Source organism: Molossus molossus, unplaced genomic scaffold (genome assembly GCF_014108415.1).
Source record: "Molossus molossus isolate mMolMol1 unplaced genomic scaffold, mMolMol1.p scaffold_m16_p_4, whole genome shotgun sequence".
NCBI classification, from domain to species: domain Eukaryota; kingdom Metazoa; phylum Chordata; class Mammalia; order Chiroptera; family Molossidae; genus Molossus; species Molossus molossus.
Window position 1 is genome coordinate 74,411,351 of NW_023425377.1, and position 110,401 is coordinate 74,521,751.

The 110,401-nt window shown below is 47.9% G+C and overlaps 7 protein-coding genes, 2 non-coding genes and 1 pseudogene across 9 annotated transcripts; 3 read left to right on the forward strand and 7 right to left on the reverse strand.

Annotated features, from left to right (window-relative positions):
• The first annotated feature begins 6,138 nt into the window (after window positions 1-6,138).
• Window positions 6,139-11,402, forward strand: EIF3G (eukaryotic translation initiation factor 3 subunit G). The gene is made up of 11 exons (XM_036240621.1): window positions 6,139-6,205; window positions 6,346-6,392; window positions 6,899-6,982; window positions 7,092-7,180; window positions 7,307-7,366; window positions 9,150-9,254; window positions 9,350-9,539; window positions 10,416-10,523; window positions 10,650-10,786; window positions 10,864-10,970; window positions 11,261-11,402. Exons 1-11 carry the CDS (start codon window positions 6,186-6,188, stop codon window positions 11,274-11,276), a joined length of 963 nt encoding a protein of 320 aa, XP_036096514.1. The 5' UTR covers window positions 6,139-6,185; the 3' UTR covers window positions 11,277-11,402.
• Window positions 11,396-18,715, reverse strand: LOC118615566 (suppressor of SWI4 1 homolog). Its single transcript, XM_036240623.1, has 13 exons — window positions 18,676-18,715; window positions 18,416-18,586; window positions 17,787-17,888; window positions 17,547-17,597; window positions 17,270-17,440; window positions 16,631-16,707; window positions 16,325-16,432; window positions 16,113-16,236; window positions 15,953-16,031; window positions 15,717-15,846; window positions 15,483-15,646; window positions 15,319-15,402; window positions 11,396-12,708 (listed from the first exon to the last, which is right to left on the reverse strand). Exons 1-13 carry the CDS (start codon window positions 18,691-18,693, stop codon window positions 11,606-11,608), a joined length of 2,382 nt encoding a protein of 793 aa, XP_036096516.1. The 5' UTR covers window positions 18,694-18,715; the 3' UTR covers window positions 11,396-11,605.
• LOC118616711 lies at window positions 16,507-16,586 on the reverse strand. Its single transcript, XR_004956685.1, has one exon. It is a non-coding gene; the product is annotated as a small nucleolar RNA U105B (small nucleolar RNA).
• LOC118616702 lies at window positions 17,659-17,745 on the reverse strand. The gene has a single exon (XR_004956677.1). It is a non-coding gene; the product is annotated as a small nucleolar RNA SNORD105 (small nucleolar RNA).
• A 4,518-nt stretch (window positions 18,716-23,233) lies between the features above and the next one.
• Window positions 23,234-26,874, forward strand: ANGPTL6 (angiopoietin like 6). Its single transcript, XM_036240305.1, has 5 exons — window positions 23,234-24,029; window positions 24,690-24,864; window positions 25,406-25,593; window positions 25,673-25,943; window positions 26,428-26,874. Exons 1-5 carry the CDS (start codon window positions 23,466-23,468, stop codon window positions 26,616-26,618), a joined length of 1,389 nt encoding a protein of 462 aa, XP_036096198.1. The 5' UTR covers window positions 23,234-23,465; the 3' UTR covers window positions 26,619-26,874.
• On the reverse strand, window positions 26,538-31,390 carry SHFL (shiftless antiviral inhibitor of ribosomal frameshifting). The gene is made up of 8 exons (XM_036240306.1): window positions 31,285-31,390; window positions 30,708-30,831; window positions 30,464-30,513; window positions 28,777-28,815; window positions 28,475-28,624; window positions 27,928-28,031; window positions 27,653-27,807; window positions 26,538-27,133 (listed from the first exon to the last, which is right to left on the reverse strand). Exons 1-8 carry the CDS (start codon window positions 31,303-31,305, stop codon window positions 26,910-26,912), a joined length of 867 nt encoding a protein of 288 aa, XP_036096199.1. The 5' UTR covers window positions 31,306-31,390; the 3' UTR covers window positions 26,538-26,909.
• A 13,935-nt stretch (window positions 31,391-45,325) lies between these two features.
• LOC118643871 lies at window positions 45,326-45,761 on the reverse strand (annotated as a pseudogene).
• An 18,055-nt stretch (window positions 45,762-63,816) lies between these two features.
• On the reverse strand, window positions 63,817-93,773 carry LOC118615918 (complement C3-like). Its single transcript, XM_036241218.1, has 41 exons — window positions 93,703-93,773; window positions 93,354-93,561; window positions 92,714-92,888; window positions 92,474-92,544; window positions 92,289-92,377; window positions 92,131-92,213; window positions 91,811-91,898; window positions 90,797-90,899; window positions 90,571-90,691; window positions 90,185-90,300; window positions 89,381-89,521; window positions 89,091-89,300; window positions 88,675-88,884; window positions 87,954-88,115; window positions 87,249-87,378; window positions 86,262-86,342; window positions 81,814-82,011; window positions 81,518-81,626; window positions 81,132-81,220; window positions 80,896-81,035; window positions 80,289-80,495; window positions 79,599-79,650; window positions 79,340-79,426; window positions 78,965-79,168; window positions 77,768-77,843; window positions 77,375-77,543; window positions 72,687-72,782; window positions 72,379-72,532; window positions 71,345-71,517; window positions 70,990-71,148; window positions 69,849-69,908; window positions 68,840-68,930; window positions 67,504-67,549; window positions 66,393-66,480; window positions 66,008-66,094; window positions 65,710-65,815; window positions 65,179-65,268; window positions 64,795-64,881; window positions 64,619-64,708; window positions 64,375-64,513; window positions 63,817-63,949 (listed from the first exon to the last, which is right to left on the reverse strand). Exons 1-41 carry the CDS (start codon window positions 93,771-93,773, stop codon window positions 63,817-63,819), a joined length of 4,989 nt encoding a protein of 1,662 aa, XP_036097111.1.
• On the forward strand, window positions 73,212-73,529 carry LOC118615920 (cytochrome c-like). Its single transcript, XM_036241219.1, has one exon. It carries the CDS (start codon window positions 73,212-73,214, stop codon window positions 73,527-73,529), a length of 318 nt encoding a protein of 105 aa, XP_036097112.1.
• A 9,200-nt stretch (window positions 93,774-102,973) lies between the features above and the next one.
• On the reverse strand, window positions 102,974-109,458 carry RDH8 (retinol dehydrogenase 8). Its single transcript, XM_036240485.1, has 6 exons — window positions 109,348-109,458; window positions 106,533-106,691; window positions 105,743-105,922; window positions 104,410-104,503; window positions 103,767-103,950; window positions 102,974-103,669 (listed from the first exon to the last, which is right to left on the reverse strand). Exons 1-6 carry the CDS (start codon window positions 109,448-109,450, stop codon window positions 103,454-103,456), a joined length of 936 nt encoding a protein of 311 aa, XP_036096378.1. The 5' UTR covers window positions 109,451-109,458; the 3' UTR covers window positions 102,974-103,453.
• Between the last annotated feature and the right edge of the window lie 943 nt (window positions 109,459-110,401).

Sequence of the window (110,401 nt, forward strand, 5' to 3'; positions counted from 1 at the left end):
GAATCGAGTTGGTACTGGATCAATGGTTGTCTGATGTTGTCTACTGTGGACCCCAAGAAAGAAGATACCTACTAAGAAGGGCTCCTGGTGGCTGAGCTCAAAATTTTTTTTTTAATCCTCACCTGAGGATATTTTTCTATTTATCTTCAGGAAGAGAGAAAGAGAGAGACAGGGAGAGAGAGAGAGAGAGAGAGAAACATCGATGTGAGAGGGACACATCTACTGGTTGCCTCCCACACAATCCCAACCAGGATTGGGACAAACTGCAACCGAAGTACGTGTCCTTGGCTGGAATTGAACCTGGGGCCCATTGGTCCGTGGGCCAATGCTCTACCGCTGAGCCAAACCAGCCAGGGCTGGGCTCAAATTTTAAGAAACAGAGGGAGAGAGAGATAGAAACATCAATGAGAGAGATTTTTTTAAAGTGATTGAGTTAAAACGAGGTCATTAATCCAATATGACTGGTGTCCTTACAAGGACCATGTGAAGACATGGAAAAAACGGTCATCAACAAGTCAAGAAAAAAGGTCTCAGGAGGAATCATCCTGCTGACATCTTGATCTTGAACTTCTATCCTCCAAAACGATGAGAAAATAAATATTTGTTGTTTAAGCCACCCAGATTGTAGAACTTCGTTGTGGCAGCCCTAGCAAGCTGATTCAAGTTGTTCTGGTTTTAGGCCATTGTGAAGAAAGCTGCTAAGAACATTTATGTGTGTAATCTAAAACAGCTGTTTGTGGACATGTGTTTCCGTTTCTTGAGGAGAATACTGAGAGGTGGAATCCATGCTGTGAGTTATAGCAAATGCCCCTGACGCTGGTGCGGAGTTTCCAGAGGACAGCACACCCTGTGTACATTACAGGGCTGCTGCTGTCTGGTCCTGGTTGCTGTCCTGTGAAGATGCCGGATGTGGGAAGAGCGCTGGTGCCACCAAGAACAACCTGAGGAGGGGATCGGGGACTTTTTCCCTTTCATCCTTGTTTAGGCTTCTCTCCATTGCCTTGTCCTCCCTCAGGCTCCCTTTTACTTAACCTTGGAAAATACCTGACTTTTTATAACAATGTTACTTGCTTGATGTTTAAGAAAAAATATTCCATACAGAAAAATACCAAAAAAAAAAAAAAAAAAAAAGGAAGTAAAAACGAGGCCAAATCAAAACACCCAGAAGCATCCATGTTTAGTGGCTGATGTCATCTGGGCAGTGCAGTTTATAGACAAGGCAACATTTAGCTAATTCCTTATTCATGATGGTTGCATCATTTTCTATTTTCCAGTCCTTTAAACTAAAGCGTGCTGGACACTTTCTTACAAGTTAATGCACTTCGATGTGTATTTCCTTAGGCTGGTCCTAGGACAGGGAATGCAAATTAGCAGATATATGTTACATCTCACATGTATTACATAAATACATGCTACACATTAATATCTAAGTAATATGAATTAAATAATTTTTATATTTATGTATATATTTATATTTAAATCAAAATAATATATACACATGGTAAAAAATTAAAATGTAGCAGAAAAGTCCAAAAAATAAGTTTTTCTCCTCTGACGCCATCCTCTCAAAGCATCCCTTAGGAACACTTTGATATTTCTTTTCTGAAAATAGGTTGCATATATCTACATAACTACGTGTTATTAAAGATTTACACAAATTGGTTCATATAACATATGCCATTTTACATCTTGCTTCCTCCTCTTCTCTTGGAGATTTTTTTTTTAACATGAGCATAAATGGATCTACTTCCTGAAAGACTGCATAACACTGTATAGATTACAGCAGAGTAGACTTGAATTTATTTAACCAGCCCCTATGAATGGACACATAGGTGTTTCTGAGTTTTGCTATCATGAACAATATTGCATGGATATCTCATTTTCACATCTTTGCAAACATTTACAAGTTTTTATCACAGGCTGAATTATTAGCTGTTCAAAGGAAAATACATCTGTGTAGTTTAAGTTTTAGTAGGTATCAAATTTCAATCCAAAAGTTTGCATAATTTCATGCACTAACAACGTGTGAATGTCTGTTTCTCTACGTCTTGGCCATCACTGGGTAATATCACATTTAAAAAATTTTTCCCATCTGTTATGTTGTTTGAATTTTGCATTTCTTGGAGTAAATTTGAGTAAGTGCACACAAGTTTATTGGTCTTTTGTATAAACTTGATATTTTCATCCTTATTTCTAGACCACCCTCTTTCTTTCACTCACTCTCCCAGTCTCCTTTGGGTCTCTTGCTAATTTATTTCTTTCCACTCTACCCTCTTCACACTTCTGGAATAATCTTTCTCATAAGAAAATCTGGTCACAGTGGGTTATCACTCAAAACATGTCAACGACCTCACCCACATCCACACCCACAACCTACAGGATAAAGAGCCTATACTCTTTAGTCTGGCTTAAAAAATATTTTATAATCTGGTTCCTACCCTGCTCCAAATACCCATTAATTGAGCACTTACTACATGCAGGTACCCTCTGGGTGTTGGGGTTCCACAGGTGAACAAAACAGGCAAATGTCTGCTTTCTGCAGCTGACATTTAGAGCAGTGTTTCTCCAACTTTTTTCATGATTTCTGCTCTATAAAGGAAAGAATAAAATTATCTTTAATTTATTTATTTATTTATTTATTTATTTATTTATTTATTTATTTATTTTTATCCTCATCCGAGGACATTTTTCCATTTTTTACTCAGATAGAGCGGGAAGGAGAGAGAGGAAGAGAGAGAAGCATCGACGTGAAAGGGACACATCGAGTGGCCGCCACCCACACGAACCAACCAGGGCCGGGGACAAACTGCAGCCAAGGTACATGCCCTTAGCGGGAACCGAACCCGGGTCTCTCCAGACCGCAGGCCGACGCTCTAACCGCTGAGCCAAACCGGCCAGGGCAAATTATCTTTAATTTAAATCAATCAATTTCACCAGGCTGGTGTGGCACAGTGTTTGAGTGTCGACCCATGCACTAAAAGGTTGCCAGTTCAATTCCCAGTCAGGGCACATGCCCAGGTTGTGGGCCAAATTCCCAGTTTGGGGCGTGCAGGAGGCAACCAATAGATGTCCTCTCTCACTGATGTTTCTATCTCTCTCTCCCTCTCCCTTCCTCTCTCTCAAAAATCAATAAAGAAAAAATTTTAAAATCAATTTCAAGCTAATTACATTCGATTTATCTTTAATTATGGAAATTAAATGTTTAGTAATAAGATATTATTTGGGAGGGCTGGCTTTGGAAGGCCACAAGCCATTGTATTATTTGAGGGTTTTTTCTCCTAAGCATTAATTCTGGTGTCCTTGGGAGCCATATCACCCACATTGAGAATGCATGGGAAAGCTGAAAAATAAACAAATAAATGGAAAAGATTATATCAGAGAGTCAAGAATGTTACAGAGGAAAGAAAGGAGAGTGGTTGAAGAGCCACTTGATAATCTGAACCAGAAAAGTTATTTCCAGACAAGGAAGACTAGCCTTGGCTTTTTCAGCTGCAAAATGGAAGTGATAATTTCCTCCTCACAGCACCTGGCATGCAGCAAGTAAGTGCTCAATGAGTGAGCTTTATTGTTATTATTAATCATTTTATTATTCTTTTTTTTTTTTGGTGGTATGTGCCCCTAGTGGGAACTGAAACCGGGACTCTCTGGTCCGCAGGCCGACGCTCAACCGCTGAGCCAAACTGGCCAGGGTTATTATTGTTTATTTTTAAGGACTATAGTTTTTTTTTAATCTAATAGAAAGTATAAAGTTATAAAAAAGAGTCAATTGCACCCTGGCTGGTTTGGCTCAGCGGTTGGCGTGTTGGCCTGCAGTTCAGAGAGACCAGGGTTCAGTTCCCGCTAAGGGCAAGTACCTCGGTTGCAGTTTGTCTCCGGCCCTGGTTGGTCGTGCGGGTGGCAACCACTTTCACGTCGATGTTTCTCTCTCTCTCCCTCCCACTCTATCTGAACAAGAAATGAAAAAAATGTCCTCGGGTGAGGATTTAAAAAAAAAATGTGTCCTTCGGTTTTGTCTGTTGCTTCTTAGCTCCTGTTGACTTCTCAGCTGTCTGGCCACAGAGGGCAGAATCACACCAAGAGGAAAGGCTCTTTATTTTCTAGAAAAAAGTGGGCAAAACTGTTATTCCAGATGACTTTGAGATGATGCTTCTTTCCTAGGGTTTCCTCTTGCTCTTTCAGATGTGTGCATTATATAGTCCATTGGTTCACCTTCCCTCTTCAAATATTTAAGGAACAGTTTCAATGTAGCTTCTTCTTTAATTTTGTAGTTGTGGGACTTCCATTCAGCTCGATTTCAGGCGGTTCTGAAGGATGTTTGTTCTGTAGTTTAGTTGTAATTTTGGTGTAGTTGTGGGAGGAGGCGAGTACCACATTTACCTATGCTGCCATCTTGACCAGAAGTCTCATTTTATTATTTAGGTATAATTATTATTGAGGTATAATTGACAGTAAAATTTTTTTTTATGCTCACCCCAGGACATTTTTCAATATTTTGTTCAGACAGAATGGGAAAGAGAGGGAGAGAGGGAAACATCGACGTGAAAGGGACACAGAGTGGTCGACACCCACACGACCCAACCAGGGCCGGGGGCAAACTGCAACCGAGGTACGTGCCCTTAGTGGGAATCGAACCCGGATCTCTCCAGACTGCAGGCCGACGCTCTAACTGCTGAGCAAAATGGCCAGGGCGACAGTTAAATTTTTTACAATAATTTTTTTATTTTAAAATTAGAGTTGACATATACTATTATATTAATTTTAAGTGTATAACATAGTGATTAGACATTTATATAACTCACAAAGTGATCCCCCCGATAAATCTAGTACCTATGATACCATACGTAGTTATTACAATATAATTGACTATATTCCCTATGCTGTACTTTACACCTCTGTGACTGTTTTTATAACTAGTAATTTGCACATCTTAATCTCTTGCCCCTTTTCACACATCTCCACAACCCCCTTTCATCTGGTAACCATCGGTCTGTTCTTTGTATCTATGAATTTGTTTCTGTTTTGTTTGTTTTATTTTTCAGGTTCCACACATAAGTGAAATCTTATGGTATTTGTCTTTCTCTGCCTGACTTATTTCACTTAGCATAATACCCTCTAGGTTCATTCATGGTGTTGCAAATGGCAAGATTTCACTCTTTTTTTATGGCTGAGTAATATTCCATTGTGTATATGTACCACCTCTTCTCTATCCATTTGTCTATTGATGGACATTTAGGTTGCTTCCATATCTGTCTATTGTAAATAATGCTGCAGTGAACTTGGTGGTGCATGTCTTTTTGAATTAGTGCTTTGGGTTTCTTCAGGTAAATATCCAGAAGTGGACTTGCTGGGTCCCTCTTTATCTCTTGTTTAACCTTTGTTTTAAAGTCTACTTTGTATAGTATAAGTACTGCTACCACAGCTTTTTTGTTTTATTTCCATTTGCATGAAATATCTTTTTTCCATTCTTTTACTTTCATTCTGTATGTGTCTTGCAATCTAAGTATGTCTCTTGTAGTCAGCATATAAATGGGTCTTGTTTTCTTATCCACTCATCTACCCTATGTCTTTAAAAAAATTTTTTTCTTTATTGATTTTAAAGAGAGGAAGGGAGAGAGAGAGAGACAGAAACATCTGAGAGAGAATGTGGATTGACCACCTCCTGCATGCCCCCAGCTGGGGATCGGGCCCATAACCTGGGCATGTGCTTTGACCAGGAATCCAACTGGTGACCTCTTGGTGCATAGGTCAAGGCTCAACCACTGAGCGACACAGGCCCCGCCTATGTCTTTTGATTGGATCATTTAATTCATTTACATTTAAAGTAGTTATCGATAGGTATGTTACTGCCATTTTGTTATTCATACTTTTTAATCTTTTCTTTTTTTTTCTTAAAGAAGTTCCTTTAACATTTCTTGTAATACTGGTTTGGTGGTGATAAAGTTCTTTAGTTTTTCCTTGTCTGGGATTTTAAAAATAATAATAAAGGTAATGGGATAAAGGCTTGAAGTGCGCCTCTGCTTCTACTAGGGTACCAGCGCCCAGCCGCTCACACAGCGGGCATCTCTGACTACAGGGGGCGCTGTGGGCGCTGGGCGGGCTGGTGTAGGCCACCAACCGGAAGTCTCGTTTTCCCTTTACTTCCGGTCTCTGGCCCAGGCTCGGGTTGCGTGGAGGAGGTTTTTGCAATGCCCACTGGAGACTTTGAGTGAGTGGAGGGTCGGGGAGAGGGGCCCGGGAAGCGATTTGTGGGAGCCTATGGGGTATTGTGGGGCCTGGGTGCGCCGAGGCTGCGGGAGCTGGGCCTTGCTGACCCAGCCCTTTTCCTTCACAAACTTGTTCCCGCAGTTCGAAGCCCAGCTGGGCCGACCAGGTGGAGGAGGAGGTAGAGGACGGTGAGTACTCCTGGTCGCCCAGGGTCACTGCCGCCAGCCCCCAGCCCGGTCACTGACGCCTGCACCAGCTCCCACCTTGGCACCGCAGTCCGAGCCTGCATTTCCCTTCACGGCCAGCCTTCGTCCCGCGCCATCCTTTTATGGGCCAGGCTGTCGCCAATTCCAGATGTTCACTGGCCAGCCCCTCTTTCTCCCATGTCACTGCTCAAGTCCTCTCAGCCGCTCCTCTACTCCGGGGAGGAAGTTGTAACAGTTTGCCTCCTGCCTTTGTGCCAGCGCCCGGATGCCTTGGTGGCCTATCCCACTTTCATGCCAGTGCTGAGGTTTTTACAGCCAGCTTGGGTGTGCCCGCATGGTTGTCCCAGGGCACTTCCTGGCCAGTCCTCTGGCCTTGGCCCTGCCTTTCTCAGCTCCTGGTTTGGGCATCATCCCCAAAGTCCCTTCTTTTTAGCTTGGGAATTCCTGCTCCACCACCTCATCCCTCTCCCCACACTCCCTTCTCACAGACAAATGTGTCACCAGCGAGCTCCTCAAGGGAATCCCTCTGTCCACTGGCGACACGAGCCCAGAGCCTGAATTGCTGCCAGGAGGTGAGTGACAACCTCCACTCCATCCCTGGGCCACCTCTCTCTCTAGCCACATTCCCCCTAGTCCCCATTACACATGGCTCAGTTCCTCTCGCCTCTTCCCCTGTCACAGCTCCACTTCCGTCTCCCAAGGAGGTCATCAATGGAAACATCAAGACAGTGACTGAATATAAGATAGATGAGGATGGCAAGAAGTTCAAGGTAAGGCTGGTTGAGGAGATGGAGCACTTGGACCAGGAGAGGTGGTGGGTGGGTTGGTGAGGAAATTCCCTTGGGCCCAGGAGCCTTAGGCACAGGAAGCCCAAACCTCTCCTTTCCTATCCACAGATTGTCCGCACCTTCAGAATTGAGACTCGGAAGGCCTCAAAGGCTGTTGCAAGGAGGAAGGTGAGACTCTGCTCCCCTTGTCATGGGGGTCCCTGAGGACTGACTCAGAAGAATTAAGAATTTTTTCCTCTAGTGCCTTTACTTATTATTTATTTATTTAAAAAAATTGTTTTTCTTTATTGATTTTAGAGAGAGAGGAAGTGAGAGGGAGAGAGACAGAAAAATCATTGAGAGAGAACATCGACCGGCTGCCTCCTGTATGCCCCCCACTGGGGATCCCCCTACTGCAATTGGGCCCACAACCTGGGCATGTGCCCTGACTGGGAATTGAATTGGCGACCTCTTGGTGCATGGGTCAATGCTCAACCACTGAGCCACACCGGCTGGACTTTTTTTTTTTAATCCTCACCTGAGGACATTTTTGCATTTATCTTCAGATAGCGGGAGGGAGAGGGGGCGGGAAGAGAGAGAAACATCGATGTGAGAGAGACACATCGACTGGTTGTCACCCATATGACCCTAACCGGGGTGGGGACAAACTGCAACTGTGATACGTGCCCTCAGCGGGAACCAAACCCGGGACTCTGGTTTGCAGGCCCACACTCTAACCACTGAACCAAACCGTCCAGGGCCAGACTATTTATGTTTATTTTTTAAAATATGTTTTCATTGACTTTTATATAGAGAGAGAAACATCGATTGCTGCCTCTTGCATGCCCCACACTGGGGTTCGAGCCTGCAACCCGGACATGTTCCCTGACCGGGAATCAGACCGGGACCTCTCAGTCCATGGAATGACACATGGTCCACTGAGCCATACCAGCTGGGCCCCAGTGCCTTTATTTGTAGAAGTGAGGTGTAGCTGGTTTATCTATTTTGTTGGAGGGGAATTGAGGCCAAGGGTGTTTGCACTCTGTTGGAGTCTCAAAAAGTCCAGGGTTCAGGAGTGGGTGAGCTTGTTTCTTACCCTTGGCTTCTCTACCAGGAGGAACAGAGCCAAGTACTTCCTAGAGGTGGTCATAGCAGAAGAAGTGATAGCAATAAATAGATTTGGCATGGTTATCTGCACACTTTGTACCTGACTCCAGGTCATATGCTTTGTAGGAGGAGTTTTTTATTTTATTTTTTAAAGGTATGTCTAAGAAGGACTGTTTTATTTTATTTTTTTATCCTCACTCGACATTTTTTTGTTCAGATAGAGTGGGAGAGAGAGAGAGAGGGAAACATCGACGTGAAAGGGACACATTGAGTGGTTGCCACCCACACAACCCAACCAGGGCTCGTGACAAACTACAACTGAGGTACATGCCCTTAGCGGGAACTGAACCTGGGTCTCTCTGGACTGCAAGCTGACGCTCTAACTGCTGAGCCAAACCGGCCAGGGCTGTAGGAGTTTTCTCATTTGATCCCCATAACAACGCAGGGAGGTGGGAGCATTTGTGATCCCCACTTTACAGGGGAGGAAGCTGAGGCTCAGGTTGTTTAGCTAGCCCCAAGGCCTCTTGAGGTCTGGGTGACCTCTGCACACCTGAGCATTGTTCCCTGGTGGGAGCTGGTCTACCACCCAGGAATTGTTGACTGTGCAGCCGTTTCCCGCTGGGCTTCTGTTCTTTCATTTAGAACATAGGGCTGAGAGGTGTCCCAGTCTCCTGAAGCTGGCATGAAACTAGGGCCTGGCATGCACTCAGTAAACAGGAACTGTCATTGTCACTACTGTCGGGGGCATTTGGAGAGGGTGGAGAATGGGATTTAAGGCCAAGACACCCTGAAAGGGGTGCAGTGGGGAGGGCCTACCTGCTTCTGCCTTTACCCTGACCTTTCCTTCACCCTGCGCTGATCCCAGAACTGGAAGAAGTTTGGGAACTCAGAGTTTGACCCACCAGGGCCCAATGTGGCCACCACCACAGTCAGTGATGATGTGTCTATGACTTTTATCACCAGTAAGGAGGTAAGTGGGACAATAGGGCGGGATGGTGGTGGTCAGGGTGGTGATGGTGGTGGTGTGGTTGCCCCCTTCTGAGCTGCCTCCGTTTGTCCTGCCAGGATCTGAACTGCCAGGAGGAGGAGGACCCAATGAACAAGCTCAAGGGCCAGAAGATTGTGTCCTGCCGCATCTGCAAGGGCGACCACTGGACCACCCGTTGCCCCTACAAGGACACACTGGGACCCATGCAGAAGGAGCTGGCTGAGCAACTGGGCCTGTCCACTGGCGAGAAGGAGAAACTTCCTGGAGGTGACGGGGTCTGGGAATATGGCTGGCAGGTCTTGGAGGAGGTGGGGAGGACTATGTGTGCCTTGAGAGTCCTTGGCTGTCACCGGCTTTGTGTGAGCGGGCTGTCCCATCAAAGTTATCTTCCACACTACAGTGTCAGCACTTCAAAGGCTGTAGTGCCTTGTTTGTGTGTGTGAGAGAGAGACTGGCCAGGTGGGTGCCGTGACTGCTGGTGATGTCACCTGTCTCCTTGTTGGGGGCTGTGAGAACTGCCCGTGTGCATGCCTGTTTGACTACACCATGCACGGTTGGGAGATGGTGGACCCTTGTGTGTGACTTGCCTGCTGTGATTCTGCTGCTGATTTTGTGACGGTCTTGACTTGAGTGTGCTGTGTCTGTCTGCCATGGACATGGCTGCTGCCTGTGAGTTTCTGTGTGTGCACATGCACGCCTATAAGTAGACACACATGACTGCCCACAGTCCACGTCCTTCAGCGTGATTTGCTGGTGGTGAGTTTAAGTTCACACAACTCTACATCTGACTTTTATGTGTGGCATACTTGTTAACTTCCATGTGTAGAACCTTGGGACTTCCCTGCCTCGTGTGCTTGTGTTCCTCCTTGTTGGCTAGGGAGGGCATTCCTCTAGCTCAGCCCTATGGGCACATCAGATCGTATCAATGCCTATGGCTTCTTGCTCTGTGTGCTGCTGGTTTCCTGCATGTAACCTTTGTGTCATCCTGGCCACCAGGTCTTTGAGGGACCAACTGGATACCTGTGGTTTTGACAGACAGTGCCTGGGCCGGGTCAGGGCTGGAACCACTAGCATCCTGGGTGGGTCTCTCTCTCTGCTGTGCTAGGGTGAGAGGCCTGGCCCAACTGTCGTTTTCATTTCCAGAGCTGGAACCTGTGCAGGCGGCCCAGAACAAGACGGGGAAATATGTGCCCCCAAGCTTGCGGGACGGGGCCAGCCGCCGTGGGGAGTCCATGCAGCCCAACCGTAGAGGTGAGGCAGTGAGAGCACCCTGATGCTGGCTCATGAGCAAGCACTTCCCAGCACCAGTGATGATCTTTTGGGTGGGGCCCAAGCGTCCCGGCCCCTCACAGCTGCTTCTCCTTGTCCGATGCCCAGCTGATGACAATGCCACCATCCGTGTCACCAACCTGTCAGAGGACACCCGTGAGACAGACCTGCAAGAGCTCTTCAGGCCCTTTGGCTCCATTTCCCGCATCTACTTGGCGAAGGACAAGACCACTGGCCAGTCCAAGGTGGGCTGGCGGCCGTGGTAGGAAGGGGTCATCTGTCTGGCTGTGCCCTGAATGCTCTTCTTCCTCTCCTTCCCCAGGGATTTGCCTTCATCAGCTTCCACCGTCGAGAGGATGCTGCCCGCGCCATTGCCGGAGTGTCTGGCTTCGGCTATGACCACCTCATTCTCAACGTTGAGTGGGCTAAGTAAGACCCCTCCCCTGCCCCATCACCATGTCACAGCTGACTGCGGCCCCACACCAGTTGAATAATCACCAAGCCTGTTTTGAAGTGCAAGTCATTTATTGTCCTTTTCATCTCGAGGAGGGGCCACTGCTGTCCAGGGCCAGGCTGTTCATCATTGGTCTAGCTCCATGTGTGGCACCCCCTATGAGGCCTCAGTTTTGTGTGTGTGTGTTGGGGGGTGTCTTGGGATTTCCTTTGGGGCCTGAAGCCCCCGCACTTGCCCTTCTCATCACTCCTGTCTTCCTCTCTAGGCCATCCACCAACTAAGCCAGTTGTCGCTGCTGCTGACGCTGCTGCTGCTGTTTGGCACCTGGCCCTAGGACCCCTGTGGAAATAGAAGGCAGCCTCGGAAAGCAGGAGTCTCCAAGGACAATAAAAAGACTTCAGATGCTCTATGTGTCCTATTTTTATATGACTAACACCCATCTTGTGGCAGTTGTGCTGTGGGTGGAAATTCTTGCTACTCTGGGTGCTTGCTGTTTTCGTGACAGGCCTTTTCTTTGGGGAAGTGGTTTGGGGCCTCCTGGGCTCTCACCTCTGTTGTGCTGCTGGGTCCTAGCGCCATGTGGTGGGAAAGAGACTCAAGGTAGGCCAGGTCATGGGCTCATCTCAGGGAACTGGGGCTCCGAGGTTTTGGTGGCTATGACATTGAGGGGCAGCGCTTGACTGGAGCTCTCAGCATTCTCTGGGGCCTGGCCCTCCCTGCAGCCAAGGCAGCATTGATGGCAGCAGCCTAGGCTGGGTGCCACAGCCATGTAGAGCAGTGGGTGGATGCAGATGGCCAGGGGCACAAGGCCCCGTGTCACCTGGTGGCCCACGTAGGCCCCAAGGTCCAATGCTTCCAAAGCCTGAGCCACGTCCACGAAGGTCGGGCAGCGGGCTAGCCAGTGCTTCCGGGCGGACATGTTGATTACCCATGTGACATAGTAGGGCACATAGGAGCTAGCATAGAGTGCCACACCACTGACCACCAGCACTGCCACGTGCATTTTCTTGGCTGCTGTCATGCCATGGCTACGTAGCATGGCCCGTCCAAGGGCACTGTAGGCTATCAGGGTGAGCAGCAGTGGCAGGGTGCAGCCCAGTGCCACCAGCACCAGGCTGTAGGCTTTGTAGGCCTTGAGCTGGTTGTCACTTGCAGTCCCCAGGCACTTAATGCAGGCCTCAGGTTTGTCCACGGTGCAGTTGCCCTCCTGATGTGGTGTAGTCAGGTGGGAGAAGCTGAGTGTGGGTGCAGCCAGCAGGGCTGCCAGCACCCAGCCTGCAGTACTAATGGCCCAGGCATGCTTGGGCCGCAGGTGACTGCGGGTAAAGAAGGGGTGGACAATACCCAGGTAACGGTTGAGGCTGATGCAGGTGACAAAGATGACGCTGCCCAGCATGTTGCAGATGAAGAGGAAACGCTCCAGGCGGCACATGGCCTCCCCATAGCGCCAGTGCTTGGGTGGGTAGAAGTAGGCAGCCAGTGGAGGCAGTGTCAGGGCATAGAGCAGGTCGCTGACAGCCAGCTGGGCTGAGAAGATCACAGCTGGGTGCCATGGGCGCTGCTCCCGTGTGCTGAAGCGGTAGAGGGCCAGGCTGTTACCGGCCACAGCCACCAGGAACTCGGCCACCAGCATGGGCCACAGGAAGTCTTCCTGGAATTTACTGAGGATTCGGTCAGCAGCCGCTGAGATGTTGGCGAGGCAGGGTGGGGCACCTGTGGACGAGGGGATTGCCGAGTGAACCTTGTCAATGTGGCTTGCACTTTCAGAGCTGCACTGTGCTGTGGCACCAGTCCTGAATACCTGCTGTGTGCCAGGCCTGCACGACCCCTTTGTATGCAGACCTTTGCTGAGTACTGTTCACTCCCAGGCGGGGCACTGGTCTCAGCTCCTTTTTACAGAGAATCAGGACTAGAAAGGTCAGAAGTCCAGAGTTCAACTGGCTCTCTTGGGGTCCTGTACCCTCAAGAACCAGCTGGGGGAAGAACCAGGGGGGAATTGTTGCCCTTGCAGGACCCATGTAACCTGGCTGTGATGACCGGAAGTCATCAGGCCTGGGTGGAGGAATAGGAGCCCAGGAGTCTCAGACCCCACTGAAATCCTCCAATCCATTAGCAAGTCCCCACCCTCAAAATGTCACCCCCTTAGTGCCACAGGTTTTCAGCCCACATCATCTCCCACCTGGACCAGCAGTTGCTTAGGCCCTGGTCTCCCAGCTCCCTCCCTCACCCAGCCTGTTCTTACCAAAGCCTCTAAAATGTGCCTGTGAGCACTTGTCAGGTTGCAACCCTCTGCTCACAGCCTACTCTAGGGCTCCCTTCTTACTGGGAGAAAAAGCCAGTGCTTGCTTCATCCCACAAGGCCCCTAGGGAGCTCTCACTCCCATTCACTTGCTTTCATTTTCTGCTCCCCATGACTCTGGCTGTTCCTTAGGGAGATCCTGCACTGGACCTTCTTTATTTTTTGGTTAATCCTCACCCGAGGACATTTTTCCATTGATTTTTACAGACTGGAAGGAAGGGAGGGAGAAAGACATTGATGTGTGAGACACATCAATTGGTTGCCTCCTGCGTGACCCTGACCAGGGCCAGGGATTGAACCTGCAACCCATGTATGAGTCCTTGATGGGGAACTGAACCTGAGACCCTTCAGTCCCCGGGCCTCCGCTCTAACTGCTCAGCCAAACTGGCCAGGGATGGCTTTTTTTTTAATTTTATTTTATCCTCACCTGAGGACGTTTTTTCACTTTTTGTTCAGATAGAGCGGGAGGGAAAGAAGAAAGAAACATTGACGTGAAAGGTACACATGGAGTAGCTGCCACCGGCACCACCCAACCAGGGCCGGGGACAAACTGCAACCGAGGTACATGCCCTTAGCGGGAACCAAACCCAGGTCTCTCTGGACCGCAGGCCGACGCTCTAACCACTGAGCAAAACTGGCCAGGGCAGAATGGCTATTCTTTTTGCATGAGTCAGACATCCTCAAAGTGAGACACCTCTGGTTCTCAACACCCTAATATTGCTACTGCACCCCTTAGCACCAGTCCCTGCTTTTTTTTTTCTTCCTCAAAACAGCCTGTATCTCCATCAGAACACTGTTTAAATAAAATCCCCAGCAAAGAATTTGTTCTGAAGGCAGGGAGTGCTGTCTTGGAGCTCCCCAGTGTCCAAAACAGCACCTGGGTAAACTACAGCCTAGGGGGAGGAAAGCCCTGCAGTTAATTCCCTCACCCCCCGACTCAACCTCAGCTTTCTGAGAAATGACTTGTCTGCTGGCTACTGTGCTGTGTATAGACCTCCCTCACCAGACTGTTACACGCTTTCACTTCTGTCTTCCTGTCCCAGCTCTCGGCCCCAGGGCCCTGGGAGGAAGCTTCCTTTCAGACATATCCCCCCCCCCCCCCCCCTTGATTTTAGAGCGAGAGGAAATTAGACAGAAACATCAGTAAGAGGGAGCACTGACTGGCAACCTTCTGTATGCCCCCCACTGGGGATCAGGCCCACAACCTGGGCTTGTGTCCTGACTGGAAATCAAACGCATGACCTCTTTGTGCATGGGTCGATGCTCAACCACTGAGCCACACTGGCCTGAGTCAGACATGACTCTCACACCATCTGCCCCTCCCCAACCTCCCCCACAATCCCAGGGGCCAGGGCCCTCCTCACCTGAGGTTGTGTCTGCCATGGCCCTCGCCCTGCCTTTAGGTCTGCTGCCCACAAAATGTTGTGGTCCCACCCCCAGGGAACAGCAACCCACTGGCCACTCCTTCCCCAGCAGCTCCGCCTACAGCCCACAGAATAAAATAGGTCAGGTCTAGTAAAGCGTCAGCCACCCTTCAGCCCATTTCCTTCCTCATGAAACTCCAGATCTGGCCTCTGCTGACAAGAAACCTCAGATTGAGGAGGGGCCCAGGACCAAGGCACCAAAGGACATGAGCAAATCTGAGCTCCACCTTACATTTTGCACTTCCAGGCCCAACTCCCAGGGGCTACTGGCCTCTCTGAGCCTTTGCTCCTGGTCCCCCCATTCCAAATACAGCCTGACTCATGAGAAATCAGTGTTTATTAGGAAGGAGATTGAGGAACCAGCTCCTTTATGAAAGGAAACCAAGGGCTGTACCTGGATGCTCAGGGAGGAGCCCAGGGCAGCATTCTCTAGGGCCCCAATCTGGGGCATTCCATTTGCAGCTCAGGTTCAGCCTCAGGCTACTCTCTTAGGTGGCCGTGCTCGGCCTCGGCCACAGTCCTGAGCAGCGCCTCGAGGCCCTGGCTTGGCCTGGGCGCCCCAGGGCCTGCCCTTGGCTTTTGGAGGCCTCCGGTCACTGCTGCGGTCTGGCCTCTGCTGCTTTACCCGCTGCTTCTTGCTTGGAGGCCCGTTGGGCCGTCTCCACTGGGCCTTCGGGAACATATCTGTGAGGAAAGACTGTGTCAGCATCACCAGGCACAGAGACAGGTTCCAGTGCCCAGTTGCACGGATTCCTGCCACATACCTTCATCAGGCTCTTTCCCCACTGCCTGGCGGAAATACTCAGCTTCATCCTCTTCCTCCTGCTGTCCAACTCTCTCTACCTCTGGGGTGACCCCAGGGTCCTCAGCATCACTATCCCCATCGGCTCCTGCCTTTGCCCGCTTCATACCCGCCAGGCTCTTCTTCCTGGAGAAAAGGAATGTTGATCAGTGTGGCAGCCTGTACCAGGAACCCACCTCACCCACTGACCACACACCTGTGGGCCTCTCGCTGTTCCTGCTTACGCTGGACATTCTGGGCCTGCTGGTCCTGCCTCTGGGCCTTGAGCCGCAGCTTCTCCTCCTTGGCTGCCAGTATGGCCTGCAGTTCCTCCTCTGTCTTGTGGACTTAGAAAGGATGGTTTACCAAGATTCAGGTGTGCTCAATGTATCTAACAACCCACCTTAGAGGGCCTCAGACCCCAGGCCCCGTGCCTGCCAGCCCTGTCCTCACCGAAACTATGGAAGAGCACGTTCCCCTCCCCGACGCCCTCCTGGACCTTGATAAGCTGCAGTGTCATCCGAGGTCCGATCTGGAGGAACATGGAGGAAGAGTCAGTCCTCCTTAGGGCTGGGGGCTGCCAGAGAAAGTCACCTCAGTCACTGAGCCTCACCTCAGTAAGCCTCACAGCACTCTGTTGGGCCCGCATGTTGCCACGCCCTGCGATGGCCTGGGGTAGCTCCGTAATGTTGTGCTCACCATCCGGCTCTGCCTCACTCTCTGACAGCCCTGCGCCCCTGTGCCAGGGACATCCAGCTCAGCAGGGGATCCCAGGCTCCTGGGGTCCCCTGGATTATGGTAGCCTCCCACTGTCCCCTTCCTCACGTGGCCAGCAGCTCACTGATGTCCTGCAGGCGGCTCATGTTGGGAAACTTTTCTTGAAGAAGCTTTTTCATCCCACGACTTGCGCCCACTGGAACGACTTTGATGCTACTGCAAAGGCCGTAGTGAGTGAGGAGGACGATTAGGGGTCACAGGGTTGGAGACCAGCCCTACTCTCTCACCTTTTCTAGTGTATCAGGGCATTTACTTTGAGATTGAGCAATCACCGAGTCTCGGCAAGAGCACTGTCATAAACTACACACACCGGGTAGTCTCCCTTGCCCACCCCCTTCTAGCCTCTCCACTCACTAGTGGCGGAAATCCAGATCCTGGGAGTCAGGGTTGTAGTTGATAAGAAGGCAGCGCTTGATGGTATTCAGGTTCACCTGGAAAGAAGAGGATGAGGGCATGGTACCATGTCAGTTGCCTTTAGGCCTCACTGCATACTGAAGCCCAAGCCAAGCCCTACAGGGACCGATGGGGCTGCAAGTAGTGTCCATGGACTGCTGGCTAGAAATCCTGGTTCAAGCACCCACCAAGGCTAACCACTCCAGACTCCCTAATGATCACATCTAACAAGCAGAATTTGAGACCTGCTGGTGCCAGGGATTAGGAGCTGCTGCCTTATATCTAATCTCAGAGTAGTATCTTCACTTGCCAGCCTCAGTTTCCCTCTCTAAGATGGGGCCAAGACAACACAAGCTACCACTGCTTATGCTAGCACTCAATAAAGCACCATCAGCATTTTCCACCTGCCAGGTGGGAGGGCAGCTCATAGGAGGCCTCTTGCCCTGTGGCACACAATACAAGTGAGACTTGACCTTAGGAGCCAGCACTCTCAGCCTCAGTACTGGGAGGTGAGGACTAAGCAGTCAACCCCAGGGCCTGTGTGATACCTGTTACCTGCCCCATCCATCCACAGCTGCCACCACAGCAGGCTCTGCCCACCTTGTGCACATTGATGGAGGGAAACAGATTCTGGAACATAGTGGCCATGAGCTTCACATGCATGCCTTGGGGGCCAAAGCTGTTGAGCACCAGGAGGGGAGGGTGTGTGAACTGCTGCTCGTGCATGCGGTGGCGGCGCAGTGAGGAGACGACGTCCCGCATCAATGTATACTGTAGGGCAGGGTGAGCAGTAGGTGACCACCAACCACACATGGCTGGCGTCATTCCCAAACCCATCTCCTACCCAACATGGTTCTCATACCACTCCAAGCCTTACCTTGTTGATCTGGAAGGTCAAAGTGGGGCCTCCTGGGAGGCGCATCAGCTTCTACAGAAGAAAGGACCAATGAGGATGAAGGCATCCAGATAGGGAGCAGGGGGAGTGGGAACCTTTGCTCCATCTCTTCAGAGCGTTTACTTTGAAGCCAGAATCATGGCAGCTCAGAGGCACATGGGCTCATCAAGAGAGTTGAGGGAAAAGAAAGATGAGGGGAAATGGGGGCAGGAATCCACTCACAAAGTAGATATTGGTCTCCGTTTTGCTCAATATTAGGAAATGTGTGACCCCAAGGGGCCCAGCCACTGCCACACAATCCTTCAGAGAATTTTTCTTTCGTATCTGGATATCAGGGGAAAAAAAGATAAAAAACATCCCTTTTGTGAGCAAAGATTATAAGCTTATACTGCTATGCTCTTTCCTGCATCTAATCCTTCCTTCCGAGAAGGAGGTGAGAGAGGAGTGGAATGCTGTTGGCCTCTAAAGCCAGTGAGACTTGAATTCGAGGACCGCCTCTGTCCCTTGCTTACTGTGCATCACCTCATTTTAAAGATGAGCTGACTGAAGCCCGGCGAGGTTACCTAAGTTGCTCCAGGCCTTTGAGAACAGTCAAGTTTCCCACGCAGCTTTGCTGATTCCAGAGTCCCCTCTTAATTACTAGCCTCAGGCACCCAGCCAAACCCTAAGTTGAGTGCTTGCATCCGCGCGCCCTTGCTGCTGCCCCGCAAAGCTCTGAGAGGCAAGGACGATGATCCCCATAAGGCTCCCTTTCTCCAGCCAAGGAAAATGAGGCCCCGCGCGGCTAAGCCATCCCCGCAGCCTCGAAGACGGGACCCAGGGCAGGTGGAGGCGGGCTGGAGGATGCACACCTGTAGACGGGTGGCGGTGAGCGGCTCCATGACCCGCCGGAGGTCCAGGCTGAGTTGACGGACGCCGCGACCTACGCGGCCCCGAGCGAACACGAACGAGTGCGGCTGCGCGGAGTAGGCCTCAAGGTTGCGTTGTTGGGCCTGGGCGCGCGCGCGCTTCTGGTGCCGGGACTACGGGGGCGAGAGGCGGGAGGTGAACCCTGCGGCTTTGGGGACCCCCCCCGCCCGCGCTGTCCGCCTCCCGGACCGCCGCACCTCACCCGCCCCGACTGCCCCATGCTGGCGTCTCCTCCACGAGGTTCTTCTGCCGGCCGCTTCCGGCGCCGTGTCACCTACTTCCGGCACCGGAGAGGCGATCACGTGAGGCGTCGCTGCGCGGTGACGTGACCAGATGGGCGTATGTACTAGATAGCGAGGATGGCGGGGAGCGGGCGGGGTATTATTGGATATATTGCTATGGAGACATCTGGTGCCTGTCTCTATGGAAACCGGGGCGGGGCCGAGAGGCTCTGGGAGCTTGCAAGAGCCCGGAGATATTAAGCGCGAGTTCGAATCCCGCCTCGGTCATTTCTGTAAGCGGTACGATTTTGAGAATCAATTTCTGCATTCCGAGGCTCCTAATGCATCCTAAGATAAGTATGATAATAATTAAATCCCTGACCCGTGAATTAAGAGAGTCGATGTACGCACAGTGCTTGGCATACTAGTGCCAGGTACTTGAGGAGCAACAAGAGAAGGGGGTAGTGCCTGGCGGATTACTCATTTGGGCCCCCAGCTCCTGAGCGCCAGCTGCCTTCCCAGAGGGCCCTGTCTGCGGACGGGCTGAGGATGGAAACTCCACATCACCTTCTGGAAACTCAGGGCAGTGCAGGCACTTGGTGAAAAATTCATCCCCTCCCAGTTTCCACTAAAAGCCCCAGTCTTGGCCTCAGGTCTCTGGCTTCTTCCCCAGAACTTTGGGGTAAGGGTAAGGGGCGCTCCCAACATCTCCCTCCCTGTCCCATTTCCTTCCTTTCCCCATCTGCCTCCTCTCTTGTCTCCCCCTTCCCAATTCTTCCCCTACTTTGTCTCCTCCTCCCCATCCCTGTCTTCTCTCTGTCTGTCTCCCTCTCCCGAAACTTTGTTTCTGCCATCAATTTGCTCTTTCATTACCTCTAAATTTCCATATTATTCTCTCTTTGTCCCTATCCCCATTTCTCTCATATCCTTTCTCTCTGGACTCCCCATGTCTCTCCCCTTCTCTGTCTTTCAGGCTCTCCCTTCTGTCAGCCTCTCTATGACTTAGGAGGTTTTTCCTCGCTCTGCTGCTAATGGAGGAAGCCGGAAGGGGCTGTGGGTGGTGGGCCAAGGGGCCCATTGTGGGGGGCCCCATCTAAGGCTGTAGCCCTGCCTGGCAGCTTCTCTTAGATCTGGGAGGACTATTTCCTCTTTCAGCCCAGGAGTTCACTTGGGTTACGAGTTCAGGACGGTAGGAACTGGAGAGCAAGGCTGCTGTTCGGTGAGGCCTTCACACAGGCTGGAGATCCCAGACTTGTGCTCTGGAGGCTCTGAGTGAGTCTCTGCACCCCTGAGAAATGGCTGTATGGTTATTTCCTTCTGTTTCTGTTCCTGTGAGGATGTGAAAGTGTGCGTGGGAGACAAATGGAAACATGTGCATGATGGAGATGGAGGGGGGGGGGCGACAGGTATCAGTTTCACTGTGTACCTGCTCTGCATCTCTGTGCTTGTCAGTGTGTGACCCCATGTACCTGGGCGTGTATGTGTCTGACAAACAGGTACAGACACGCTCAGCTCACAGGATATTTTCCTTTAAGTCGTGATATATATGTGTGTGTGAACATATTTTGAACATACAACTGCTGCCTGAATCTGTGTTGTGTTTCTAGTTGTGTCTTTGGCAAAAGGAATCTGTGTATGCACGTGCCAGGCAAATACCCAGATGCACAGGCATGCACATATTCCATCTGTCTATCTTTGCTGCTTTGTGCAGCGGTTTGCATGTCTCATTGGGTGTCTGTGTGTCTTTGTCCTGCATTGTTATGTGCACTTGGGTATGTGTGACTGTAGCAATATACATGTGCAAGTTTTGGAGCCAAGCTACCTGGGCCCAATCCCACTGTGGAGCCTTTTGGTCTGTGGGACCAGGAGCAAGTCACTGACCCTCTCTGAGGCTCAGTTTTTCCTGCTGTAAAGTGAAGCTGCACAGAGAAGCCGGCTTAAGTTGCAAGGATTAAATGAAATAAAAGGTATAAAGAATTTAGCCTGGTCAGTGTAGCTCAGTGCATTGAGAGTTGTCCCATAGGCTGAGAGGTCCAGGTTTGATTCTTGGTCAGGGCACATGCCCAGGTTTGGGGCTTGGTCCCCAGCAGGGGCGTGCAGGAGGCAGCTGATGGATGTTGATGTCTCATTGATGTTTCTAGCTCTCTCCATCTTCCTTCCTCTCTCTCTAAAAAAAAAAAAAAATCAATAAAAACATATTTTTAAAAAAAGGTATAAAGAGTTTAGAGTCATGCCTGACACACAGCAGGTGACACTGTAGATATTGGCTATTGCCCTTTTCTGTGCATGTGTCTGTGTCTGAGGCTGGATCTCCCTGGCTTCCTCCCCGGGCCTGCAGCCTCCCACGCTCTGTGCTCTGCTGTGGGGGGAATGTCCAGGGCACTGACCTGTGTTATCAGGCTCTGGTGTCCTGGGCAGGGGTTCTGGCAATTTGGCCTCAGTTCTCACGCGGAAAATGCTAAATATTTACAATTGGAGCTCCTGGGCTCACCATCACAGCTCTAGTCCCAGGCTCTGGGTGTGGGTGGGGGGGTGGAGTAGGGGGTTACCAAGTCTCCTCCCTCCTCTCTCCCACGGGTCTCTTCCCTTCCCCAGCTCAGAGTCTCCTGCTGGACCCTTGGCTCCTCCTCTGACTTCTGTGCCTGCTACGGGCCTCCTCGCTGAATTTAGGATCTTGGTGGCGAGAGGTGAGAGGGCAGGAGGGTGGGAGGGCAGTTGGAGGCTAATTCTGTCTGTTGGAAGACCTGGGCCTTTGCTTGCTGGGGGGCTTCCCAGGCCTCCTCCTCACTTCAGGCTGAGATCCTGATAGGCAGTGGTTGTTACATACTCTAGCTCCAGGGAATATGGTCCATTTCTGTAGTGAGGGGCCTAGTGTCTTTGAGGGAGGGGGCTAAGAGAGAACTCTTCTCTGCCCTTGGCAGCTCCTGTTTGATATGTGAGTTCAGTCGTGAATGTGCCTTTTTCCAGCTCAGAACCCCTCCTGGTTACCACTTGAGTTAGAGTAAAACCCAAGTTCTCCTTGAGGCTTTCAGGGTCCTGCACATGTTGTCCCCTCACCTCTCTACCTCTTTCCACTCTCCCCGTTGCTCACTGTTCCAGCCTCACAGGCCTCCTTGCTGTTCTTTGGGTACATCAAACCAGCTCCCTCTTCAGGGCTTTTGTACTTGTTTCCTTTGCTTAAATGCCCTTTGCTTTCTCTCTCTTCCTTCAAGTCTTCACTTAAGTGTCATCTTCTCTTGAAATAGAGGCCTGAACCCTCTATTTATTTTGAATTTTTTTCCCTTTATTGATTTTAGAGAGAAAGGAAGGGAGAGGGAGAGAGATAGAAACATTGATGAGAGAGGACATCAATTGGCTGCCTCAGGCATGCCCCCCACTGGGGATTTGGCTCACAACATGGGCATGTGCCCTGACCTGGAATCCAACTGGCGACCTCTTGGTGCATGGGTCGATGCTCAACCACTGAGTCACACCAGCCGGGCCTGACCCCTCTATTTAAAATGTGTCCCCAGCCCAGGACTCCCACCCCCTTCCTGCTTGAGGTTTCTCCTAAGCACTTACCACCCTCTGACCCTATCCACCATCCATTTTCCCAACCAGATGTCAACTGCATGAGGGCAGCAGTTTTGTCTCTCTTGGTCATGCCTGTGACGCCATTGCCTGGAACAGCTCCTGGCACACAATAGGCACTCAACGAGTGTTTGTTGAGTATGTGAATGAGGCAATGTATGTGTGCCTGCGTTGCTACCAGGACTTGTGGGTTAGGTCATGATAGAACTTGGTACAGATAGGGGTGATGTGTGGACATGTGAGGTGTGTTCTGAGTATTGGCAAGCCATCTGAGAGGCTGTGAACCCAGGAATGGAGGCAATGGGGGCCCTTGTGTGGACCCTATAGGGTCGGGAGTTGGTGGTCACAAGTACACACCCTTGAATGAGGACACTTGTAGGAGGTCACCTGTGTAAGTCACATCTGGGGGCACAGCAGGCCTGGGGCATGTGGGTATTTGGTGTGTGTGTGTGTGTGGCACCAGGCACTGTTTTGATCTGAGGACATGGGAGATGGGGTGTCCACTACTAGACTGATTTAGAGAGACTTGCCCCTCACCCCACCTCACCAGCTCCCACCCATGCTTCTCCTGCTTCTGTTCTAGCCTCCGGAGGTTCCTTTAATACATCAGGCATGAACTAGCTTCAGGACCTTTGCACATGCTCTATCCCCTGCCAGGGCTGCTCTTCTCCCCCATATATCCCTATGATTTCCTCCTTCAGGACTTTGTTCAAATGTCACCTCTTCCAGGAGGTCTTCCCTTCTCTCAAATTGCTCCTGCTTAGATCGATACGTCTCTCCCATTTTTAACTATGTTTATCCCTTAGTGCCATCTAAAACACTTTATTAATCTCATACTTTATTTTGTTCCTTGCCCACTAGGGCAGGGATTTTGTGTTGTTTCCATCTGTATTCCTAGTGCCTTGAACTGAAGCCGGCACACAGCAGGCACTCAATGAATGCTTGTTGAATGAATGCTGTCCCGCAGGATGCCTGGAACTCAATGGAAAGGCCTGGGTGGGATCCCACTTTGAGTAGTTTCCAGCCTTGGTGGTGGTGGTGAGGTGAGGGAATACAGGTGGGCGTGTGTGGACCAAGAGCCATGCAGGTGTAAACATCCGCATTGGGAACAATTGGCTTTGGCTGGCCTGAGAGTCAGGGGTTGAGTCTAGGTTCTCGGGCCCCTTCTCCTTCCCGTTCGTCCTCTGCCTGCAGGTCCGCCATGTGGGCACCCGGGCTGAGCATGCTGCAGCTGCTGCTTCTGCTGGGCGCATCCTGGGCACGGGCGGGAGCCCCGCGCTGCACCTACACCTTCGTGCTACCTCAGCAGAAGTTCACGGGCGCCGTGTGTTGGAACGGGCTGGTGGCCGCGCGCCCGGCGCCGGGGGCCGTGAACGCCAGCGAGGTGGCGGCGCTGCGCGTGCGTGTGGGCCGTCACGAGGAGCTGTTGAGAGAACTTCAGCGTCTGGCGGCGGCTGACGGCGACGTGGCGGGCGAGGTGCGCGCGCTGCGCAAGGAGAGCCGCGGTCTGAGCACGCGCCTAGGCCAGCTGCGCACGCAGCTGCAGCACGAGGCGGGCCCCGGCCCGAGGTCGGAACCCGATGCCGCGCTGGCACTGCTGGGGGAGCGTGTGCTCAACGCGTCGGCCGAGGCGCAGCGCGCAGCCATCCGCTTTCACCAGCTAGACGTCAAGTTCCGCGAGCTGGCCCAGCTGGTCAGCCAGCAGAGTAGCCTTATTGCCCGCCTGGAGCGCCTGTGTCCGGGGGGCGCGGGCGGGCAGCAGCAGGTAACCCATGCGGTACTCCCGGAATCGCAGCCACTTCCTGTGCGCCTTGTCTGTAAGATGGGCCTTCTGCAAACCCAGTGTCTTATCTGGAGTTCCAAAACCCAGATTCCTACTTCTCCTATAATTCATCTGAGTCAAAACGCAACTGGCGTCTTTACTTATCCATTGTATATGAATATTCTTAGAATCCTGTAATCAAGCATATTACGTGGATAAAGACCAAAGACCCATGTTATTGAGGTGTTATGTAATATACAGCATACACCCTATATTATTGTTTCTAACTCCTGCCATATTATTCTGAATTCTGGAATGTGTCTGGCCCTGGGTTTTGAATAACATATTGCTCTGGGACAGTTCCTACCTTACAGGGTTGTTGAGAGCATTCAGTAAGTAAATACTCATTGTTATAGGCACTCATATTATTTTTACTTTAAAGAAAAGAATTTAGGGGCATGGATTGGTTAAGTTGTGCACCTCAGACTGAGCAGGGATTTATGCTCAGCTCTGTCTACTCTTGACAGCTAGAGTTAGGCATTTGGGGAGGATCAATCCATGCCCTTGCCTGACTCCTATCCATCTGGATGCTGAGAGTTAGGAGCCCAGGGTGGCTTGAGCTGAGGGTTAATGCAATCACTTCTGATTCTTTTGGTCACCCAGGTCCTGCCACCACCCCTGGTGCCTGTGGTTCCGGTCAGTCTGGTGGGTGGCACCAATGATACCAGCAAATTAGAGCCAGCCTCAGAGTCCCAGAGAGACCAGACCCCGAGACAGCAGGGGCCCTTGGCCTTTCCCATGCCTGCAGGGCACCCTGCTGTCCCCACCAAGCCAGCGGGTAAGATGAGGGCAGGGCTGTTGGGGGTGTGAGGAGCCAGGGAACTTCTAGTGCAGCATGAGTAGAAAGAAATAGGAGTCAGGATTTTAATGGCATATTCCTCTCATGGTGAGAGGATTGGAGGAAATACTTTTAATATGGTGACTGAACAAGGGGCTATAGCTCTTACTCTGATAAAGGCCAAAATTCTTATTATGGTATGAAAATAGGAGGAAGCACTTCTATTTTGATGAGGGTTCAGGGAACTTAATATCGCTACTTTGGTGAGAATTCAAGCTGGTTCAGAGTGCCATGTTTAGGATTTTTATTCTGGTGAGGAGACCATAGAACCAGGATTTAAGAACTTTAGGATCTACATTTGTTATAGTGAGAGAAGAGTGACTCAGTCTTATTCAGGTAAGGAAATTGGTACTGGGGCACATATTTTGATGAGAGAATGGGAGAGGGAACACTGCTTCTGGTGAGGGGACCAGTGTGATTTAGGACTTACTCCAATAAGGAGTTGGTTCAGGCTGTACTTACTCCATATCTCTGCCCACAGGCCCATGGCAAGATTGTGCAGAGGCGCACCAGGCAGGCCATGGGCAGAATGGAGTGTATGAGCTGCGACTGGGCCGGCATGTGCTATCAGCATGGTGCGAGCAACAGCTGGAGGGTGGAGGCTGGACTGTGATCCAGAGGCGGCAAGACGGCTCAGTCAACTTTTTCACTACCTGGCAACACTACAAGGTGGGCATCGGTAGGTAGGAGCAGGGTTGGGCGGGGGAGGGGACTTATTCCTAACTTCCTGACTTTCCTGCCCTGCTAGGCGGGCTTTGGGCAGCCTGATGGAGAATACTGGCTGGGTCTTGAACCTGTGCATCAGCTGACCAGCCGTGGGGACCATGAGCTGCTGGTGCTCCTGGAGGATTGGGGGGGCCGTGGTGCACGTGCCCACTATGATGGTTTCTCCCTGGAGCCTGAGAGTGATCACTACCGCTTACGGCTCGGCCAGTACTATGGAGATGCTGGAGACTCTCTGTCCTGGCACAATGACAAGCCTTTCAGCACTGTGGATAGGGACCGAGACTCCTATTCTGGTAAGGGGTAGGGGAGGTGGTACTTCTAGTGAAAGAAGGGAAGGGGGTGGGTGAGATTCCTCTCTGGTAAAGATCAGTGTATGCAAGAGAACAGAGGACAGGACTTTTTTTTTTTTTTCCTGATGAGGGTCTGGGGAGCTCAGATTCATTCTCTGATGAGGTAATAATAAGAGTCAGGACTCCTGTTCTGGTGAAAGATGGGGCATGCATGTGGTGAGTATGGGGGTAGTGTGTGAGAGCTGGGACTCTTATTCTAGAAAGAAAGTGGAGTGTGTCCCCCCCCCCCAAAGGAATGAGAGGTAGAAATCCTAGTTTGAAGAAAGTGTGACTTGTACTTTGGTAAGAGAATAGGGAAGGAATTAAGGACATTACTCTGAAAAAGTGGGAGGCCAGGAGACACCTGGCTGAAGTCTTGCACTAGTGAGGAACTGGTAGAGGCTTTTATTCTGGTCAGAGGACATGAACTCTCTCTCTCTCCCCTCAGGTAATTGTGCCCTGTACCATCGGGGAGGCTGGTGGTACCATGCCTGTGCCCACTCCAACCTCAATGGTGTGTGGCACCACGGTGGCCACTACCGCAACCGCTACCAGGATGGAGTCTACTGGGCGGAGTTTCGTGGTGGGGCTTACTCTCTCAAGAAGGCTGCCATGCTGATCCGGCCCCTGAGGCTGTGACCATCTGTCCATCTGTTCCCCAGGTCCCAGGGGATGTTGTCAGCAGGAGCCCAAGTTGTCCTGGCCTGGCCGCGCCTCCTTTGTGGTTCAGTGTTAGCCATGGTCCCACAGACCTTCCCACTGTGGATCTGCTCCCCAGGATCTTGAAAACAGGACCCAGGAATCCCCCTGCCAACATCTCCAACCCAGGTGGCTCCCCAAGGGCACTTAGATCTCAGTTTGAGCTCATATTTTATAACAACACAAAATATCCACAGACTGTGTCTGGTTTGCATCTGCACCTGGCAGGGGTCACTCCCCATGCCCGCCTTCCTCCTCCTCCTCCTCTTCCTCTTCTTCCTGCAGGTCCTCCAGGATGAGGTTGTCCAGGTGTTCTAGGAGGCCCGCCTGGCTCAGGCAGGTGGCCACAGTGGAGCCACTACTGATGTGGGGGTTGCTGGGGTGCAGGACTTTGGGCAGGTGGTTCTGCTTCCGGCTCTTGGGATGTGCACAGGATGTCCCAGGCACGTGGGGCTCTGGGAAGGGAGGGGTTCTGAGGTCCTGGGGCTTGAGGTCACATGAAACTCTGGGGACAAGGGGGCTGACGCCAAGGGAGCTCTGGAGAGGGGAGGAGTTGAGGCTACAGACTCAGAGCTACAGGAAATTCAGAGGTGAAAGTCATAGGTGTCAAAGCCACAGGAGACCCAGGGACATGGGCATCACCTGAGACTGCAGGAGACAAAACAGGAACCAAGAATACACAGACCACAGGGGCAGAGGCTACAGGACATTGGGTGTGGGCCACTGGAAGAAAATTACAGAGCCTCATTGGTAAGACCACAGAAGGTGGCTGATGCCATGGGAGGTAGTGTTGGAAGCCACAGAGACTTGAGGGGCCACAGAAGACATGGAAGAAGGCGCTGATACCATGGGAAGTGGCCACAAGGATTGAAACCTTGGTCGTTAAGGCCCCGGAAACTGATGTCTTAAGAGTCAAGGCCAAGTAGACTGCCCAGAGTTGGGGGGAGGCTACAGAAGACATGCCAGGCCCTTACCTCGCCGGTTGTAGCAGTCAGCAGCTGAACAGGAGTGGGTGTGGGTGCTGCGGTGATCTGTGTCCCGGTCCCAGCGCGGAGGGAGGATCCGTGTAGGATGCACGGGAAAGCCACACCCATAGCAAGGGGATGGGGACTCCATCTGTGCCCAGCCCCTGTGGGTGGTCAGGGCCATGAGGATCCAAGGGTCAGGGTGAGGCTGGACTGGGGTGGGCCATGGCGGAGGTGGGGTGGAGGGATGGGCCAAGGGATGGGGTGGGGGTCAGCACCCTCACCGGAAGTTGTGCCGGCACCTTGGGCAGTGGAACTCAGCCACGCCCCACATCTTGTCACAGGGTACTGGTTCATAGCGCTTTCGGCATTTCCTGCACCTGGACACCTGTGGGTGTGGAGAAGGGAGTAGGCTCGCTCTCAGTGGGTGCTCTGGTAGGTTGATATTGGTCACAGTGGGAATATTTACACCATGGAAATTGGTAAACACTACAAATCTGGGGTTCCTCCTAGGCCTATGCTTCAAGAGCTGGTTCTTAACATTTACCAGAAGCATGTCACTGGTCAGGTGGTTCAGAAGCCAGATTTGGTGGTGTGGTTTCAGGTCTAATTTCTGTGGTACTTTCAAACTGTGGAGTCAGAGGTCAAGCTCTGGGGTAAGGGTTGAGTTCAAGTAGAAAGTCAGAAGTTCAGTTCAGGGTTGGGAGTTGGCATCTGAGACAGAGGTTGAGCTCTCAGAGGCTGATGGTCTTAAGTCAGAGCTTCAGACACTGAAGAAGTGGAAGCGAAGTTTGGACAGAGTCAGGGAGAATCAAGGTCAAGGGTTATCACCTCCTTCCGCTGAGGCACTCGTCGCCACCAGACATGGTCACAAGAGGAGCAGGCAAACTGCCGGTCCACGGCAGGGATAAGGTCTTCCTGGGCACGTTGGAACATGCGTAGGTTGGCTTTGGTCAGTGGCAGGAGGGAGGTTGCCACTGCCTGCGGAGTAAGGGGATGAGCACTAAGAGGGTGGTCTCCCCTCCTCCACTGCCATAAACAACAGATGGGCCCCCCTCATGCCCCTATGATGTACCTCTCTCTCCCATGAATCTCCCTGCTCCACCTCCCCCATTCCCATATACTGAACTCACCTGGATGTCTTGGTCCTGTTTCATGTCTTCTGGCGGGTCCTGGGTGGAGATACCAGGGGCAGAGGCTGGGGAATTCAGCTCAGGCCTCTTTCAAGCTTATTTCTTGGGGGTGGATCCTGGCCCCATATAAGAGTAAAGTGTCCCTAACTTACAAGGAGCTGATTGAGCAGTGCTCACTTACTGAGAGCCAGGTGCATGACACCAGTTATTCTCACAGCAGTTCTGAGAGGTGAGCATACTTGTTATCCCCATTGTTCAAATGTGGAAACTGACAACCAGAACTGGGAGAGACCTTGCCTGAGATAACTCTGAGCAAGTGTGGTGAAGCAGGTCTGGACCCTATGCTCCCATCCTGTTTGAAAATGCCACACACTTGTTGGCATTGGTACAGGTCAACTCTTTGAGGCCATGCTGCTTTAGGCTAAGTGTTCCAGCTCTAGGTTCAGACAAAAGCAGGTTTGACCCCCTGGCTCCATTACTTCCAGCTGTGGGACCATGGCCAAGCTATCCCCCTGGGTCCCTAATGAGGGGCAATTCATAGCTCAGACTCTGACTGTGGGTAGCTGGGTTTCAAATCCCAGCTGCTACCTGCATGCTGGGTAGTCCTGGCCTGTGACTTCATCACTCTGTGTCTCCATTTCCTTATCCGTAAAATGGGGTGATAAATAATAGGACCTGTCTCATGGGGCCACTGTGGCAATGAGTCAACATGTAAAATTCCTGGAGTCCTGCTGCAAGGGAAGTGCTCAATGCTACTCTTTGCTATTATTATTATTTAAATGTTTATATTGATTTTTAGAGAGAGAAACAGATCAGCTGCCTCCTGTATGCACCCCAGTTGGGGACGGAACCTGCAACCTGGGCATCTGCCCTGACCAGGAACTGAACTGGTGACCTTTTGGTGCACAGGGCAATGCTCAACCAACTGAGCCACACTGGCCAGGGCTCCTGCTATTATTTTTTGTCATACTCTTTATAGGTATAAATGTGAAAAGTATACTACATATTTTATTGGACAGAGTCAGGGAGAGTTGAGGACAGGGGTTGGGTTATTACCTCCTTCCACTGAGGCACTTGGTGCCATCAGACATATTTTACTATACTCTTTAACAACTCTATTCTGGGCCTTTCAAGTAGGCAAAATCCACAGTGCACCAGCTACCAAAGCAATCCAAAGGGCAAAGTGCCATGATGTTCCTATGCCTCAGAGCCTTTCATACATTCATTTATTCAACACGAGCTCCCCTTTCCCTCTTTCTTCCCCCATTTCCTTCTCATCCCAGCCTGTTTGTGTTCCTTTGCTCAGCTGTTCCCTCTTCCAGGAAGACTGTTTCTGACCCCTCCATTTCCAGGGATCATTGTTCTCCAGCTTTGAAGAGTTGGCAACACATCCTCCAGGAAGCTTTGCCTGACCTCTAGGGCTCCTCTATGATGACGTTAATCCTGGCTTGTGTCATTGCCTAGTTTCACGTCTCTCTCTTTCATTTAATACCATCAGCATGTAATGAACACCTACTGTTTGCAGGCTCCCTAGCTGACACACAACTGAAAAGTGAATAAGTAAATGTGGTTGGACCATGAGTTGCGAACTGGCGGTGCACTGAGGGGGCTCACCATGGATTGTCCGGGTTCCCTCTGTTCTCCCTTCCCAGCTACCCTGTCCTTTGAGGAGAGGGAGGCAGTTTACCTGGTCATCCAGGTCGTTACTCAGTTCCTGTCCGTCTTTCTGCTTTACCCCTGGTGGGGAGAGTAAGCGTAAGTGAAGGGCCCTTGAAGGATCTTATGGGAGTTTCAGGTCCCCAGAGCCCCAATACAAACCCTCCCCAAGGGAGAATCTCAATGCCTCTTCCTACCTTCCTCACAGACCATGCTCCCCCCTCCCATGGGGAACCCCCACCAGGCCCGGGACCCCAGCCTGCCCGCCCACTCACCGTACACGATGGAACGGCCCACTCCTGAGTGGTCGCTACCAAATTTCCTCATCAGAGTCCCCGCCTTCTTGGAGGAGACCTTCCCATGAAACTTCTCCCGGAGGCGCCTGACACTCTTCTCCAGCTGGGGTGGGGACAGGAGGGCTCCGATGGGGGAAGGAGAAGAGCGATTGCCCTTCTCCCATTTCTAGGCATCCTTCTCCCTGAACTTGACCCATAGTTTTGGCCTCGGCACCTCCCACCTCCATCCCTCTATGACATTTCCTGGAAAAAGCCAAAGTCCCCATCGGGCACTGGGGGAGGGTGCGGGCTGGGGCAAACGTTCCAGGCTCAGGAGGAGGCTGGCCAGGTAACCCCTGGCCTTTGACCCTTGACACTGCAGCCCCTGCTTTTCCTCAAGCAGGCCTCATTTCGCTCTGGGGTAGGTGGCAGTCACTCTCCTTCCTGAGGTGGCGGGGGTAAAGGTCTGGGCTTCGGATGGAGTCCCCAGGAACTGCGAAACCCCTTCCGAAGCCCCGGCCCCAGCCCCTCCTTGGCATCTTTTGCGGGCCCCGGCCCAGCCGTAGTCATCTCCTACCTCCACACCTTCCTGAGACATGGTGGCAACCGCGCAGGTACTCGCGAGGGTCCGCACTGCGCTCTCGGCGCCCCCCGTACTTGGGCGCGCCCGGCGGTCCAGCAGCGCCAGGGCAGGGGGAGGGGCTCCAGGCAGGCTCCGCCCTTCCTTCTCGGCCCCCTTTCACTTTCGTTGGGTGCTGGGGGCGATGCACTGGCCCCGCCCTGGCTCCGCCTCTGCTCTTGCGCCCCAAACCCAGGAGGGCTCTTGGGGTCTGTACCCTGCGGCGGAGCGCGCAGACCTCAGGTGGGGGAGGCAGCGCGGCCACTGCAGTCGGTCACATGTCCCCACGCTGCGCGGGGTCCGCGTCTTCACGTCCCTCGTGGGGGCGGGGCCGTATGGGAAGGCCGCTGCTGGTCTCAGCGCCCCCCCCACCCCCTGCCCCTTCAAGCTCGTTCTCCTCTAGTTCCTCACCTTCTCCCTCCCCCAGGAATCAGGCGCTAATTAGGACCTGGGCCCCTACCTCTTCTGAGGCTCTTACCTAGCCAAGTCCCCTCTCTGAACCTTAGTGTACTCCTCTGTAAAATGGGGATGATAATAGTGGCTACATCGTGTGTGTGTGTGTGTGTGTGTGTGTGTGTGTGTGTGTATTTGCCAAAATTCCAGACACCGGGTAGAATTCTTAGTAGCGCCTGGTGTGCAAACTAGTAGGTGAACTAGTCACTGGGCCACCTTTGCTGTCGGTCCGAAAGGACAGGCATTGGGGGTATGGGGAGATGCTTGTAAAAATACAGGTTTCTGGTCCCAGCAGTCCGGCAGAATCCGGCTGTCAAAGGTTCAGGGAATTTGCATTGTAAATCTCAAGGTTGAGAACCCCTGGGTCTAAGACGGTTCTACTCAGCACAGGTGGCTGGAGGGGCCCTTAGCAGGGGCTCTGGCCCAACTTGTAGGCAGCAGGGGTGGCTTCTTGGAGGAGGAAACGGCTTGAAGTTTGAGGTTTTAGTTAGGGGAAGAATAGAGTGGGGAGAAGGAAGCAGCTGGTGCAAAGACACCAGAATCAAGAGAGAGCCTGGTGCTTTAGACCAGGGCTTCTTAACAGCCTCACTACTGACATTTTGGGCTGGAGAGTTCTTTGTGCTGGGGCCTGTCCTGTGCAATGCAGGATGTTGAACACCATCTCTGGTCTTCATCCTCTAGATGCCAGTGACACCCCTCCCTCAGTGGTTAACAAGTGAAAATGTCTCCAGAGGATGCCAGATGTCCTCTGGGGGTGGCGGTGGAGGGGTGAGGGAATTGCACTAGGATAAATGATTCTAATCTCTTTTTTCAGTTGTGCACCCCATCAGTAAAAATGTTGAAGCTTCACCCCTAGATAGATATTTATTTATAAATAATATATTAATACGGTTATGCCAATAGATTCTGTAGATAATTTTATACTATATTTTTTACATAAAGATATTCTTTAGCAAACAAAAAGTGAGATTAAAAAATAGGTATTCTTGCCCGGCTAGTGTGGCTCAGTGGTTGAGCATCGACCCATGCACCAAGAGGTCTCGAGTTCGATTCCTGGTCAGGGCACATGCCCAGGTTGTGGGCCAAATCCCCAGTGGGGGGCATGCAGGAGGTGGCCAGTAGATGCTCTCTCTCATCGATGTTTCTATCTCTCCTCCCTTCCTCTCTCTCTCTAAAATCAATAAAGAAAAAAAAAGTTATTCTAATGTTTTTTACTTGACCCCCAAAGCTTTGTTTGTAGGTGTGGAGACTACTCTATTGGTGAATGTAAACATTTCATGGTTCTTTGTGGCTGAATGGTGGGATTTCAGGCAGGGTTGGGGGCCTGTAGGCTGTACGAAGGATCTGGGATTTTGTCTGGAGGGAACTGGGGAGACATGAAGGGGCTTTCCTATTATAGTTGCCAATTACTATAATTACTATGTCACATCCCCTGACTAGGGTGGGCACCGAGTGGGCAGGAAACAGGTGGGAGATTGATCCAACTATGACAAGAATCAGGACTGCTAGATTCTCATAATAATGGCGTCTATATTGAGTGTTTATTCTGTGCCAGGCACTGTTCCAGGTACTGCAGCCAGAGCATGGAACAAAAGAAACTTGGCATTCTAGTGGGAGAGACAGACAAGAAACAAATATATAATAAGATAGGAATTAAGTACTAGAGTGAAACAGGAACTGAGAAGGGGGGCGCAGGGAAGGCGGTGGGAAGTAACATCTGAGGGAAGACCTAAAGGAAGTGGAGGAAGAGAGTTCCAAACAGAGCCAACAGCAAGTGCAAAGGTCCTGAGGTGGAAGCATGGGACTTTGATTAGCAGTTGTAGTAGTTCTCTATTGCTGCATAACAAATTATCCCCAAACTTATTATTTCATACAGTTTTCGTGGGTCAGGAAACCAGGAGCGGCTTTGCTGAGCTTTTTTGGCTTAGGGTCTCTCACAGGATTGCAATCAAGGTGTTTGTGGGTGCTGAAGTAATCTGAAGGTCTGACTGGGGCTGGAGGATCTGCTTCCCAGGTGGCTCACTCACATGGCTGACAGGTGGATGCTAGTTGTTGGTGGAATGCCTACTTGTGATGTTTGAGTCTACTCCCATCTTGGCAGTGGGTTTCCCCAGAGCAAGTGATCCAACAGAAGGAAAACCAAGTGGAAGATGTATCTTTTTATGACCTAGCATGGGAAGTTAGTTACATTGTATCACTTCTACTACCACCTTCTGAACTTTAGAATTGAGTCACTAGATTCAGCTGATGATCAGGGGCAAGGAAATAAAGACCCTGCAGTCTCTTCCCTCCTACCCGCCATCTGCTGCTGAAGGGATTGACTGCACCAGAAGGCAAGGAGGGCAAAGTAGCCGGTCATGCTGTCAGCCTCTCAGGGCACAGACTTTGGGGGAGAAGGATGAGAGATGATCTGGAAGGACAAACCAACTGTCTAACCAGAGTATTGAATTTTAACACTGTACATAAACAGAAAAGCAAACATTCCCAGCAATCACATAGGGGCACTGCCTACCCACTAACAATTCTGTTTGAGATTTGGGGCCATCTTGGCCTGGCCTGACGTGGCTTGTTGTGCAGTGGTGTGAGCATGACTGCATTTTGTCCTTTGTTTTATCTTATTTTATTTTTTCATTTATATTCAGATAGAGCTGGAAGGAGAGAGGGAGGAAGAGAGAGAGAAACATCGATGTGAGAGAGACACATCGACTGGCTGCCACCCACACAACTCCATGAGGCTGGGGACAAACTGCAACCAAGGTACGTGCCCTTAGCGGGAACCGAACCTGGGACTCTCTGGTCCGTGGGCTGACGCTCTAACTGCTGAGCCAAACTGGCCAGGGCTGTCCTTTGTTTTTATAAAACAGTGTGGAAAGGGAGAAAATGGACATGCTGATAACAGTGATAAAAAGTGTAGCCTAGCCCTGGACAGTTTGGCTCAGCAGTTAGAGTGTCGGCCCACCGACCAGAGAATCCCAGGTTTGGTTCCCACTAAGGGCATGTACTTTGGTTGCAGTTTGTCCCCAGCCCTGGTTGGGGTTGTGTGGATGGCAGCCACTCGATGTGTCTTTCTCACATAGAAGTTTCTCTCTCTTCCTTCCTCTCTTTCTCCTGCTCTATTGAAGATAAATGCAAAAAATGTCCTTGGGTGAGGATAAAAAAAAAAGTGTAGCCTCTGACACTTTAGTATAATTGAGTCAAAGATAGAGCTCATTTGATCCATCCATTTCATTAATTTGACAGACATGTATCAGGAGCTTCTGAGGAGGAGGGCTGGTGCTGGGCACCATTTCTGCCCTTCCCGAGTCATGGTCTTAATGGGAGAGAGAAACATGAAGCAGATAATATTGTAATTATTTAATTATATTTATGGTGTATACCTCCCTCCCCAAATGGAGAGATCTATGAGGAAGGATAACATTAGGAACATGACCTGGGTAGGGTGGTCAGGGAGGGCTTCAGATCATATATATCTCATTTGATCCTCATCGCAATCTTATATAGCTGGTAGTATTATTATAAATGGAAAAACAAGTTTTTCTCCCCCCCCCCCCCCCGCCAATTGCAAGAATCTGCTCAAGGGGTGAATAAGAGTTACCTAGGTGAAGAGGTTCAGAGCAGAGGGAGCAGCATGTGCAATGGTCCCGAGGTGGGAAGGGGCTTGGTCCATTACAGGAAGTTAAAGGTCAGTGTGGCTGGGGCTTAGTGAAGAGAGAGGGGAGAGGGGAGAGGGGAGAGGGGAGAGGGGAGAGGTGAAGCTTGTGCCAAAAGCAGCAAATCTTGACCTTCAGCTGGACCCTTAGAGATTTAAGCTGGTGACCATATGTTTAATCGTGGAGGAAATGGACACAACTGGAGCATGTGTGCGCTTTTCGCAATCTAGTCAATTTTCCCCTCAGTTTAACCAAATGAAGAAATTTGGGAATGCCCAGAGTTGGAGGTGTGGGGAAATGGAAAATCTCCAAACTGTTGGAGAGGGTGTCCCTTGGTAGAACCTTTGGCAAGGGCAACTTGGCAAAGCCTACTAAAGCATTAAGCATGCTGAATTAACTATTTCTTTCATATTCTGTATTCTGATGCTTTCACATCTGGGGCCTTGCCAACCCTTGGGGCACTGCCCCTCCCTGGGTGCCATAAAACATCTGTGGGCCTTTCTTTTTTTTTTTTATTTTATTTTTTAATTTTTATCCTCACCCGAGGACATTTTTCCATTTTTTGTTCAGATAGAGTAGGAGGGAGAGAGAGGAAGAGAGAGAGAGAGAAACATCGATGTGAAGGGACACATCGAGTGGCTGCCACCCACACGACCAACCAGGGCCGGGGACAAACTGCAACCGAGGTACATGCCCTTAGCGGGAACCGAACCCGGGTCTCTCTGTACCGCAGGCGGACGCTCTAACCGCTGAGCCAAACCGGCCAGGGCTCTGTGGGCCTTTCTGCATGTGGATCTCCACACCACTTTTTCTTTCCACAATGCATATTTCTCTAACAATTGAATTTTTGGCAACAAACTACCATCACTTTTGTAATTAGAACCAAAATATACACACTACGATGAATCCGATTATTTTTTAAATAGCATCTATGAAACCCTATATATATATATATATATATTTTTTTTTTTTTAATTTGAAGAGAGAGAGAGAGAGAGAGAGAGAGAGAGAGAGAGAGAGAGAGAAACATTGATGGGTTGCTTCCCCTGTGCACCCTGAGGAATCAAACTTGCAACCTTTTGGTGAATGGAACAACGCTCCAACCGAGCCATACCAGCGAGGGCATGGAAATATATCTTTGACAGTGACACTTAACTGGTAAGAAATAGTTTGGGATTTCACAATTCGCGTAGTCCTCAGTAAATAGAATGTCCTCTACAACACAGAAATCTGTTATTCGAGTTTTGTGAGTCAGCTTCAAACACATTTCCAGGGTTGCATTATGTGCAGAAAGTGGGTAGCTTGTCTGGAGCTCTGCTCAAATGTATTTGGTGAGTGGAGAAATCACAGTGGCAAAAATACCCTGAATGTATCCAGGGCTTGCTGGATGCCAGGCTCTCAGTGGGGTGTCCCCTAGGCTTGAGCCTATCAAATCATTCCTAAGCCTTCTTTCTTAGGTGCTGCTGTCTTTTTTTCAGATGAAGAACTGGAGTTTCAGAGCAATTAAGCAGACTGTGCAGGAAACTCAGCTTGTAAGTGGCATAGCCAGAACTTGAATGCAGGCCAGCTGACTGCAATGTTCCTTCAAGCTGAAATTGAGGACGAGAAATACAGAGATCAAGGGGTGCACTTTGGAATCAGAAAGTCTCAGTTTGAGTCTTGCTAGCTCTTTGAGCAATTTCTTAACCTTTCTGGGCCTCAGGGTTTTTTGTTTGTTTGTTATTGTTAATCCTCATCCGAGGATATTTTTACCATTGATTTTCAGAGAGTGGAAGGAAGGGAGGGAGGGGGAGATAGAAAGAAACATCGATGTGAGAGAGGTATGTTGATTGGTTGCCTGTCTCACAGGCCTGGCCTGGGCCAGGGTTCAAACCTGCAGCTGCCTGCGCAAGCCGACGCTCTAACCACTTAGCACACCAGCCAGGGCCTGGACCTCAGTTTTGCCATCTGAAATGGAACAGAGTTGTTGTGGGGGTTCCATGAATGGATATAGATAAACCATTTAGACCAGCACTGTCCGACAGGGTAGCCACTGGCATTTGAATTGCTGAAATGTGGCAGGTCCTAATCCAGATATGCTGCCTGTGTCAAATGCACACTGGATTTGGAAGACGAAGGATAACACACCAATGACTTTTGATGTTGATTGTATGTTGAAGTGATAATATTTGGAATATATTGAGCTAAACTAAATTATTATAATGAATTTCACTGGTTTCTTTTTACCTTTTTATTTTTTTATCTTCACCCGAGGACATTTTTTTCGATATTTTGTTCAGATAGAGTGGGAGGGAGAGAGAGAGAGAAATATCGATGTGAAAGGGTCACATCGAGTGGCTGCCACCTGCACGACCAACCAGGCCTGGGGACAAACCGCAACCGAGATATGCACCCCTAGCAGACACCGAACCCGGCTCTCTCTGGACCGCAGGCCGACGCTCCAACCACTGAGCCAAACTGGCCAGGGCTCTTTTTACCTTTTTAAATGTGACAAATAGAAGATTTAAAATGATATGTGCAGCTTGCATTACATTCTTATGGAATTTTGCGGATACCAAGGAAATAATAACCCTCCAAAAAGCATGTAGCAATATTAATGACTACAACACCATGGTTCATGTTGCTTTTTCTTTTTTTATTAATTTTTAATTTTTAAAATTTATTTTTGTTACAGATGTTTCTCCTTTTTCCCCCATTGACACCCTCCTTCACATCCATGCCCCCATCCCCAGCATTGTTGTCTATATCCTTGCTTACGCGTACATACATATACGTTCTGTAGTTTATCTCTTCCCTCCCCCCACCCAGCCCTTGTTCTGAAGTTTGTCAGTCTGTACCCTACTTTTGTGTCTCTGGGTCTATTTTGTTCATCAGTTTGTTTTGTTCATTATATTCCACAAATAAATGAGATTATGTGATATTTGTCTTTCTCTGATTGTCTTATTTTGCTTAGCATAATACTTTCCAGGTTCCTCCATGTTGTCTCAAAGGATAAGAGATCTTTCTTTCTTACAGCTGCATAGTATGTACCACAGCTTTTTTTATCCTTACCCGAGGATATTTTTGATTTTGCATTTATCTTCAGAAAGAGCGGGAGGGAGAAAGGGAGGAAGAGAGAAAGAAACATTGATGTTAGAGAGAAACATCGATTGGTTGCCACCAGCACAACCCCAACTGGGGCTGGGGACGAACTGCAACTGAGGTACGTGCCCTTAGCGAGAATCGAACCCGGGACTCCCTGGTCTGCAGGCTGACGCTCTAACCACTGAGCAAAAACAGGCCAGGCTTGTACCACAGCTTTTTTATCCACTTCTCTATTGATGGACAGTTGGGCTGTTTCCAGATTTTAGCGATTGTAAGTAGTGCTGCTATGAACATAGGGGTACATATATTCTTTCTAATTGGTGTTTCAGACTTTTTAGGGTATATTTCTAGAGTTGGGATCACTGGGTCAAATGACAGTTCAATTTTTAACTTTTTGAGGAAACACCATAGTGTTTTTTACAGTGGCTGCACCAGTCTGTATTCCCACCAGTGTACTAGAGTCCCCTTTTCTCCACAACCTCGCCAGAACTTGTTGTTTGACGCTTTGTTGATGGTGGCCATGCTGACAAGTATGAGATGATTCATGTTGCTTTTTCTAAGGCGTAGCTTGTGGGAAACTGTTCTGTGCTCCAGCCCTGGGCCTGGTGGCCTGGCCTCTGCTCCTGGCAGGAGAAACACTCACAGCTAATCTTCTATCCTGCTTTCCAGAAAGCTTGCAGGGAAGGTGCTGGGAAGGTACATGAGGTGCTGCACCAACCCCTTAGCTCTGAGAGCTGGGATAGCCAGGTGATTTTTATCTCTTTATATTTTAATTTTGAAATTTCAAATTTGTAGATAGCTCCCCTCACCAGAATAAAACAGGACACTTTGCCTCACCCCACATTCCACCCAATTGCAAAAGTCAAGCATGCTTGTTCTAAAAAAATAGTTAAATGTTAAGACTTGTTTGATTTAGAGAGAGGAAGTGTGTATACTGGAAAAGAAAACCTTAAGTTATTGCTTTGCCTGTGACCATTGGGGTGTCTGCAAATGTGGAGGTAAGGGGACCCAGGATATGTAAGAAAGTTGTGGACAGCTCTGGTTCCTGGGAAGGGGAAAAGGTGGGAGGCTTGCAGTGAGGAGCACCGCATTCTCTTTCGTATGTCTCCCTTTGGGGAATATTTTTGCTAGAATTTCTTCATGTATTCTTTTTAAAAAATATATTTTTATGCCCTTCCAGTTTTGCTCAGCGGTTAGAGTGTCAACCTGTGGACCAAAGAGTCGTAGATTTGATTTTGGCCAAGGGCATGTGCCTTGGTTGTGGTTCGTCCCCGGCCCCGATTGGGGTTGTGCGGGTGGCAACCAATCGATGTGTCTCTCACATCAATGTTTCTCTCTCTCTCTCTCTCCCTCCCTCCCTCCAAATTTGTCTGAAGATAAATGTAAAAATATCCTCGGGCGAGGATTATAAAAAATTATAAATTAAGTTTTTAGAGAGAGAGGAAGGAAGAAAGAGATAGAAACATCCATGTGAGAAACATCAATCAGCTGCCTCCTGCATGCCCCCTATTGGGGATCGGGCCCACAACCTGGGCATGTGCCCTGACTGGGAATTAAACTCCAACTTTTCAGTCCATGGGATGATGCTCAATCAACTGAGTCACATTGGCTGGGTTTCATATATTCATTAAAAAGTTTTTACTGACTTTAGAGAGAGAGGAAGGGAAAGGGAGAGAGCAAAACATTGATTGGCAACTTCCTGCATGCCCCCTACTGGGGATTGAGCCCACAACTCCGGCATGTGCCCCTTCTGGGAATCCAACAGGTAACCTTTTGGTGCACAGAATGATGTCCAACCAATTGAGTCACACAGGCCAAGGCTCTTCATGTATTCTTAAATTAATAATAATAATAGAGGGTATCTTCTCATTGCCCTTGCCCCTGGGATAACCTCCATTAGATTGATGTATATTCATCTAGATTTTTTCTTTGAACTACTTATTTTTCTATCTGACGTCATGATCATGCTATTCAAAGAAAAACAATAGCTTTAAAATATGTCCAGATTTCTGAACAAGCCAGTTTGGGATCAAATGATGAACTTTGGCCCTGGCTGGTTTGGTTCAGCAGTTACAGCGTTGGCCTGTGGACCAATAAGTCTCCCATTTGAATCCGGTCAAGGGCATGTGTCTCGGTTGTGGTTCATCCCCAGCCCTGGTTGGGGTTGTGTGGGGGTCAGCCACTCAGTGTGTCCTCTCTCTCCCTCCCTCCCACTCTATTTGAAGATGAATGGAAGAATATCCTTGGGCGAGGATTAAAAACAAAAACAAAAAAGATGAACTTTGTTGCTGGGTGCTCTGCAGACACTATTTCAGTGCCTCTGTTTACTCATTCATAAAATGGGAAGAATAGCAGCCCCCTCATCTCATGGAGTTGCTGGGAGAAGAAAACACATTCGATATTCAAATTAAAATTACAATGAAGTATCACCTCACACCTGTCACAATGGCTGCTATCAATAAATCAACAAACGAATGCTGTTGAGGGTGTGGAGAAAAGGGCACCCTAGTACACTGCTGGTGGGAATGCAGACTGGTACAGCTACTATGGAAAACAGTATGGAGTTTCCTCAAAAAATTAAAAATGGAACTGCTTTTTGACCCAGTGATCCCACTTCTGGGTATATATCCTAAGAATCCCCAAACATCAATCAGAAAGAATACATGCACCCCTATGTTCATAGCAGTGCTATTTACAATAGCCAAGATCTGGGAACAGTCCAAACGCCCATCAGTAGATAAGTAGATAAAAAAGCTCTGGTATATTTACACAATGGAATAGTATGCGGCTATAAAAAAAACAACTCTTACCCTTTTTGACAACATGGATGGACTTGGAGATTATTATGCTAAGCAAAATAAGCCAGTCAGAGAAAAACAAATACCATATGATCTCACCAATATGTGGAATCAAATAAACAAAATAGATTGATGAACAAAGTAGAACCAGAGACCAGGATGCATGATCAGACTGACAAATGTCAGAGGGGAGGGGGTAGGGGACTGGATAAAGGAAGGTGAAAAGATTGGCCAAAGAACATATATAACCCAGGTAGTTTGGCTCAGCGGTTGGAGCGTTGGTCTGTGGTCTGGAGAGCCCCGTGTTCGGTTCCCGCTAAGGGCATGTACCACGGTTGCAGTTTGTCCCCAGCCCTGGTTGGGTCGTGTGGGTGGCAACCACTCGATGTATCCCTTTCACGTTGATGTTTCTCTCTCTTTCTCTCCCTCCCACTCTATCTGAAAAAAATATCAAAAAATGTCCTCAGGTGAGGATAAAAAAAAAAAAAGAACATATATGCATAGCCTATGGGTACAGACAATAGTGTGGTGAGGGCCAAGGGAGGGGCAGGCAGGGGCTGGAGGTGGACAAAGGTAGTGGCAAAATGGGGGACATCTGCAATAAAATCAACAATAAAAAATTTAAATAAAAAAAAGAAAAGACGTTAATGTGTGTGAAGTGCTTAGAATAGAGCCTGCATTTAATAGGTGCTCATTAAATGTTTGTTTTGACTCTTGTTATAAGATGGAGGTTCAGATCAGAGTCCAAGATGCCTCTCTGCCGCTTATGACCCTGAGCCCATAGCTAAACCCATGAAAGCACTTTGCTCATCCATAAAATGGGATCATAGCACTTGTGCCTACTGTAGGATTAAATGAGAGAAAGACACACAGGAGATACCCATTCTGCCTTCAAGGTGTCCAAGAAAAAATCTCGATGCTGCATAAGGACATCCTGGTTGGGGGAGGAGGGAGTGTCTGGGCAGTATTCCAGAAGGAGGTGGTATGTGAGGGGCAATAAGCTATAGCTTTCACCCTGGTTGGTTTGGCTCAGAGGTTAGAGCGTTGGCCCGCGGACCAGAGAGTCCCAGGTTTGGTTCCCGCTAAGGGCACGTACCTTGGTTCCAGTTTGTCCCTGGCTCTGGTTGGGGTCCTGCAGGTGGCAACCAGTTGATGTGTCTCTCTCACATTGATGTTTTTCTCTCTCTTCCTCCCTCTCTCCCTCCTGCTCTATTTGAAGATAAATGCAAAAATATCCTTGGGTGAGGATTAAAAAAAAAAAAAATCTATAGGCCTGAAGTTGGGGTGGGAGAAGGAGGAAAAGCTGAAGTAGAAGTTCTCAAACTTTCAGAGCATTAGGACCTCAAGGGGAGCTTGTTAAAGACAACTTTCCAGTGCCCACCCCACACCTACCAGAGATGCTGCGGTAGCAAGAAACCACTTGCTCCCACATGACACAGGGTCTTATCTATTCAATAAATACTGAGTGCCAGGCATTACTGTTACATACAATTTCCCAGGGCTGAGAGGCCAACAACTCCATCATTACATCAAGAGTTCATTAAGGGAACCTCTATACGAGGAGTGTCTTGGGCAGCAGCAAGATGACATGGATGTCCTTCGTGCCATGTGGCAGGTGCTAAGGGGTTATATAGGACAGAGCAGGATGGAGATGGGTCCTGGGGCATGACCTGCCCCAGATAAGGGGAAACATAAGGAGAAAATGCCTTACATACTTGCCCGGGGCAGGGTCAGGGCCTGTTCCAGGGATTAGTATGGGGCCAAGGAGAGGGGTCAGACAGTATCTGAAGGGATTTATGGGAAGCAGTCTCTGTACTGGACCTAGCCTGAGGGTTAGGCAGTGGTCACGTCATGGAACAGTCTTTCTTCCACTACTACTCTGGTAGTGAGGAAAACAAACAAAAATCCCTTGCCTCAAGGAGCTGACATTCTAATGTAGGAGAGAGTCATGTGAAGACATACTGAGAGGCTGTGAGACAATGGGCGTGGTGGTGGATATGTGGACAGCATACACAGGGAAACTATGGTTATCATTCTTAAGACAGATTTTCTTTTTGAGAAGCAAGATGCATGGCAATGTGACCCAACGCTCAAGATCTGGAGTGAGACAGTCTTGGAGTTAAGTCCTCCCTCTTTATCTATTTACTATGGACTATTTGGTGACCCATGTATCTTTGCCATCTTGAGTGGGGGAGAGAAGCCAGGTCTCTGATGAGAGTGAAGACTGATAGATCTCAGACAACCCAGAGAGACTGGACGGGACCCAGCTGGTGGCAGGCTGTGTTTTCCAAAGATGACCAGTCCATTAATTATCTACCACTGCATAAAAAGTTATTCCAAAATTTAGTAGCTGAAAAAAAAAAAAAAAACCCTCTTGGGCCGTATTTCCTTGTGGTTCCTGTGGGCCAGGAGTCTGTGCACAGCTTAGCAAAGTGCCTCAGCTTTAAGGTTTCTCACAGGGTGGCAATCATGGTGTCGGCCAGGACTGACATGCTGGAATTTAGCTCCATTATTTTATTTTCTTATTTATTCTGTGTATCTCCTTTGCTTTATATTCTTCTCCTTTTTCCTTGCATTCTTTTGGATTATTTGAATATTTTTAGTATTCCATTTTAATTTAGTTTTGAGTTTTTTATCTATTGAGTTTGGTTTTTTGTTTTGTTTTTTAACAATCTCTCTCTAGTGGTAGCTCTAGGGATCACAATATACATACTGAAGTTTTCATGGTCTACTTGGAAATAATATTTTACCACTTCAAGTGGAATGTAGAATCACTATTTAGTCCCTCCCTCCACTCTTTATGTTGGAATTGTCACATGTCACATCTATATATCATCGAAAGTGTCATCAGTCATTGCTTTAATTTTTGGTGTCAGTCATCACATATTTTAAAGAACATAAGGAGAGAAATAGTCTGTTATACTTAACCAGAGGCTTACCATTCTGTTGGTCTTTGTTCCTGAAGTTTTAACTTTCTTTCTGGTATTATTTCCCTTCCATTTGAAGAACTTCCTTTAATCATTGTTTTTTTTTTAATTCCTCACCCAAGGATACTTTTCTATTTATCCTTTTCTATTTATCATCAGATAGAGTGGGAGGAAGGGAGAGACAGAGAGAAATATCGATGTGATAGAGCCACATCGACTGGTTGCCTCCTGCACGATCCGACCAGGGCTGGGGACGAACTGCAACCAAGGTATGTGCCCTTGACTCAAACCCGCGACTCATTGGTCTGAGGGCCAATGCTTTAACCACTGAGCAAAACTGGCCAGGGTCCTTTAACCACTTTTTTAAAAAAAACTTCACCTGAGGACATTTTTGCATTTATCTTCAGATAGAGTGGGAGGGAGAGAGGGAGGAAGAGAGAGAGAGAAACATCGATGCGAGGGAGACACATTGACTGGTTGCTACCCACATGACACTAACAGGGACCAGGGACGAATCACAACCGAGGTACATGCCTTTAGCGGTAACTGAACCTGGGGCTCTGGTTCGTAGGTCAACATTCTAACCACTGAGCCAAACCGGCCAGGGCGACCCTTTAACCATTTTTTTACAGTAGGTTTGCTGGCAACAAATTCTCTTAGTTTTTCTTTGAGAAGGTCCTTATTTAGCCTTCACTCCTGAAGGATATTTTTACTGTATATAGAATTTTAGGTTGACAGTTCTTTTCTTTCAAAACTTAAAAAATATTGTTCCACTGTCTGTATGTTTTCTGATGAGACATCTGCCACCATCAAAATCATCGTTTCTCTGTGTGCAAAGAATGGTCCCTTCTTGGCTGATTTCAGGAGCTTTATTTTTAGCAGTTTTTTTTCTCTAGTTTAAATGCATTATTTTTTTAGACAACCTCCACGGTGTTTTTGTTTTCCCCCCAAACAAAGCCTCCAATCCAAATAGATCAAGGTCAAAATAAATGAAGAGCTTAAGATACCATCAGTTGCATTTGTCCTAATCCTGGTGTGTGGATGAAGAGCAGCAGCCAGTTATGATGACAGTGATAGACTCAGATTGTTAATATTTTTCCACTTCTAAACCATCCTTAAAGAGAATCATATACGGGGTCACACCATTCTCACTGTGGTCCAGCTGAGCAACCGTGCCATCTGGATTCATGTTTTCACCAAGAAAGAGTTGGTAGTTTTGAAATTAGCAAGGATGTACTTGATTTGTTCTGTGGCCCCTATCATAAAAGGCTTTACTCTTTCTGGTCCCGCTTCTTTGATTGATTTCATGTAATCTTTGATGTATTTCCTGTAGGTTTCTTTTGTGAAGCTGGTTTTCTGTCAATGATGGTAAATCACAGTATCAACACAAGTGGTTACTGTGCATTTGGTAGCTTCCTCTCCACCTCCAGGCACAGCCTGTCTTCGATCTCCCAGATCTTGTAGGTGTTGGAGAACATCTCATCATGGCTGATGAGGTCCCATATATCAGGAGTGGGGAACATCTGGCTCTTGGGCCGTATGAGTCCTGCAAAATCATTTGGTCTGGCCCTGTCAAAGCAACCGCAGGCAGGACTTGAAATTCAATAAATCTAGGAGCTTTTTTCATAGCAACATAAATTTATATTAAGTAAATAATAATAATAATGTAAATTTTGAGGGACAAGCAAGGAATGTCCATTATGGGATAGACAGGACACATATGTGTACATGACGGGACAGACACATATGCTTCTCGTTGGCTGCCTGTGGCCCATTTGCCTGTATTGCAGTGATTCAGAGGATGGTCAATGCCAGGTAGGCTGGGAGTGTACAAGTTGCAAAAGTGTTAACACACTGTGGCAAAACTACAGTGATCAGTTGTGATGAGACGAGATGTGATGAGAGGATTCCTCCAGACGTTGATGACCTTGCCTCTGATGACTGACAATGATGTTGTCGACTTCTTTGTCAACACAGACTGTAAATAACTTCAATCCAACATTTATCCACACATCCAAGATCAATCCTCAAAAAAACTGAATCTCAGATGAAGATTAAGGAAATTACAGTACACAGAAAAGACCTCAAGAGTTGATGATATAAATATTGGGTATGTTCCAAATCCAAGATATAGGATTAGAACAACAATCAAAGCAAAATAATTTCGTTGCTGGAGACACACACACTGAATAGTTATTGAAACTTAAGTGGTGTGACATCCTACAAATGATGAGTACAAAGAAAATAAAAGTTGATGCAGAGTATCAATCTTTTCAAGAGAAACAGACAAATGATTTTTTTGTTGTTGAAGTAAAAGGCAAACCTGTGTGCCTAGTTTGTGGTGATACGTTAGCAGTAATGAAAAAAGCCAATCTGGAGCATCAGTACAGCTCAAAACATGGTAAACTCAACGAATTGGGAGGCCAAATGCATCTGTATAAAATCAATGCTCTTCAGTGGAGTTTGGAATCACAATAAACTGCTTTTACTAGGCCTTGTTGTGACAGAGACATTATTCAGAAGAGTTATATAGGGAGTGAGCTAATTGCAAAGAAGCTGCAGCCTCACGCAGAGGGAGAGTCTGTGAAAGTGAGTGGTGGCTGCTGCGGAGTTGTTAGCATCAGACAAAGTAAAATTGTTTCAGAGTGTTAGTATGTCTCTCAGAACCAATTCAGATCAGATTACTGATTTAACACAAGATATTGAAAAAACATTGAAGGATTCTGCAGATTTCCAGTTTTTCTCTCTGGCTTGTGATGAGACAATGCATATAAATACTGCCCAACTGGTTGTTTTTGTTCATTGGATAACTAAAGAGTTTGCCGCGTGAGAGGAACTGCTGTCACTGGAAGCCAAGCATGGCACTACAAGAGGTGAAGACTTGTTTGATAGACTTGTTTTATTAATGAAAAAATGTGAGCTAACATTTGAACAGTTAAGTGGCCTTACTACAGATGGAGCTCCAGCCATGATTGGCTCACAAAAAGGGTTACTTGCATTTGTAAGAAAGAACTGAGTCATCTCAGTCTTGATCCAAGTGATTTAATTATATGCCACTGCATCATACACCAAAAGAGTCTCTGCACAGTATTGTAGCTAAACAATATGATTTCAGCAGTAGTGTCATGAATAAATTTTGTCAAAAGCAGAGAGGGTTTAACAGCCTCCGGTTTAAGGAGTTACTGAATGATCTTGACTCTGAGTATGGTGATCTTGTTTATCATCCTGTGGCTGAGTCACAGGAACATGCTCATGAGGTTTTATGAACTGTGGGATGAAGTCAAGCAATTCATGGAGATGAAGGGAAAACCTGTCAGGGAACTCAATGATAGCAAGTGACTGTGTGATTTAGTGTTCATGATGGACATTACCAAGCACCTCTCAGTGCTGAACATCAAGCTACATGGCCCCAACCAGCTTCTCAGCTCCCTGCTTTCAAACAGCCTGTGAAATCATTTGAAGCTAAATTAAGGTTGTGGAAAGTGCAACTTGAAAGGAATAACATGGTGCATTTCCCCACTCTGGAAGAACAAAAGCCTTCTATGCTAATTGAGGTATTTAATGAAAGATTCAAGGACGTGATTCCAAAATGGCGGTGGAGTGAATGAAAGCTACACAGACCATCTCCCAGGACCAAACTAGAATTACAACTAAAACACAGACAAATCGATGGGAAAAGGCAACAGAAAAGCAGCTTGTGAGGACCACATAACCAGAGACACTGACTCGATCCTGGTAGGATTGTGAAGGCGCGAGAGGGGGGCTGGGAGCCCACATTGGGCAGCTGGGCAGCGGCCTTAGCTGGGAACAGCGCCCTCGGGTTACACTCCCAAGCAGCTCCACAGCGCAGAGCTGGGACAGAGGCTAAAATAGCCACAGCCACTCACCTTGGGCTCCGGCAGAGGGAGGGCACACTGGACTGGGACTGTGTAGGGACACTTGGGATTTGGAGCGTGCTCAGAGCTTTTGCTGAGTTGCAGCCACACAGGACAGTGGCCATATTGCTCCTTCCCAGGGCTCTGGGGAGAGGCAGCAGCCCCTCCCTCAGAGAGCCAACCCACCCTGTGGGCCATTGAAATGCAAATTGAGGCTCACTAATAACCAGCATCTGCCCTCAGGAAATCCCCTTACCCCTAGCACCTGAGGGAGTTTTTCAATCAACTAGCAACCCAAAACTTTTCAAATAACCTGGACTGCTAGCCTCCAGGCAAAAAGCTAGAGGATAACAGTACCATTCCTGGGCTAGCAACTCTAACCAGGAAAGTAAGACTTGATAGTGGTGTTTAACGTGGGTCCTCCCTCACTCATCTAAACCCAGGAGAGGGAGCCACAAACAGCAGAACACCAACACCCACAGGGAAAACATGGCAGGCTCCAAAGCCCACTGTGATAATCAAAATGGTGAAACAGAAATAAATCCAAATGAAAGAACAAGAGACCTCCACCGAAGATGAGATCAATGTGGAGCAGTTAGGCAAGTTAACAGAGCTAGAATTCAGAGCATGATCTTGAGGAAGCTCAACAGCATGAGTAAGAACAGAGATGCTGAAAATAAACCAATTGGAAATTAAAAACCACCAAGAAGAAATCAAGAGTGACATATCAGAAATAAAGAACACATTGGAAGGTCTAAAGAGCAGAGTAGAGGAAGTTGAGGACCGGATCAGTGAATTAGAAGACAGGGTAGAAAAAAATCAACCAATCAGAAAACCAAAAGGAAAAAACGATTAAAAACAGGAAGACAGCTTAAGAGAACTGTGGGACAACTGGAAACGTAATAATATTCGCATCATAGGAGTCCATGAAGAAGAAGAAAAGGAGCAAGGGTTAGAGAATATATTCAAAGAAACAGTGACAGAAAACTTCCCTAATTTGGTGAAGGAAGAAGGCATTCAAGTTCAGGAAGCACAGAAAGCCCCAAGTAAGAAGAACCCAAACAGACCCACACCAAGACACATAGTAATTAGAATGCCAAAAATTAAAGACAAGGAGAGAATCCTAAAAGCAGCAAGAGATAAGCAACAGGTAACCTACAAAGGAAACCCCATAAGGCTCTCAGCTGACTTCTCACAAGAAACACTACAGACAGGAAGGGAATGGCATGAAGTAATCAAGGTCATGAAAAACAAGGATCTGAATACAAGACTACTCTACCCAGAAAGGCTGTCATTCAAAATAGAAGGTCAAATAAAGAGCTTCCCAGACAAAAAAAAGGCTAAGGGAATACATTAGCACCAAACCAGCACTGCAAGAAATGTTCAAAGGACTGCCGTAATTAGTAGAAGAAATAGGAAGAAAAATAAAACCCAACTAAACAAAAATGGCAATAAATAAGTACATATCAATAATCACCTTAAATGTAAATGGACTGAATGCTCTGATAAAAAGACACAGAGTAGCTGATTGGATAAGAAAGCCTGACATCTATATGTTGTTTACAAGAGACCCAACTCACAACAAAAGACTCACATAGGTTGAAAGTGAAGAGATGGAAAAAAATATTCCAAGCAAACGGAAAGCTAAAAAAAAGCTGGGGTAGCCCTGGCTGGTTTGGCTCAGCGGTTAGAGCATCGGCCTGCGGTCCGGAGAGACCCGGGTTCGGTTCCCGCTAAGGGCATGTACCTTGTTTGCAGTTTGTCCCCGGCCCTGGTTGGTTGTGCGGGTGGCGACCACTCGATGTGTCCTTTTCACGTTGATGTTTCTCTCTTTCTCTGTTCCTCTCTCTCCCTCCCACTCTACCTGAACAAAAAAAAAATGGAAAAAGGTCCTCGGGTGAGGATGATTAAAAAAAAAAAAAAGCTGGGGTAGCAATACTCATATCCGATAAAATAGATTTCAAAATAAAGACCATAACTAGAGACAAAGAAGGCCACTACATAATATTGAAAGGATCTATCCAACAGGAAGATATAACCTTGATAAACATATATGCACCCAATATAGGAGCACCAAAATATATTAAAAATCTTCTGGAGGACTTCAAAGGAGAAATCGACAGCAATACAATCATAGCAGGGGACTTCAACACCCCGTTGACACCACTGGATAGATTCTCTAAAAAAAAATTAGCAAGGACACAGAGTCTCTAAATGAAGCACTAGACCAAATGGATTTAATAGATATCTACAGAGAATTACACCCCAAAACTACAGAATTCACATTCTTCTCAAGTGCACATGGGACATTCTCAAAGATAGACCACATGATAGGACACAAACTAAATCTCTACAAGTTCAAGAAGATTGAAATCATATCAAGCATCTTCTCAGATCACAATGGCATGAAACTAGAAATCAATTGCAACAAAAACATGCAAAAACATTTCAACACACGGAGGCTAAATAGCATGTTATTAAACAATGAATGGGTTACTGAGGAAGAAATTAAAAACTTCCTGGAAACCAATGAAAATGAACACACAACAACACAAAATCTATGGGATGCAGCAAAAGCAGTTCTGAGAGGGAAGTTCATAGCACTACAGGCCTACCTCAAGAAACAAGAAAAATTTCTAATTGACTGTCTAACCTCACAACTTAAAGAATTAGAAAGAAGCCCTGGCCAGTTTTGCTCAGTGGTTAGAGCATCAGCCTGCGGTCCAGAGAGACCCGGGTTCGGTTCCCGCTAGGGGCGTGTACCTTGGTTGCAGTTTGTCCCCGACCCTGGTTGATTGTGTGGGTGGCAGCCACTCGATGTGTCCCTTTCACATGGATGTTTCTCTCTCTCTCTCTCTTCCTCCCACTCTATCTGAACAAAAAATGGAAAAGTGTCCTCAGGTGAGGATAAAAAAAAAAAAATTAAAAAAAAGAATTAGAAAGCAAACAAAAAGAAAACCCCAGAGCAAGTAGAAGGAAGGAAATAGTAAAGATCAGAGCAGAAATAAATGACAGAGACCAAAAAAACAATTCAAAGGATCAGTGAAACAAAGAGCTGGTTTTTTGAAAAGATAAACAAGATTGATGGACCCTTAGCTAGACTCACCAAGAAACAAAGAGAGAGAACCCAAATACACAAAATCAGAAATGAAAGAGGAGAAGTAACAACGGACCCCACAGAAATACAAAAGATTGTTAACAGCTACTGTGAACAATTATATGGCAACAAATTTGACAATCTAAGCAAAATGGACAAATTTCTAGAAACACACAGTCTCCCAAAACTGGACCGGGAAGAGATAGAAAACTTGAACAGACCAATAACAACTAAGGAAATTGAAGAGGTAATAAAGACTCTCCCAGCAAACAAATGCCCAGGCCCAGATGGCTTCACGGGGGAGTTTTACCGAACGTTCAAAAAAGAACTAACACCCATTCTCCTCAAACTATTTCAAAAAATTCAAGAAGAAGGAAGACTTCCAAACTTGTTTTATGAGGCCAGCATAATTCTAATTCCAAAACCAGAAAAAGACACTACAGAGAAAGAAAACTACAGGCCAATATTTCTGATGAACATGACGCCAAAATCCTGAACAAAATACTAGCGAATCAGATCCAGCAATATATCAAAAAAATTATTCACCATGACCAAGTGAGATTCATCCCAGGGATGCAAGGCTGGTACAATATTTGCAAATCAATAAATGTGATACACCACATAAACAAAATGAAGAATAAAAACCACATGATTGCCCTGGCCGGTTTGGCTCAGTGGTTAGAGCATTGGCCTGTGGTCTGGAGAGCCCCAGGTTTGGTTCCCATTAAGGGCATGTACCTCGGTTGCAGTTTGTCCCCAGCCCTGGTTGGATCGTATGGGTGGCAACCACTCGATGTGTCCCTTTCACGTCGATGTTTCTCTCTCTCTCTCTCCCTCCCACTCTATCTGAACAAAATATCAAAAAAAATGTCCTCGGGTGAGGATTAACAACACCACCACCACCCACATGATCATATCAATAGATGCTGAAAAAGCATTTGACAAAATCCAGCATCCATTTCTGATAAAAACACTCAGCAATGTGGGAATAGAGGGATCATATCTAGACATAGTAAAGGCCATATATGAAAAACCTACAGCCAACATCATACTCAAACTAAAAGCATTTCCCTTAAGAACAGGAACAAGACAGGGATGTTCACTTTTGCCACTCTTATTTAACATAGTACTGGAAGTCTTAGCCACAGCAATCAGACATGAGGAAAAAATAAAAGGGATCCAAATTGGAAAGGAGGAAGTGAAACTGTCATCATTTGCAGATGACATGATATTATATATAGAAAACCCTAAAGACTCCATCAAAAATCTACTAGACTTAATAAATGAATTTGGCAAAGTAGCAGGATACAAAATTAACGTCAAGAAATCGACGGCATTCTTATACACCAATGATGAACTCACAGAAAGAGAAACTGAAAAAACAATCCCATTTACCATCGTGGCAAAAAAATTAAGATACCTAGGAATAAGCTTAACCAAAGAAGTAAAGGACCTTTTGCAGAAAAATACAGGACATTGAAAAAAGAAATAGAGGAAGATATAAAAAAGTGGAAACACATACCTTGTTCATGGATTGGAAGAATTAACATCATTAAAATGTCCATATTACCCAAAGCAATCTATAGATTCAATGCAATCCCCATCAAAATACCAACGACATATTTCACAGAACTAGAACAAATACTTTGAAAGTTCATATGGAACCAAAAAAGACTCTGAACTGCGACAGCAATTTTGAAAAAGAAGGACAAAGTAGGTGGGATCACAATACCAGACATCAGGTTATACTACAAAGCGACTGTAATCAAAACAGCCTGGTACTGGCACAAGAACAGGCATATAGACCAGTGGAACAGAATAGAGAACCCAGAAATGGACCCAAGGCAATATGCTCAATTAATATTTGACAAAGGTGGCAAGAGCATACAGTGGAGTAAAGACAGCCTCTTTAATAAATGGTATTGGGAAAATTGGACAACTACATGCAAAAAAAAAAATAATAAAATTAGACCATCCTCTTACACCATACACAAAAATAAACTCAAAATGGATAAAAGACTTAAATGTGACCCATGAATTTATAAAAATTCTAGAATAAAATGTAGGCAACAAAATTTTGGACATTATACACAGCAGAATTTTCACTGATACATCACTTAAGGCAACAGAAACAAAGGAAAAAATAAACACATGGGACTACATCAAACTAAAAAGCTTCTGCACAGCGAAAGAAACAATCATCAAAATGGAAAGGCAACCCACTGTATGGGAGAACATCATTGACAATGATACATCAGATAAGGGGTTAATTTCCAAAATATATAGAGTACTCATACAACTCAACAAAACGAAGACAAAGAACCCAATTAAAAAATGGGCAGAGGAGCTAAATAGACACCTCTCCAAAAAGGACATACAAATAGTCAAGTAAAATATGAAGAAATGCTCAACATCACTAATCATCAGAGAGATGCAAGTTAAAACAACAATGAGGTATCACATCACACCTGTCAGAATGGCCGCCATCAATAAATCATCAAACAACAAATGTTGGTGATGGTGTGGAGAAAAGGGGACTCTAGTGCACTGCTGGTGGGAATGCAGACTGGTGCAGCCACTATGGAAAACAATATGGTGTTACCTCAAAAAATTAAAAATTGAACTTCCATATGATCCAGTGATCCCGCTTCTAGGAATATACCCTAAGAAGCCTGAAACACCAATCAGAAGGAATATATGTACCCCCATGTTCATAACAGCACTATTTACAATAGCTAAGATATGGAAACAGCCCAAGTTTCCATCAGTAGACGAATGGATAAAAAGGCTGTGGTACATATACACAATGGAGTACTATGCAGCTGTAAGAAGGAAATATCTCTTATCCTTTGAGACAACATGGAGGGACCTGGAAAGTATTATCCTAAGTGAAACAAGCCAAGCAGAAAAAGACAAATACCACATGATCTCACTTATATATGGAATATAATGAATATAACAGTCTGAGGCATAGGGTAGACCCAGAAACATGGAAGTAGGGTATAGACTGACAACCCTCAGAAGAGAGGGTGAAGGGGGGTGGGAAGAGATAAACCACAGAACTTGTATGCATGTATGCATAACCAATGGACATGGACAACAAAGCTGGGGATGGGGCGGGGGAGATGGTGAGGAGGGTGTCAATGGGGTAAAAAAGGAGAAACATCTACAGTGATACCTCGGTTCTCGAACATAATTCGTTTCAGGAGGACGGTCGAGAACCGAATTGTTCGAGAACCGAAGCAATGAAACCCAATAGGAAAGCGTGACTCCACAAAGCGTGACTCTCTGCACTCACACTGATGACGCAAGCAAGGCGCGCTGGGCCGAATGAACGCCATTCGGCTCAACTCGGCTCATCTCGGAAGTTCGAGTTCCAAATATTTGTTCGGATTCCGAGACAAAAGTTTCTCGAATCTCCATTTGGTCGAAAACCGAGGCGTTCGAGAACCGAGGTATCGCTGTATAACAAAAATAAAATTAAAAAATAAAATAAAATAAAATAAAAATAAAATTGAAAAAAAAAAGATTCAAGGATGTGAAAAGTAAACAAATGGAACTGAACATCTTTGCTACACTATTCGATGTGCCTGATAACCTACAACACAAAATGATTCAGCTGCAAATCAATGATGAGCTGAAAGCTAGGTACAACCTCTCACTGCTTGAGTTCTATAAATGTTACATAAGCAATGATGAATTTCCCACTTTGAGAAGACATGAATTGAAATATGCATGTGTTCAGAACAACTTACTGCTGTGAGCAGGTCTTTTAAAAATTTACCATTGCAGCCCTGGCCGGTCTGGCTCAGCGGTTGGAGTGTCGGCCTGCGGTCTAGAGAGACCTGGGTTCGGTTGCCGCTAAGGGCACGTACCTCGGTTGCAGTTTGTCCCCGGCCCTGGTTGGGTCGTGTGGGTAGCAGCCACTCGATGTGTTCCTTTCACGTCGATGTTTCTCTCTCTATCTCTCCCCCTCCCACTCTATCTGAACAAAAAATGGAAAAATATCCTCAGGTGAGGATAAAAAAACACAAAACAACAACAACAAAAATTTACCATCACAAAGAGTCACTCTACTGCACTCCAGATTGACCAATGCAAACCTGGAAAAGCAGCCATCATCAATACCAACCAACAGAACAAAGGCTGGGGAAGAACTGCGGCTTCCTGGGCTAGGTCAACTCCTGGCAGCGCCAGGCCCTTCCAGCTTCTACACATACGGGACTCATTTCTCATCTAGTTTCATGAGGAGCAACACAGGTCCTCATCCAAGAACACACTCAGCAGGACTTCTGGTCAAGATGGCGGCGTTGGTAAACGCGGTATCGTGTCCTCCCACAACCACATCAAAGTTACAACTAAACTACAGAACAACCATCATTCAAAACCGCCTGAAATCAAGCTGAATGGAAGTCCTACAACTATGAAGTTAAAGAAGCAGCCACATCAAGACTGGTAGGAGGGGTGGAGGCAGACAGGCTGGTCCCTCACCCACGTGTGGCAGATAAAAATCAGGAGGATACCTCGGCTGGGAAGGTCCTCCCTGAGGACTGAGGCGTCCCCATCCCACACCAGGCACCCCACTCAAGGTTCCAGCGCCAGGAAGAGAAGTCCCCATAACTTCTGGCTGGAAAAACCAGCGGGAACTGAGACTCAGGGAGGCTGAGGTGGCTGGAGCCCCAGGCAGCTGCTCTTAAAGGGCTTGCGCACAAACTTATTGGACTCACTCCCTCTAAGCTTGGAGGCGAGGGGAGGGGAGGGGAGGCAGCTCGAGGTCAGGGGAGGCAGCTCGAGGGCAGGGGAGGCAGCTCGAGGTCAGGGGAGGCAGCTCGAGGGCAGGGGAGGCAGCTCGAGGGCAGGGGAGGCAGCTCGAGGGGCGCCAGAGACATACAGGGAAGAACTGAGCTGTTTGGCACTGGAGCGAGGGCTGGAGAGGGGGCTTTCTCTGGGACAAACGTGCTGTCAGAGGCCTTTGTTCCTTTGGTGAGCCCTTCCCTGGGGCGGCAGACAGCCGCCATATCTGGGCCTCCAGCAACCTGGCTCACACTGGTAGCCCCGCCCTGGTGACTCCCTGAGGCCCCGCCCCACCCAACTTTCAGGCCCACCCAAGCTGTTGCCAGTTGCTTTACCATAGGATTGGCCTGTCTTGGATCCTGCTTCAGGTTTTCCTAAATCCTTTCAAACAAGCAGCATCTGGTCTCAGATAGCCCCATACCTCTCGTTAAGTAATACATAGAAACAAACACAGGGAGGCAGCCAAAATGAGGAGACAAAGAAACAGGTCCCAAATGAAAGAACAGAAAAAATCTCCAGGAAAAGAATTAAGTGAAATGGAGATAAGCCACTTAATAGATGCTGAGTTTAAAATACTGTTTATAAGGATGCTCAATGAACTTAGTGAGAACCTCAGCGAACTTAGTGAGGGCCTCAAGAGCATAAAAAAGGACCAGTCAGAAACGAAGGAGGCACTAACTGAAATAAAGAAAAATTTACACAGATTCAATAGTAGAGTAGGTAAAGCCAAGAAGCAAACCATCAATTTGAAATATAAGGAAGCAAAAAACACCCAATCAGAACAGCAAAAAGAAAAAAGAATAAAAAAAAATGAGGATAGTGTTAACGAGCCTCTGGGACAACTTTAAGTTTGCCAACATTCGCATCTTTGGGGTGCCAGAAGGAGAAGAGGGAGAACAAGAAATTGAAAACCTATTTGAAATAATGGCAGAAAACTTCCCTAACTTGGTGAAGGAAACAGACATACAAGTCCAGGAAGCACAGAGAGTCCCAAACAAGATGAACCCCAAGAGGCCCACACCAAGACACATCATTATCAAAATGCAAAAGGTTCAAGACAAGGAGAGAATCTTAAAAGCAGCAAGAGAAAAGCAGTTAGTTCCCTACAAGGAAGTTCCCATAAGACTGTCACCTGATTTCTCAAAAGAAATTTTGCAGGCCAGAAGGGAGTGGCAAGAAATGTTCAGAATGATGAAAAGCAAGAACCTACAACCAAGATTACTTTATCCTGCAAAGCTGTCATTTAGAATCGGTGGCCATATAAAGAGTTTTCCGGACAAGAAAAAGTTAAAGGAGTTCATCAGCACCAAACCATTATTGCATGAAATGTTGAAGGGTCTTTTTGAAGAAAAAGATAAAATATATGAACAAACAAAATGGAAATGAATATGTATCTATTAACAATGGAATCTAGCCCTGGCCGGTTTGGCTCAGCGGTTAGAGCGTCGGCCTGCGGTCCGGAGAGACCCGGGTTCGGTTCCCGCTAAGGGCATGTACCTCGGTTGCAGTTTGTCCCCGGCCCTGGTTGGTCGTGCAGGTGGCAGCCACTGGATGTGTCCCTTTCACATCGATGTTTCTCTCTCTCTCTCCCTCCTGCTCTATCTGAACAAAGAATGAAAAAGTGTCCTCGGGTGAGGATAAAAAAAAAATTAAAAAAAAAAATCCCCCAAAAAACCAATGGAATCTACAAACAAAATGAACAGGCAGAACAGAAACATTCTCATAGATATAGAGAACATTTTGTTGGTTGCCAGCTGGGAGGGGGGTTGGGGGAATGGGTGAAAAAGGTGAAGGGATTAAGAAGAACAAATTGGTTGCTAGACTGACAAACCTCAAAGAGAAGGGGGTTTGGGGGGGGGATAAACCAAAGAACTTATATGCATAACCAATGGACACAGAACAGTGTGGGAAAAGCCAGGAGGGAGGCCGGAGGGGGGCGGGAGTGGGGAGGAGGGGGTCAATGGGGGAAAAATGAGGAACATCTGTAATACATTCAACAATAAAGATTTAAAAAATACCTTAATGCAATCTGAAAAAAGAAAACAACAACAAAAAAAACAAAACTCAGCTAACATCACATGCCTCACTCAGGAGAAGCAGTTCCAGCTGTTGCATTAGGGGTGAGTTAATTTAATGAGGAAGAAGGGGGTCCCAGCCCCACACCAAGCCCCCCAGCCTAGGGCTCCAGTCCAGGAAGAGAAGTCCCCATAACTTGTGCTGTAAAAACTAGCGGGGATTGTTGCTGAGGGAGATGGAGGGCTAATGAAGTCCCTGGCAGTTCCTCTTAAGGGGCCCAAAGGGACTTACTTGGACTTACCTGTTCTGAGCTCCAGCACTGGGGCAGCAGCTTGAAAGGCAACAGGGACGTATGGGAAGGAAATAAACTGTCTGGCATCAGGGCGAGAGCTGGGGGTTGGGGAGACAGCTTTCTCCCAGATAGAAGTGCTGGCAGAGGCCATTGTTCCTCTTCTGAGCCCCAGAGAGCTGGCAGGATCTGAGTCTCTATCAGCCTGGCTATCACGGTTCGCCCTGCCTTGATGATTTCCTGAGATCCTGCCCCATCCAACTTGTGGGCCATCCAGCTGTTTCCAGTGGCTTTTCCATAGAATGCTCTGTCTTGGCTCATGCTTCAGACTTTACTAAAATCTCTCAAACAAGCAGCATCTGGCCTTGGCGAGCCCCATTCCTCTTGCTAAGTGCTCCCAGCGTCAGTACCAGCAGCAGCTGGCCTTGGTTCACAGCTTGGCCTCTCCGGGGCATCTCCAAGCCCAGCACAAATAGCAGCCACCTGCAGATTGTTTTATAATTCATACCGGGTGGTCCCAGGCAGAACACAGGCAGAGGCTGACCTTGGCCTGCACCTCCTGGAAGGCCCTGTTACTGGTGATTTTGTCAGAAAAACAGCACCTGTTGTTACTGGTGAACTTGGACCTCAGTTCTTGAGTTCAGCAAAGAAAGAATTCAGAGCCAAGAACTCAAATTATAAAAGAAAGTTTATTTAGAAAGTTACAGAGATAGTTAAAAGTGAGTTGTAGAAGAAATGGGCTAAGGAAACAAGTTACAGAGGCAAAAGCAGGGCTCTTGGAGCTCAGAAAAGTGCACTGTGGGATGTGCAGGAGGCAGCTGATCGATGTTTTGCTCTCATATTGATGTTTCTCTCGCCCCCTCTCCCTCTCTCTCTACAAATCAATAAAAAATGTTAAGAAAAAAGAACAATAGCTCTGGCCAGTGTGATTTGGTTGGGGCATTGTCCCATGCACTAAACAGTCAAGGATTTGATTCCTTGTCAGGGCACATAGCCTAGGTTGTGGGTTCAATCCCAGCCTTGGTTGAAGCTTGCACAGATGTTTCTCTCTCTAAGAACCAGTAAACGTGTCAGCAGGTGGGGATTAAAAAAATATATGAATAATAAAATGTCAATAACTACATATCTATCAACAATTGAGTCTAAAAAACAAAATAGACAAACAAGCAGAACAGAAACAGATCTCATAGATACAGAAAACATTTTGACGGTTGCCAGATGAGAGGGGGATGAGTGAAAAAGGTGAAGGATTTAGAAGTACAAATTGGTAGTTACAAAATAATCATGAGAATGTAAAGTACAGCACAGGGAATATAGTCAATAACATTCTAATAACTGTATGGTGTCAGACGAGTATGAGATTTATCAAAATGATTACAGAGTAAGTTATATAATGTCTAATCACTGAGGTGTACCTGAAACTAATATAATGTATGTCAACTGTAATTAAAAAATAAAATATTGCCCTGGCTGGTTGCTCAGTGGTTAGAGCGTCAGCCTGTGGTCCGGAGAGGCCCGGGTTTGGTTCCTGCTATGGGCATGTACCTCGGTTGCAGTTTGTCCCTGGCCCTGGTTGGGTCGTGCGGGTGGCAGCCACTTGATATGTCCCTTTTACGTCGATGTTTATCTCTCTCTTTCTTCCTCTCTCTCCCTCCCCGTCTATCTGAATAAAAAATGGAAAAGTGTCCTCGAGTGAGGATAAAAAAATTTTTTTTTAAAGAAAAAATAATAGGGGAAAAATTGCAGGGGTATAAGAGAACTCTCTACTATTTTCTCAAATTTAAAACTGAGATAATCTGGCCAATGTGGCTCAGCGGTTGAGCATCGACCCATGCACCAGGAGGTCGCCGGTTCGATTTCCAGTCAGGGTACATGCCCAGGTTGTGGGCCTGATCCCCAGTGGGGGGCATGCAGGAGGCAGCCAATTGATGTTCTCTCTCACCAATGTTTCTATCTCTCTCTCCTTGTCACTTCCTCTCTCTCTAAAATCAATAAAGGAAAAAATAAAATAAAATCTGATTTAAAAATAAAGCCCATTAAAAAAGTGTACCCACATTTGCCTTTGAGGGACATCTGCATATGGTGGTAAGTGCATAGACTCTGTTGCCAGATTGCTTGGGTTCAAATCCTAAGCTGTCACATACTGTCAGTGGTTGGCAGCCTCCAAGATGGACCCAATGACCCCTGCCTCCTGGTAGTCACACCTTGTCTAGTCCTTGCCTGCACTGAATAGTGCTGCCTCATGTGACCAATAGTGTTATGGTCGATGATGTGTGATTTCTTAAGAGAGGTTGTAAAAGACCCTGGCTTCCTCCTTCCTCTTCCTCTTTGATCACTTGCTCTGGGGAAAGCCAGCTGCCATATTGTGAGGACAATCAAGCAGCCCTGGGGAGAGGTCCACATGGGAGGGAACTGCGTTCTCCCCCTAATAACCACCAACCATGTGAGTGAGCTACCATGGAGGTGGCTCCTTCAGCTCCAGTCAACTCTTCAGATGACAGCAGCCCCAGCTGACATCTTTTTGTAAAAAGAAAAATTTTTGTTGTTAATCCTCACCCGAGGATATTTTTTCCATTGATTTTTAGAGAGTGAAAGGGAGGGGTGGAGGAAGGAGGAAGAGAGGGAGACATCGATGTGGAGATTGGTTGCCTTCTGCATGCGTCTGGCAATTGAACCCATGACCTTTTGGTGCATGGACCAATGCTCTAACCACTAAGCTACACCGGCCAGAGCCCCAGCTGACATCTTGATGGTCAACTCATGAGAGATCCCCTGAACCCAAATTATGCAGCTAAGCTGCTCCCTGTGGATTCCTAACCCATGGAAACTGTGAACGATAATAAATACTCATTGCTTTAAACCTCTGTTTTAGGGTAACTTTTGTTGTTGTTAATCCTTACCTGATGATATTTTTTCATTGATTTCTTTTTTCTTTCTTTCTTTTTTTTTTAGATGGAGTGGAAGGGAGGGAGGGAAGGAGAGAGAGAAAAACATTGATGTGAGAGAGACACATCAACTGGTTGCTTCCTGCATGACCCCGACTGGTGCCAGGGATTGAACCTGCAACCCAGGTACATGCCCTTGATCGGGAATTGAACCCATGATCCTTCAGTCTGCCAATCTTCTAACTGCTGAGCCAAACCAGCCAGGGCTAGGGTAATTTGTTTTATAGCAATAGATAACTAATGCAGTGACTCAGAGATAGGCATTTTTTCCTACATAAGGACCATATAATAAATATGGTTTTCAGGTCACATACAGTCTGTTGCACATTCTTCTTTGATTTTTTTTTAAAAAAAACCCTTTAAAAATGTAAAAAACAGCCCGACCAGTGTGTCTCAGTGGTTGAGCATTGACCCATGCACCAAGAGGTCACTGGTTCGATTCCTAGTCAGGGCACATGCTCAGGTGATGGGCCCAATCCCCAGTGGAGGACATGTAGGAGGTGGCCAATCGATGTTCTTTCTCATCAATGTTTCTACCTCTCTCTCCCTCTCCCTTCTTCTCTCTCTAAAAATCAATAAAGAAAAAAAATGCAAAAAACATTCTTTGCTTAAGGCCTGTACAAAAACAGGTCATAAGCTTCCCTCCCTTCCTCCCTTCCTCTCTCCTTTCTTTCTTCTTCCCTCCATCTCTCTTTCTTTTTATCTCTCTCCCTTCATTTATCCCTCCTCCCTTTTTTCTCTCTTGATCTCTCTTTAACTCTTTTATTTATTCAGTCACTCATTCAGCAAAATGAGCACATACTCTGTGCCAGGCGGTGAGTGAGCTGCTGCAATGACATCTTTCCTTAAGACGGACAGATTTCCTGCTCTCCTGGGGCTCCCAGCCCAGAGGAGAGACAGTGAAGGTGTAGTAAAGATCCTAGCATGTCATTATGCACTGTGACATTACTCTGAAGGAAACAGATTGCAGGCTTCATCTAGCCAGGGTAGTTAGATGAAGAAGGCCTTTCAGAGCAGAGATTTTAAGAATAGAAGAAAGCAGTTCTGCACAGAGGGAACAACTTGTGCAAAGGCCCAGAGGCAAGAAACAGTTTGGAGTTTCCGGGGACCACAGAGGAGGCCAGTGTGGCTCGAGTGGAATGTGGTGGAGAGTGGGGAGACATGGGGTCAGGGAGGTGACAGGGCCCCAGTGCAGGGCCTTGAGGGCTGGAGTGTTATAGCAATGGGAGCCTAGGAGGGTTTTGAGCAGGGGTTGCTGTGACCTGATTTTCTTCTGACTGTCGTGTGCATTCTAGCAACTCCACTTCTTCCCCATGGCCGTTTGTCTAGCTTATTGATAATAAGGCTAGTGAATGTTTATTGAACACTTACTATGTACTGGGCACTCACAACAATGCTCTGAAGGGAGTGATGTTAGAGATGAGAAGACCAAAGCACAGAGAGGTGAGCTCCACAGCTCCAGCCTCCTCTTCAGGTTTCCTGCCATTAACTGTTTCCTCCCATCAACCTGGGCCTTCTACCTCAGGACTGGTCAATTCCTCTGCTGCTCAAAAGCCTTCCATAGCTCTCTGCTGCCCTTGATGACCAAGCTCTTTAACCTGGTATTCAAAGTTCTTTGTGACATCAGCCTGCCTGGCAGCCTCCCTGACCCCATCTTTCTCTTCTTCCCTCTCACCTTTAGTCCCTCCTTCATATGCCAAGTTCAAAACATCCTGGATGTTTTTCAGTCCCTCCAGCACTCCTGGGGTGTGTGTTCCTGGGCCCATATGGGCTGCTGCCTTGGCTTGGCAGGTCCCCCACTCCCACCCCAGTCCACGTTGATGAAACTCATTCATCCTCCTCTGTCCCTTGTCTTGCCTCCCCAGTTGCCTAGGGTTACCCATCAAGCTTCCATCAGGACCAGGTGCAGGGTGAGCACCAAATTCATTAATCAATTCATTCATTCATTCATTCATTCACAATAATTTCTTGAGCACCTACTGTGTACCAGCCCCTGATGTAGGAAATGGGAATACCACAGTGAGCAAGACAGATACAGCTCTGGTCTTGAGCTCACATTGTTGGGCAGGGGAAACACTCATTTAACAACCAAACCAATAGATAGCATATACAATAGATTTATAAGTGTTATTAAGGGAATAAAGCAGAGTAAGGAAAGAGACTGTGATCAGAGGGGGTCTATTTTAGATGTATTATTAAAGCAAGTATCTTGAGGAGGTGACATTTAAACACCTCCCCCAAATAAGGGAAGGGTTCAAGCCATGCAGACATATGGAGGAAGGGTGTACCTGGTAGAGGGGACAGTGAGTGCAAAAGTCCTGAGGTAGAAGTCAACTTGGATGTTGAAAAGACACGAAGGAAGCCAGCATGATTGGAATGGAGTAGGAGAGAGGGAGGAGGCAGGTGCAAGCAATGCCAGGGCAGGCTGTGCAGGGTCCCCGTTGAACATTGAAACAGGAACTTGGAACCTGGATATGATATTCTATGCTCTTTATCAGGGACTAAGCCCAGTGGCCTGGGCCTGCTTGGAGACAACCCCGAGAGCGGCAGAGGCCTCAGGTGTCAGGACTTGCAGCCATGGGTGCCCAGGTATTCTGAAAATTCCTCCAGCTGGCTCAGCAATTCCTTCTTTTCCACGTCCCCATTCACTGGCCAATGCAGGAGGAAGGTCTTCTTGCCCAGGACATAAGTGTAACTGTGGGCGAGGGATAGCAGGAAGGTGAGGAGAGCCCCAGAGGCATGGAGACTTCCCTGCCTTGCCCCTCTGCCCTGTCTGGCAGCCTCCCAGAGCATCAGCCTATAGTGTCCACTCCACAGGGCTATGTTGGGTCCCCAAGCTTCTAGTCCATTCATCTGGGGATTAAAAAAGTCTCCCCTTCCTCTGACTCTTCACTACCTTCTGTTGGAAACCTGAATCTACATCTAGATCTACAATGTCTCTACGTGAATGGTGTTCCCTGGAGTTGTGCAGTGCACAGTCTACACCTCCATTCAGTGCTGTTCTCAGACCCAAGACTCCTGCTAACAGACGCAGTAGAGATTTTGACACCAGGGACTGCGCTGTGGTAGGGAAGGGGGCCCAGGCCTGAGTTCCCAAGGCAGCAGGAGGCCCCCACGCACTCAGATTTGACTTTCCATAGGTCTGATGTCTGGCCCATGATGAGGTATGTCTCTTGTTCTTGCAGCTCCAAGGAGTCATGACAGGTGGCATGGGTGACAAATTTCTTCATGGTGAGTGGCATGGCAGCAGTATCTGTGCCTGGAGAGGAAGCCCAGTGTGTGAGTATGCACACGCCTAGCCCTCCCCGCAATGGGCCCCCCAGAGTAGGGACCCACACCATCTCTTCTGCCAACTGGGACATACCACTTTTGATGATGGCTTGGAGCTGCATGTTGAAGTAGATGTAGGGGTTGGAGCCAGAGACCTCTACAGCCTCCAGTCTGGCCTTGTACACTGGGGAAGGTGGGGCAGGAGGGCTTGTGTGGGTGTCTGACCAGCAGGTGGGCCTCCTCCTACCTCTTGCCATACCCGAAACTCACCGAAGTCCACGCCTGCCTCACAGGCCACCTCCTGGAGCTCTTCCTGCCTCGGCCAGCTGCTGTCCTTCCTCAGGGTTGGGCACAGTTCTGGAGGGTGAGGGGGCCAGCTGCTCTGGCTGCACTGGGGGAGGGGCTTCCTTCCATCAGACCCCCATCCGGCCCCAGGTCTCTGGGTCTGGCCTTTCTCCAATCTCGTGGTACTTGAGTGTGAGTGTATGTGTGCCAGTCTCTCTGGGTCTCCTTTTCTCTTTCTGTCTCTATCTTCCTATCTTGCTGTCTCTCTCTCTCTGCCTACACTCAGCCCCGCCGGCACTCAGGAGGAGAAAAAGGGCTCTTGGACTCTCAGTCTGGCAGCCCCGGCCCATGGTAGCCCCATGACCTCACCCTCAGCACATCTGCAGACTTCTTTGTGGCAGATCTTCCGCAGGTCAGATTGCTCTGTGGGCAGGTTGTAGAAGGAACTGCACCTCCGGGCTGTGAGAGGGGGCGCGTGCCAGGTTTGGCTTGGGGTAGAGTTCCCAGAGGCTGTGTGCCAGCCTGGCTCCGCCCCCAGCACTTTAGTCCCCCGAAGAATCCACACGGCAGAACCAGCCCCACCTGGCTCTGTCCAGACACCTCTCAACAAGCCCCTGCCCTTGGAAGACCCGTCCCTTCTTGCCTATCCCATTCTTTGCAGGCTATAACCAGTCCTTTCTAGACTCAGTCCCAACCCCCTCCAAGCTCCCCACCACTTTGACCTTTTAGGAAGGCCACGCCCTCTGTCACCACGCCCTTTAGGTTCCTTCTTGCTTCTCCCCTCCCTGCCCAGGATCCTCTCAGCCACGCCCTGTTTCCCCTTCATTGCCCTGCTCCTTATCCTCCCTCTAGCGGCTCCCCGGCAGGGACATGCTTCCACCCCCACCAACCCCTGCTCACAAGGCTCGTAGTAGTCATAGATCTTGACCTGGGCTGCCTGCAGGAACTCCGCCTGCAGCATCCTGTGGACCCGGAAGCCCAGCACCGTGTCTTCCTTGTGGGAGAGCTGGGGAAGGGAGCCCTACTGAGCTGACCAGGGCCACTGACCATGGGGCACTGACCACAGGGCCTTGCTCATAACCACTGACCACACAAGTGGCCTTGACTTTTTGGTAACACCCTCCAGGACAACCTTGTTGACCGTGGGTTTTCTGCCCACCAGGCTGCCCACAAGCCTCTGGTGGACATCTGGCCTCACCTTCTCTAGGTAGAGGACAACAGTGCTGTCGCTGGATTTCATCTTAGTCTCGTACTGGAAAGCATAGGTCTCCACATCATTTGTGAGCTGGGGCACAGGGTGAGGATTGCAGGTTAGCGGAGACTCCTCAAGGCTCACAGCCCCAGGAGCTCCAGTCAGTGTGAAGTAATTATCAGAACTCCCAGACTTTGTCCAATCAACCCCAGTGTTGGGAAACAGGCACAATTAGGGCAAGGATTTGGCTAAGGTCAGGCAGGGAGACAACCAGAAGTGACGATGGGGCACTGACAAGGGGTAGATTCTGTCCTTTGCCAACACTAGGAGTATGGGAGGTTGCCAGGGCACCCCATCCTGCTCAGCTGTGGGCAGGTGGGACCTACATTACCTGTTTGAGGTCATCATGGTTGGGGTAGAAGCCAGTGAGCAGGGACACCTCCATGATGGTCATTGTGGCCTCTCGATCACCCTGGAACCTGGAAATTTCACAGCTCCAGTGTCTCTTCCTCTTGCCCACACCCCCACCCCACCATGTTCCCACAGCCATCATCTCTCGCCTGACCAGTGCAGTAGCCTTCTCCTGGGTCTCCCCATCACTCCTTTGCCCCCCAAAGTATACAGCTTTAACAACAACAACAAAAAAAGTCACTTCTTTGCTTAACAACCTTTACCAAATGCCTTGTTTTGCCCTTCCACTTCACCTTTTCCCATCCCAGTTTTCATTTAATTGCTCTTAATGATAGTCTCTCTCTTGCCTCTGGACCTTTGCATATATTGTTCTCTCAGCCTGGAATCCTTGCTTCTCTCTCTTTGCCCTGAAACATCCTTTCATCTTTGCAATCCCAGCTAATGCATCACTGACTGCCTCTGGTAAGCCTTTTCTAGTCTGCACCAGAGCATTTTTGAATTTGCCCTCCTGTAACTTCTTGGACCTTTCCTTTGACACATTTAATCACAGTTGTCACTTTACATTGATTCTGGGCGATTATTTGGTTATTGTCTGTCTCCCCTGATAAGCTGTGAGCTACACCAGGCAGGGAGGGGCTACCTTGCTCATCTCTGTGCCCCAGCTCCTAGAACAGAGGCTGACACTCAGTAGGCACAAGTTTTTATCTAGGGCAGACCAGGGGGAGGGCATTTGGGAGACAGAGCAGGACTGGATTGGGGGAGATGATGAAGGATGAGGATGAGGAAGAGCAGCAGAGCTTGGAGTCAGCTCTGGGTATCTGGGGCATGTGCATTGTGGTAGAACCTGCCATTTCAGGACATGGCAAGGTGGGGGCTGGATGGCAGATAAGCATGGGAGGGCAAGGTAGGGGGCAGAATACGGGATAGGCAGGGGAGGGCAGGATGGGAGGTAAGATGAGGGGGCAGTCATGGAGAGGCAGGTTTAGCTGGTTTCCACCCTCCACTCAGCACACAGGGAGAGCTGCTAAGGAGTCGGGATACCAGGAAGTGAGGTCTTCCTCCCGCCCAGTCCGAGATCCTGGTGCCCTGACCTTGTTTCCATCCGGAGTTGGAAGGTCTCTTCCCCCTTTTTGTTTTCTGCAGGGAGAAGGAAGAAGTTTAGAGGCTGGGTAACATAGCCTCTGGAGCTAGCTTTCTGGGTTCAAATTCTGGTTCTGCTGTGTGACTTAGGGAAAATTGCTTAACCTCTCTTTGCTTTGGTTTCCTAATCTGTAAATGAGATCATAACATTTCCAACCCACTAGGGTTATTGTAAAGATTAAGTGAGTTATTACAATTAAGGCACTTAACAGTGCTTTATAACTGATCAGTGCTTTGTAATGGTCAATTATTATTATTATATTATTATTATATATTATTGTTATTATTATTATTGTTATCACATATTAAGAAGTGGGGCCCAAACCAAAGCCTTGGTCACTTTTAGTTCCTAAAAGTCCTGAGCCTGGTGAGATTTGTTCCTTCTTACAGTGAGTTCCCAATGGCAGTGTCCTCTCTCCTCCTTTGTGGTCCCCCAGACTGGGAACTCTAGACTTCCACCATTTCTGCCCATATCCACAGCCTCTGCCCTGGCCCAGACCTTAATATCTCCTTAGTCTCCTAGCTTCCACCCTTGCCCTCTACAGTCTGTTTCCCCCACAGCCACCAGAGGGAGCCTATGCAAACTCATGCTAGGGCACATTCCTTCTCAGCTCAGCAGTTCCCTATGGCTCCCACTGCACTCTGTCCAAACACTGAAGTCCTTACTGTGGCCCACAAGTCCCTGCACCATCTGCGTCCATCATCTCTCCAACTTTTTCCCCTAAAACTACCTCTTGCTTCTCTGTAGCCACTGACCTCCTCACTGTTCTTCAAACCAGGTGAGCTCATTCTTGCCTCAGGGCCTTTGCACCTGCTGTTCTGTCTGCCTGAAAAGTTTTTCCCTCAGATCTTTCATGGCTCACTCTCAAACTTCTTTCATGTCTCAGCTCAAATGCCACCTCCTCAGAGAGCTTATCCTGGACCTCCTCCAAGTCTGTGTCATTTTTTCCAGCTTTATTTTGTATGTTACTTATCATCAACTGCTATTATGCCATATATTTATTTTTACAATGTAGATTCATTTATGTTATAAATAAATAATAGTAGGATAATAATATGTTTTTAGTGTTATATAATTGTTTGTCTCTCTTTACTAGAGTGTGGGCTCCAGGAGAAGAGGGGACATTTTTCTTGTTTATGCCTATGTTCCCAGGGCCAGGAAACAGGGTGTGGCACATAGTGAATGCTCAAATATTTACTGAATGGATGAATAAAGCAATAAATGTGTTTATTGAACCATAGCTAAAATAAAAAAGGAGAGTTGGGCATCCTTGGGTCCAGGCTTACCCTCTGGGGCATCGTGAAGAGTAGCATTCAGGTAATATAGGTTGCAGGTGTCCTCCCAGGAGTCTGGGGACCTGTGGTACATGGTCAGGATCTGCCAGGGTAGGGAAAGTGTCAGAGTCCAACCGCACCCATTCCCTTTCCTTCTTGGTCCAGTCTTTGCCTGCCCAGGTCTCTACTCCTGTTGGGAATTCACATCCAAGTTTGCCCCCTCAATTCCTGAGTGCAGTTGACAGAAAACCCTATAGATTCCAGACCAGCTCTGTGTAATAGAATCTTCTGCAATGATGGCAATGATCTCTGTCTGTTCTGTCCTTATGGTAGCCACTAGCCACCTGTGGCTATTGAGCATGTGAAATGTGGCTAGTGTGACTGAGGAACTAAATTTTACATTGTATTTAATTTTAATGAATTAAAATTTAACTGAGGCTCAAGGAGAACTGTGACATGCCCAAAGACACACAATGGCAGGAATTCAACTTTGACTCCATTGCCAGAAACATAAGAACAGGCTGCCTTACATTTGGTGCTCAAGAGGGCTGTTCTCTTGGGCCCAGGGCATGGGGCCAGAAGATGTAATGGAGCTGCTGGCTCAGATATTGGGGAAGGGTGGAGTTAGCCTCTGGGGATTGGGAAACACCCTGGAGGGAGAATCTCCCCTTGGTGGGGCTGGGAAGGAGATACTACTTTAGGGACTCAGTATGGGAAGGGGAGAGGGGTCCAGTGACCTTTGACCTCTACCTTTTTTAACTCTTGACTCAGCAAGTAGAAAACCTTTCTGATACTCTATTTCCATACCTGTTGCACGGAGTCCATATTTTTACCAACTACCCTGGGGGAGGGGGTTGAAGTGTCTTTAGCTTGGTTCATAACAAATAGTAGTGCTCTAAATAGTAGTTAAATTTTTGCTGATTTTGATCTTGCCTTGGAGTCTAGACTTGCCTCTATTCCCACCAATGAGGGGGACCCTGGGCTCCAGCTAAGAATCTCAAGGATGGGACAACCGACCTACCGAGATGGTGCCTCTCCCGCTGCCACTGGCTTTGATCTCTAGATCATCTTGAGAATAAAACTGAAGGGAAGAAGGAGGAGGATTTGAGAGCAGAGGAAACAGCAAAACATGGCTCAAATGCTGGGGTGGTGGTGGTGAGGAATGATGGTTTTACTTTTCCTTCTTGATAGAGCATTTGTGGTGTCTACTCTGTCACAAATCAACTACAACTGTTGACTCAGGCTGTGTCCTAATGTACATCTCTCCAATCTGTCCACTTTTCAGTGTCTCCAAAGTTCCTGGTGTGTGAAGCCCCACAAGACCCTTCTCCCTGGCATCTCTGCATCTACTCTTGTTTCCCTCATATATTCTTCCCTTATGAGCCAGAGCAACATTTTACAAATTCACATCCAGTCTTGTCTCTCCAGCTTAAACCTCATTGCTATTCTTGAACACTTTAATAATTTGATACATCTTTATTGAGCAATTACTGTGCACCAGAGGTTGTTGTAGCTACTAGGAATATGGACATGAACAAGACAAAAAATCCCTGTCCCTGTAGAATTTTATATTTTGGTGAAGAAGGTGGACAATAAAGAGATGTGAATAATTAGAATATACAGTGTGTTAAATGGTGGCAAGAGCTATAGGGGAAAATTAAGCAGGAATAAGAATGAAAACATCAAGAAGTTGGAAATTTAGGTAGGATAGGCAGGGAATGTCTCACCAAAAAGATGACATTTGAGCAAAGATTTTAAGGAAAGAAAGGAGTGAGCCTTGTAGATATGTAGGCAGAGGAAATGGTAGGTGCAAAGGTACTCCCTGTACCAAATTATTTTCTCCTTTACACACTTATTTCTTTCCTTTGTTTTTATAGAGCTTAAAGTAGAATATATTTATTGTCTTACTGCCTTTCTACACAGTAAGTTCCATAAGAGCAGAGACCACAGATCTTTTATAACCTATCCCCAATGCTCAGGAGAATGCTTGGCATACAGTAGGTACTCAGAAAATGTTTGTAGAATAAATGAATCAATGCATTAACAGCATAGCCAATAATGTGAGATAATCTTGTGGAAGGAAACTGTCAGGGACATGATTCTTGGCCTCATATCCAATGTTACCCCTGTGTGGACTTCTTGTCTGCCATTGAGTGCTTTACCTTTGCTATTCGCTGCTGGTAAGCGTTCTTCTGATTGATGACCCACTCCACGTTCAAGGCTCTATTGGGGGCGCTGATCTGGACGTGGAGATCCTGGGCATCCTTGAAGGGGACAGCTTTACGGAAGCGGGTGAGAGCTTCTATGGCGACCACTGTGGTCTGGGTGTTGGGATGGGGCCTAAGATCAGCACCACAGACAGCGAGCGCCCCGGGAGACCACGACTGGGGAGTCAGCACCACGGACAGCTTCCAGTGGACTGTCTGCGGCAGCACCTTGGCTAGCGCCCTACCTTTTCACCCCCCCCCCCCAACCAGCCCCCCGCCCAGCTCCCACCTTTCCGAGGCCCCAGGTCACCTGGGTGGACTTGAAGCCTCCTCCCTGCTCCCGCTGCTCCAGCAGCCACTTGGCAATGGCGTGAGTTTCATTATGCAGACCCAGCTCCAGCTTCTGCATCAGCGCATAGGCAGTGGCCTCAATGGTGTACAGGGAGTTCCAGTCCCTGTCCTTTACTGGCCAGTGGTTTTTGTCTAGAAGATGCACGCCCACCTTGTTACGCAGATCTGGGCCCACCTACCTAGACCTGTCCTCTTCTGTGTCATCTGGCCTAGTTTTTCTCATCTGCTATTTTATAGAGCACTTACTTTATGTGAAACTCCTTGAGGAGACACATGGACATCATATTTTCAGAATCACTCTTAGAGACAGACTCTAACTATTTAGAGATGGGGAAACTGAGTTTCAAAGAAGCTTCTCTAGGTCCCTCTAGTCCCACTGAAAGGGAGTTCTCCTAACTTCATTCCTCTTGACTTGAGGAATGGAGAGGATGGAATAAGGACCCTTGGGAATGAGAGAGAGTAGGCCATGGGAGGAAGAGTCCTTTCAACTCCCCACATTTAATGACCTTTCCATCCTTGACCATGCCAAGCACCTTCCTACTTTAGGGTGTTTGCCATACCATTTCCTTAATTTGGAGCATCCTAGACCTTTCACAGAGGTGAGCCTTCTCATCTTTCATTTCAGCTGAGGGGGTCCATTTTTCAGAGACCATACCAATCCCCCAGCCCATAATTCTCTCCCCTTGTTATCTCTCCCACCCACATTGTATATTTTGTTTCAGCACTTATCTCAATTTGTAAATCTCTATTCGTTGTTTGCCTTCTGCCTGACCCCTTCCAGGGATGGTGGGAATTTTGAGGGCAGTGACCATGTAAGTCTTGTTCATCTTGGTTTCTCAGGGTCTGAACTCCAGAGGTGGCACACAATAGGTTTTCAATAAACACTAAATGATTAGTCACACATTGCTGGATTTGAGATCACATGATCTCCTTCCCTACACCCTCATAACTATGGTCAAAACACAGTTACTGAAGAAGTGGCCCCATACTCACTATGGCTGGCAAAGTTGTCCAGGTGGTCATTGGCTCGGGGGCTCTTGGTGAGGGCCAGTGCATAGGAGACTATGGCTATGGCAAAGGTTGTCTGGATGTCAGGAAGGCGTTTCTCCAGGAAGCCACGGGCTCTCTCCATGCTGGCAATCAAACTCTAGAGAGTCAGAGAGAGGAGGCTAGAGGGAGGTGATTAGAGGAAAGGAGTCTGGGAGTTAGAAGAGAATACACCAAGAAGGACATGTGGGGGAGATCCCCGGGTGCAGTGGATAGGGCACCCCTCAGATCCTGACCTCCTCTTTGGGTCTTACCGGTATGTCTTGGCTGCATAACTCCTTCCCTTCATTCAGGGCGATCAGAACAAGAGCTGTGAGAGATACGTCTGCCTCAGAGCCTCGGTAGCCACCCTGTGGATGCATAACCACACCCATGACCCCTTAGCATCTTGGAGACGTGTTCCCAACCTCTCCTGCTTGATCTTGAAAGGCTCTCAGGTGCTCAATTCTGGGCTGAATGATGCTGAGAGCAGGATGGAGAGAGAGAGAGAGAGAGAGAGAGAGAGAGAGAGAGAGAGAGAGAGAGAGAGAGAATCAAAGCCATCTTGAGATTTGCCTGTGTGTGACCTGCCTTACTAACATAAGCTGGCAGCCATAGAGAGTGCTTTGCCAAACTCGCTATGGAATCTCAGAACATTCTTGTAGCAGCTCCATTTTACTGATGAGAAAACAGAGGTTAGTTTAGAGAGTGGGATGTCAGGTTAGTGAGTGAGAGCCTTCATGTCACCCACCAGGAAAGAGTGGTGAGCACAGGGCATAAAGAATGCAGCAGATTTAAAAATGGGTGATGTTGAGAAAGGCAAAAAGCTTTTTGTTCAGGACTGTGCCCAGTGCCATACTGTGGAAAAGGAAGGCAAGCACAAGACTAGGCCAAATCTCCATAATCTATTGGAGTTAAAGACAGGCCAGACTCCTGGATTTTCTTACATGGATGCCAACAAGAACAAAGGCACCACCTGGGGAGAGGAGGCACTGATGGAGTGTTTGGAGACTCCCAAGAAGTACATCCCTGGAACAAAAATGATCTTCACTGGCATTAAGAAGAGTGCAGAAAGGGAAGACTTTTTAGCTTATCTCAAAAAAGCTACTAAGGAGTAGTACTTGGCCACCACCTTATTTATTCCTAATGTCTCATGACTTGTTTTATGTGTACCATATTTAAATTGATCTCATACACTGGAATTCAGATCATAAACAGCTGATAGAACATTTCTTTTGGGCAGTCCTGATTTAAATGATATTTGTTTGTGGGTAAGTGAATATGATCAACTTTTTGAACTTTGATGGTAATTTCATTTTAGCAAGTGCTATCATTGTTTTCCCCTTCTGGGCCGAAAATATTTCAGAAATATGATTGGACTTGATTCATAATGTTCAATTTTTCAAAGAGATGGTGAGTCCCATCTCAAAACCTGTAGGAGATTGGTTTTATATTTAGATTTATATAACTGGTTACATTAATATGGTTGAATACCGAGGAAATCTCTTCACTCTCTTAGAACAGCAAGACTCGCCTATGTTTCAGGTTGTGTTCGTTGGCCTGTTACAAGGCAAGGGCTCGGTGTCCACTTTATCTTTTTGGTCCTAACTATGCCAATTTAATGACAATTCCCTGTATCTAAACTGTTGCCTTTTACTTAATGAAAGGCTTTCTAGTGTGGTGTATGTATAATAAATAAAGAATATTGAACACTTCTCACATTTTATAAATGACCTATAAGGTCAGGCGCTTTTAAAGTCCAGTGTGACAAGGTACAATAGCAAAGTGTAAATTCTTTAAGTCAGACTAAGTTATAATTCAGAACTATCTTGAATAACTATTCAAAAACAATTATGTAGAATTACTGTATAAATGTGTGATCGGCAATGGTGCTTTTGCCAACTCACTAGGATTAAAATAGAGGAGAATAGACCAACAACAAAAAATTATGTGATCATAAGGCTTAAGACAATTAAAAACACAATCTCAGATTAAAAAAAGAAAGAAAGAGCCCTGGCTGGTTTGGCTCAGCGGTTAGAGCATTGGCCTGCAGTCCAGAGAGACCCGGGTTCCGTACCCGCTAAGGGCACGTACTGTGGTTGCAGTTTGTCCCCAGCCCTGGTTGGGTCATACAGGTGGCAACCACTTGATGTGTCCCTTTCACATCGATGTTTCTCTCTCTCTCTCTTTCTCGCTCTCCCTCCCACTCTATCTGATAAAAAGAAAGAAATAAAGAAAGAAGGAAAGAAAGAAAGAAAGAAAGAAAAAGAAAGGAAACAGGGTCAGAGAGAAGTCTTCGCATTCCTAGTAAATTACTGACTTGAAGTTCAAACTCCTCTTTAGTTGCCTAGCGTCCGCCCTACTGGGTTGAATGGTGTCCCCACAGAATTCATGTCCATCCAGAACCTTAGAATGTTATCTTATTTTGAAATAGAGTCTTTGCAGATGTAATTAGTTAAGAATATGTCATACCGAATAAGGGTGGGCCCTATACCTAATGACTGGTGTTCTTATAAGGAGGCCGTACAAAGACACACAGAAGCAAGAAGAGCATGTGAAGATGGAGACAGAGACTGGAGTGAGGCAGCGCAAGCCAAGGAATGCCAAGGTTTCCGGGAACTGCCAAGCTAGAAGAGGCAAGAAAGGATTCTTCCCTAAGACTTCAGAAGGCGCAAGGCACCTTTATTTTGGGCTTCTAGTCTCCATAACTGTGAGAATAAAAAAATTTATGTTGTTTTAAGCCACCTAGTTTGTGGTACTTTGTTACAGTGACCCTAGAAAACCAATGCACTCCCACAGCCTCTCCTCACCGTGGCCAACAAAGCCTGTGAACTCTTGAAGGGTTTTCCCCTCCTCTGCTCAGAACCCTCCATGGCTTCCACCTCACTCAGAGAAGTTCAAGTCCTTCCGTCAGCCTTCAAGGTCCTGCACAATCTGTCTCTCTCCCAGCTTAGAGTGAACAGCCTCCTTGTTCTTCCTCAAACATATTGGGCACAGCCCAGTTTCAGGGACTTTGCACATGTGTTCCCTTTGCTTGGAAGACTCTTTTTGTTGTTGTTGTTAATCCTCACCTGAGGATATATATATATATGTATATTTCTTATTTTTAGAGACAGTGGAAGGGAGGGAGTGGGGAGAGAGAGAGAGAGAGAAACATTGACTGGTTGCCACCCACACAACCCTAACTGGAGCCGGGGACAAACTGCAACTGAGGTTCGTGCCCTTAGTGGGAACCAAACCTGGGATTCTCTGGTCCATGGGCCGACGCTCTAACCACTGAGCAAAACTGGCCAGGGCTGTCCTCCCTTTCTTTGAGGGTGCAATCTGACTTTGCTGGGTTTGTTCACTCATCCAGTTTTATTCAGCAAACATTTGCCAACTACAATGAACTAGACCTGTTTCCCTCCCCAGTAGGACTCACAGTGTAGAAAAAGCAAACCCTGAATAGACTATTTTAAATCCTCACTGAGGTCCCCAAGGGCTTGCAGGCTTTAGGACCTGACATCTTTCCTCCCTCTCAGGCCTCAGGACAGACCACTTTCTCCACGATGTTTGGGCTCTGGTGGCACTGATCTCTTTTCTCTCTCCTCACACATGCCGGATCCTCAGGCCCTTTGCACATACTGTTCATTTTGCCTGGAGCTCTCTTACCGTTTTTCCCTATTCCTTCTTCAAGTTGCTGCTTTATTGTCACTTCCTTTTTTCTCTCTGTGTCTATACAAAAACATTTATTCATTTGCTTTAGGAGCTCGATCCACTGACAGCAGAAAACCTCAGTGCCCAGAAAACTGACAGCGCGTATCAATCACTTGTGGGGGACATTTACTGGGAGACATGCGGGAAAAAGGTCCAGTGATATGTCCTCCTTCAGGAGGCCAGTGTGGTGTGGCCACCAGGCCACCCAGCTCCTATTGCCACCCTGGCAAACAGGCATGGTCCCTTGTAGGGCTTCTGAAGGACTTGGAGGTTGAGGTGTTGGGTGGGTGCAGAACTGTAGTCTGTGTATTGTCACCTCCTTTGGCAGGCTTCCCTCGACACCTCCAGGGTCAAACATGGCCCCTATTAAGTATTTCCTCCTGGTATTTATTGCCCAAGGAACATAGCCAATTGTGATTTAGACAATGACTAGCTATAATTATGTGGTGAATGTCTGCCTTCCTCCCCCACCTCGAGCTTGCTAGGGGCTATAAATATCTTTTTAAACTGCTGTGTCTCCCCTTTGCCAAGCACAAGGCCTGGTACACAACAGTTGTTGGATAAATGTTTGTTGAATTGTTGAATGAGCGAATGAATAATGTGATAGGTGTAATGATACAGACAGGCACAGAACTGATGCTCAGGGAGATTTCCTGAAGGAGGTGATGTCTGAGCTAAATCTAATAAGAAAACATGATTTGGCTGGGTGAAGAAAAAAAGGGATGAGGTGTGGATATTCCATGCAAGTAGGGCAGCATAAGCAGACACAGAGGTGTATTGGAAAGACCCATGAGCCTGGAATAGTGAGGGGAGAGGCTTGGGAAGAGAATCAGAAGAGAGGGATCTAGTAGAGAGATACTGTTGTAGGCAACTTGAGGCAGTGAGGGTGTTTGAGCAGGAGAGACCTCCCAGTCCCTTTGAAAGCTGTTCTGGAGGCTCGTGGAGAAACACTTGGTAGGACTGGTGTGTTGGCTGGGGAAAGAGGTGGTGGGGGAGGAGGAGGGCCCAGTGGGAGGAAGGCCAGGATGGGTGACTGCTCGAAAAGAGGGTAAGGGAGAGATTGGGTCCTAGATGTACCCCAGTCTCCCTCACATTGTAAAGGAGTGCAGGGTGGTCCAGAGCAAGGGGAGATAATGCTGGGTGCTAGGCCTTGGCTGGTTCCTTTTCTCATTCTGCCTGAGAACAGGTCAAGGGCTTGAAATTCCCCTATCACTGCTGCTGAGCCCTGGGTTTTGTTGGAACAACTCAGGTAGGGGGGCGTGGGCACCTGCATGGACGCCATGATTATGGGGCCCTTCTCCAAGAAGTGCCCGTCCTCTGCCTGCCTCTGGGTGGTGATCCACTTGGCCATGTCACAGAGAGAGTGCAGGTCAATCACGCTGGAGGTCATGGTGGAGTAGGCCAGGGAGAAAACTCGGAACACATAGCTCGTGAGCCTGTCGGGAGGGCAAGGGAGGAAGTGATTACTGGGAAGGGCAGCCAAGGGGGTTCTAAGACAGAGACATCTACACTATGTGGGCACTTTACCATGAACCACACTGCTTCAGACTGACCCCCTATTTGTGCGGAATGCTCCAAGACCCCACAGAATGGGTGCTCCCGGGGTCTTAAAGCCCCAGACTGGTCCCCTGAGCTTCCTCCAGGCCAGTGTTCTCCTCACCAGGTGCTTCCCGGGTTTCCCTTGTGGATGTGGTAGGTGCCGTCCGCGCTCCGGTGGGTCAGCATCTGAGTATATCCTGGGGAAACAGGCAGAGGACATCTTGCAGGAAGAGTCAATGTTGGGGTGTGGCTGGGAAGTTATCAGGCATAATATGGAGGGCAGAGTGTGGGTGTGACTTGGGGACGCATTCCATCTAGGTACAACTCCCCGTAGGAGGGGACTTACGAACCGTGTAAAGTGGGAGCTGCCGGGCCCAGAAGTAAATGAAGGGCGCAGCCAGCACCACCACGGGAGCATGCGCAGTTGTTCCCAGGAGAAACCTGGGAAGCCGCCCCATCTGGGGCAGGGCGAACCTGGGGATCACTGCTCAGAGGGTTCATGGAAGGTGAAACTCAGGAAAGGGGGTACCCTGGGGGGCCACTACCTGCACATTTTCTTGGGGGTTCTTTTAAGGCTGCAAACTGGGGGTGTCAGCGTGTCTGTGTAGCTTCGAGGAGGTCACTCCTGGGTGTTGTCTGGTAGGAACACCTCTCAGGTGTATTCAGAGCTTGGCTATTTGAGTGTTATCTGAAGGTTACCTGAGGGTTTACCGGTTGAGTGTAACATCAGGGGTGACTGTGTCTGGGTGTCACTTGGGGATTGCTGTTGAGAGCGCCTGAATGGAGAGTTGGTGTCTGAGAGTTACTGGGAAGAGGGAGTCAATGTCCAAATTAACTTGAGGGCTCTGGGTGTAATTAGAACCACTCATCTCTGATTGTTACCTGGAGGTTTGGATGTCACCTGGGGGAAATATCAGTATTCAGGTGTAACTGGGAGGGAGTCCACCACCTGGGATTATTCTGGAGTTTTCTGCTTGAGGGTACTCTGGAGTTGACCTAGGGCTTGGCACTGACTGGACATAACCTGGGACCATGTCTGAATATAACATAACCTGGGGGTTGCTGCTTTGGGAGTAAACCAGGGTGTCTGTTGTCAGATTGTAACCTGGAAACAGGGTCCAGATTATAACCTAGGGGTCACTGTTGGGGGTTACCTGGGGGTTGGTATCAGGTTGTCATCTAGGAGAGGCATCAGAGTTTGGGTGTTATTGTCTCGGAGGATTCGATAGGGCCTCCTCTAAACCAGGGGTACACCAGTCACCCTCCCAGAGAGTCCCAGACACCCTCATCAAGGTCACTGGAGGGGACCCGCTCTCACCGCTGACAATGTTCTGCATCACTTGGTCCCTGTGCTCCACCCCAACCTTGGCCCACTGGCCTGTGGCATCCAAATATCGGGTCAGGATGATCACAGGTGTCAATTTGCTCAGCGTCTGCTCGGGGCAGCCAGTCGGGAGACTAAGCAGCTTATGTGTTTCTTTAGAAGTCAGGCTGCCCAAGATGGTCTCGCCAAGGATGTCACCTGTCAGGTGGACAGGATCACCTTGGGAATGGTCTAAGCCACCATGGCTTTCTGATCATTCCCACATGGCACTCCCAGCCCCTCCTGCTGCTGTGCCCAGCCAGGCCCTGGAGGAGCCAGCTCCCTCCTCCCCCTCCACATCCCCCCAGGAGCAAGCTGTGCCCTAAACACCTTGGACGCTGACAAAAACTTCTGCCTTCGTATTGGGCACCTTGTTCGAAAAGTCTGCTCTTGGCACCAGCTCCACCTGGGTCTGACCTGAGCAGACACAACCTTCTGTGACAAGGGGGTTCTGGGGATGGGGACGTCAAAAGGCACAGAGCCCAGAAGAAGCTGGGACTGCCCACTTGGCCTGAGCCCCCTGTTAAACTCCTCCCTCTGCCTTGGCATGTCCCCAGGATTCCACATGCCCCTTGCAGACCATACAAACCTTGAGGATTCAGAACGATGCTATGGGATATTTTTTCTATCTGCCCCCCTGCCTGTGGAAGGCAAGGAGGAAGCAAGTGAAAAACAATAGCAAAAACAACAATCACAATGATAGTAAGAGGAAGCATTGCTTAGCTAGTGAGAGCACAGACTCTGGAGCCCTAATATCTGGGTTCAAATCCCAACTCTTCTTCCTAGCTGTGTGATCTTGGGCAAATTATTTAACCTCTCTGTGCCTCAGTTTTCTCATCCATAAAAGGGAGAGACTAAGAGTTCCTACCTTCTAGGATTGTTCTGAGGGTTCAATGAGTTAAATTCTTAAAGCACTATATTGTAAAGGCTAAACATGTGTTTAGAAAATAAAGTATTATTGATGGGTCAAGCATGGGTTATGTGTAATTTTCACAGCTCTTTGATTATTAGTGGGTATGATGATTATCCCCATTCTGTAAATGAGATAATGGAAGCTCAGAGAAGTTAAGTGAATTGCCTAAGGTCGCAGCAGAGACAAGATTTGAACCCAGGCCTGACTCCAAAGTTGTGAACTGGGGGCTCTGTCACTGAACTTTCAAATCGATTCTCTCACCTCACTCCCATTTGGGAGGCCTCTTTGTTGGTCCTGGGCCCACCTCCCATGATCACACAGGGGAAGCTCCATTGTGTGCACTAGCAGTGTGGGGGCATCCATTACCTGGACCAAGAGTGTCTTCTTCACATGGTCCTGGATCCCATTGCCCACGACCTTGACCTCCACATCCACTTTGCCTATCTCAAGTGGGAGAAGCACAAAAGGCACCATCTTGGAGGAGGTGGGGGGTATGACCACCACCTGGCGGAATGGGGTTCCTGGCTTTGATGCGCTGCACAGTGGCTCCTTGTGGGGGAACTCCACGCGGACCTGGGGCAGAGTGGGCAGTTGGGGGTCCTGATGCATGTGTGGCCCATGACCCTAGGGTCACAGTCCCCTCCTGCCCCAATCCTGAGAATCCTGAATAGGTAACAGTAGCATAGTGGTGGTTTGCAAAGACCCTGCCTGGGTTCAAACCCCTTCTGCCATTTATGTGCTGTGTGGTCTCAGAAAGCCCTTTAACCTTTCTGTGCCTCAGTTTCCTCATCTCTAAAGAATAATAATAGCACCTATCTGGTGGGGTTATTGTGAGGTTTAAATAAGAAAACACCTTAGAAGTTTTTTAAAAAGGCCACCCCTTTGCTGGCCTTTTTGTATAATGACACCCTCTATCTCCTTTATAAAACACACTGACATATTTTGGCAGGAAGGGGAGGGCTGGAGGCTTCACCTTGACCTGGCGGTTCATGAAATTGTACAGCACAGCTTGGATCTGGACCTGCTCATTCCTGACCACAGAGAAGGGCAGCTTAAGATCCACAAAGAACGATTTCCTTACTATCAGCTCAAAGGGTTCTGAGATGCAGAGACCTGGAACAGGAGACCATGTCGAAGTTAAGCAGATGCCCCACTGTCCCAGGGCTGGGCGTTTGCCCGTTCTCTCAGCATTGGGCTTGTGAGGGTCACCTTGTCCAGCCTTGAGGCTGATGGCCACAAACTGCCACGTGGTCATGGAATCTGGCATGTTCACAAGAATGTTGTAGTGGGAGATGCTCCTGGAAGTAGCAGGGTAGGGTGGGGGCATCACTGAGTTGGTGCTGCCTGGACAGAGCCTTTGTCCAGGAGTTATGATAATTATGGAGGGGTCAGTGGGTCATCCCATGAGAGACATCATCACTAGAGGGTCATCATTTTGGAGAAACAACTGGGATCTGTATTCCCATCCAGGGAGGTTCCTATCATGGGACTAAGCTGAGAACTCATTGTCACCACTGGGGTATTGGCCATGATGGACACCCACTGATTCATGGAAGGGCCAGGGACCAGATGTTGGACTTGGAGGGGGGTCCTACCGCTGTCCATTTTTGGGCAGAGTAAATTTCCTCCAGAGCCAACTTTCAGGGAACAAGGTCCGGACAGGCAGGTCATCAAAGATGTCTTCAAAGTCTTCCTCTTCATTCACTGCAGGGAGCAGATGTGGGTTGGGGTCTCTTTTGTATCTCTCCCTTGGTTGGCCCAGCAGGCTCTTCAGAATGGTTCTCCCACCCAATCTTCCCATGGCCCACATCTCCCCTTGTCCTGTCCCATGGCACTCCATGCCCCTTGGTGGAGGCCCCCAACCCCATGCCTCCTGCCGTGTCCCCCTCACTTGTCCCCAGAAGCAGCTGATCCTCCCGGGCCTCCCGAGTCAGGGCTTCAGACAGATGGCAGCAGCTCAGGAAAGCAGCGACACAGGCTGGCCCATGGCGGACATACCGGATCCTCTCCTCACATGACAGCCCCACTGGGTTCTCCCGGAGTCCAGCCTCACAGCACTTTTGCTCCAGCCCTGTCTGGAACTTGTTCACTGTGGGCCAGATTTAGAGGGATGAGGAGGGACTGAGCAGGACCTGAGGAAGCTGGGAGCCATCCACCTCAATGCATTGTACTTGGCCTCTATTTAGCTATAACTCTGGCAGATGCTGGTCCTGGGACTTTGCCTGTATCTTCCTCCTAAAACTTCACATCACTGAACCCATATGGTGAATTCTGATCAGGAAGCTGAATGACAGAGAAGTCAATTCATTGGCCTAGGGTGGCACACATCACGGTGGTGGAGCTGGGACTAGAATCCATGTGACTGCGGCTTCCCCTCCACTCCCCTTCCCTCCTTCTCCCTGTCCTTCTTATTTTTGACAGGTATTGGTAATGCCATGTTTATTTATAAAAGATGCCACTTTGACTCCCAATTTTCATTATGTGTTTTTAAAACTACATCACTGTAGGACTTCCGGTCAAGATGGCGGCATAGGTAAACGCAGTATCGCATCCTCTCACAACCACATCAAAGTTACAACTAAACTACAGAACAACCATCATTCAAAACTGCCTGAAATCATGCTGAATGGAAGTCCTACAACTACGGAATTAAAGGAGCAGCTGCAACGAGACTGGTAGGAGGGACGGAGGCGCACGGGCTGGTCCCACACCCATATGTGGCGGATAAAAATCAGGAGGCTACGTTGGCTGGGAAGGTCCTCCCTGAGGACTGAGGGGTCCCTGTCCCACACCAGACACCCTGCTCAGGGTTCCAGTGCCAGGAAGAGAATCCCCATAACTTCTGGCTGGAAAAACCAGTGGGAACTGAGGCTCAGGGAAGCTGACACGGTTGGAGCCCCAGGCATCGCCTCTTAAAGGGCCCGCGCAGGGACTTACTGGACTCCCTCCGTCTAAGCTTGGAGGGGAGGCAGCTCGAGGGGCGCCAGAGACATACAGGGAGGAACTGTGCTGTTTGGCATTGGAGCGAGGGCTGGAGAGGGGGCTTTCTCCGGGACAAATGTGCTGTCAGAGGCCTTTGTTCCTTTGATGAGCCCTTCCCTGGGGCGGCAGACAGCCACCATACCTGGGACTCCAGCAACCTGGCTCACATTGGTTGCCCCACCCTGGTGATTCCCTGAGGCCCCGCCCCATCCAACTTTCAGGCCCACCCAAGCTGTTGCACTTGCTTCACCATAGGATTGGCCTGTCTTGGATCCTGCTTCAGGTTTTTCCTAAATTCTTTCAAACAAGCAGCATCTGGTCTCAGATAGCCCCATACCTCTCGTTAAGTAATACATAGAAACAAACACAGGGAGGCAGCCAAAATGAGGAGACAAAGAAACAGGTCCCAAATGAAAGAACAGAACAAAACGCCAAGAAAAGAACTAAGCAAAATGGAGATAAGCAACCTAACAGATGCTGAGTTCAAAATACTGCTTATAAGGATGCTCAGTGAACTTAGTGAGGGCCTCAAGAGCATAAAAAAGGACCAGTCAGAAATGATGGATGCACAGTTAGAAATGAAGGAGGCTTTAATTGAAATAAAGAATAATTTACAAAGATTCAGTAGTAGAATACGTAAATTCAAGAAGCAAATCATTGATTTGGAATATAAGGAAGCAAAAAATGCCCAATCAGAACAGCAGAAAGAAAAAAGAATAAAAAAAATGAGGATAGTGTAAGGAGCCTCTGGGACAACTTCAAGCGTGCCAACATTCGCATCTTGGGGTGCCGGAAGGAGAAGAGAGAGAACAAGAAATTGAAAACCTGTTTGAAACAATAATGGCAGAAAACTTCCCTAACTTGGTGAAGGAAAGAGACATACAAGTCCAGGAAGCACAGAGAGTCCCAAACAAGATGAACCCCAACAGGCCCACACCAAGACACATCATCATCAAAATGCCAAAGGTTCAAGACAAGGAGAGAATCTTAAAAGCAGCAAGAGAAAAGCAGTTAGTTACCTACAAGGAAGTTCCCATAAGACTGTCAGCTGATTTCTCAAAAGAAACTTTGCAGGCCAGAAGGGAGTGGCAAGAAATATTCAGAGTGATGAAAAGCAAGAACCTACAGCCAAGATTACTCTATCCTGCAAAGCTGTCATTTAGAATTGATGGCCATATAAAGAGTTTCCCAGACAAGAAAAAGTTAAAGGAATTCATCACCACCAAACCATTATTATATGAAATGATGAAGGGTCTTTTTGAAGAAAAAGATAAAATATATGAACAAACAAAATGGCAATAAATACATATCTATCGACAATGGAATCTACAAACAAAATGAGCAGGCAGAACAGAAACATTCTCATAGATACAGAGAACATTTTGTTGGTTGCCAGATGGGAGGGAGTTTGGGGGAGTGAGTGAAAAAGGTGAAAGGTTTAAGAAGTACAAATTCATTGCTAGAATGACAAACCTCAAAGGGAAAGGGGTTGGGGGATGGAAAGAAATAAACCAAAGAACTTGTATGCATAACCAATGGACACAGACAATAGTATAGGAAAAGGTGGGAGGGGGGCGGGACAGGGGAGGAGAGGGTCAATGGGGGAAAAATGAGGAACATCTGTAATACATACAACAATAAAGATTTAAAAAAAAATACATCACTGTAAATCATGATGTCAAGTTGAATGCTTCTAAATAAGCAAACCAAAGGAATGCACTTGAAGATAAAATTATAACAATTTAAAAATCTTATTGTCTGTGATATAACATATCAGAACATCTATAGTTAAATAATATAACTGATCATTACCATACACAAAACAATAGTTTATATTATAAACTTTCCCCAGGTTAGTATGATTAAAAATTTTTTTTTCCTTTATTGATTTGAGAGAGAGGAAATGAGAGGGAGAGAGAGAGAGAGGAACATTGATGAGAGAGAACATCAATTGGCTGCCTCCTGCATGCCCCTTACTGGGGATTGGGCCCACAACCTGGGAAGGTGTCTTGACCAAGAATCAAACTGGCGACCTCTTGGTGCACAGGTTGACACTCAACCACTGAGCCACACTGGCTGGACAGTTAGTATGACTTTTTAATATTGAAATTAGAGTTGGGGTTTTATCTCAATTTTTATTAAATTTTACTTATTTTCCTTTTATTTAGATCCACCAAGTTGTTAGCACTGTTCAAAGAGACTGAAAAATCTGCCCTGGCTGGTTTTGCTCAGCAGTTAGAGTGTCCATCTGTGGACCAATGAATCAAGGGTTTGAATCTGGTTGAGGGCATGTACCTCGGTTGTGGTTTGTCCCCAGCCCTGGTCGGGGTCATGTGGGATGCAACCAGTTGATGTGTCTCTTACACATCAATCTTTCTCTCTCTCTCCCTCTTTCTCCCTCCCTCTCTCTCTATCTGAAGATAAATGGAAATATATCCTTGGGTGAGGTTAAAAAAAAAGAGAGAGACACTGAAAAATCTAACATTCATAAAATACAAGATTTTAACACCAACCAGTGGTGTCTCCCATCTTCCTTGAACTTCAGGCTCAGAGCTAGATGTTATCCATTAGTGCTTAGCACCGATTTCTCCTTTTGTCTATACTCCAGCCTACATCACAGAGGCCTGACATCTAAAAGCCACATTTTTGCCCTGGCCGGTTTTCTCAGTGGTTAGAGTGTCGGATTGCGTACCTGAGTCCCGGTTCGTATCCCGCTAAGGGCACATACCTCAGTTGCAGTTTGTCCCTGGCCCCGGTTGGGGTCCTGTGGGTGGCAACCACTCGATGTGTTTCTCTCACACATTGATGTTTCTCTCTCTCTCTCTCCCTCCCTCTCTTCCTCCCACTCTATCTGAAGATAAATGCAAAAATGTCCTCAGGTGAGAATAAAAAAATAAAAATAAAAGCCACATTTTCTAGACTCTCTTGCTGCTAGAATTCTGGATGGGATCAGATTCTGCCCCTGAGATGCTCTGTGAAAGAGAAAAAGACCATTTCTCCGGTAGCAGTAATAGCTAATGAGTGGGCCTCTGTCTCTGTGTGTGTTTTATTTTTTTAATGGGAAAAATGCCACGTTCCACTATCTATCCACCAGCCTCATGAGAAATATTGGCAGAACTTTCCTGAGATTTCATGCATTGCAAGAACTGCAAGGGGTGATCCTGAGTCCCAACAAACAGCTTTCAAACTTCCACTTCTATAGCCCAGTCAAATAACTTTGAAAGCAACAAATTTCTATGATTAAATCCCTCCCTCCCTGCTTGAAGTACCTGGAATGGTTTCAGTTTTCTGTTTTAAGCCACAATAAATATAGTAGGTTAGGAAGCCAAGAGGGGCACATGCAGCTTTGACTCTGACCTGCATTCCTCTTGGTCTCCATAGTCTTCAGGGAGCGGCGGCGGCGGCGGCTGGGAGGCGGGCTCTGGGGGCAGTGCCAGTCTGGGGGTCAGAGGGAAGAATAAGGACAATTGTCAAGATCATCATCAACACCGATGATGATGTTTATTTGGTGCTTACTGTGTGCTCAGACCTTTCTGTGAATCACCTAATTTTATTCCACAGGTACCGCTGAGTCAAAATTCACCACTTAAAAGCTATGTGGTCTTCAACAAGTTATAACCTCTCTGGGTATTACTTTCCCAGCTATGTAAACCAAGTACAATCAGAATTCTACCAATGGGATCCTGCATATAGAAGTACTTAGCACAGGGTCTAGCTTGTAGTAAATAGAAACTATTAATTGAGCTATTTATAGCTGAAAGAACACACTCCTAGTTGTCCCTAGTATCCATTCTCCTCCTCTTATCTGTGGCAACTGAACTTCCATCTTTATATATTACTCAGAATAAAGAGTCCATTTCCCAGTTTCCCTTGCACCTAGGTGGGGCCATATGACTGAGTTCTGGCTAATGAGATGTGAGAGAAGTGTCCTCTTGTTCCCTCTTCCCTGCTTCCTGCTGCCTGGAACAAGGTTCTCGTGAGATGCCATCTTGGAATACGGCAGAACAACAAGCTAGAAGGAGCCCGAGTCCCACAATGACCTCTGGATGGTTACTGAGTAAGAAATAAACTTCTATCTTATTTAAGCTACTATTATTTTGATCTCTGATACACATGGACAAACCTATATCTTAACTAACACAGGGTGAATCACTTGTATTATTATCCTCATTTTATGGACAGAGAAACTCAGACTCAGAGAAGAAATATGACTGGCCCATGTAAGTGTCAAGGACTTGGATTTTAGTCCATCTGTTTGATGCCAAACCCCATGTTCTTAACCGCTAGACAGCATTACCTTTCTCCCTGCCACTCTCCCGCCCCCTCCCACTCCCCTGCCTGTACCTAAGCTTGCCTGGGTGTCCATGCCTGTGCTCATCTTCAGGTCCAACCCAGCATCCTTGAACACAGCAAGCCTGTCTTTCCCACTGCCTGCAGTGCAGCCAATGTCCTGCTCCTCCACCACATCCCAGACCTGGGGGCAGGAGAGAAATCGGGACTTGAAGTCTGTATAACCCTCCAGGGAAGGTGCAATAGTGCACTGAAATTCCTGGCTTGAATAATAATTCTCACACTATCTTCCATTTATTGAGCCCTTACCAACCTGCCAATCTCGATGCTGTGCTCTAGCTACTTGAATCCTTACAACCACCGATGTTGCTCATTTTACAGTAGAAGATGAAACTCTAGCCCTGGCAGATTTGGCTTAGTGGTTAGTGTGTTGGCCCATGGACCAAAGAGTCATGAGTTTGAATCCCAGTCAGAGGCACATACCTCAGTTGTGGGTTCTATCTCAGTCGAGGTTGTTCAGGAAGCAATCAATTGATGTGTCTCTCTCACATTGATGTTTCTCTTTCTCTCTGTACCCCTCCCTCCCTTCTACTCTATCTAAAAATCAATAAAAAAATATTCTTGGGTGAGGATTAACAACAACAACAACAACAAAATCAATGGAAAAATATCCTCAGGTGAGGATTAAAAAAAAAAGAAGATGAAACTCCAGCTAGAATGTCCAGGCAAACTTTTGACCCCAAATCCACATGTTCTTACCTTCTTTTGTGTGAGCTTGTGTTTACTGTTCAAAACATAGACAGCCTTGTCCACGGCCACCAGCCCCACTGTGGCTTCTGCATCACCTGTCACCTTTATTTCCACCTGGCTGTTGGGTTCCAAAGAATTGAAGTCGTCTTCATTTTTTAAGCCAACCTTCAGCTGAGACAGGAAAAAGAGATACATCATAAAAAAGGAGCTTATAGGCTACCAAGGGACTTCCCCAGGTCCACTTTCAGGTTCACAGCTCTGATGGAGCATTAGGGAACTCCACTAGGTCAATCCCAACTCCACACATTTACTTGTGTCATCTTTACTCCTTAAGTTGAGTTTTTTTTTTTTTTTTTTTTTTTTATCCTCACCCGAGGACATTTTTCCATTTTTTGTTCAGGTAGAGTAGGAGGGGGAGAGAGGAACAGAGAGAGAGAAACATCGACGTGAAGGGACACATCGAGTGGCTGCCACCCGCACGACTGACCAGAGCCGGGGACAAACTGCAACCGAGGTACATGCCCTTAGCGGGAACCGAACCCGGGTCTCTCAGGACCGCAGGCCGACGCTCTAACCGCTGAGCCAAACCGGCCAGGGCTAAGTTGAGCTTTTAAAGCCACATCTCTTCCTCTTACACTAACCTACCTCTAGGCTGGGAGCCCTTGAACTTGGGCAGTCCCTCTCCCGAAGTTTATGATGGTTCTGTACAACTTCAAGAAGTTTGACTCACCGTCCCCATACATCTGTCATTCACATCGATCCATATGGAATCAGCCACCAGTTCAGGGTCCTGGCCAGTTCCTCTGGGCAGTAGATAAAAAGCCAGGATGCGGAAGGAGGGCAGCATCTCTGAAGTCACATCAATAATGGTTGATGTGTAGACACTCCCATGACTTCTTAACTGATTATTGGCAGACACAATATGACCCTTACTCAGGACCTTAAAAACAAGGAAGGTCAAGGATGAGAAGGGTAGAGCCAGCCCACAAAAGATGTCCTCAGTCCCTTTGCTTCAGTTCCTTGGCCTGAGCCCACCCCAAATGGTTCCCACCTTTACACCATTGCTCATAGTTCCTCCAATTCAGCTACCTAAGATTATTCCAGGGAAAGAATTCCTTGACCCAAGCCCTAGTCCTAGTCCCTCACCAGGATGGTGAAGTGAGTGATCTGCTCCTCGGTTGCAGGGTTCTCATGCTTTGTGTGGAGGCTCAACTGGAGGTGGCTGCCAACTTCTGTGCCAAATGTCTTCACCTCAATGTGCAGGAAGTTCCCTGAGCCATTCTGAGTTGAGTAAGGCCAAGCCGTCATCCTGGCTGATGCCTGATCCTCTGGCCGAAGAGCTTCATCAGTTTCCACCTGGGGAGATTGAAAGGCAACTAACTCTCAATTCTTTCAGTTTATACAACCCCACCATTTCTGCCCCATCAGACTGGTACCAGAAGAGGGAGCTGCTTCATATTTTCATCTGTGTTGATGGTCAGAATGGCTACCCCACTGTCTGTGGTGCGCTTTTTCTGGTCTTGGTAGCGAACGAAGATTTTGGAGGCTGGGGACCCATCAGGATTTGAGACGAAGACCTGGGGTAGAATGTGGGGTGAGACAAAGGACTGGCCAGGAGTGGCCTGGCATGAGAGGTGGGAACTGGGGATGCAACCTGGATAGGACTGCCTTGTACAGCTGTGCAAGCTGTGCACCGAACAACACCGGGGATACTCTTCATACTAGTCTTTATTGAAAGGCAACCCCTAGGGTGTTACAGTGCACAACCATATGTGGTGGCCCTGGGTATTGGTGTGTCCATGGGGTGAGGGTAGGGTGGAATTGGGGGTAGACATAGAGGAGACATGGAGGAGTCATGGAGGGCTTGGGGGAATACAGTAAGACTCGTACTAAAGTAATGCCCATCAGGCATCTCAAGGCCACCCCAAATGAATGTATGAGGAAACAGCATGCTTGCTGTGCAAATGTAGCCTCAAGATAAACCCCTAAGCACCATGTTCCAGCCTGACTGTGACTCCCAGACCCCCATAGAGAAATTACAGAGCTATCACTATACTTTGGGAAGAGTTGGATTAGGACTTGAGGAAACCTTGGGACTAATCTGGGGGGCATGATGGACTAAGCTCTCAGAAAGATGAGTTGTTGGGGGCAGGTGAGTTCAGTGTGGATTTTTATTTCCTGGGGGTCTGTTTGAGGGTGGGGCCCCTGAGTTCTTGGGTGGAGTGAACCCAGATCCTGACCCTAACATGGAAGGGCATCCCCGGCTTGAAATACTGGGGTGTCCTGATGAACTTGATGTTGTATGGGCTCCGGACAATCTTCACCCCTGAGGTCTCGGCCTGGACCATCTCACCCCCTGTGGAGACAGGGGGATTATGAGGTCTGTGGAGGAAGTTTAATTTCTTGGGGGGGGTGGCAGGGCTGCTGGTATGGGAGGTCCATCCTGGTGATGACAGGGAAAGTCAGTAACACAATTTTAACTCCTGCCAGCTCTTCTGGCATTTTCCCATTTCTCTGATGAGGAAACTGAGGCAGGAGGTTGCCTGAGGTCATGTGGGCAGAATGTCTGGGCTGGGCAGGAACACAATGTCTTGAACTCAGCCATGAGCCTGTGTAAGGGTAGCACCTGAGGAGAACACGGTGACGTTGACAAAGATTGAGGCCCCTATGAAGTCCTCTTCTGGACCTTGGAATGCGGCCATCAGCATGTCCTTTTGAAGGGAGACGTGACTCTGGCCTTTAGAGATCTGCTCTCAGGACAGGAGAGAGGAGAAGAGATGAGATGGTTTCTTGGAGAAGTGAAGGAGGGTTAGGAAGAGGGGGAGGCTGGGGAAGGGTCCAGACTTGTTTACCTCCACCCTCTGCAGGGAACTTTGAATGAGGATCCGGCGGGAGTCCAGCTTTACCCCAAAGATGGCTAGAGCATGTCCGTCCACTGGCTTGTTGAATATATACCTGGGGGATAAAGAGCCCAGGTATATATTCAACTGGTTCTGAAGTACCCACACAACCTCATGTGGCTGCAGATCTCACAGGGCTGCAATGATGCTGTGCAACTTTCAGAGGGGCAGAGGTGGCCCCTGGTTAGATGGTTTCATTTCTGACCCACAAAATTCTGAGAGGTGACCAATATATCACATAAAGCCTTGTCGGGTTGTAGATGTGGCTTGTGTAACCTCTTGAGATGCTAGAGGTAACTTGTACAAGCATATGGAGCCACACGGAAGTCTGGACAACCCGTGGGGTGGCAGAGGTGGCCTGTGCAACATGATAAAGCTTCAGGAATGATCTGTATAAGGTTAGAAAGTGGCAGACGTGGCCCTTACAAGGTCAGGTGGACAATGGCCTACTTAATCTCACAGAGTTGTGGAGATGGTCTGTAAATTCCACAAGGCAGCAAGTATGGCATTTGCAATTTCATAAATCTAAATAGATTTATGCCAAAGGCACCTGTGCAACCTTGTGGACCTTCAGAGATGGTTCAAACCATGAGGTGTGTTACACTCCATTAGGTAGACAAGGTGGCCTGTAACAACTTTAGAAGCCAGAAGGGATGGTCTGCATAATCTCACAGGTGGCAGATGTGTTCTGTACAATCTCAAGAATATCTCATGGGTGTCAGAAAGTACCTGTATCATACCCAAAGTGCTATAGAAGTGGCCCACTTCTGCCCTGGCCGGTTTGGCTCAGCGGTTAGAGCGTCGGCCTGTGGTCCAGAGAGACCCGGGTTCGGTTCCCGCTAAGGGCACATACTTTGGTTGTAGTTTGTCCCCGGCGGGCTCGGTGGGAAGTGGCCCACTTCTTACTACCCTTCAGTTTCTTGGTGTTCTTGGTCCTCTGGCCAGGCTAAGAGTAAGGGGACTCACCAAGCTTGGATTTCCACACTCAGAGCTTCATCACTGAGGTAGAAGAAGGTCTTGTTTGGGATTAGCCGGATCTCAAAAGAAGGGAGCACTGGGTGGAGTGAAGGCAGTGGACACCCTCAGCAATTCACCATCCTGCCCCTCATCCCCTCCCTATCCTACTCCTTCCCTGGTGACTCTGGCAAGCCCCAAGAGCTGAAACAATGGCCCTGTTCACCAGCACCCAGCTCAAGCCCTGGCACACAGTAGGTGTGGCACAGACCTCCTCTGCACCTCCAGCCTGTATCTGGCATGTCCCACCTGCCCCCTCTCCCCCCGCTCACCATACTCCTTCACGTCAAAGGTCGCTTTGAACTTCTGTTTGGCTGCACTTTGGTAACTGGCTTCGATGCTCCAGGTCCCAAGACTGAGGCACAGAAAGTTAGGAGAGATGAAGACTGAGGAGACCCTCCCTCCCTTTATCCCCAGGGCCTCCCAGCACCTGATGAGCTCTGGGAGGTAGAAGGAGCTCGAGAAGAAACCTCCATTGGCCAGAAGATCCTGGCTGATCACGGTGATCCCTTCTGGGTTCTGCGGGGATAGGGGGTAGGTGTTCATGCTCACAGGCTCTCAGCACATGATATAACCCCGGTGGCCAGGATCCACCCTGCCAACAGGAGAGGCCACCTTGATGTCCAGAGTGAATGTCCTGGTCACAGGATCCATCTTGTGGTTCACAGTGAACACCCGGTATTGAACTGGAGGATGAGGGAAGACTCTGAGTGTTAGATAGAATTTGAAGAGGGGGTGTAGTAATTATAATCTTGGGCAATGGGGAGACCTTGGGAGGTGGAATATGTTGGACATTGGGGGAGGCTGGCAGTGAGAGTCAGTGTCTGCCCCAGGCCAAGTGCCCAGAGGCTGTACCTATATGCTCAGGGGTGTAGATGGTCTTGTCTGTCTGGATGAAGATGTAGCCAGCATGGGGAGCCACCAGCACAACCTTTTTCATAGATGAGGAGGTGGAGGTGGGGGCCCAGGTTGCCCAAATGATGACATGCTGCTGCCCTGGTTGTGGGGGGTATACCAGGCTCTCGGGAATCTGGGGAGAGATGCCCACACTCCTCAGGCCCTGCTGGTGTCTCCATCCCTGGGAGCAAAGCCCTGGGCCAGATCTTGGGAGAGGCAATTGAATGGGGGCCCTCTGGCTCTGCCTTTGGAGTTTGCTCCTGCACCAAGACATCCCTCCAAACAGATATAGTCCAGTCCATGCTCCATTTTCCAAGTCACCAGCAGAGGACACTTTTTATTAATTAGCGCAGAGGCATTGTGTGGGCGAATTATGGCCCTTCTTGGAGCCTGGATTTAAGGAATTTGGGATTTCTAACTGGACAGAACGTAAGAGGAGCAATAAGTATATCCAAGCCCTGTGTCTTTTTTCTAGTGTTTTTTTTTTTTTTTTTTTTTTTTTGTGGGGGGGGAAGTCCCTCTAGAGTCTGTCCCTCTCCACCCTTATTGCTGGCCCAGAACCTCCCTTTGTGGCCACCCATCCTGGCCTGTCACCTACTGTCACAGACGCCTTGCACATAAAGTGGTTTTCTGGTGAGAGAATGAGCTGTCTTTTAGCCACCAATGTCTTCTTCATGAAGAAGTCCCACACAGTGAGGTTCACCTCGAGGGTCCCAGTAAGGGGCTGCCTGGAGTCCGAGTGAGCCTGTACGTGGATGTCCTCAGGGCTGCCGACCCGCAGGACTCGGGGGGTCACCAGGATATATCTGTCGGTAGACAAACACAGGGGCACAGGGGGATTCCAATGGGGGAGGAAACAGCAGAGACAGATGGGGTCCTATGCAGGGAGTCATGAAGATGACAGATGTGTAGGCAGTCAGCAGTTCCTCTTAGTTTCCCAGACTCACAGTGGCTCGGCATGGGTGAGGGGGGTCCCCAAGAGGAACAGAATCAATCCCAAGGACCAGGGCACGTCCATGGCAGTGGAAGAGTGATGTGGAGCCATGGCCACAGATGCCTGTCCTCTTGTCCAACTGAGCTTTGGTCTGTTTGCCTTAGCCTGTCCTGGCTGAGTTAATATTTAAACAGACAGATGTGGGGAGGGAATTCCCATTAACCCAATGGAAGCAGAGCAGGCTACTCCTCCCTTCTCAGCCAAGTCTCCTTTGGGGGCTGGGGACAACTGCATGGAGAACTGTTCCAGCTCCCTGCTTGAGAGGCCGAGTGGTAGGGGGCTGTCCTTTCCATGAGCCATGGGATCCTATCCTGAAGCCCCACCTTTGCCCAACAAGAAGTCTGGGCCATGTGGGTCAGGGCACTGGACTCAAGGCTTGATGGGGATTGGCCAGAAGGGGCAGGAGGAAATAGGATTGTTTCACCTCTGTCCTTATAAAATTGGCAAGAGTTTCTGGGAGCAGTGCAGGCATAATATATTCATTTCCTAATCACAGGCTGGAGTAGCCATCTGGTCCCAGGATCCACCATAATAGAACCTTCTGAGAAATACACGGGTCAGATCCTTTGCTCTTGCTCTTTCTGCACCCAGCATGCACTGCATGATTTTCTCCTTCCTGGCAGGAGACAATTATGCTTAGTAAACTGTGTCCATTGTCCATTGTCTCTAAATCATGCCAAGTTCTCTGGGCTCCTTTTCCAAAGGCAAATTATACATATTAAACCAGGAGACAAAAACACATCATGCTTGAAGCATTCCTGGAAGAAAGCTTTCTCTGTTCTGAAACAATTCTCTCTGGCTGTTAAACATGCCAATTAAAGATGTTGAGCCTGCTTCATGGTGTTTGTCTCTTAGAAGCAGGTGGGATTGAAGACAAGGTTGTCTGGTTTTTCCTTCTGTGAAATCAATACTGCTAGTATGGGAGTCTTGCCTATTGGAGGGCCCCAGATCTTCCCAAACAATGATAATATACATTTATCCAATAAAGATTCATTAAGTATTTACTAGGATCTCAGCCCTATTTAGCATGCTGGGAACACAGCAGTGGCCACAATCGACAAAATCCCTACCTGTGCGGAGAGTACAGTGACTGAGATCTTACTAAGGGCCTCAGGTGCACTTGCTCCTTAAACCTCTTAGCCTTATGTAAATTACATTCAATGCATGCTGATTTTCCAGACTATCTTTGTAGAATACTGGAAAACTAAGTGTATTAGAAAAGAGGGAGGCAGGTGGAACCCAGGCATTTATTGAGCACCTACTATGTGCCAGACGCTATTTTACAGGCTCTGTGTACATTCACATGTCTCACAATCATGCAGAAGTAAGAATTAGCACCCATTGTAAAATGAGAAAACTGAGGCCTCAGGAGGGTAGGCCACTTCATGCCCTGTGGCACGAAGATGGGCTAAGTGGATGGGTAATACCCACAAGTCTATGGTAATCAATCTCTTTTGAAGCAAAGAATCAACAGAATCAAATTAAGGCCTGGATCGGCGAAGCAGATGACACCTAATTTAGAAGGTTCTAGAACTTTGGTGTTCATTTAGGTGGCATGTTCCATCGCTGTCCCAGGCTCTCAGGGAATCTCTGCTGATTCTGTTTAGCATTCCCTTGGCTGGGGTGAGCTTTCTCTTTCACACCTTTGTCTCACTCCAGGTGTCCATGTCCCCCCTTCTCTGTCCGGGGCTCCCACATGTCTGGAACAGGGTGTTGTCCAAAGGCAAGTGGCACAGAGACTCTACCCTCAGTTCCTCCCCATTTCTTTCCAGGCTGGGTCCTTCCTGCAGTGGCAATGGCAGGGGCTCTGTCTTTCGAGTGTGAATCTTCCGGGTAGGCACATCTGAGCCTTTTTTGAAGCATACTCAGGCCTGTGGCTCCCTTGAGTTTTTGTTTGACTTGGAGGTGGTCCCAAGGGAAAGGGAAAAGTTCGCTTGGGTGCTGATGAACAGAAGAGGAGACAGGAAACGCTTTGAAAGGAAACAGGGGTGGGGGGTGTCTGCAGGGATATGGCCTCGCTATCCAGTGAAGAAATGAATGGAGGCAAAAGTGGGTATTGGTGAGTGAGTAATAGCAGAAATTCACATCTCACACATCTGTTCCCTCTATCCCACCCCAACTCCAGGTCCCCCCCAAAAATGATAAGAATTTTTCAATTAGTTTGTATAGGACACCTATTGTGTACCTGGCTCTGGGAACACAGCAGTGAACCGAACAAAACCCTCATCCTTTTGGATAGTCACTGTAGCCACATTCACCAGGACTGTCTCTTTTAATCCTCTCAGCAACTTAATAACCCACAAACCCATTTTGCTGATGGAAAAACCCAGGCACTGGAAGGTGAAGTGTCCTGCTCCAAATTTTGCTGCTAGGAAGCTGAGGCACAGAGAAGTTAAGTGACTTTCCCAGGGTTACACTGCAGTTAAGTGATGGAGCTGAGCTCCTGAACCCCGGCTTAAAGAGGGAGCGGGAGGATGATAAGAGGCGGGGAGAGTGGCTGTGGGCTTCACCCTGTCCCCTCCAGCCATCAGTGGTCAAGTCCAGGCTCTCGCTTAGCCACGAGGGAGCGCCAGCTAGCCTCGGGTCAGACGCCGAGTAGCTGCTCGGCCTCCTCCCGCAGGAATGCCGGTGGCGGCGGGCGGGGACATTGGCCGCAAGCCCAGAGCAGCTGCTGCTGCCGCTTAAATTCCGCCAGACTTCATCTTCTGGAACCCTGGGTTTCCTGCGAAGAGGCCGGGGCGGGAGGACCGGCCTTGCAGGGATGTGTGGCCTCTGTTTTCGCCTCGGCGTCCTCCTCCTCTTTCTCCCCTTCCTCCTCCAGGGCTTCCAGGAGAGGCTTCCCGGGAAAGGCTGGGCTGGACCCAGGAGGCAAGGAATAATACCCATATGAACATCACAACGAAACAGTTACTAAGTTCTGGCACTTAGTAGGAAGTTTCTCTCCAGCAACGCCTCTGTTTTACAGATGAGGAAACAGGCTCAGAGAAGTGCCCTTTCTGGCTCAGGTAGGAGGTGTAAAGAGCTTTTTAGCTGGGACGGTGTGGCCAGGAGGTGCCGAGCTTGGTCACTTCCAGTCCCAGCTCAGGCTCCTTGGGTGGTTTCTTGGTTCCCAAGGGCTTCTGATCACTCCACTTGTTTTCCCCAAGGCTTCAGGAACTGGCCTTGCTCCCTGACCCCTAGGAGCACTGCATGCCTCCCCTCCTGGTCCAAGGAGGTCTTGGCTGGCAGTGAGAATTTTCAGAAGAAGCTTGTGGCTAAGCCGGGAGGAAAAATAATGCAGCAGTCATTTTCAAGGTTAATTACTGGGTCTGCAAAAGCACCGTGGAATTACAATGATATCTGCCCCTACAGAGCTCACAGCCTGATCAAGGAGAACTACCCATAAACAAGCAGTTGTGAGGGCCCAGAGGAGCCTCCTAACCCAACTAGCCTGGGGAGTCAAGGGAGGGTCCCAAAGGAGGTGATATTTAGGCTGAGACCCGAAAGTCTTAGTGAAGTAGGAGTAATCAGGTGAAGGGTTAGGGGTGGGAGAGCGAGGACAGTTTTGTTTCTGGGAAAAGGAGCAGCCTGTGCAAAGACCTGGAAGAAAGATGGAGCATGGTGGTTGGGGAACAGAAAATTGTATTTATATTTATTTATTTATTTATTTATTTATTCATTCATTCATTTATTTATGTTTTGCCCATCCCCGTACCTGCTGGGAGGAGGGACAGAAAAACATCTTTAAATCCTTCTTATTAGGTCAAGGAGAGTCTCATTTTAATGCATGAATTTACCCACCCATTCATTCACATATCAGATATTTGGGTGTCTATCATGTGCCATATACTGTTGTAGGTGCTGGGGACATGGCTGAGCAAACAGACATTTTCCTCTCCAATTCTAATTGGTGAAGTTGCAATTCTAATGGGTGGAGATGGGCAAGAAGCAAACTGTGTTTATAAGTGTAATATATATGTCAGTGATGAGAAATAAAGTAGTTTAAGGGGTGATAGGGTACTATCTTGTGATGATCAGGGAGAACCTCTCTGAGATGGTGACATTTGAACACCTAAAGAAGGTGAAGGTGGGAGCCATGTGTCTATCTGGGGAAAGCATTCTAGGCAGAGGGAACAGCAAGTGCAAAGGCCCTGAGGTGGGAGTGTACATGACATGTTTAAGAAACAGCAAGGAGGTGAGTGCTCCTGGAATGAAGTGGGTGAAGGGGAGAGAGTGGGAAATAATTTGAGACAAGTATTCAGAGATGAGATCATGTAGGATTTGAGTCTAAGTAAGAGGGGAAATCATTGGAGAGTTTTGAAAGGAGGAGTGACATTATCTTTATGTTTTAATAGGATCATTTTGGGTATGTCCTTTGTTACTATGACTTGGAATCCAGTATTCATCAGTACAGGACTGGTTGCATAAATTATTGTTCATCTGCACAGTGGAATATATTGCAGCTTTGCAAAAGACTGAGGATGCCTGCTGGGCCTGATATGAACAACTTCCAGGACATAGTATTCAAGGGAAGAACTAAAGTTCACACTGTGTGTATAGTATGCTGCTTTTGGAGAAAAAGTAAAAAAAAAGAAAAGTATATATTCAGTTTCTTTTTCACTTACATGCTTATTTTTAAAATTGTGATAAAATATACACAACATGATATGTCCTATTTTAACCATTCTTGAGAGTGTCCAGTTCAGCAGCATTAAGCACATTCACACTGTTGTGTAGCCATGATCACCACCATCCACCTCCAGAACTTCCTCATCTTCCCAAACTGGAACTCTGTCCTATTAAACACTAACTCTCCTTTCCCTTCCCCCAGCCTGGCACCCACCATCTACTTTCTGTCTTTATGGATTTGAATCCTGTAGGGACCTCCTATAAGTGGAATCACACAATCGTTGTCCTTTTGTGTCTGGCTTATTTCACTGAGTATAATATCTTCAAGGTTTATCCATGTTGTAGCATAGTCAGAGTTTCCTTCCCTTTTAAGGCTGAATGATATTCCTTTGCATGTGTGTATATATACCACAGTTTACAAATTTATCAGTTTTTTCTTTCTTGTACAATGAGAAAGAAAATCTAGATAGATAATTCCAGCAAGTTATAACAGGCAGGGGTGGTTATGAGGAATGAGGTTGAGAATAGGAGAATTGTTTTTTTTTTTTTTTTTTTAACCTCACCCGAGGACATTTTTGCATTTTTTGTTCAGACAGAGCGGGAGGGAGAGAGAGGAAGAGAGAGAGAAAAACATTGATGTGAAGGGACACATCGAGTGGCTGCCACCCGCACGACCAACCAGGGCCTGGGACAAACTGCAACCGAGGTACGTGCCCTTAGCGGGAACCGAACCCGGGTCTCTCTGGACCGCAGGCCGACGCTCTAACCACTGAGCCAAACCAGCCAGGGCAGGAGAATTGTTTTTAAAATATACTTTAATTATTTTAAAAAACACCACTGTGAGCATTTTACTTATTCAAAAGATGTTTTTTAAAGATCCCCTGGGCTGCTATAAGGAGAATGGATTGTAGGGGCAAATGCAGAAGGTGGGAGGGAAGGGGGCCTGGGATAGTACTCGAAGGGAAAGTGATGGTGGCAGGACTAGTGTGGAGGCCAAAAAGGTGTTGTGAAATGGTTGGTTCGGAATATGTTTTGCAGGTCATGTGAACAGATCTCCTGATATATTGGCTGAGATGTGACAGAGAGGAACTAGAGATGACTCCAAGACTTTTGGCCTGAGCCACTGGAGAAATGAACTTATCTTTTTTAAGGTGGGAAAGACGAGGGTTGGGTATGAGTGTTGAAATAAAGAGGCAAAGGTTGGCATGTCTTTAACACCTTTAAAACTTCTGCCAATCTCCATTGGCTTTGTGGTAAACAATAAAATAGCAATAGCATCCAGCTAGATTTAATAACAGCCCTCCCTACCCCCACATTTATTTTTATAGTTATCATCTGGATTGGTGATGATTCTTCCTTAAATGCATCTAAAATGGACTCGGGTGATTTTAGCTGCAAAGGAATTTATAGGGTGGATACTGGGGGCTCGTGCAATCACCAGCCCTGGAAGATAAAAAGGAACAAAGTGGCCCTGGCTGGGTGGCTCAGGTGGTTGGAGCATAGTCTGCTATACCTGTGCCTCCTGTTGGCAGAACCCAACACAACCAGAAGCCAAACGTGGAGGAAAGTGGTTAATGTAATCCTTGGGTGAGCCTCCTGGGGCAATCCAATGACCTCCTGCATATGTGTGCTTCATATGTTCTTTTAAAAAATTAACTTAATTTCTAAATTGAGACATAATTCACATACCACAAACTCTGTCATTTTAAAGTGTACAGCTCACCCAGCTGGTGTGGCTCACTGGTTGAGCGTTGACCCATGCATCAAGAGGTTGCCGGTTCGATTCCTGGTCAGGGTACATGCCCAGGTTGTGGGCCCAATCCCCAGTGGGGAGCATGCAGGAGGAGGCTAGTCGATGTTCTCCCTCATTGATGTTTCTATCTCTCTCTCCTTCTCCCTTCCTATCTCTCTAAAATCAATAAAGAAAAATAAAAAAATAAAGTGCCCAGCTCAGTGAGTTTTGGTATATTCACAAGTTTGTGCAACCATCACCACTATCTAATTTCATATATTCTTTTGCAGGTATTCCAACACTGTTTCAAAAATCCAGTAAGAAAGAGGAGAGGGGAAAATTTAATTTGATAAAACATACTAAGTAGCCCTGGCCGGTTTGGCTCAGCGGTTAGAGCGTCAGCCCATGGACCGGAGAGTCCTGTGTTTGGTTCCCGCTACGGGCACATACCTCAGTTGCAGTTTGTCCCCAGCCCTGGTTGGGGTCGTGTGGGTGGCAACCAGTCGATGTGTCTCTCTCACATCGATGTTTCTCTCTCTCTCTTCTTCCCCCCTCTCCCTCCCACTCTGCCTGAAGATAAATGCAAAAAATGTCCTCGGGTGAGGATAAGAACAAACTAACAAAAAAACCTACTAAGTAGCCCCATTATCTCTCAAAGAAATCTATTCCTATGGCCCCAGACTCAGTTCCCTTTTTCTAGGTCACTAGAGACTCCTGAAGACCAGCATAAACTGACTTGAACGACCCTAGACTTGATTCCTATCCCTCTCCTCTGCTCCTGAGAACCTTGGTTTCTTCATCTATGAACTGGGGAAGTTCTGAGTGTCTCCATCTTATGAGGCTGTAGAGAGCAAACATGAATAAAAACTTTGCCTGGAGACTGGCCGTCCGAATTGGTAGTTGAACCTCAACAGAACAGAAACTCCAAGTGAAGTGTAACAGTGTAGGGGACTTTTCCTGTTGTTTCAGCACTGTCATTGCTAACCCTGCTGCATGGAAGATGAGACCGGGGAAGTCACTTGCCCAGAGTCACCCAGTGAAAAAGAAGCAGAAATCACAATTACACCCAGAGTCCATTTGCTTCCGAATTCTCCAGAAGAGGGCCAAGAAACTTGGGGACAATTTGTTGGGGACTCAGATTACTTTTAAAATAATGTTAATTGTGGTAAAATTATACATAACACATTTTCTGTCTTAGCATTTTTTTTTTCATCCTCACCCGAGGACATTTTTCCATTTTTTTGTTCAGATAGAGTGGGAGGGGGAGAGAGAGAGAGAAACATCGACGTGAAACATCGTCATGCTGCCACCCGCATGACCCAACCAGGGCCAGGGATAAACTGCAACTGAGGCACACGCTCTTAGCGGGAACCGAACCCGGGTCTCTCTGGACCACAGGCCGATGCTCTAACCACTGAACCAAATTGGCCAGGGCTGTCTTAACATTTTTAAACATACAGTTCATTAGTGTTAAGCACATTCACATTGTCAGCACCATCCATCTCCTGAACTCTTCATCTTGCAAAATTGAAACTCCCCATTAAACACTAACTCCCCATTCCCCCTCCTTCCAGTCCCTGGCATCCACTGTTCTACTTACTGTCCCTATGAATTTGGCCACTGTAGGGACCTCATATAAATAGAATCATACAGTATTTATCTTTTTGTGACTGGCTTATTTCACTTAGTATAGTGTCCTTAAGTTTTATCCATGGCGTAGCATGTGTCAGAACTTCCTTTCTTTTTCAATTTGAATAACATTTCATTTCATGGATTGGCCACATTTTGTTTATCCATTCACCCATTGATGGACACTTGAGTTGCTGTTTTGAATTATGCTACTATGAACACGGGTGTGCAAATATTTCTTTGAGACTCTGTTTTCAATTCTTTTAGATACTACCCATATATGATCCATATATGAAATTGCTGGGTCATATCATAATTCCATTTCATTTTTCAAGGAAGTGCCATATTGTTTTTCATTGAGGCAACACTATTTTATATTCTCACCAACAATGCACCAACAGTGCACAGGATTCCAATTTCTCTACATCCTTAACAAAGCTTGTTATTTTCTGTTTTGTTATTGTTGTTGATATTAGCCATTCTAATGGGTGTGACGTGGACCCTTCCATTTATCTTCAGATAGAGTGGGAGGGAGGGAGAGGGAGAGAGAGAGACAAACATCCATGTGAGAGAGACACATAGATTGGTTGCCTCCCACAGGGCCCTGACCAGGGCCAGGGACTGAATCACAACCAAGGTACCTGCTCTTGATGGGAATCGAACCAGTGAGTCTTTGGTCCACAGGCTGATGCTCTAACTGCTAAGCCAAACCAGCCAGGGCCACCCTGTTGTTTTTTAATCCTCACCTGAGGACATTTTTGCATTTATCCACAGATAGAGTGGGAGGTAGAGAGGGAGGAAGAGAGAGAGAGAAACATCTACTGACCCACACGGCCCCAACCAGGGTTGGAGACAAACTGCAACCAAAGTATTTGCCCTTAGCGGGAACCGAACCGGGGACTCTCTGGTCCACGGGCCGAGGCTCTAACCGCTGAGCCAAATGGGCCGGGGTGCTTTTTAATTTTTTATTTAGACATAAGAAATCAAGCTTTATTAAATATTTAATATAGTGGTTGTGAATGATTACAAATCTATGTTTTATGAACAAATATATGTACATTGCTAGTGTATGCACAAACACATTTTCTTCTTTTTATTATTTTTTAAATTATTTATACTTTTTTTGTTTATTTTTTTATTATTATTTATTTTTGTATTTCTTCATTTTATTTTATTTTTTCCTCCCCCCTCCCCCCGCGGGACTCCCAGCACCCACCCCCACCCCCATCCCCACCCTGGGCCGGGCTGGGCCCTCCTGCCTGCCTGGCCAGGCCTGCGGGCCTGCCCCGACAAACACATTTTCTTGATGTAGTATGTGTGACCAGAATAGTCTGGAGACCCCCCAGTGAACCCAATTCTATGCATGTGTGTTGTGGAGGAAGGGTGATAGAAGTGTTTGGATCATTCCTGTATTTCCAGGCCCAAGATAATGAAATCCTGAGAGACAGTCTATCTCACCCTTCAATGTCCATGGACAGTACCCCTTCCTCCAGGAAGCCTCCCCTGCCTTCCCAGACACAGCACACGTCAGCCCAGGGTCCTAGGTTCCTTCTCTCTGCCCCAGCTCTGACCAGGGAGGGGTCTGTGTCTAGAGACAGCATTGCCCAGGTACAGGGCAGGTTAGGCAGAATTTGATAAACGAATGAATGAATGAATGAATGGTCTGCATGGCCTCTGATCTGGGTGTGGACTGAAAAGATCTGGCTGTTCAGGAGTGGGAAGAGTTGGGAGAGGCTCACCGGGGCCCAACCCGGGTGCGGAAGCAGCGGCAGGCCAGGCAGCTGAGGCCAAGGCTGAGGAGGCGGGGCCAGCGGAACACCAGGCCGCGGGCGGTTCGCACGTACAGGCTGCCGGAGGGGTCCGCGGCTTTGAGCGCCGTCAGCAGGGCGTAGCGGGCGTTGGTCTGCCGGCGTAGGGGTGGTCTGGCCGAGCCGATGACCTTGACAATAATCTGCGGGGTGGAGCCCTGAGCTCGGGGACCCAGGGACCGGAGCTGTGTAGGAAGACATACCTAAGCTATGTCTTGAGACTCTGGGCCTCCCACTCACCTGGGCCACGTCCTGTGGGCTCTGTCCCACGGAGCGAAAGAGCTCCCTGGAAGCCGGGAGGTAGAGATCCCGGAAGTAGTGCAGGGTGTCGGGGTCAGCGCCCGGGAACTGGGCTGTGGAAACCTGCTTCAGGAGCTTTCCTTCAAAGTCCGTGGCCACCGGGCCGGGTTCCACCAGGGAGACGCTGAGAACGAGGACAAGGGTAGGGGGTTCGGTGCCCCAACACACTCACAGCCCCACTTTACTGTCCTCTTTCCTTTTCACCTCTCGTTTCTCCCATTATTGTTTCATCCCTCCCTGTCCCCCCATTTCCTCCATTATGCCCATTTCCTTGTCTGCCCCATCACCACCTCCATTCCCCTGCCCGGTCTCCATTCCCCCCTCCCTGTCTCCATTCCCCCCTCCCTGTCTCCGTTCCCCCCTCCCTGTCTCCATCCCCCCTCTCTGTCTCCATTCCCCCCTCCCTGTCTCCATTCCCCCCTCCCTGTCTCCATTCCCCCCTCCCTGTCTCCATTCCCCCCTCCCTGTCTCCATTCCCCCCTCCCTGTCTGCATCCCCCCTCTCTGTCTCCATTCCCCCCTGTCTTCATCCCCCCCACCCCCCTGTCTCCATTCCCCCCTCCTTGTCCAAGTGCCCGCCTCACAAGATATTGAACTGGAGCAGCTGGATGGCCAGACTCTCAAAGAATCCTTCCAGAGCAAACTTTGAGGCTGCATAGACATCGTTGAACACAACACCTGAGAGAATTAGAAGAAGGTGGACCCTTTAGGGGTCCAGGTGATGGGTTTTGTGGGTCCAGAGGGAGGGGGTTTTTGGGAGGCAGAACAAAGAGGGTTTGAGGATTGGAATAAAGAGCTATCTGGGGCCAACGTGATGGGAGTATGGTATTGTGTGATGGGAGCATAGGGGGACAGAATGAGTTGTCTTGAGGTGCCAGGTGCCACTTCTTCCCAGCAGTGCTCCATCTACCCTCAGCCCAGGAAACTCTCTTACTTCCCTCCCTCCTCTAAATCCCTGGGGGCCACTTGGGTCTGGGATCCCAAGAGCCCCTGAGGGCAAGTCCTGTTCAGCCAGGTCCTTATCAGTCCTGTTGAACAGTGAATGTGGCTGGATGAGGGGCCAAAGGGATGAGCTAAGTAAATGCAGCTTCTATGTGGAAGGATAATAAATAGGGTGGATTCCTTAGAAAACAGCTGGGGCAGGGGGGCACATTTAAGGAAATGTTCAGGGTAGGAAGGGAGTCTAGGGAAGTTCAAGGAGGAGAAAACCAAGAGCATGGATGGCAAGTAAGTGGCTTCCATAGTAGGCCCATAGCAGACATCACTAGTCAATCACAGGACTCTTTTCAGAAGAACTTCAGAATCCCAAATCTAGACATCTTTGGGGCCTGGTGGTGAGTGTTTTTCAAAGAGGAATCTCAGGCCCTGGCCGATTTTGCTCAGTGGTTAGAGCGTCGACCCGAGGACTAAAGAGTCCCAGGTTTGGTTCCCGCTAAGGGCGCGACCTTAGTTGCAGTTTGTTCCTGGCCTGGTTGGGGTCATGTGGGTAGCAACCAGTTGATATGTCTCTCTCACATCGATGTTTCTCTCTCCCTCCTCCTCCTTCTCTCCCTCCCACTCTATCTGAGGATAAATGCAAAAATGTCCTCGGGTGAGGATAAAAACAAAACAAAAACAACAGGAGGAATCTCAGGAGGAGTTCTGATGTTTTTATTTTTGGGGGTGGTTGGGAGAGATTTTTGGAGGTGTTTGGAAGTGGGGTTGATACTGGGATGTAGATAGCCATTGGCAGCATCTTTATCATCACTGCACCATGGCAGACATAGTTAATCTTTCCCAGAACTTTTTCTTCTGAGCTTCAGAATCCTTCTTAACACAGGCTCATTTGGAATTTGAGCTAAAACCTTATCAAGGATCCTTCCAGCTAAGGAGGGTCAGACACTGGGAGGATTCCCAGGGCGTATCCCCAGAGCTTACCCTGCAGCCCCATGACACTGCTGACCACCACAATGTGGCCCTGTCGCCTTCTCTTCATGCCAGGAAGCACAGCTTTGACCAGACGGACAGCTCCGAAAAAGTTGGTATCAAAGACTTTCTGCATGGTAGCTAGGCTGAGCCCCTCCAGGGGCCCCACCAGGCCCACTCCAGCATTATTTACTAAGGAGGAGATGCTAAGTGTTGCTTTGAAGTCCCCCCAACCCTTCCAGTGTCACTTTTCCAGAGACACTCCTTGAATTCCCCCACCCACCCACTCCAAATTCAGGGCCAGTCCAGGGTAACTTGGGTTGACAAATGTGGAGCCTTGATAATCTTTACATATAATTCAACATTTATTTTAGGGGACCCTCAACCCTGGGTGGGGGAAAGGGCTGCTGAGAACAACCTCCCTTTTAATGCATGAGCAATTAAACTCTGACCCCAAATTGCATCAAAACAGCCATACCCACTCTCCTCAGAAGGTTGTTAAGGAATCATGAGTTGCTTCTTCATCATGGTTCCTTCCCCTAATGACTCATCAAACCACATATGACTTTCTCCATATGTGAGTTTTCTTCAATAAAATCCCTCTGACCCCAGGTTTCAGTTTATTTCTATATTCCTACAAAACCTTGGGCTCTTGGCCAACTGGTCGACCCCTTCTGTTCAGGGCTAGAGGACGTGGGTGAAGCAAGAGACCTGGTGCCCAGACACTGAAGGTCCTTGCTGTGATGAGGATTTGTGCTTAGGCTAGGGAGGGGGCGTGACCCCAGGGACTTCTCAGTCTCACCCAGCACGTCCACTTCTCCCTGGATATAGCTGAGACATTGAGCCACTGACTCATCACTGCAGACGTCCAGCTGGGCCACAGTGAGGGTCTGACCCAGAGCCTCCCCGGCTGCTGCCTCCAGTGTCCCCTTCTTTCCCAGATCTCTCATGGTGGCCACCACTGGGGACAGAGAGCAGTTGGGGAAGGTACTGGCTCCTTTCCCCTATGTATGGATTAGCACGTTTCTGTGATCTTGCATGAGCAGTCACAGAGGGATGGAGACCCACAGGTTTACACACCTACATTCACCACATGTCCACAAATGCACACTTGTGTACATATCTTTACGTATTTATCCATCTGTCCATTCAACATGTTTATTGAGCATCTACTACATACTATGTCCTATTCTAGGTGCTGAGGCTATTGTATTAAATAAGATAAAGTCTGTGCCTTCATGGAATTCACAGCCTAGTAGGTCAGAAAATAAAATAACTATAAAATGGATTGCCTTGAGAAAAGAAATGTATAAACACCGAGGGTTGACATATGTGCTATGGACACATGCAAGTACGAGTAGACACACTTACATCATCAACCTAAGTCCAGTTTACTGAACACCTACTATGTGCCAGACATTGTGCTAAACAATGTTACAAGCACTATCTATAATCCTCACAAGAACCCTAGATTTGATCACTGACATTTTCTAAAGATGGCTATATCTTTCATTACATATGTTTGTTTAGAACCTTGCTGCGCTCCCCATAAAGACATGAAATCTCTTTCTCCTCTCTTTGAATCTTGTGACTAGCTGTGAACCAATAGACTATGGTGAAAGTGATGTTTGGCTTCTGAGATTAGGCCAGAAAAGATGCTGCAGTTTCTGCCTTGTTTGCTGAAACACTCACTCTTTTCTTCTTAAATTTTATTTTTTAATTTTTTAAAATGTGTTTTTATTGATTTTTTAGAGAGATAAGAAGGGAGAGAGAGAGATAGAAACATCAATGTGAGAGAGATACATCAATCGGCCACTTCCTATATGCCCCCAACTGGGGATGGAGCCCCAAACCCAGGCATGTGCCCAGATAGACCACATGGAGAAACCTTGAGATTACTGAGACAGAGAGAGATGCTTGTCTAAACCCTGATATGTTCCACCCTCCTCTGTTCTAGTTGTACCTTTGACCCTGAATCAGAACCACCTAGCTGAGCCCTTCTGAATTCATGGCCTTTGTAAACTGTGAAATGAATGATTATAGTTTTTTGCACCATAATTTTGAGGCTGATTTATTATTTAGTAATGGTAACCAGAACAGGTAGGTAAAGTTATCCCTATCATACAGATGAACAAACTAAGGCTAAACAAGGTGACATTCCCTGTCTGTCCCACCTCTGGTTAGTGTTAGAACTGAGATTTGAACCTGTGTTTATCAGAGTGCTGAGCTCACATACGTGCATGTGAGCACCTCCAATGTGTGCACCCAAAATCACATATGCATATTCTTAGGGGGTATTTGCATATTGCCCATGGGCCTGTGTGATTGATGGGTGCTGCACAGGTGCATGGAGCCACATGCATCTATATGCAGTATAGTGACAAGCGTGGCCCAGGGCTAGTATGCCTGGGTTCAAATCCAGGCTCTGCCACTTTCCAGCTGGGGGACCTTGGGCAAGAACCTTTGGAAGTCTGCCTGTTTCCTCATTTCCTTTTTAAAAATTGATTTTAGAGAGAGGGAGGGAGAGAGAGAGAGAAAGAGAGAGAGAAACATCGATGTATTGCTCTACTTATCTATGCATCCATTGGTTGACTCTTGTATGTGCCTTGACCAGAAATGGAACCTGCAACCTTGGTGTATTGAGATGATGCTCTAACCAACTGAGCTACCCTGCCAGGGCTTTTCTCATTTCTAATGTGGGGCAAATGATAGCAGCCACCTCATAGGGGTGATGTGGGGATTAAATATCTAACTAGATGCAAAACAGCCTGGCACATTGGAAGCACTCAATAAACATCACCCTTTAGGCAGTGTTATATGCTCGTCTGCCTGTCACAGAGACATACACAGCACAATGACTTTTCTGCATACTGGCATTCAGACAGTCACACTCAAAGCGGTGCATGTGTCTAAGACAGAGGATAGAGGGCTGGGAGAAGCAGCTCTGCCAACTGGAACAATGCCCTCATTTCCTGCAGCCTCCTCCTAAGTAACAGCCCTTTGCCCACTTTGACTCCAGCCTGCTCTGGGTCAGAGGTCTCCAGGGTGGGGTGCAGATTGAGGCAACTGACTACAGAATTGCAGGAGGCTAAGTCCCTAGGACTAGAGGACCCCTTGAACCCCTAAGGTCAGATTCACTTAAGAGGCTTATCTTGGAGTAGTAATCTGGGGAGGGTGGGGGAGGGATGTCCTAGGGAACACCTCCCTGACCAGCCCTTCTGAAACTATCCCCCAATTCCCCTTGCTTCATTTTTCTTCTTAGCACTTATTAGCATTAGACATATTATAAAAAATTTAAATCTGTTTATTGTCTGTCCTCCCTCCCTTCCCCACTACACCACTAATCAGGGCAGAGATTTGGGTTTGTTTTGTTCACAGCTGTATTTCTAGCACCTAGAACAGTGCTGGCATCCAGTAGGTGCTCAAGAAATATTCATTGGATGAGGGGATGATTCATGAGGAAAGGTGGGAATGGGGCCTCCATTTGTCCTGGGTCCTTCCCAAGCCCACAAGTGCAGCTGGAAGGGAAGGGCTGGTGGAAATGATGCCAAGGAGGCTGAAGGTCCTGGAAGCTATGCCCACCCCTGCCCCTCTCAGCCCTGCCCGGGGTCCCTTACCCTGGTAGCGCTGCCTGGAGTCATGAGCCAATTGCACTGCGAGTTCCAGGCCAATTCCTGACGAGCAGCCTGAGATCAGCACAGTCTGGGGTAGGTCAGCCATGTTGATCCCTCCCTGGATGCATGACCTCTGCTGGCCACACCTGACTCCTGCCACCCATCTCCCTAAACATTTCAAAAACGAATCCCCTGCAGAGTAGAGGACCCCCTCGAGCCCTCCTGATTCTGAACTGACCCAGGGCAGGCACCTGGGGGCAATTCTTTAACCTCAATGTACCCCTTTCCTTTATCTGTCAAACTTTCTTCTCCTCACTACTACACTCACAACTGGGGGCTTTTTATGATTGTAAATTATTCAGGGATGGGGGGAGTTTCAGAGAGCCTGGGGAATTAGCAGGGGCTTTCTCTTGCTGTCTCTATTCTGGCCAAATAATCTCTGATTGGAGGGAGAGAGGGAGAGAAGGTGACAGAGAATGTGGTCTCAAAAGGGTCCTTTCAGATGTGCACAGAAATGTCAGAAGACAGGGTTAGATATAACAGAAACTTTCCAGCAAGGCAAGGCAGGGCAGAAGCTTCATGAGAGTCTTAGCTACAGATGTCCCTGGGGAGGGAGGAGGAGCAGCTTGGGGAGATTCTCTCTACTCCCCTCACCCTGGGAGCCCCCATCTTCCCCTCAGGCCAGATGGGGCCCCACCTCCTCCTCTCCAGGGACACAGAGACTCTTTGTCTGAGGAGCCAGAGGCTGGGAGGGAGGCACTGCTGGCTTCTCCCTCTTGGTGGTGAGGGGGGAGCTCAGGGCCCAGGATACGCCCCTTGGGTTCCTCCCTGCGGAAGCTTTCTCAGATCCCACAGGTCTGCTCTTGTTCAATTGAACAGTGGGCTCCATCTGACCCCCTGAGGGCCTCTTCATACTGGGGGTCCCAGTAGGGTGAGGGGGGCTCTGCCTCACCCTAGAAATGGCAGGGAACTGCTCCTCCCCTTGGCAGTGCCCTGCTTTGGGGTAGAGTCAGATCCCCCACCCCATTTAATGGAGGTATGTGTGAGGATTTGGGAT

Bases quoted from the DNA above. Each gene is read 5' to 3' on its own strand.
- EIF3G (XM_036240621.1), top strand. From the start codon at position 6,186: ATGCCCACTGGAGACTTTGA. The intron at 6,393-6,898 runs GTGAGTACTCCT...CCCTTCTCACAG, and splicing joins GGAGGAGGAGGTAGAGGACG to ACAAATGTGTCACCAGCGAG. The intron at 9,540-10,415 runs GTGACGGGGTCT...TTTCATTTCCAG, and splicing joins GAAGGAGAAACTTCCTGGAG to AGCTGGAACCTGTGCAGGCG.
- LOC118615566 (XM_036240623.1), bottom strand. The intron at 17,441-17,546 runs GTAAGGCTTGGA...CCTGCCCTACAG, and splicing joins TGACCTTCCAGATCAACAAG to TATACATTGATGCGGGACGT. The intron at 16,237-16,324 runs GTGAGGAAGGGG...TCCCTGGCACAG, and splicing joins ATCAGTGAGCTGCTGGCCAC to GGGCGCAGGGCTGTCAGAGA.
- ANGPTL6 (XM_036240305.1), top strand. From the start codon at position 23,466: ATGTGGGCACCCGGGCTGAGCATGCTGCAGCTGCTGCTTCTGCTGGGC. The intron at 24,030-24,689 runs GTAACCCATGCG...TTGGTCACCCAG, and splicing joins GCGCGGGCGGGCAGCAGCAG to GTCCTGCCACCACCCCTGGT. The intron at 25,594-25,672 runs GTGGGCATCGGT...CTGCCCTGCTAG, and splicing joins CTACCTGGCAACACTACAAG to GCGGGCTTTGGGCAGCCTGA.
- SHFL (XM_036240306.1), bottom strand. From the start codon at position 31,305: ATGTCTCAGGAAGGTGTGGAG. The intron at 28,625-28,776 runs GTGAGTTCAGTA...CTTACTCCGCAG, and splicing joins AACAGGACCAAGACATCCAG to GCAGTGGCAACCTCCCTCCT. The intron at 28,032-28,474 runs GTGATAACCCTT...CCACACCCACAG, and splicing joins GAGTGCCTCAGCGGAAGGAG to GTGTCCAGGTGCAGGAAATG.
- LOC118615920 (XM_036241219.1), top strand. From the start codon at position 73,212: ATGGGTGATGTTGAGAAAGGCAAAAAGCTTTTTGTTCAGGACTGTGCC.
- LOC118615918 (XM_036241218.1), bottom strand. From the start codon at position 93,773: ATGGACGTGCCCTGGTCCTTGGGATTGATTCTGTTCCTCTTGGGGACC. The intron at 79,651-80,288 runs GTAATGGATGCC...TGCCTTCCACAG, and splicing joins AGAAGACACTCTTGGTCCAG to GCAGGGGGGCAGATAGAAAA. The intron at 71,149-71,344 runs GTGACCTGGGGC...CCCAACACCCAG, and splicing joins GAGGCTTCAAGTCCACCCAG to ACCACAGTGGTCGCCATAGA.
- RDH8 (XM_036240485.1), bottom strand. From the start codon at position 109,450: ATGGCTGACCTACCCCAGACTGTGCTGATCTCAGGCTGCTCGTCAGGA. The intron at 105,923-106,532 runs GTGAGACTGAGA...TCTCCTCCTTAG, and splicing joins GGGAGAAGTGGACGTGCTGG to TAAATAATGCTGGAGTGGGC. The intron at 103,670-103,766 runs GTGAGTGGGAGG...TCCACCCCGCAG, and splicing joins GCCCACAGGACGTGGCCCAG to ATTATTGTCAAGGTCATCGG.